The sequence below is a fragment of the Arvicola amphibius genome, chromosome 14 (genome assembly GCF_903992535.2).
Source record: "Arvicola amphibius chromosome 14, mArvAmp1.2, whole genome shotgun sequence".
Lineage (NCBI taxonomy): Eukaryota > Metazoa > Chordata > Mammalia > Rodentia > Cricetidae > Arvicola > Arvicola amphibius.
In genome coordinates, this window is record NC_052060.1 from 44,811,177 (window position 1) to 44,929,136 (window position 117,960).

General features: G+C 41.9%; 4 protein-coding genes and 1 long non-coding RNA gene across 8 annotated transcripts; 3 read left to right on the plus strand and 2 right to left on the minus strand.

Annotated features, from left to right (window-relative positions):
* The first annotated feature begins 2,172 nt into the window (after positions 1-2,172).
* Positions 2,173-24,911, plus strand: LOC119800803 (alcohol dehydrogenase 6). Of its 3 annotated transcripts, XM_038311091.2 has the most exons (10): positions 2,173-2,272; positions 8,352-8,387; positions 11,552-11,653; positions 13,671-13,812; positions 17,212-17,299; positions 17,410-17,626; positions 19,501-19,761; positions 20,885-21,020; positions 22,890-23,028; positions 24,260-24,911. In XM_038311091.2, the coding sequence occupies exons 3-10, from the start codon at positions 11,597-11,599 to the stop codon at positions 24,282-24,284; spliced, it is 1,065 nt and encodes a 354-aa protein (XP_038167019.1). In that variant the 5' UTR covers positions 2,173-2,272; positions 8,352-8,387; positions 11,552-11,596; the 3' UTR covers positions 24,285-24,911. The 3 variants fall into 3 exon arrangements, with proteins under 3 accessions (XP_038167019.1, XP_038167018.1, XP_038167020.1); XM_038311090.2 differs by lacking the exon at positions 8,352-8,387 and having other exon boundaries at positions 2,178-2,272; XM_038311092.2 differs by lacking the exons at positions 8,352-8,387; positions 13,671-13,812 and having other exon boundaries at positions 2,178-2,272; positions 17,493-17,626.
* Positions 24,912-38,298: 13,387 nt separating this feature from the next.
* LOC119800708 (all-trans-retinol dehydrogenase [NAD(+)] ADH4) lies at positions 38,299-51,927 on the plus strand. 2 transcript variants are annotated; one of them, XM_038310872.2, is made up of 10 exons: positions 38,299-38,451; positions 40,188-40,289; positions 41,529-41,667; positions 43,005-43,092; positions 44,252-44,483; positions 45,529-45,789; positions 47,917-48,046; positions 49,007-49,145; positions 50,815-50,940; positions 51,340-51,927. In XM_038310872.2, exons 1-10 carry the CDS (start codon positions 38,434-38,436, stop codon positions 51,362-51,364), a joined length of 1,260 nt encoding a protein of 419 aa, XP_038166800.1. In that variant the 5' UTR covers positions 38,299-38,433; the 3' UTR covers positions 51,365-51,927. The 2 variants fall into 2 exon arrangements, with proteins under 2 accessions (XP_038166800.1, XP_038166801.1); XM_038310873.2 differs by lacking the exon at positions 50,815-50,940.
* An 8,279-nt stretch (positions 51,928-60,206) lies between these two features.
* LOC119800710 (alcohol dehydrogenase class-3) lies at positions 60,207-74,429 on the plus strand. The gene is made up of 9 exons (XM_038310876.1): positions 60,207-60,332; positions 62,403-62,504; positions 64,221-64,362; positions 64,856-64,943; positions 68,981-69,200; positions 69,321-69,581; positions 72,119-72,254; positions 73,788-73,926; positions 74,177-74,429. Exons 1-9 carry the CDS (start codon positions 60,321-60,323, stop codon positions 74,199-74,201), a joined length of 1,125 nt encoding a protein of 374 aa, XP_038166804.1. The 5' UTR covers positions 60,207-60,320; the 3' UTR covers positions 74,202-74,429.
* Positions 65,170-67,643, minus strand: LOC119800711. Its single transcript, XR_005283071.1, has 3 exons — positions 67,586-67,643; positions 66,836-67,447; positions 65,170-65,450 (listed from the first exon to the last, which is right to left on the minus strand). It is a non-coding gene; the product is annotated as an uncharacterized LOC119800711 (long non-coding RNA).
* A 3,640-nt stretch (positions 74,430-78,069) lies between the features above and the next one.
* Metap1 (methionyl aminopeptidase 1) lies at positions 78,070-110,265 on the minus strand. Its single transcript, XM_038310875.2, has 11 exons — positions 110,107-110,265; positions 100,909-100,960; positions 98,182-98,291; positions 96,807-96,867; positions 92,998-93,089; positions 91,546-91,629; positions 88,700-88,838; positions 85,952-86,083; positions 84,778-84,921; positions 81,777-81,842; positions 78,070-79,591 (listed from the first exon to the last, which is right to left on the minus strand). Exons 1-11 carry the CDS (start codon positions 110,218-110,220, stop codon positions 79,428-79,430), a joined length of 1,158 nt encoding a protein of 385 aa, XP_038166803.1. The 5' UTR covers positions 110,221-110,265; the 3' UTR covers positions 78,070-79,427.
* Positions 110,266-117,960: the final 7,695 nt, after the last annotated feature.

Consider the following 117,960-nt stretch of genomic DNA (forward strand, 5'->3'; position numbering starts at 1 on the left):
ATTCTTGCTAATACCTGTTTTGTTATATGTAATTTTACTATGTTAAAGATAAAAACCTTCCTTTTTTATTTAAAAAGAAAAAGGGGAATTGTGTGGGAGGTCCTTCTGTCCATGTGTTGCTTTTATTGGTTAATGAATAAAGAAACTGCCTTGAGCCTATAGTAGAGCAGGAAAGAACAGAGATAGGTGGGGAAAACTAAACTGAATGCTGAGAGAAAGAAAGCAGAGTAGAGAGAATCTATGTAGCTGCCACGAGAGAGAGACACACTGAAACTTTGCTGGTAAACCACAACCTCATGGTGATACACAGATGAATAGAAATGGGTTAAATTAAGATGTAAGAGTTAGCCAATAAGAAACTAGAGCTAATGAGCCAAGCAGTGGATTTAATTAATACAGTTTTTGTGTGGTTATTTCAGGGCTGATCAGCTGGAAACAAATAAGTGGCTTTCTTACAATAGGCCCTACCAGTTTGCAATCCCATCAGCAATGGAGAAGTGTTTCCTTTACCCCACATCCTCTCCAGCATAAGTTGTCATCACAGTTTTTGATTTTGGCCATTCTTACAGGTATAAGATGAAATCTCAGAGTTATTTTGATTTGCATTTCTCTTATGATTAAGGATGTTGAATATTTCCTTAAATATCTTCCAGCCATTTTAGATTCCTCTGTTGAGAGTTCTCTGTTTAGGTATGTACCCCATTTTTATTAGATTGTTTATTCTTTTGATGACTAATCTCTAGAATTCTTTGTATATTTTGGAGATCAGCCCTCTGTCCAATATGGAGTTAGTGAAGATCTTTTCCCATTCTGTAGGCTATTGTTTTTTCTTGTTGACCATATCCTTTGCTTCTCAGAAGCTTCTCAGTTTCAGGAGATTCCATTTATTAATTGTTTTTCTCAGTGTCTGTGCTACTGGGGTTATATTTAGGAAGTGATTTCCTGTGCCAATGTATTGAAGTGTATTTCCCACTTTCTTTTCTATGAGATTCAGTGTAGGTGATTTTATGTTGAGGCCTTTGATCCATTTGGACTTGAGTTTTGTGCATGGTGATAGATATGGTACCTTCACCATAAGAATGGATTCTTTTTTTTCAGTAAAAAGGTGTTCTGCTAAAGAGATGAATTTTGCAGACAGGCGGTGGTGGCACACGCCTTTAATCCCAGCACTTGGGAGGCAGAGGTGAGGCAGGCGATCTCTGTAAATTCAAGGCCAACTTGGTCTACAAAGTGAGTGCCAGGACAGGCTCCAAAGCTACAGAGAAACCCTGTCTCAAAAACATAATAAATAAATAAATAAATACATACATACATACATACATGCATACATACATACATACATAAATGCTTTCCGTGGTTTTATAGGGAGATTCTCAGTGATCTCTCATGAAATCCTGAGTTCATATCCTGAAGAAGTTCTCTCTTTATTCTCCAAACAGTCTTTATACCAAAACTTGAACTGAGGGGGAAATACATTAGCATTCTGTTTCCTAGGTAACCAGGTGAATGGCTTTCAGTCATGTCCATGTCTTCCTGGTCTGTATGCTAGCTCTGTCACGTAGGGTGAATTAGCATTTCTTTTCAAGCATTCTCCAAATTACAAAGAAAGAGCAGAGCAACATCCTGACCTTTAGATACGTTAGCAACAGTCTGTCTGGAAGGCTACGTGACCACTTCAGATACTGACTATGGCTTTAGAGCCTGGCTGCCATATCATATAGAAATATGGGCCTCACTGTGAGTGACCTACAAACAGAACTGAGAGGGAAACACTTGGAAGGACACACATACTAGGAGTCTATTATTAGACTATTATTAGTCTATAATTAGTCTATTATTGCACGAACTTATTAATACTCTAAACTATTAGATAGGAGAGCACAAATATGTAGCAAAACAATATATATACAAGGAAATTATCAGGCTGTAAAAGAGAAGAGTGGGGAAGAGGGAAGCTCCAAAGCAACTGAAACACCTTTGGAGGATGCCTGAAAAGAAATGCTAATTCACCCTACGTGACAGAGCTAGCATACAGACCAGGAAGATGTATGTGGACGTGACTGAAAGCCATTCACTTGGTTACCTAGGAAACAGAATGCTAATGTATTTCCTCGTCAGTTCAAGTTTTGGGATTGGACAACCAGCCAGCAGGAATGCTATTTATTCAGAGTTCTCAACACAGGACACAGAGCATTCTGGGCAGAGGTGAAAGACCAGTCAGAAAGGCACTTCCAAAGCAAGCTTCCCGAGGAAAATGGGCACCAAGGGAAATGTAAGTAAACAACCTGTATCTCCATTTAGCTTCTGCTTCTGTTGTGTCTCTGCGCATTTGCTGAAGATGCTGTCCCCCCAGGTTACAGTCAAAGCACAGCAAGTTAAAGCCAACTAAAGGGATAGGAACAGTCCAGAAGCTAGAAATTGGTTCTAAGAAAAGGCAACTCTGGATTTGCTGAAGTCTTCTTGGGTACTCACACATTATTTAAATGAGGATGAGGGGGAAATTAAGTTACCTCTGCTCTAAGCATCAATGCAGCGTATGTATTTATAGCACGGGAATGAATGGTATATTCAAGGTAGATTACAAGATGCTGTGTATATGACCCCATGTGAGGACACATAAGGAGAAAGAAAGTAGTAAGAGTATAGATGGATTTTTTTTCTTACTTATATTTTGAAATTTCTTGTAATGAATGTATATTGCACTTGTAATTATAAGAAATAACAATTTAAATCATAACTAAATATTGCAAAGAACAATTGAGAAGGTTTCAAATGGTTAAAAAATTATTCCAACAGTACAGGCAATAATAAAGACAAAGGGTTATAGCCTTTCTTTCAATTTCCCTTATATTTGAAATTTAAAATGTAATTTGAGACTGAAAAAAAATTAATGTAGAATTGTAAAACCTTAGGTGTTTAGTTTCCTTTCATACATTTGTACTCAATTCTTATGACGAGAACAATTCTTATTTAACTTACATTCTACTGATAAATTGACTGTGTAAGTCCACTTCCCAGATCTTTTTCCCATCTGGAGACATTAGTTGTTCCCAGGTCAGTGGGTTTATAATGGGACTTTCTTCTCTAACAGTTTCAGAGTGGTAAGAATATCTGTTGGTCCAATGAATACACTTTAACTTCTGATTGAACTTTACCATACCATTAGACATTAATTAAAAATGACAAACTGTTACAAATGACCTTCTGGGTGTTCAATAAGCACACCTGGAGACTACACTGATGTGGTCAGAGGAATTAAAAGAGAAGGTTTCTTCACCATTGTCCTATAAGGACAACTAAGTCCCAAGGAACTGTACGTCTTTCAAAATGTTATGTAACTGTGGGGAACCACCTGCTCTCTTGTCCTGCATGGCATTAGATAAATCACTGAGTGGTCTCTAACAAGTGTCCATTCTGTAAAGAGGATGGTCAACACAGGAAAAACTGATGCCACACTTCCAAGTGAAACATTGGTCAAGCAAGGCCTTTGACTTAATCCTCACATAGATGAACAAAATGGCAAAGGAAAGACTAGCTGAGTCAGGGGCTTCTCCTGAGTCCAAGTCATGCCTAAGGACCAACTTCAACTGCCCTTGACAGAAAAAAAGATAGGATTAATTTTTGCCCCCTCCACGGTCTGAAACACTCAGCATAAAGGTATAACCAGAATTAAAACAATCCGTGGTTTTTTTTTAAGAGTTTAAGGAACTACAGTCTTTAGACATGGTATGATAAATTATTTGTACAACATTCTCACTAATGATTCTATCCTGATAAATAGACACATTGCACAGACACAGGACAAGACCTTAACTTACTTCAACACTGCAATGTCTATCTGCAGGGGAAAAGAAAACAGTCCTAAGAGTCTTAGTTATTGAGGCCAACTCTGTGCAAAGCTGTGTTTTCCAGCCACAGAACACTCTCTCTGGAAGGGCACGTCTCAGCTCCCAGGTGTCCTTCTGTACTCTGACCGTTCATGGACAGTGACCAAAGGATATTGCCACATGTCCTGTTGTCAAAATAGGTTTGAAAAATTATTCAGGATGCCCAAATGATGTCCTTGGGACACTGTGACACAATTCTGTCAAGAAAAAAAAAAACTCCTCTTTTAGTTTACTAGTCATCTGCTACTGTCTGGTTGGGACTCTGGATTGTAGCATCTGGATTTCAGTTAGGTGTGACCCATACTGTCCACGTCCACTGGGCATTACACCCATCCGGGCAGAGGTATCTAGTGCACCTATTACTGATAGCGGGCAAATTACTTACTCTTACAAAGTTTCCAAGTGGTCACTCCTTGTTCAAGAGTCTAATGTAACAACAGCTGACTGTCCAGCTGCTTTTTGATCTGTCAACTATGACATACATCAATTGAGACATAGAGCGGAGAATTTCTTTGATGTTACCCTTCTACGGGATTCTCCTATGAAGGTTCTGATGCACTGGCCAGCCGGCTACAGCTATGCTTCACCATGCTAAGTAGAACTTGGGTTATTTATAATGTGAAAACTTTTTCTTCACTAACTTTGTCTCTTCTTCATGAGAACATAGTAAAAGAAACTCAGTGGCTGACTTCTGAGCTTAAATTGCCCAATGAAAGGCTCCTTGAACTCGTGAACGGGACAAATGGCCTCCTCCATGGTCTACAACTTATGGTGACAGCACAAAGCGTCATTCTTATCGATACCTATTACAAAGCCTGCCAAGGATACTTTAAATGGTTTTCTTGCCCGTTCTCTGTCTCTAATAAGGGCAAAGCTGCCCCAACTATTCTAGCTACATGTTCAGTAGTTATAATACTACTAATAGTCTCACTTGCTATATGTTGCCGGTGCTACCTCAATTGTTTGGCACACTTCTAAAAAACTGCTACCTACCATCAAATGGCTATCAGGTTCTGCATCCTCAACATCACCTAAGCATTTCCTTGGTCCCTTAGATCAGCCCATGCCTGAGGTGGTCTCACTGCTGCCCCTCCCTCATCCACCCTTTTGTCAACTCAAAACAGCTAAGAGGAGTCAGCAACTCAAAATCCCTATAGTAGTTAGGGTGACCTCTGAGAGGGGGGCAAAGAGGAGCCAGGAATCAGGTTCCCTGCTGGACAAATAGGGAAAGGAACCAGGGATAAGCAATAAAAATGGTGAACTTCCAAGATGGCCGACGTTTTCCTCAACCTTCTGACCTGAGACAAAAATATTAGGCATAGACCCTGTCTCAAAAAAAAAAAAAATAGGCATGTTCATGACCTAGTTGAACAAGTTCTAGGCTAGATCAGATCAGGACATGTCATACAACAGTTGGGAGTCAATCCACCATCCCATCTTTCCTGAAACCAAAAAACCCTAAATTAGAGGAGGAAGACTCTTCAGACACTTAAAAAGCCCCAGCCCTGCAGAGGAGGTGGAATTTGGGGACCCCAAGTACCCCAAGCTTTGCGGGCCTTTTTCTATGTGTCTTCCTTAAACTACTGATTCTGTCTACTCCTGCTTGCTGGGCTCAAGAGCTCTCTGCTGCTACTCAAGACTTTTCCTGCCCTTAAATATATCTAGACTATAAAAAGAGTGAGACGAAAGGTACTTATTGTTCCAAGTGAGCTCAAAAGGGGATCAGATGTTCTACCTTCAGGTGTCTTTAATTCTTGTCTGTTTTCTTAATCTGTAAACCCATGTTACATGTTTTAAATTCAGACAGGAAGCAAGCATGATAATCACTCATGGTGATTGTCTTCTTAGTCAAAGGTGACTATCTAGGTGTGGAAAAGCTCTTTATAGCACAGATTCTAATTGGTCTTAATAATAAAAACCTGTAGTCAGATATTAGGGGGTAGAAGCTGAAAGATCAGAGAAGCAGAGCAGTCAGACACTAGTTCTTACCTCTATGGAATCCTCAAACTGAATGGGCGAGATCCTGTCTCTACCCGCTTTATATTCCAATCTCCACAACCTAGTGTTGGGATTAAAGGCATGTGCCTCTCACGTACTGGGATTAAGGATGTAAACCACCACTGCCTGGCCTCTATAGCTAACTAGTGACTATCTCCACACTCTGATCTCCAGGCAAGCTTTATTTGTTAGAACACAAATAAAATATCACCACATTTTCCCATTTTTGTCTAAAATATAAAAGGTTATAACTAATGTAAGAAAAACTATATACAGTAAGTATAACTGTATACAATATATACAGGCACTAAGTGCATCAACAATGTCTAATCCATAAATATTTGAACAAACTCAGAGAAAATACTCCATTATCTATCCTATTTTGATTAGTTCAAAACTATCTCTGTATGTCTCTCAACTTTATATACTTTACATTTCTTTAGTGAATATCTTTTCTTAATCTAATAACAAGGAAACTATAACTGTAAAATCTTCAACTCCATCAGAGATCCGAGAAGGAAATAATATTAACTGAGTAAGCATGAAGTGCAAGCAAGTGACTTCCAAAAATGTGATAAATGACAGAGACAGCTGGTTTCCAGGACAGTCACCCAAGATTCTTCGATAACGTTGGGGCATCCATCTTCAGTCTACAGGCCTAGCAAATCTGACAGTTTTTCTGTGATGCAGGATATTCTGCCATACTTTGTCTTTCTAAAATTCAACAGTCACTTTCTTTTGTGTCCTGATTATTCAATTTGGACAGCATACTGTCAGCAGTCAAGGCAAGAGCACTTTCTTGACCAATGGCTAACTTCTGCAACAAAAAAGTAAGCTCCAGGGGCTGGAGAGATGGCTCAGTGGTTAAGAGCATTGCCTGCTCTTCCAAAGGTCGAGTTCAATTCACAGCAACCACATGGTGGCTCACAACCATATGTAATGGGGGTCTGGTGCCCTCTTCTGGCCTGCAGGCATACACACAGACAGAATATTGTATACATAATAAATAAATATTTTTTAAAAAAAGTAAACTCCGTGTGGAGTTTCTTCGATGCCCGTCATCTTCTCTGAAGTAGATTGGTGCTGCCATGAGCAGACATATCTCATTGTCATAAAAAAAAAACTATATCATTAAAACATCTTAAATGCTATATCCTGTAGATCCCTGAAGTTTTTTAAGACAACCTGTCTATCTAAAATATATCTCTGTCTGACCTTGAAAACATACCTAATATGACTACAAGTTCAATTATAACAGGTGACTAATTACTAACCTTCATTTCCTTATTACCCTCAATAATTGGCAAAAAAAACTTTCAAGGGCTAAGAATTTGCATTACATTGTCGCATAGGTACAATATCTTGGACAAGATTTGAAATGTATGTAAAGTATGTTTTAACAAAATTAATTTTAAATTTGTATCAATATGCAAAAATTCATATCAATGTAGAAATTTAAGACTATTAGTTGCTTTTTGGGTTTAAAAGTAGATTCGATAATCTACCTTTTTATTCTATTTCTGTATCTTCCCTTTTTGTTTTGAGAGTAGATTCAATAATTACTCTTATATTCTGTCATATCTATATTTCCCTTTTCTCATTTCAAAACAAGAACTCTGAATCTAATCTCCTTTGTTCAACTTTTTTCCTGACCATTACCAATAACAACTTTCAACCAATCCCCCTAAACAATGACAAATATCCATAACCCACTGAATGACCAACACACCTCTTGGGAATGTGGGAGTTGTGTTCTTAAATTTACTTGCTGCTATCTAGGAGTAATGGTATCCTTATGGGGATCCTGAAAAGAAAAATTGGAGTTAATTGTCACCTCCTGGGAGAGGTAGCTATATCATTTGTTGACCATTCTCTGCATAATGGGAAGGTACAGGACTTATCTCAAGTCCTGACTAGAACAGTCTGTGAGGCTGGACCATCTCAGCTAGCCACCTTGAAATTGTCCTGAGCAGTTTGCAGTCCAAAGCCAATCTTTGAGTGGTGTTTGTCAGCTTAGTGGCATTATCATAATTCTGGTGGAATCATCGTTGTGGGGCCCCATCATCCTTTTGAAGAATTCAAAGTTCACTGTTAAGCATGGTTATAGTTCACTGCAGAAAACTTAAACATTTTAAATGTCATATGCAGCAGATCTCAAAGAGGTTAAAGGATCAATATTTGTTATGTACATCCAGAGTATAAAAAAAGCATAATTCCTAGTTACTTGATAGAGACCCACACCTGAAGTCATGTAGTCAGGAAGCTAGATGATGCCTTTTCCTTGAAGTACTATTAATTTAAAAACTCAGAGAGAAAATGGGGCTCAACCTGAAGATCTGAAAAGCAAAGTAGCCAGCCACTGGCTTTTACCTTGACCTCTGTCCGAAATGGTGATCCTGACTCCAGGAATCTCAGAATGAGACTGTGACTGAGAGCCGTCTCCTCCCATTTTATAATCCTCTCTAGGGCTGGGATTAAAGACATGCAGCACTGGGATTAAAGGTATGCACCACCCTGTTTCTATGGCAACTAGTGTGGTTACTGGGATTAAAGGTGTGTGTTACCATTGCCTGGCTATAAGGCTGACCAGTGTGGCTGTGTTAGTCTCCCAACCCCCAGGCAAGCTTTATTAATTAAAATACAATTGAAATGCCACTACATATCCTAAAATCAGTTAGTACTATAATGATCATTAATATCATGACAAAAAGTTTAATACATATATGCATATATATATTAATCTTATTAATTTGAGATAATATTTATGCCTTAAGAAAAGCTGTTAAAGAGTCAAAATAAAACCAAAGAATTATGAGGTTAGTGGTAATACAATAGTTCCTAAGTTTGGTTTTCTGAGAAATCACTATACTGACATCCAAAGGGTCTGTACCAGCTTGCATTCTCACTAGCAATGCAGAAGTTTTCCCTTTTCCCCACAACCTCTCCAGCATAAATTGCCATCAGTGTTTCTGTTCTTGGCCAACCTTAAATATCTCTTGTTGATTTACATTCATTCATCCAATGCCTGCCTTTGTCACACCTTCTACATACTCCAAAAGGGAGGGGCATTCTGTTTGGATTATTCTTAGGGAAAGCATTGTTTCTAGGAACACCCTGTTTGCAATCCCTTTTTAGATGACCTTGTTTATTGCAATTGAAATACTCGACATATCGATTTTTCTTCAAACCTCTGGAAATCACCTCTCCTAACCAAACATCATCATGGTTATAATATTCAATATTGATTGTATCCCAGACCCATTTCTCCGAGGGCACTTATCTTGCCTTTAAAGGCATAATTGCCCTTTTCCATTGTGCATTAGCATTTTCAAAAGCCAGAGATTCTATTATTATTCATCTAGCTTCTGAATTTGATATCATTCTTTTTAAAGCTAAAGTCAATCTTTGTAAAAAAAAAAAAATCAGTGAAGGTTTCTTTTGGACCCTGTATAACCTTAGTAAATGACTCAATTTTCTTTCCTGCTTCTTCTATAGTGTCCCAAGTATTCAAAGTTGCTGCATAGCATAAAGCCAGGGTGTGGTCATCATATAGAAATTACCTTTGTACATTAGCATAATCTCCTTCTCCAAGAAGTTGGTCTTGGGAGATGTCTATACCTCCAGCCCTAGCCTCATCTTTCCAACAGGTCCTCCACTGTAATTGAGGACCAGGATCCAAGACTGCTGTAACCAAGTCTTTCCAGTCTTGAGAGATAATTCTATTACAAGTTGACCACAAATTTAACATCTTCTCCACAAAAGGTGAATACATGCCATATGAGATTATCACTTCCTTGAATCTCCTTAAATCTAACATTTGCACAGGAGTCTCTCTTACACAGCTTTGAAGATACCTATCATCTGGCAATTTCTGTAAGGTTGCTGGATAAATTAAATTTGGTTGCTTGAAAACCTTAGCTGATCCTCTCTAACCTTATAAATGTGATACTAAAATTGGTTCTCCTTTAAATTCATCTGTATGGATCTGAATATCTCTATGATCTGTTTTATTAAGTTTTTCTAAGGCCTATATCTTGGCACTCATATCAAAGAACATTTTTAGAGATAAACCAAGAATTATCAAACTGACAATAAAGATTATCAAAATAATAATTAACATTATGTCAATTCCAGCTAAGTATCCCTTCATTTAATTGTTCCATTTTTAAACCAAGCATTGCATAATCACACAAAGACCTGACTGTCTACATTGTAATAGTTAGCTAAAAGCAGTGCAAGGACTGCAAAAGACATCTGGACGATGGCAGTTCAAGGAAATTTTCAAACCTACACTGGCTTCCCAGAGCAGGTGGCACTGAGGGAGAAACTTTGAGAGACAGAAACTCACCAGGTAATAGAGGACAAGACTTTGTAAGCAACTGAAACCTCAGGGAAAGGATCTCCCACTTGATAATCTCCAAGAAAGCAAGGCTGAGGCAGGAAGTGGCAGGAAACAGGACTGCAGAGAGACAAGGAGAAGACTGTGGTGTCCATGGATGCTGTTAAGCAGCTAGCAGAAGCATCACTTCTAATGTATTAGTCTGGGAGATGGCTGATGATGCAATGGTGCGGAGGGCGCATCTGAAGACGATAACACCAGCTAGTAGAACAGAAAGCCCTTTTTCAATGGGTCATGTGAAAGGCAATATAAGGGTCCAGACCCCAGAGAAGTAGCAAGAAAGGAGAGGAGGGCACAGATTCCAGAAAGTGTCCAATTGCTAGCAATGAAGACAGAGAGAAATTAAGGTTACTTCCTGGGTTTCTGCCTTGGGTGAATGATTGAATTTTATGGTTGAAACAAGGAAAGTAGATTGTGTACTGTGTCCTCTAGGGTACAGATGAGAGAAAGAATGGCTTGTTTATATATTAGCATGTTGATTTCACAGTATATGGAAGACAGTCAAACAGCATAAAAATGCTTATCTAAATCTTTAGGGGAAATCTGCCCTATAGATACAGTTTATCCAAGTCATCTACCCAGAGGTAATGACTGAATACATAAAAATGGAAGATAATTTATAATAAAGATGATGGGCTGATATCTGAACCCCTAAGAACTGCTTTTGCATCAGGAATCTCTCCAACATCAATCTCCAATGATTCCATCACCATTTATTGATCACCACCATTAGACTGACTTCACTCTTGCTCCATAACTCAGTGCTTCCCTCCTAAATCCCTCATATCTAGGATAAGAAATAAGCCCACATTATAATTTCATTACAACTCTGAAGTAACTAGTGGGCAATTTCATTTATAATAAAAAACAAATGCTTAGCATCTAATCAAGAGTGGTAGCATGTGCCTGTAATGGCAGCTCAGGGACACATAGGCAGGAGGATCACAAGATCAAGGACAGCCTGGGCTACATAGCAAGACTCTTACAGAGAGGAGAAAGAGAGAGAACTATCCATCCTTTTATGTGTGTGTTTTTCTATAAACATGTGTCATTTGTTAGACCAATTTAAATATAGAGGCTGAAAGCTTAAGAAAAACTATATTGGTGTAACAGCCACCATTTTCAGTATATATTTAAATTTTCCAATTCTTTTCTTTTCCTCTTGAGTCTAGTCAAATTAAATACTATCTAGTACTGATTAATGTAAGACCCTCCCACCTTTCGGATCTGATAAGTCTCCCTTTCACCTCTCATCTGCTCTGCCCAGGTGATCAAATGCAAAGCTGCCGTGCTCTGGACACCTGGGGCCCCGATGGACATTGAGGAGATAGAAGTGGCCCCGCCAAGGGCAAAGGAAGTTCGAATAAAGGTAAAACAAAATCCACATTTCCACGCCAAACCCAAAGCTGTTCACTGTAAATTATATATATCCTTTACAGAATTTCCAACTCAAAAAGAAAGCCACATTTTTCTTCTGTCCAGGAAAAGTTAGGGAGGGTTGGTGTCTGTTCACACTGCTTAGTAGAATAAGAAAACTCACTCGATGGGGGTTTTCAAGCTTGGTTATGTGCTTGGAATCACTGAGCAGCTTGGAAAATGCTAACTGCATCTCATCCCTGAGATTCTGAAGTTATGGATTGATTGGTTTGGAGAGGATATATCCCCAGATGACTCCAGCTGGCTCCCAGAGAGCTAGTAAGCAGTTCGTATGACTTGTGGTCATTAGATTATTTCCATTACAGCAGTGGAAAGTATGTATTATTTATGGATGGACTACAGAAAGATAGTTCTAAGTTTCCTCACCCACACAAACCATTCCTTCCTCTCAAGGAACCTTCTCTGATATCTATTCTCTGTTGAGCGAGGAGGGTGGTATTTAACATCTCAATTGAGTACTCTCCAGCAAGGTTACAACTCTCACAACTAGTTTTAAACTCAAGACACCCGACCATTTTCTGGCAGGCTGCAATGTGACTCTCTCACCTGTGCATTTGAACCTGAATACAGAGCAAGGGAGGTGATGGCAAGCAGGAGATGGGCTGAGTGGGGGTGGCGCCGCTAATGATGATCATCCAGGTGATTGTGATAAATGAAAACAAACCTGTCTGCCGAAGATCGACAGGAGCATTCCAGCTACAGTGTCAGAACCAGAACAAAACAACGGACATGAAAACACGTTGGTGGGTGCAGTTCTGGGTACAGGAGGTTTGAATACTCTTCCTTCAATTGTGTCAGCACAAAAGAGTTGTGACTTACACTAAAACAGAATTGTTAACACACCTTTTAAATGTGTTTTTGCAAAATAAACTAAAACTTTAGTTAACATAGGAAGCATTACTGTTTTCTGTCTTATGCCTCAACCTTTTTTTTTTGTTGTTGTTGTTTCGAGACAGGGTTTCTCTGCAGCTTTAGAGCCTGTCCTGGAGCTAGCTCTTTTTTTTTTAAATATTTATTTATTTATTATGTATACAATATTCTGTCTGTGTGTACGCCTGCAGGCCAGAAGAGGGCACCAGACCCCATTACAGATGGTTGTGAGCCACCATGTGGTTGCTGGGAATTGAACTCAGGACCTTTGGAAGAGCAGGTAATGCTCTTAACCTCTGAGCCATCTCTCCAGCCCCTGGAGCTAGCTCTTGTAGACCAGGCTGGCCTCGAACTCACAGAGATCCGCCTGCCTCTGCCTCCCGAATGCTGGGATTAAAGGCATGAGCCACCACCGCCCGGCATGCCTCAACCTTTTAATCCTGTAATTAGTTGCCTTCCTCCACACTTCTGCTCTCAGGCCAGGTCGGATCTTCGGCACCATACTGAGGTGATTTCACCTGGACTCTTCCCCCTTAGACTCAAGTGTTTGAACTTGGTCCTCAGTGGATGGTGCTGTTGGTGATGGTGTGTTTTGTTACTGAGAGACGCCGTTGCCAGAGGAAGACATCTGGACATTGGGAGTTCACAGCCTTCCCTTACATCTAGAATGTACTCTGATTCCTTTTTTGGTTGAAGATGTGTTTTCTCAGTTTCCTGATCTGGCTGTCGGCTGCCATGCCCCTCTCTCCATTCCTCAAGTCTCCCTCTGAAAGAATAGCTCAGAGTAAACTCTTCCTTTTGCGAGCTGTTTGGGATAGTTTCTCACAGCAGTGGAGAAGCCACTCACCAATGCACACAATATGCTTCCCCAGCTTCTCTTCTGAAATCATTAAACTGTGACTCAACATTTTTAGCTTGGATATTAGTAGAGACAAAACACCGCGCTCTTTTACAGAAATATTGACAGCTGTCAATAATGAGTACTAATTAGAAGCGATGTACTAGAAACTGTCTCAGAGCCGCAGATCTGAAACTCCTTCCCAACAGACAAATCTCAGTTCTCTGTGCTTTCCACGCAGATGGTGGCCACAGGAATCTGTGGTACGGATATAAAAAGTCTGGATGATAAAGAACTTTCCCAGTTTTGCCCCATCATTATGGGCCACGAAGGAACTGGAATAGTCGAGAGTGTGGGAGAAGGAGTAAGCACAGTGAAAACAGGTAGGAAGCAACATCCGGCCTCGAGAAACGGCAAGTTTCGGAGCCCAGAGCAGAAAACCAATTTAAGGGCATCCCTTACGTGTGTCACAATGAAGCAAATAAAAAGAAAGGTGAAACTCTGCCCACTTCCCAGAGGGGATGGTCAGAACAGTCCCTAGATTACATGGCGATTGATATTAGCTTTAGTCTTCACACTTACATTTTGAAGTAGAATGCACCCAATCTAGCACTAACAAGTGAGGAGAGAAAATTGAATAATTAGGTAAATAAAGTGAGGGCAGTGGCCCATATTGTTTGGCTGGGTCTCTTGGATCCCTTGGCCAACAACTTGAAGGGAGGTGGACTTTCACTGGCATTGGGAGGTTGATAGTCTGTGGCTCCTGGAGAAAGCACTGTCCCCTGATGTTTGAAAACTCCATTTAAATAAGATGTGTGTATGTGTGTATATATGTATAAATATGTGTGTAGATGTGTATGTGTATATGTAGATATAAAGATACTTATGTGTGTATACAGATAAGTATAAATGTGGGTACGGGTGTGCAAATGTATGTATAGATATGTATGTGTGTATGGTTATGTATAAATCATATATATACATGTTTAGATGTATGTATAGATATGCATAAATGTGTGCATAGATATGTATTTGTATGTATATATGTGTATACATACGTGTATGTGTGTGAATATACATACTTATTATATGTTTATTTTTAAGCTTATAAAACAATATTTCATTATGGATTTTTCCAATACTTTTAGTGTTATTTATCCTTCCTGACTTTTTCTCCCTCTGTATCACCCTATTTCCTCCTCCCCAGTTTGGTCCTCACACTATTTCTTCCCTTTCCCCCTTCACAGCATCTTTGTCCTACAGCCTCTTCTCTAGAATTCCTCCTCACTTGCTCTCCCAGGATTCCTTGTGGTCTTCCTGGCTTCTGATGTTGCTCCAGGATTTATACTCAAATCCAAAATACAAATTCACAAACACAAGAGGACATCCGGCATATGTCTTTCCAGGATAGTTCCCCGCTCCATTCGTTTTCCTGTAAATGTCGTGAATTCACTTTCTTTGGGTCGTGTGTCAGTGCCATGATTCTGACATACTTTCGTCAATGGGGAGCCTACAGGCAGCCTCTGTCTTGCCACTATTTCCAATAAGTGGCAATAATTATGGCTGAGCAAATATCTGTGGAGTAGAATAATGTGAGCCCTTTGGGCTTATGACAAAGAATAGTTTAGCTAGGTCACATAGTAAACAAATTTTGATTTTTTTTTTTAAATTAAGTCTGAATGCTTATTTCAAAATGACTGCAAATCCAGAGTGGATTCCAGTCTGTAATGCCACCAGCAGTGACAAAGGGGTCCCCGCTCCCCGTGTCTTTACCATCATTAGTTGCCAGTTGTTTTCTGGATCCTAAGCCATTCTGACTGGGGTGAGATGAAATCTCAAAGTGGTTTAATTTGCATATCCTTCATTTCTAAGGTTGTTAAACAACTTTTTAGATATTTCTTGGCCATTCTCACTTCTTCTGAGAACTCTCTGTTCAGATCATTAGCCCATTTTTTCAAAATGAGTTGTTTGATTTCTTAATCCTTCAATCTTTGAGTTCTTCATCTATTCTGGATATTAATCTCCTATCCAATATGCAGCAGGCACACATCCTCTCCCACTCTGGGCTTCCTCTTCACGCAACTGATTCCTCCTTTGTTGCACAGAAGAAGCCTTTTGGTTTTGTGAGGCCCCACTTGTCAATTCTTGGCCTCAATTACTGAATAAATGGAGCTCCACTGATATCTTGTAGGGTACCCCCTATGCATTTTTCTAGCAATTTCAGCATTTCACATTTAACATTTGAAGTTTTTTTCTTCTTTTCTTTTTCTTTTTTTGGGGGGGTGGTGGGGGAGAGGGAGGAGTAATAGATATGGGCCTAATTTCAAACTTCTATATGGAAGACCAGTTTTCCCCATCACTATTTGTGTAAGCTGTTGTCTTTTCCCCAGCGCAAATTTTTGCCAACTGTCAGATGCCATTGGTATATGCACTTAAGTTTAGGTCTTCTATGCTGATCCACTGACCTACTTATCTGGTTGTGTCCTAGTATTATAACTCGAATACAAATTGAAATATGGTATGATAATTTACACAGAATTGTTCTTTTTGCTCAGGATTGCTTTTGCTATCCTGGGACTTCCATATGAATCTTAGGATTTTGGGGGGTCCTATTTCTGTGAAGGATGTTATAGGCATTTTCATAGGGATTACATTGAATCTATAATTTGATATGATGGCAACTTTCACGATGATCAATCTGCTAATCCACAAGCATGGGAGTCTCTTCCCTTTTCCAATTTCTCCTCCTCAATTTCTTTCTTCTCAGCTTTCAAGTTTTCATTGCAGAGATCTTTGACCTCCTACAACTAAAACCAAAATAGAAGAACCTAAATTCTAACAAAGCTTTTAAATTAAAATTTATAATAAATTGTTATATTTGGCAATATCAGACAATGAATCAGTCAATAAACTCATCCCAAATAAGACACTCTGATCTTCTCCTCCCAATCTGAACATAGAGGTACAAAGGACATACACACACACACACACACACACAAAATAGGAATATGTTTGCTCTCCGTGGCCACAGAGAAGAGATGAAGTACAACACAACGCACAGCTTGTGGCCAATCTTTCCCCGATCCTGGACCTCATTCTTTGAACACTGTCTCTATTGTGACTCAAGCCCCACAGTAGAAATGAATGTAAAGGACAGAAGATGTAGTTGAAGGCTGTCTTAGGGCTCCTAAAGCTGTGAAGAGACACCGCAAACACAGTGATCCTTATAAAGTTAAAACACTTAATCAGGGTGGCTTCCATTTCCAGAGGTTCAGTCCATTATCATCATGGTGCAGCATGGTGGCATGGAGGCAGACATGGTGCTGGAGAAGTAGTCGAGCATCCTACATCTTGACTTACAGGCAACAGGAAGTGGACTGTCTCACTGGGCGTAACTGGAGTGCATGAGACCTCAAAGCCCACTTCTACAGTGACACACAGCCTCCTACAAGACCACGCCTAGTCCAACAAGGCCACACCTCCTAAAAGTACCACACCTTTGAGGGCCATTTTCTTTCAATCCACCACACAAACGCACGCAACTAAACTCTTTGCCTGAGTATTCCAAAAGTGCCTAACACGGTGGGTAGATCTGGGGCCAGCTCCTAGAGATTCAGCCATGGCCTGAGGCTGGACAGGATGCTGAAACTATGTTGGTGACCAAACACAATTAAATGTGGAAATGTTCTTCATTATCACATCTTCTTGGTGCCTCGCCGTTGACATCCTAAGAAACCAGACTACTTAACACTAGCACCCTAATAAGTTACTCTACTTTTTAGGTGACAAAGTCATCATCTTATGTTTGCCACAATGTGGAGAATGTAACACTTGCCTCACTTCCAAGAACAACATGTGTAAGGAAATTAGGTAAGCCTTTATAACTCCATCTTCTTAAAGTCTAATTCAGCTTCACTTGAAGAGATTTAAGCTTTTTAACACAACATCACGAAGTTTGTTTCCTTTCACCTATAAAAAAGACTGTCAGGGACACATCTGACGTCTGAAAGCAGCAGCAGAATCACCTGCAGAGGGAAGACAGTGCATCAATATATCGCTACAGGCACCTTTTCTGAATACATCGTCATAAAGGAAATCTCAGTCGCCAAGATTGATGAAGATGCTCGTCTGGAGAAAGCATGCATAATTGGCTGCGGGTTTGCCACTGGTTTTGGTGCTGCAATCAATTCTGCCAAGGTGAGGGGCATTTACATCCATTTTAAAATAAAACAAGTGGGATAAGGAGGTGAAATACCTTTCCCATTGGGGAACCACGTGATCATACCCCATGAAAAAAACAAGCAAACAAACTTACCTCTAAGCACTGCTAAGTTATTAAATTATTTGGTTGCCTTCCCATGCATTCCCTGACATCCAGGAGTATGGGTATACAGACTTCAAATATAATACAATTATAATATGACTATGTCTTTCCATATTCCAGTTTGTTTAATTTAACAAGCAATAGTGAATGTTCCCACTGTTCTGCCGCTAAAAACTCATCAAGTTTACATTCTAATTTAATAGTATATTACTTAGCAGTGAATTAAAAAAGAAAGGGAGAGGTGCTGAAGATGTCCTTCAAGGACAGAACACATGCCTAGTATGCGCAAGGTCCTGGATTCAATCCAAGTACACCGATGTCTTTGTTAGGGTTTCTATTGCTATCAAGAGACACCACAACCAACGCAACTCTTATAAAGGAAAAGCATTTAATTGAGGTAGCTCTCTTATAGTTCAGAGGCTTAGTCCATTATCATCATGACGGGAAGCAAGGCAACATTCAGGAAGACATGGTGCTGGAGAAGAAGGTGAGAGTTCTTACATCTCCACCCACAAGCCACAAGAAGTAGTCTGTCTCACTGGGCGCGGCTTGAGCATAAATGAGACCTCAAAGCTCACCTCCACAGTGACACACTTCCTCCAACAAGGCCACCGCTACTCCCATAAGGCCACATCAAATAAAATTTTAAGGGTTTAAGAGAACCAATGGAGAGGTGATTCCATTGGCCAGGGAATCTCAGTCTGACGGAACGGGCTACAGTTAAGCTCCCCCCTCACTCGAACCACCCCAGCTCAATTCTTTGCGTTGTCCGCTGTGTTTTAGTCTCAAGGCTCCGCACAGAGATGGGAGGTATCTTCATCAGCTTTGTGTCACCGGGACAAAATATCTCTAGTAGGCACACTGCAAAGAAGGAAGGTTTGTTTTAGCTCACAGCTTTGGAGATTGTAGTCTGTGAAGTCACGGCAGGGAATGCAGAGTGGGGCAAAGCTGATCATCTCATGGTATCCAGGATCAGAAAGATTATAAATGAGAGACCAAAAATAGGAGAGCTGGTATCCTAAAATCCCCTTAGGGCATACCGTCTTACATGAGGTCTTCCCTCCACTGGGCTCCTTCAGAAGGTTTTGATACTTATTTCCAGTGTCAAGGGCTGAGGAGTAGGCCTTTATTTCCTGTGTCTTTAGAGCATGTTCAAGATGCACACTCTATCAGGTTGGAAGGGGTTCAATTTAAATTGGTGCCACACTGCATGCGACAAAGAAAGAAAAAAGAAAGGAAGAGGGAGAGAGAGAGAGAGAGAGAGAGAGAGAGAGAGAGAGAGAGCTCCCATGAGCAATGACTCTGAAGTGATTTGGTAGAAAAGAGAAAGGGAAGATTTCAAGAAGATGGAGGTGTTTGAAATAATTCCAAACTGTCTAGAACTAACGAAATACTCTGCCCAAATGAATCGTAAAATGCAGTGAAATTTCATTACGTCACTTCCATTTATGCAAATTCCACACTGGGACTTGAAACTCTCCTTGTAGGTAGGTTTTTGTTCCTGTGGTAATAGTATCACACACCTAGAAACAGCCTGAGAAACTAAAATTCCCTAGGTGTATGTTACTCGAAAACGTCCTTTCCTTCTGTCTCATGCAAAGTAACTATCTTGGTGTCCCAGAGTCACTGAGGACACAGAGGACTGGGGAAGAGCTCTCTGGTAGAAGCTTCCTTGCTAGCATGAGACTTGGCATCACCCTTAGAAAGGGGAACGTTCATGTTTGTTTTGCTTTGGATCTGTGTCCAGGTGACCTCTGGCTCCACCTGTGCTGTGTTTGGCCTTGGAGGTGTCGGTCTGTCTGTCATCATTGGCTGTAAAACAGCTGGAGCAGCCAGGATCATCGCTGTGGACACCAACAAAGACAAGTTTGCGAAGGCCAAGACAGTGGGTGCCACTGAGTGCATCAGCCCGCGAGACTTTGACAAGCCCATTCAGGAGGTCTTGTTTGATATGACGAATGGTGGAACCGACTTCTCCTTTGAGGTCACTGGGAACCCAGAAATAGTGGTATGTGGTCTTTGGAAGTGACAATTACCGGCATCTTACACCAGGTGTTGTTTGCTATTTTAACTGAATGAACATCTTACACTTCCTTCTACATCCCTCGAGTTAATTTTCCTTGCGGTAAAACCCATGACAAACCCACTAGGACATTCCGTCCATTAACTTTCCAACAGAATCTACACTCTGCTATTGTGTTTACCCCTCTGTTCCAAAATGCTTCTTCAATTAAGCATGAAGAACCCCCAGTCAGAGGTTACATGACCACAGCTGGCCTGAGATGCCAAAGATCTTCAAGCCAGAAAACGCCAGTGAGGTAAGACACGGCTAAATTGGCCTAGCAAACAATGAGCTTTCGTCTTTCGGTAAAATCTTCCATGTCAGGTGTGAGCTTCTGAACCAAGCAAAGCATTTCCTCATTTGACTAAATGAGTGGTGGTTTTCCTGCCTGAACCTGGCTAACACATGGAGATAAACCTGAAGCCCATCACACCAGACTCTGAGGAGAGCTGTCTTCTGGCCTCAGCTGAATGACTGTTGCATGGACCCATCTTCCAGGAAGTTACATAGAAAGAAAGCAAAAAGGAGTCTCTTCCAACCTGAGTATTTTTCCCAGAATTCAAAATTTCTTATAGTTCACTGCAGATAACCCTCTCACCCAAGGAAGCACATAGCAAAGCCTTTATCCCAGTTTCGTTCTGGGAAAAAAAACATTGTTTGAAAATAATGAATGGGAAGATGGTGTGTGATCACTTTGTTAGCATGACATACTACACAAACATCTGACTATCACTTTTGATATTTAAAAGTAAACCATCAGCTCAAACCAGCCACCCACAATCACAGTCCTTACAGAAACTATTGGGTTTTTTTTATTACCACAATGGTCTATAACAGTTTTCATCTCTGTTCAGTTTTCTGAATCCTAAAATCCCAAATACTATTCTAGGCAGAAACAGTAACTTACCTATGTTATAGAACATCGTCATAATATTGATGCTATTTCAAAAAGGGCAGGGGAAATCAGAAAGGAAGCCATAGATCATTAAGCAGTCAAGAGGAATAAGAGTGGTCCAACTTTGAAGTAGGTGGTTTTATTCTTTTTCTGTCTTACATTGTTTTACAACAGGCAACTGCCCTGGCCTCCTGCAACCAGGACCATGGGGTCTGCATAATCGTTGGAGCAATTGCCTCTTGGGTTCAACTCAACATCAACAGCCAGTTGTTCTTCTCGGGACGTAGTCTGAAAGGGTCAGTTTTGGGAGGTACGTACAGAAGAAGCTGAATGCTACCAGTGAGGAGCTAGAATGAGGAAACAGAAAATGGGCCAGAAGTGCCCAAGAAAAGACATCAGCCAATTCAAATGACAGTCTTGTTTCAATGTTTAAAATTTGAGTTAAAGAGTAGATCTTAACTATGTCCTCCGTCTCTTTGTAAGCTTTATTTCATACAAGGAGAGGAAAAAAGAAAAAGGCAAGTTTGTATTGATTTGCAAAACAAACAACACAGCAGTGTCTAGGTGCTGTGGATGGAGCTCAGTGGCAGAATAGTCATGTCAATTGCTGAAGTCCTAGGTTCAAAACTACCCAAACTTCAACAGCGTTGAAATCCATAGCAGTACCCCAGCTAAATTATATAAATGTCCACTGGGATTCCTTCAGGTATATGCTCAACTATTAGTAGTCATTGTCAAAGCAGTATAATATCTTATCACAGGAAAATAATGGATTTGTACTTTTCAAGAAATACCACCAAAGTGAGGTGGGGGTGCTTTAATTCCAAGCAAATGAAAATTCTCTTATCCAGAGATATAAATCATTTCATGGAATCCTCTCGCTGAGAAACAACACAACATTACTTGGTTTTTGAGAGACACTGCCTAATTTTGTCTATGTACCCAGGACCTTCCATCTTTATTCATTTCACTTTATTTTATATTCTCTCTCTCTCTCTCTCTCTCTCTCTCTCTCTCTCTCTCTCTCTCTCTCTCTCTCTCTCTCTCTGTGTGTGTGTGTGTGTGTGTGTGTGTGTGTGTGTGTGTGTGTGTGTGTGCCTCAGTGTTTATGTGGAGGTCAATGGTCAATTTTGTAGAGTAAGATTTAGTTCACCTTTAAAGGCTTCCAGGAGTCCAACTCTGGAAGCCATGGAGTATACAGCAGGTGACAACTAGCGTTCAGATGTCAACCCACCAGAGGAATCATTTTCTGATGGAGGGGAATCCTGTTCAGTCAAGGTGAATGGGACCACCAACTATGGAAATTGTTGCTCCTGTGTAATTTCACATGTGCAAAAGCAACTGTAGTCTCTCCCCAATACCTGTACTGTAGTGTGTAATCTCATGGAATATGTGTGTGTAATCTCATGATTGTGTCTCAATCTTATGGGCACATATATCCATGGCTGGTCAGGAAGATGACTTCTCACTAAGCTGTATAATTTTGATATACAGAAAATTTACTAAGATATGCTTCATAACTAGATCTATTGTCCCAAGAGGACTGTAAGGCATTGAAAACCCTGCTTTGTTCCTTTTACTCAACCTAACATAGAAAACAATAGTTTCTACCATGTCTAAGACAAACTACACACAATCAGCTCATTTTTACCTCGGAGCAAGTTCAAACTAGACTTAATGTTTGTATAAACAAATCATAAGTTAAAAACTTTGCAGATATGCACAAGGACAAAGTCACAGATGTCTAACCAAGGTTTTTAACACAAAGTGACTTAAGAGACTATGCCAAATCTTCACTTGCTAAAGTCTGCACTCTGTGTGCAGATCTCTCTGTCTCACCCAACACCGTGGCCCCAGTCTCTGATCGCTGTCTTATACCAGAAACCTTGAAACCTGTGTTGCTATAGTAAATGGCTCTGGCCCTTATCATTTTCTCAAGGAATATGCTATGACCTTCAGGAGTAGCCATGTAACTTTTTTTATTACCTCAAGCCTCCTGTAAGATATGTATTTAAACAAGGTATTTGAAAAAGCACGGGGAAATTAAAACAGAATCTGAACTAAAGAGAATTAGAAACAATTAGAGCAAGGGAATTAGAACTGCAAAATGAAAAAAAAAAAACCTGAAACCTCATTGGTAGAATCTTTCATAAATCTGTGCTCTTTTGCATATTTCCAGGTTGGAAAACCAAGGACGAAATCCCTAAGCTGGTTTCTGACTACACAGCAAAGAAGTTCAACCTAGATCCACTGATCACCCACACCCTGGCTCTTGACAAGGTCAATGAAGCAGTTCAGCTAATGAAAAATGGACAATGGTAAAGGTCATGATTAATCTGTGTGTGGGTGTGGGGACAAAGAGGCTGTCACTGCTGCAAAGGCTGCAAAGACTCTCGCAAGAGTTCAACCCCTCCCTGCCCCCTGAATTTTGCTTTATTGCTGTCTTATACAATGCATGATCCTGCAAGGAGTAAGGCAGTAAATATTTTTAGCTTTATTTTTCACTCAGCACAAAATTAAAGGTGTCATCCCATGAAGTTATGGTCCTACTCTAGGAACACAGTTTATGGAGTGGAAGAAAGGGCTCTACAGGCAAACACACTTGCCGCAAGATGGACATCTAGTCCCCAGCACCCACTTAAAGACGGAAGGAGAGAGCCGACTCCACAAGGCTGGTCTCTGACCTCCTTATGCGCACCTTACTTCCCGTCTGTCCTCCACGCCTCCCCGGAATAAGATAGAATACAAAAAGGAAAACTGATCCCACTTTACAAAGAGGCGATTTGTTGTCATTTTTATTGTTTTGTTTCTGTATGGGGGATGTCTATAACATTCCTAATTCTGATACCTATTTAATCTCCCCAGTAGAAATTAACCATAAATGATATCAGCCTTTGTCTTCATTGACGTTTCTGTTGCTGCCACGAAACACCATGACCAAAAAGAAAGTTGGGGAGGAAGGGGTCTATTTGGCAAACCCTTCCACATTGCTGTTTATCACTGAAAGAAGTCAGGACAGGAATTCAAACAGGGCAGGATCCGGGAGTGCATGAGCTGACTTAAAGGCCTTGAAGGGGCACTGCTTACTGCCTTGCTCCCCATGGCTTTCTCAGCCTACTTTCTTACAGAACCCAGAACTATCAGCCCAGGGATGGCACCAACCACCATTGGCTGGGCCTTACTCCGTTGATCACTAGGTGAGAAAATACCTTACAGCTGGATCTCAAGGAGGCATTTCCTCAACCGAGGCTCCTCCCTCTCTGATGACCCTAGCCTGTGTCAAGTTGACGCACAAAACCAACCACTACAGCACTTCTCACGGGTTTAAAGCTCCTATTTTATTACTCTGAGAGCTGCATGTTATTTTGTTCAGATTCCTTGCTACTTGTCAGTCAGCCCACTTTTTATCCAACCTCAAAGGAAGAAGCATGAGAATAAACATGAGGAACATAGACCTCAAAAGTCTAAAACATGAAATTTTGAATCCAAAATACATGTTGCTTCAGAAATTCCTCCAAGTTTTGTTTCTCTTCTTTTTCCTTTTTGTAGCATCCGCTGCATCCTGCTACCTTAGTTACAAGATCTGCAGCACTTCCACCACCTGGATTCTGTATATCATCGTGATTTAGAAGAACCGGCCACACAACACTCTTCTATTTCTTGCCTTGACTCATTCAGCAACAACGTTGTATCAGGCTCTCTCACCTGATCACACCATCAAAATTGTTCTCAGGTGATCCCCGGCCATGCCAGTGCCATGCAGGACCAGCCTCCCTTTCACAGCTACACTAAGGTTGATAAAAACCACCCAACAGCACATTCTGCAGATGAAGGCACACCAAGATGCTCCACGGGCACAGCTGTCTCTGCCTCTGGACCCATATTTCTTCAGCCACTGGATCTTTCCCAAACTGTATGCATCTACACGTGAAGCTCGGCATATTGTCCACGAGAATTAGAACTCCCCCCCCCCCGGAGAAGCTACTGGAACTGATAAACAACCGAGCAAACTTTCGGGTCACAAAACCAACACACAAGACTCAATAGTGTGTTTATATGGCAATAGCAAGTTATCAGATATGGAAATCCAGGAAGCAATCTCACAATGACTGTGAGATTGGTCCCTCAGATAATAACTAGGAACAAATTTATCCCAAGGTAAAAGATATCCACAATTAAAACTATAAAACATTGCAGGGTACAGTGGTGTGCTTCTTTAATCCAAGCACCTTGGTGGCCAAGGAGCGCCAACCTATGTGACTTCAGGGCATTGACTGATCACCTAGCAAGTTCTACATAACTTGATCATGATAAGCTCATGACTCAAATATATACATATTTAAATATATAAAAATGAAAACCATTCTTTGTTCATGAATTATGAATTACAAGAATATTGTTAAAATGTCTGTACTACCCACAGGAGATCATAAAAATCATGGGTGATGAAATTGGAGGGCCACAGGGTGCCAGCCCACCCTTTGATGACCCAGTCCACCCTTCAATCACCCTGGGAAAGCTGACCCTGCCCGTCGGTGGACACAGCAGAAAGAGAGCTGGCCATGACCCTCATGGGAGAGCTATTCCTCCACACACACATACACTGCACTTGGGAGAGATGGCCCCACCCCTCACTACAGGATAGGAAGAACTGGCCCTGATGGTATGGGCAGAGGGGAGCTGGTTCTGCTGCTTCCCTGCGGTGGGGCAGCCCCAGTGACCTGGAGTGACCAGCTCAACTACTGCCCAGGCCCACAGCTGAAACTTGGGTTGGCGCACCCTAACATCTACTCCATCTAGGACCTGCTGGAGCTCATGAAGGGACTGGACTTGATACCCACGGGATCTCCAGGACCCGGATGGCTTCAGGGTCTCTGAGAGGAGTTTAGGTAAGGATCCACTGATGATGCTGTGTGAGAGACCAGAGGCCTTGAACCACACCAATGACTCATTGCAATGAACATGTGAAAGACAAGATGTTACACAAAAGGACGTATTGTGTAACGCACAACGGCTCCCAATGTCACTAGGATGAATGCAGAGGTGTTATAGAGGTGGGAAAGACAGGAGTAAAGAGGGTTTTTTTGTTCGGTTGTGTTTGGTTTGAATTTTTTTTTCAGTTTTCATCTGTGGGGGACACTGCAGGGGTGAGAAGAGAATATGGGGGGACTGGGATGTGAGCGGAATTGGGGTGCATATTGTGAAATTCCCAAGAATCAATAAAGAAATTATGCTAAATATTAAAAAATTTTAAATGTCCATACTACATAGAGATCTACAGATTCAACAAAATCTTGCCATAAATAGCAGCAATATTCCTCACAGATAAAAATAGCCTTCAAATATATATGAAACCCAGAAAAATGCAAAGAGACAAAGCAATCCTGAGCAAAAAGTAAAAAAACGTGAACCATTATGATACAAAATATACTGCTGAGTCCTCGTAACCACAGCAAGATAATTTGGCAGCAAAACAGAATCCTAGACCAACGGAAGCAAACAGAGAGCCCAGAAAACTAAAGCGTGTGCAGTGAGCAGGGGAAGAGGTCCCTAAGAGGATGCCCTGGAGAAGGGAGGGGCTTTTCAATTCACGATCCTAGAAAGTTAGATGGAAAACAAGATTTTTTTATCTATTTTATTTTTTATTTTATTAATTTTTTTATTGAACTATATATATATTTCCCACTCCCCTCCTTTACTCTCCCCTTCTTTTCTACCCTCACCCATGGTCCCTATGCTCTCAATTTACTCAGGAGATCCTATTTTTTGTTCTACTCTCCATGTAGATCCATGTACGTCTCTCTTAGGGTCCTCTTTGTTGTCTAGGTTCTCTGGAATTGTGAATTGTAGGCTGGTTTTTCTTTGATTTATGTCTAAAAGCCACCTATGAGTGAGTACATATAATATTTGTCTTTCTGGGTTTGGGTTACCTCACTCAATATATTTTCTAGATCCATTCCTTTGCCTGCAAATTTCAAGATGTCATTATTTTTTTCTGCTGTGTAGTACTCCATTGTGTAAATGTACCATATTTTCCTTATCCATTCTTTGGTCAAGAGGCATTTAGGTCATTTCCAGGTTCTGACTATGACAAATAATGCTGCTATCAACATAGTTGAGCACATGTCCTTGTGGTATAATTGAGCATCCTTTGGGCATAAACCCAAAAATAGTATTGCTGGGTCTTAAGGTAGGTTGTTCCCTAATTTTCTGAGAAATTGTCATATTGATATCCAAAGTGGCTGTATCAGTTTGCACTCCCACCAGCAATGCAGATAGGTCAAACAGTTTATAATTAATATAAGCCTCTGTGTGTCTATTTGGAACTGAATGGCCGTAGAACTGGGCGAGACAGAAACATCCATCTACATTCATGATATTGGTAATTTTCCTTAATAACTTGGAAATGAAAGCCATCAGCTCCTACATATTCATGAGGAATCTTTCATACTGGTATACTACAAGTTGCCAAAAATAATATATTTTCCTTTTCTTGAAAATAGATTCTTTTCTCATACAATACATCCTGATTAGAGTTTCCCCTCCCTCTACTCCTCCCAGCCTCCCCCACCTCCTCTCTCCTGTTGATCTGCTCCCTTTCTGTCTCTCATTAGAAAAGTACAGGCTTCTAAGAGATAACAACTAAACATGATTAAAAAAATAAAATACAATACGATGAAGAAAACGCTATCACGTTGAAGTTGGGCATGGCAACCTAAGAGGAGTAAAAGAGTCCCAAGAGCAGGCACAGGGTTGGAGACCCACTGGGTCTCACAGTCAGGTGTCCCATAAAAATCCTAAGCTAATAGCTATAGTGTATACACAGAGAACGTGGTGCAACCTGGGGAAGCCCTGTGCTGCTGCTCCAGTCTCTGTGAGCTCATATGAGCCTCACTTAACTTTCAGAGGGCCGTCTTCTTCTGGTGCCATCCATCTCCTCTGGCTCTTAAAATAGTTCTGCCTCCTCTTCCACAGGATTCCCTGAGCTGGTGGGGGGGGGGGGGCAGATTTGATGGACTTTCAATTTAGATTCCATCTGCATAAGGTCTGGGTGTGGGTCTCTGCCTCCATTCCTGTCTGCTGCCAGAGGAAGCCTCTGATGATGGCTGGACAAGGCACTGGCCTATGAGTACAGCAGAGCATCACCAGGGATCGTTTTCTTGTTTTATCTTTCTTTCCTTTTTTCAAGTTGCGTTTGATTTTCACCCTAGGTCTCTGGGCTATCCAGTCTCTAGTTCTTGGTTACTCAAGGAGAGCTGGGTCTGAGTTCCTCTCCTGGAGTGGGCCTTAGGTCAAATCAGCATTGGTTGGCTACTCCCACAAATTCTGTGCCACCGTTTCCCTAGCATATTTTGTAGGTAGCACATATTGTAGTTCAAAGGTTTTTGCGGCTAGGTTGGTGTCCACGTTTCTCTTTGGTCGCCTGCAGAGTACCTTCCCTCACCAACGGGACTAGAACATAGGAGTGAGGACTTCCATTCGGGCACCAGCTCAGCCTCTCCAAAGAGTTGTGTAGGTGTCCTTAGCAATGGGGCCCCAATGTGGGTTTGCAGAGAGGATCATTTTGTCTTAGTGTACAGCTTGGGTTATTTGTGGATTTCCATAAGAGTCCCCTGGCCAACAACTCAATTGAATGTAACCTAGTCCCTCCAATAGAAGCCTCAAAAAGAGGGGAAAACTCAAAGAAAGATATTCAAAGCAGTTTGGAAAATTGGACTTTATTAATGTCTTTCTGGGAAATTCTGACTTTCCAACATGTGGAGATTCCTCCACGTGTATGATGGTTTCATATTTTTGCCTTCACACACCCTCAATTTTCTATTAAATGTTGGAAATTAATGCTGGCACTCCCCCTAGTGGTAGCATTTGTCATTAACCTACATTATAACTTCAAAACCAGCTTCCTACTCCCAACTACTTCTCTCCAACTCCCTCCAAAAGCCAGATAGCCCACCACCAGAATGAGCGGCACGATCCTAAAACAGTCCACTAGCTTCGCTTTGTCTTTCCGGGGAGCTCCGACGGTCAGTTAACTAATCACTGCGCTAAGTTCATTATGTGCTATGAGACACGGGAACAGCCTGACAGCTAAGGATAGATAGGCAAATAATTACAGCTCAGTATAAAAAGTGTTATCACAGGGGAATAAGTAGCCAGCAAACCAGAGGTAAAAGTCTTCCTGCCTAGGAGATGACAGGAAACTCAGAGAAAAGTACCTGAGCCTCAGTGGGTGCAATTTCTGCCACGTGGGGAAAGCAGTTTGTGTGTGGAGTGGCGTGTTGTGTGATGCACCTTGGGTAGCAGCCCTGTGGCGAGAGCCTGGAGCTGTGAGGCCTTCCAGTCCCCTGGAAGGGAACCTGAAAGCAGATTCTTCCTGAGCTGGTCCTTGAGATGACTGCAGCTCTGGGCAGCACATGTAATCGGGGACCTTCAGAGCTAAGCTTGCTCTCCCAGACTCCCGGCCAACAAAATTTTGAGAGCACATTTGTGTTTTAATCTGTTAAGCAGTAAACTGCTGATGGCATGCAGTTATAGCACCTTACTGAAAGTCTCCCTTGAGGTGACCCAGGATGGGGTAGTGGTTACAAGTTGTTATGGATAATGGTCAGGAGAAAAGCTAAACAAAGGAGATTCCATTCAGAGTTCTTGTTTGTTTGTTTGTTTGTTTGTTTTAAAGGGGGAAGCGTTATGGGACAATGGTCTGTACCCTGTCAATTATATTTTAATAAAACACTGATTGGCCAGTAACCAGGCAGAAGTATAGCTGGGGCGAGGAGAACAGGAGAATTCTGGGAATCGTTACCCAGATGCAGAGGAAGCAAGATGTGACTGCCTCACTGATGAAGGTACCAAGCCACGTGGCTAACATAGACAATAATGGGCTAATATAAGATGTAAGAATTAGTTAATAAGAAGCCTGGGCTACTAGGCCAACCAGTTTATATTTAATGTAGACCTCTGTGTGTTTCTTTGGGACCGAATGGCTGCAGGATCAGGTGGGACAGAAATCTCAGTCAACAAACTTTGTCAGAAATAAGTCAGACACAAGTAAGGAAACTCTGAACAACACTTCATCATCAGAAGCAAGATGGGTCTAATCATCTAAGTACACAGCACTTGTTAGAGGCCTGATCTCCCGCCCATGACACTATTGGGAGGTAACAGAACATTCAAAAGATGAGATCCGGTGAGAGGGAGAGGTCCCAGCTCAGTAAGTGTGGCCTTGAATGGATGGCAGTGTGCCTGGCTCTTCCTTTATCTGTAAGTTTTTAACACAAAAGGTTCCTTCTGCTATGTACCAACCATCGTAGGCCCAAAAGGAACAGGCCAATCAGCTTCCAAAATGATGAACAAAATAAACTTTTCTCTCAATCCTCCCGGCACCTAGGATATTACTACAGAGCACAAGGTAGCCTCAAATTCTCAATCTTCCTTCCTCATCCTCCTGAGAACTTGGATTACCCACAGGTGCTACCATGTCCACCGACCTTTCCTCTTTTTCAAAAGTTATTATCTTATCTGATTGTTATAGAAATGGAAAACTGACTAACACAAGCATAAAGGGTGAATAGCAACCAGTGCCCATGGACTAAAAAGATCTCTAGGCATAAAAAGAGTTCTTTAGAAGGCATCTAACAGGCACAAAATGCCTACCTAACAAAGCAGTAGGAGCTTCCCCAGTTGGAAATACAATCACCACAGCCCCTGACTTTCAGCAGGTTTACTTTGCATACAGACCACACGTAAAATACTTCCTTTGGAGTGGGTGCCTACCCAATCAGAAAGCAGCTGACTACCTCACCACAGTTGCTAATGCACATGTGGGCACAGAAAGTCAGTGAGGTAACACTCGGGGTCTCCAGCTGGCTGCGGCTGTTGGTGACTTCTCTCTCCGAGGAGCACATAAAGCACTTTCAACACGGTGAAAACTAGCCAGCAAGGAGGAAGCTTCTGGCCCAGTTCCAGCATGGTTTCTCTGTGTCCTGCAACCACAGAGCCTTCAGCAAGAAGGAAGAGACTTTTCAAACAGCATTCCCAGTCTTGGCACAGAGGCCAATCCGACCTGTCGCTGAAGACGGTTCATCTGGCCCCAGTCATTCAACATTCAGTAAGCGGCTTGCATAATGGCTGAAGGGCCCTGTTGGTAGGCGGGCATCATGTGTTTGATTTTAACAAAGCAGACACTGTCCTTATCGTCACAAAGATTTCAGTCTCCTGCGAATAACGAATAACAAAAGCATGCACAAGCCGGGCGGTGGTGGCGCACGCCTTTAATCCCAGCACTCGGGAGGCAGAGGCAGGCGGATCTCTGTGAGTTCAAGGCCAGCCTGGTCTACAAGAGCTAGTTCCAGGACAGGCTCCAAAGCCACAGAGAAACCCTGTCTCGAAAAACCAAAAAAAAAAAATAAAGCATGCACACACATACAGTTAATCACAAAATGCAATAAACATTAGAAAAGCCAGGATTTAAAAGTGGATTTATTTTGGACCAAAAGACAGATTTTTGAAGTGAATTTTAGATACCAGTCAAGCATTGGATGCATGGAAGAGACTTGGACACACAAGCACACACACACACACACACACACACACGCACGCACCACAGCCAACCTTCTTATATGGTTTAGTATCTGTGCTTTATGTTTTAACATTCACAGGTTGCAAAAAGTGTCCTACCTATAACTGCTCATTTTATACTTCATTATTATTACATAAGATGCCTGTGATACTCAGTGCTTGTGTATCTTTTCCTGTGGTCTTCCACGCTATGACCTTTTTCCCCTGGAATAGCCCATGATGCTGACCCTGCTTCCGGGCAGCTCAGATGGATCTGTCCATGTTCCTTGCTGGGGCCTGCAATAAACAAACAATTATGTTGTTCGTCAGTGTTACAGAATTCTTGTGGTTCCATTTAAATTCTGCACACGACATTTTGCTGAGATTTGTCGCTGATTAAACAAAGGTGCCATTGAGCATGTCAAATTTGAGAGAGCGGGCTGAAGGGCTGTGAAGGAATGACACAGGAGGCCTGCAGCACAGAGAACCTGGATCCAGTCTGCCAAGTTAGAAGAGATAAGGGATAATCTGAAACTTGAATGATTAGGAAAATCACATTTACTTGATATTTCAATATTAAAGTAACTGTATATACGCATCTAAAGATGAAAATTTTAACCTTTATTCCAGAGTTCTAGCCAAGACCAGGACACGAACATCCCCAGGCAATTATTAACTGATAACAATGAACTGAACAATGTCCCGGAGTTCAGAATTCTATTCACTAGTAATAACAGAAAGGAAAACTACAGAGTCCAAATTTTATCAAATACCTAAAGCTGCCAAAGCAGTAGCTGATGGTAAATATGAACTTTGTAATCAAACAGACTTCAAATCCAGCTCTTGCTCTACTAAGCAAACATGTTACCTACATTGCTGTATTTTAGATACGAGAGGCCTCATGCTCAGAAGAGATAGGTAAGTCTCACTAAGAAAAAAAAGTAAGGAACACTTTTATATTAGTTAAAAGTATAAACAGAAAAAAAAAACCTTAAAGTAGGCACTAATCCCATTATAAGATTAACCTGTGAGAGAGACACAGCTCCTCTTTTCCCCTGAGATGAAACAGCAGGAACAAAGGTCCCTGGTTAGGAACTCAAGAGAGTCCTTGCCAGAATGGGCACTTCAAAGTCTATTTTCTGGGAATCAAAGACCTGCCGCTGAAGGGTAAATACCTCAACAATCAACATTCTGGATGGCACAAGGGAGAAAATCACTTAACCTGAACAGAACGACAGACTTATGGAAGCCACATAGAGGCTTCATGCTTCTTAGGTAGTAAACTGACCTCTCTTTTCTTCCATGTTGCCTTATATCACACATTCTCCAAGAATTAATGATTACCCTTGGGTTACAAGTGCACGTATATTATGTATGTACAAAAAAACGACAAAATCAGAGTATGGATGAAAACCAAAAAAAGATTAGTCTTCACACTAGGAGAAACATTACCTAGAAGAACCAACATAGAAAACACAGTCCTAGAACCTTTGGACCAGGACCACAGAGCTACCACTCACAGCTTATACTGTGTCTGTGCTCGATAGATACTGGGTAAGTAGATGACAGATAGATAGATAGATAGATAGATAGATAGATAGATAGATAGATAGATAGATAGATAGAATTTAATATTAGATTCTTAATCTTACCCTGAAATTCTATTGCTATTTTGAATAGAGTTTGGGGAACTTAAGGACTTAAGTAAGCAGGTAGATCCAGTGAGTGACATTTCTAAGCTTGGGTTTCTCAAGGGTACTGGCGTATTGCTACAGAGGATGACTGGGACAGGTACAGGGAGTCAGATACGGATGTGCAGCTTCAGAAAATAAGGCAAGAACTAACAGGCATCCATGGAGACATTCTCTGAAGAGCTTGCCTCTCAACTCTTCAAAATGGTTTCCTTTCCTTTGCCCCTCTGCTAATCTATTGACTTAAGAATGTGAAATAAGACCCAGAAAGACAATTATCACATGTACTCACTCATATGTGGTTTTTAAACATAAAGCAAAAAAAAATCAGCCTACAAATTACAACCCCAGAGAACCTAGATAACAATGAGGACCCTAAGAGAGACATACATGGATCTAATCTACATGGGAAGTAGAAAAAGACAAGATCCTTGGGAAAGGGTTGAAGGGGAGGGGAGAAACAGGGAGGGGAGCAGAGAAAAATGTAGAGCACAATAAAAATCAATAAAATTTAAAAAAAGAAAGTGAAATAATATTGGCGAGTAACAGAATCTGGACACAGCACAGAACTCATGTGCTGATAGTGTTTAAAAGCAGCGAAGGGTTTGATTTTCCCCGGGTCCCAGCTCCCTGGTCTTTTGCCCCATCACAGCTCACTCAGGCCTGTTCTACAGTTTCCCTGTGCTCATCTCTGAGTCCTGCTACCGCTGCTATGCCTCGCCCCCAAGTCAGAGGCCAAACATTCATCCCTCTTTGTTATGAACAACAATATCATTATCTTAATGCATGTGTCAGTGTGTAAGTGCCTGGTGGGGGAAGTGGTGCGGGTACAAGTGTGTGCAGCTGGAGGACAGAAGGCAACCTCAAGTGTCATCTTCTAGAGCACTGTTCACCTCCTTGACCTTAAGATAGGGTCTCCCATTGAGCTAGACCCACCAGGCAGACCAGGCTAGCTGGCCACTGAACCCCAGGGAGCTTCTGGCTCCGCTACTACAATGCTGAGATCGCAAGCAAATGCCACCATGGCCAGCACAGGCCTAGAAAATGGTTCTAGGAATCAAACCCTGGTCCTCACATTTGCAGGACCCTTCAGCACATGGGTAGCTTTGTTCTGGGAACTTCAGCGTACACTCATTTTCAAAGAAGTCATTGAAAACCGGGCATAGCTGTGCCTTAATCCCAGCACTCAGGGGGAAGGGCTAGGCAGATGGATCTCTGTGAGTTCAAGGCTAGTCTGCTCTACATAGTGAGTTCCAGGACAGCTATGGCTATACAGTGAGATCCTGTCTCAAATGAAGAAGAAAAGAAATCAAAGATAGTGATGGAAATGTAGCAAAACCATAAGCACACGGGAAGATGCATTAATGCCTACTGTGTTAATGTTTATTATGATCCCAAGGCAGATGTACAACTTGGCCATCATTTACAGAGTACCTGGTGCTTTCCAGAACTCTGAAATTCTCTAGGAAGGACATATAAAATGCCATCTCAATCCTAATGACATGCTACTATACCCACAGACCATGCCTGGCTCACCCCACATCAAAGAAGCTTCTCCTTGTAGTAGATGGGGATTTGTGTTAAATATATGTACATCACCTCAGCAGAACATGAAATCAGCTGGGGCTCGTGTGGCTATCTCAGTGTGCCTAACGAGCAAGCCAGGACATAGTGGAGAAGACAAAGCCTGTACGTCTGAAGGATATCTCAGAGTTTAGCAGGCAAGACAGCTGTGGGACAGCTGCACGTAGGGCAGCACAGAAGCAAGAGGGTCAGAGGAGGATGCAGAGAGCACCGAGGAGCAAGACACAAATCAGGAACCTGAAGGAAAGGGTCAATATAGTTTACTGTGTGGGTAAGTGTTCGGGAACACCTGAGTGAGTTCTGAGGTTGATTTGCGAAGGTTTGGAGAGCTCTGGATGCTCATACCAGAAAAGGTATCTGATTTTTTAAAAACTAGAAAATGAGAGATAAAGGGTTTTTTTTTTAAGAAACTGTTAGGAATATAAATCTAGTGTTTTGAAACAGGGAGTACAGACAGAAATGTGCCAGCAGGAGACTCCCGATCCAGATTACTACATCAGTGTAAGCAAGAAATAATGAGAAGCCTATCTGCTAATTAGTAACAGTGGGAAGAGGAAATGAAAGGGGTGCACAGAGCTTGTCGGTGCTGTAGAGAATGCCAGGGGAGCTTTGGAACCTTGAGAAAAAGAATAGAGACACTCCTGTCAAAGCCAAAATAAGAGAATAAGCCATGTTCGAGTTGAAAAAAGGAGATACATTGTTTTGTGAACATAAACACTTAAAATAGAGATGTCTACAAGCAATTAGCATGTCCAGCCTAAAGCACCAAGGAAGTTGGGAGGGAGGAAGGAAAGTAGAAGGAAGGAGGGAGACGGAGGGAGGAGGGAGGGAGGGAGGAAGGAGGGAGGAAGGAGGAAGGAAGGTGGGAGGGAGGGAGGGAGGGAGGGAGGGAGGGAGGGAGGGAGGGAGGGAGGGAGGGGAGAAAAGGAGGTGGAAGAAAGGACCACAGTGATGAACATGGAGGTGATAATGGCTAGAAAAGCTCACAGCTACAGAAAAAATTTCATAAAAGGTTAGGTGTTTGGAAGGTTTGGTTTGTTTGATTTTGCAAGGAGACTACTAATAACCTTTAAAAATGTTTAAGTAGAAAGGTAAATGTTAGGAATATTCCTAAAAATGAGCCTCTCTGCCAACACAAATAATCCCAATAAGACCAAATCAGACCAAATTAAAAGATATCCAGGTTTAACTGGACACCTGCACTCTCGGGTGGCCTGAGGAGGGAGGGTACAGAAAGCTGACAAGACCACCTAAGAGGAAGAGGGAAGGGCAAGTGTTTATTTTCTGGGGAGCAGTTTAAATAGCTTGTGGGAGTGATCTTGATTTTTCCTGGGGAGGGGTCAAGGTTTGATGGGCTCAGGGGAGGGAGCTTCCAAAGATGGAGGCTGGAGGTTGGGATTACAGTAAAGATGGAACCCAGTGAATTACAAAATGAAGTGTGGGTAGTGAAAAAGTGGAATAAGCCAGGAATGGTATAAAATCAAACGAACCAGCACTTGGAAGGCATAGGCAAGCAGATCTCTTGAGTTTCAACCAGCCTGGTCTACATTCTGAGTTCCAGGATAGTCGGGGCTATGTAGAGAGACTCTGTGTCAAACAACAACAACAACAACAACAACAAAAAAAAAAAAGCATGTGGGAGAGCATATGCTATACTTTGGAAAGTTGAATAAGCTACCTGTATCCAATATTAAATCACTGAAGTCAAGAAGAGCTGGTGAATGCTATGGGAACACAAAGAAGACTGGCATAGAAGCACACCAAAATAGATTATACTTTTAATACACAGAATACAGAATTTTTTAGAATGCAGAGTTTGTACATGACCAAAATGTAAAATATGTAAAGTGGTCAGAGAGATGGTTCAGCAGGCAAAGGCAATTGCCTGCAAGCATGCCCACTTCGGCTCAATTGCCAGAGCTCATTGCGGTTAAGAAAGAGAACTGAGCCCTTCAGATTCACGCACACACACACACACACACACACACACACACACACACCAATACACACACCCAAACGCATTCGTGTACACACAATTTTAAATATGTAAAGCAAAAAGTACTATTAAAATGCATAACAACGATCTTTGCAAAGCTTCATTACCTAATAGCTAAGCAGAATGACCTGAGTCCAGAACGCCAGACTGCTTATCCTCAGCGATGGTCAGGGAAACAAAGATCACATAGAATCACATGTCCTGTGCACCACCATAGGATCAGATTTAAGTCTGGTGACTCTGAGCCTGAGTCTCCACACCCTGTCCCTCAGAGGTCCAGTCGCTTGACCATCACAGCTGCACACCAGCAGTTCCCAGAGCAGCCCAAAGTGTGGTCGGTCAGGATGGAGTCTCCACACCCTGTCCCTCAGAGGTCCAGTCGCTGACCATCACAGCTGCACACCAGCAGTTCCCAAAGTGTGGTCGGTCAGGATGGAGTCAGAGGATGACAGCGAGACCACAGAGGCAAAAGTAGCCTTAAAGTAAGACACAGCGGGAGGAACTTGGGGGACAGCGAACTCTTCCACTCACCATCTGGAGTGATGGATATATGATTTTTTTTTTACATTGGCCTAAGGTCGTAAACTTAAAGATACAATATAATTTTGAAAAGTTGACTTGGTCGTCAGTTGGAGACGTCCCTTTTCCCAAACAGCTATCATGTGTTACTCAGCCCCTCAGCACCAGCGCTCAGAGCCCCAGGTCAGGCAGGCTCTAAGCACTGGTCCTCAGGGGCTGCCGCCCTGCTGTCTGTGGGGGGCACTGTGAGACCCAGAGCCACTGGGACTGTGTTCAGCCACACACATCCAGAGGGGCAGTGAGAGTTGTTCCCCAATAGTGACTAGACGACTCCCTGATCATAGCAGTTGAAAGGGACTGTGGCAGCTTTTGAGCACCCTTAACAAAAGTGTTTCCGTGTCTGAACCGTCAGTGTTGCCTTGTTACCACGGGCTGGCTCTATCAGCCTTGGATGTCCCATAAACACCTATGCAGCAGGGGTCGTGGAAAGAACTTTTATGTAGCCACCGACTCTCCATGAGCAAAAAAAAAAAAAAAAAAAAAAAAAAAAAAAACCCCCAGGGGAAAAAGGAGGGGCAAAAAATATGGCGTGTTGATACCACGGAATACTCAACAGTAAGAAAAATAAATTGTAGATAAAGGCACTGGGGTGGCGTCAAGGATGACTCAGCAACTAAGGCCACTCTTCCAGAGGACCTGGGATCAATTCCTAGAACCTAAATGGCAGCTCACAACTCTCTGTAATTCCAATTCTATGAACTTTGATAAGCTCTCTGGCTTCCATGGTGACCGAGTACACATGTGGTACACAGACACAAATGTACTCAAAACACCCATATACATGAAATAAATAAATAGAGGCACCGTGAACGATCAACAAACAGAACTAAGGGGGAAACACATGAAGGGTATACACTAGGAGTCTCTTCACACAAGCTTACTAAAAAACATAACTGAACTAGTAGAAAGGAAAGAAAACTGTGTGGTAAAATCACAAAAGTGCAAGGAAATTATCAGGCTCTGAGAAGAGAAGAGTAGGGAAGAGGGAAGCTCCAGAGCAACTGAAACATCTTTACTAAGTGGTTATCTGTAACTCAGCTTTATACAATTAACGCGCTTTTTTCTATTTGATATATTGTAATAAAAGATAAGAAAATAACTAATAAAGAACTCTTGGTGCCAGGATAGAGCGATGGGTTTGTAGATGACCTATGACAGTACAAATGTCACAGGAGGAGTCAGGCAGGGCTGGGATTGGACAACCAGCCAGCAGGAATGCTATTTATTCAGAGTTCTCAGCACAGGACACAGAGCATTCTGGGTAGAGGTGAAAGGCCAGTCAGAAAGGCACTTCCAAAGCAAGCTTCCCGAGGAAAATGGGCACCAAGGGAAAAGTAAGTAAACAACCTGTATCTCCATTTAGCTTCTGCTTCTGTTGTGTCTCTGCGCATTTGCTGAAGATGCTGTCCCCCAGGTTACAGTCAAGGCACAGCAAGTTAAAGCCAACTAAAGGGACAGGTTTCCAGGTTTTTGCTATTACAAATAATGTTGCTGTGAACATAGTTGAGCACATGTCCTTGTGGTAAGATTGAGTATCCTTTGGATATATACCCAACAGCAATATTGCTGGGTCTTGAGGTAGATTGTTTCCTAATTTTCTGAGAAATTGCCATACTGATATCCAAAAGGGCTGTACCAGTTTGCACTCCCATCAGTAATGGAGGCGTGTTCCTTTACCCCACATCCTCTCCAGCATAAGTTGTCATTCATGGGTTTTTTTGTTTTTTTTTGGTTTTTCGAGACAGGGTTTCTCTGCAGCTTTAGAGCCTGTCCTGGAGCTAGCTCTTGTAGACCAGGCTAGTCTCGAACTCACAGAGATCCACCTGCCTCTGCCTCCCGAGTGCTGGGATTAAACGCGTGCGCCACCACCGCCCGGCTCTGTCATTAGTGTTTTTGATCTTGGCCATTCTTACAGGTGTAAAATGGAATCTCAGAGGTATTTTGATTTGCATTTTTCTGATGGCTAAGGATGTTGAACATTTCCTTAAGTGTCTTTCAGACATTTGAGATTTGTCTGTTGAGAGTTCTCTGTTTAGGTCTGTACCCCATTTTTTATGGATTACTTGTTTTTTTGATATCAAGTTTCTTAAGTTTCTCTGTATATTTTGGAGATCAGTCCTCTGTCTGATGTAGGGTTGGTGAAGATCTTTTCCCAATCTGTAGGCTGGAGTTTTGTCTTGTTGACTGTGCCCTTTGCTTTACAGAAGCTTCTCAGTTTCAGGATGTCCCATTTATTAATTGTTTCTCTCAGTGACTGTGTTATAAGGTTATGTTTAGGAAGTGGTCTCCTGCTGGGTGGTGGTGGCGCACGCCTTTAATCTCAGCACTTGGGAGGCAGAGGCAGGCAGATCTCTGTGAGTTCAAGACCAGCCTGGTCTACAAGAGCTAGTTCCAGGACAGGCACCAAAACCTACAAAGAAACCCTGTCTCGAAAATCAAAAAAACTCCTGTGCCAGTGTGTTCAAGTGTACTTCCCACTTTCTGGAAGAGAACAACTTTTATTTAACTACATTCTACTGATAAATTGACTGTGTAAGCCTCACTTCCAAGTGATTTTTTTTTCCTTACAATCTGGAGACCTTAGTCAATCACAAGTTAGTGGATTTAGGATGGGATTTTCTTTTCTAACAGTTCTAGAATGACAGGAATACCGGTTGGTTCAATGACCACACTCTAGCAGCAAATCATACCTATGCTAGTGACGGGCTCAGGTACTTTAGAGTTGGTTACAAATGTGCACTGAGCATCTACCAAAACTTTAAGTCTTATAATTATATATCTTCTTTGCTATAGAGATAAATATGTAGGCATGGTATTAGGGTAAATCTTCATATATCTGTTTCTTCAAAATATAAAAATTACAATGGCTGAAGCATATAAATTAACTTATGCTAAGAAAGTGTCTCCTAAAGACAATATAAGTATACATGCATCTAGTCACAAACCCCTTCTTCATATAATCATGCCATTGGCCTGTTGAGACAAAATCCCCTTATTCTATCCTTCCCTCCCTCCCCTCACCACAATTTTCCCTCTCACCTCTCTCCTCTCTCCCTCCTCTCTCTTGCAGGTTATTACATGCAAGGCAGCCATTGCCTGGGAAACAGGCAGTCCCCTTTGCATTGAAGAAGTTGAAGTATCTCCCCCTAGGGCTCATGAAGTTCGAATTCAGGTAAGTAGAGACTTTAGCAAGGCAATATAGACACGTCCCTGAACTAAATACTGATTTTCCCCTATGGGCAGCTGTATTTTTAGATCCAAATTTAAAAAGAAGCATTATCATGTGTCTTAGAGTTTCTATTGCTGTGAAGAGGCACCATGACCACAGCAACTCTTATAAAGGAAAACATTTAATTGTGATTGCTCACTTACAGTTCAGAGGTTCAGTCCATTATCATTATGGCAGGAAGCAAGTCAGCATGCAAGCAGACATGGTGCTAGAGAAGAAGCTGAGAGTTCTTACATCTTAACTCACAGGCAACAAGAAGTGGTCTGAGACATTGAGTGTGTCTTGAGCATATATGAGACCTCAAACCCTGCTTCCACAGTGACACACTTCCTCCAACAAGGTCACATCTGCTCCAACAAAGACACCCTTCCTAATAGTGTCACTCCCTTTGGGGATCATTTTCTTTCAAACCACCACATCATGTGGCTTGAAATTTAATTCAACTGTTTTAATATTGATAACAACCCTAAGAATCAGCAAAGTAACTTAACTTTGGATTAGAATTAGGTTTTCTTTTTGTTTTCCAAATGCTAATTATAGGAAAGTGATATTTTAATAAAGGATGAGAGGGAAGTAGGCACAAAGCAAAGGAGGCCAAGAACTTGGATAGCCACCCTGGACCACAGAGGTCATGGGTGCCAAGAGGAGGGGTTAGGGCTGGGTCAGCAGGGAGGAGTAGAGCAGACCCATTAACAGCAAGTCCAAAGCTATCCATTTTCCCTCTGGACCAACCTATCACAGGTTTGTGTGTGAGGATGCATAAAGAAGCCTCATGCACAAATCTGAAGAATCACCCGGAGACAAGTTGGAGAGAGATTTGGACATAGTTTCTCTTTACTACAGATTTATTAGTAGTCTCCACACAACAGAACAAGTCATGTAGAAAGAACTATGTTCTCCCCATTGCCTGGTGTGCTTTCTCTCACCCCTCTTCCCTTGCATTTTTCCTCTCCTAGAGACAGTATCACCAACGCTGTTTCTTTTTTCCAGCAACAAGAAAATTAGAAAACTAAACTTGATTCCAAGAAGAAATGAATATAAGCCTAGTAATTGTATAAGTCCCCTTTTTTTCCAAAATATAATTCTTTTGCTGAATACTAGGACTGCTATAATGCTTCAAGACACCATGGGGCCTAGGAACACAGCTACAGAATGACAACTCCAGTCGGTCTTGCTTTGTAGGTAATCGCCATGTGTGTGTGTCCTACTGACATCAATGCTACCAATCCTAAGAAGAAAGCTCTCTTCCCGGTCGTCCTTGGCCATGAGTGTGCAGGAATTGTAGAAAGCGTTGGGCCAGGAGTCACCAGCTTCAAGCCAGGTATTTCACCTTCTGATTTCAGTGAACTAGAAGTTCTCAGCCTTCCCTGGGAAGACTCCTCACAACTAACGGCCTGTGTTTTTGTGCTATCTGGGTTCTGCTTACAGAGTTCACCTTTCCCAAAGGAACGGTGACACAAATAATCTGTCATGGCATAACAAGGAAGCAGAATATTTGAAACCAGAACAGCCTAATAAAATCCTGAAAAATGCAGCCACAAACAGAGAAACTGTCCTATAAAGCAAAGCTACAGGGTTAATGTACACTGAAGCTTCCGTGGTGCACAAATACTTCCTGCATATGAAATGGAAATTTACTTTGTGGTTATGTAAAGAGTGAAGGCTTTAGGGGAAGGCATCACACACATGTCGATATCAGTTTAAGTGTTACTTTGGAGGTTCATAAGATAAAACATAATACCCTGAAGCAAGCCAGTGGCTCATCATATTTTACAACAGTGTATACTTGTCATTTTCCATGTGAGAGTTGACGAGCCATATCACCCCTCCATCCAAACTTGGAAACATATTAGTATTTTCCATTCCAAGCATGAGCACAGAAACAGATTGCTCCCTCAAACCTGCATCCTTGAAGGTGTGACCAGTGTCCACCTTTAGTCCTGACTGTCATTTACTGGCCGTGTGACTGAGACGAGTTACAATGTTATTTTGTGATTGGACTTGTAGTGTTTCTAAACGATAGCTGTGAGAAGTAAAATAATAACATTAGTGATGTTTGGGCTGCCACACACTAACTGCTGATCACATGTTAATTACCATCATGTTGGTCATCACAGAACCAGATAGGAACTGGATGAGGAGCTAGAAGATATGGGATTTAAAAGTGAATCAGAAGGATGCAGCATGGGCCGTGATATAAAGTCTATGCTCTACTTCTAGCCTACCATGTCCTCCCTCCTCTGTCCTACAAGGGTGCTCTCTACTCCACACAGGGTGTTTGGGAAGGCGGCAAACAAAAGCCATACTCAGAGGCGTCAGGGAACAGGTGCCCAGCCAGAACTCTGCACCTGTTAGCACCAGTACAGGCTGTTACCTGGCTGCTGAGCAGATTAAGAAAGAAAGAAAAAAGTACAGTACTTGAAAGAACCCACAAACTTCTATTTTACTGAAATAGTATATTCTTGTTGAATATAAAATGTGTACTATTAAAAAAAAGTGTTGTTTGCCACTGATTTATCTGAGAGCAAGTTTTCATAGGGCTGGGGATCAAGCCTGAGACCTTGCATAAATAGGCAAGTTCTCTACCACCAAGCACATCCTAGCTGCGCTTCAGAAACTACACCTTAGGGACCATCTAACTATGGCCTTTCTTTCTAGGTGACAAAGTAATCCCATTCTTTGCACCACAGTGTAAAAAGTGCAAGTTCTGTCTGAGCCCTCTTACAAACCTCTGCGGCAAACTCCGGTAAGCCCCATTCACTGTTAATAGGAGTGTAAGTAGGCATGAATGTCTCAGGCATATCGGCCAAACATACATGGAGGTAGAAAGATGAATAAGAACCTTACACTTACTAATGCTTCTTCTATGTGGCTGGAAGACACTGTTCCAGACACACAGGAGGAGAAACATGCCAAGATGTTCAGTCACGTGGCTTATAAGAACAATAAAAACCATAGAATGACCTTCAGTGAAAGAATAGGTTTATCTCCTGCTAGACAGTAGCACAATGGAATACCGTATAATGAAAACAGATAGACTTAAAATACACACACTAGCCTAATTTTGCACACACGTTAAGGGAAAGAAGCAAGATGCTAAAGGACATACTTTCTGTGTCACAGAAAGACAGTACCACAGAAAGACAGAAACTATACTTTTTTGCAAACTCTTCATGAAATGATGGATTTAGAGCATGGTCAAGAATTCTACTGGTATAAAAAGAAAAATAATAAGATGACCTCTCCAGGTGTATCATACCACAACCTTTCAAGTATCCCCCCCCCCACCAAAACTGTGCCATCTGAATCAGACATTTCAATAAAAAGTCTTATTTAAGAGGCAATGCTGAGACAGAGAGACATGTTAAGCCAGCTTCCGGTAGAATGACCAGCAACACTCAAAAGCAGGGAAAATCTATGGGACTGATGACTCCAGTTTTCCACAAGGAAATTACAATGTGGGGGTAATTAAAAAGTCATCTTAATAAAATATAGTACGCCAACGTACTGAGATGTCTCGACACAGATGAAACCGTGTGATGTGGGAGGAGGGTGGCAGGTGAAACGTGACGGACTAGTCAGGACTTGACAGTTAGCTAAGCTGCAAGGTCACTGGAATGCATGGAGGGGCATTTTACTAGTCTAGTTTTACTTTTACTTGAACTTTCTGTCAGAAAAAAAAAAATACGAGTTAACAATAGAGCCCTTAAAAGAGCTCCTAACACAGAGAAAACATTCAACAGAAGTTTGTTGGTATTCACTCTAAAATAGTTCAAAAATAGTATGTATGGATGTGAAAAGTACCACATTATTTTCCCAACTTTTCCACTGGATCCCAGAAAACATTCATGACAAACTTATGATATCCAATATATCTTCTTCACTGAACCCTTTTCTTTTTCTAGGAACTTTAAATGCCCCAACATTGATCAAGAGCTCATGGAAGACAGAACTAGCAGATTCACCTGCAAAGGAAAACCAATTTACCATTTCATGGGAGTCAGTTCATTCTCTCAGTACACTGTGGTTTCAGAAGCCAATCTTGCTAGAATCGATGACGAGGCAAACCTGGAGAGAGTTTGTCTGATTGGATGTGGGTTCTCATCGGGCTACGGGGCTGCCATCAACACTGCCAAGGTAGAGCATTAAATGCCATGTAGTCTGCAAACAGAGGTTACTGAGAGACAATGTTGTACTAAGGATATGGAATTGTCTTCACAATCTGGCTACACTGCTTATTGCCACTATAAATTAGCTGTCTCATTTACTGCCCCTGTGATTTTCTTTTTCCACCTACTGGGAATTGAAGCCAAGGCCCTGAACCTGCTAGGAAAAAGCCGTACCAATGAACTACATCTCCAGTTCAGCCTCTGTGATTTTATGTGGGCTATTATATGTCTCTAAATAATCATATCAATAGTAGTGAGCATGTTGTTATATTGCATATTAAGCTTCATATAGATGTGCCCTGATTTAAATACAGCTCATTTAAACATGACCTCTAAGTATGAATGCTCACCCGTGGACAAGAACTGCAGAAACCCCACCTATCTCCACTTAGTCACCCAGCTTTCCCCTGGTTCTGTAGATTATTCTCCCTCAATCAATAAGAATTTACCCATTCCCCATCCCTCTGTGGTTTCAAGAGAGTCTGTTCTTGCAGGATGTGTCCCTAGGATCCTATTAGAATTTGGACACTCTTGGGTTGACTAGGCTGACTAGGATACAAAGAGACAAGATAGTTTTAAAAAGCTTTCTTAGGTGGATACCTCAGACATCCCTGAAGCACTGCAGCAAAGAAGCCCCTCTCTCCATGCTGACTCGGCTAGATACATTAGATACAAGTGACTCTATACTATCAATGGAGTCCGATTTTTCCTTGGGCCACCAGCTCAATGATACCCTGCTTCAAAACCAAACTAAGAAAGAGAGAGGTGGCTTATAAATTACTGTGCATGGTATAAGAAAAGCAAAACAGTACCGATTTCTGACTGAAGAATCAAGAACAGTTTCAGGGAGAGAATGCTGTTTAAGTCAGGCCTAGATGATTAGGATTTATTATTATTGCAGCTTTATAACAGGCATTTTTTTAATGTCTGTGTCTGGGTCATCGCTCCCTCCCCCATGAAAGACAAAGCTGAGAGCATCGGCTTTCAGCCACTCTGTATTCTTCCGCCTGCAGGTCACCCCTGGTTCCACCTGTGCCGTCTTTGGCCTGGGCTGTGTAGGTCTCTCTGCCGTAATCGGGTGTAAAGCAGCAGGTGCCTCCAGGATCATAGCTGTTGACATCAACAGTGAGAAGTTTTCTAGAGCCAAGGCCCTGGGAGCCACTGACTGCCTTAACCCCAAAGACCTAGATAAACCCGTACAGGATGTCATCACTGAGCTGACCAATGGAGGTGTGGATTTCTCCCTGGACTGTGCGGGAACAGCTCAGACCTTGGTATGTGGATTTCTCTCCCCATCCTCAGTCCTTGCATCTCACTTCTAATATGCTCTTTAATTACCAACTAATAAGGGAAAGCAAGCCATGTTTCTAGCAGTAGACGTCCTTCTTTTTTTTGTTTTTTGTTTGTTTGTTTGTTTGTTTGTTTTTGTTTTTGTTTTTGTTTTTTTGGTTTTTCAAGACAGGGTTTCCCTGTAGTTTCTAGAGCCTGTCCTGGAACTAGCTCTTGTAGACCAGGCTGGCCTCGAACTCAGAGATCTGCCTGCCTCTGCCTCCCGAGTGCTGGGATTAAAGGCATGTGCCACCATCGCCCGGCTGTACTTTCTTAAGATACTGATTTTATTTTTGTTTGTTTGGGAATAAAATGACCAAAGAATTTATCAGCTGACTTATCCACCTTTTTTCTTCTTGTTTCACTAATGTGGGTGAGAAGCAGCTGCGATGTTTCCCGTGTGAGTGACACAGTCATGCACCCTGGTTACTAACCCTGCTCTTCCATAGTGGCTAAAAAGGGTAACAGCTGTAAAGAAGCACTTTGTGCTGTTTCCTTCCCTGGGTCTTACATGACCAGTGCATTCTCTGGAACAGAACGGATCCAGGAAGAAAGCAATTCAAGAACCACACAAACCATCCTGACAGCTTCTAGCAGGTGGTAAAAGCTGGTAAACATTGATGGCTACTGAGGACAGCACACATTCAAGGCTTCTTATCTGTGCTGTGCTCTGTATTCTGGGCTTCCCACCCTGCAGTCTGCTGAGCTCCATGCCCATTCTGCACATCCCACAGCTCAGTTTTTACAGTGAAAGGCAGCTTAGCAGCCACAGCTTTTCATTATGATAGCTAGCATTAGACTTTGTCCTATTTGGGGCTTCTATTGCTGGGATGAAACACCGTAGGGAGGAAAGAGCCTTTTGGACAGCACTTCTACATCGTAGTCCATCATTGAACGAAGCCAGGACAGACACTCACACAGGGCAAGAACCTGGAGGCAGGAGCCGATGCAGTGCTCAGCAATGTGAAGCCAGCAAAGATTTTTGTAAAAGTATCACCCCAAAAGTTCAAAATCAAGTTGACCACAAAGGACGTGAACAAAGTTTGCACGTGTCTTCTCTCTGAGTCTCAGAAGATCTAAAATGTTTATCTGTTTGCCTTGCGGCTTTCTACATGGAATGGCTTCCACACTGAAACTTATATTTTCAGTTCTTAGCATTTCTACATGAACCCCAGATTTACAGTGTTCTCTGTCTCAGTCAATGGTTAGCGTATATCTCCATCTCTTGGACTGCTCTTCCATGTGGAGACCCAGAAACCAAGGAAGTTCAAATCCATGGCCTCACAATCTCAACAAAAGACAGACCCTACAGGCAGGCTTTAAAAATGCAGGGAAACAAAGTAGTATTTTCTAGCATTTTTTTTGCTCAATTTTAAACAGCATTTCTCCCAATTTATCCTACTTTTAAATCTAAGTATTCAGTGTGTGCCTCATTTCTCAGGCTCTATTGAATCACTCACTAGCTCTCTCTTCATACTTTTCAATATTTTGATCTCAGACCTCAGGAACGGCTTATATTTTAGTAAATGTTGTGTTAGATTGCCAAACCATTACTGATTAAAGTTTATGCTCTACAGATTCTTCTTAATTCTATGTTCATGTTCCTCAGTATGCATGTCATACTTTGCAGGCTCAGCCAAACAATGGTATTCGTACAAGGTAAAATATGTCCCATCTCCTTTTAATATCTTTTTGATGGTTAAGATTATTTTTTAAACCAGTTGTGGTAGCACATGTTTTTAATCCCAGCACTGGGGAGACAGAGGCAGGAGGATCTCTGAGTTTGACACCAGTCTGGTCTACAGAGCAAGTTTCAGGACAGTGAGGGCTCCACAGAGAAATCCTGTCTTGAAATACAAACAAAACAAGAAAGAACTGTTTCTGTAGGTTTCACATTAACAGAACACTAGAGCAGAGCCTCAAGGGTCAATTGGATGATGTGAGGACCTCCTTAACATAGCCTGTTAGGTTACTGACATCGTACAAAATTTCCCTGAGTACTGTATATAGGCACACCAGAGTTCGTGTCTAGTTCTCTACTTGCCCAGGTAATCTTTTGTTTGACATTTCAGAAAGCAGCGGTGGACTGCACGACATTTGGCTGGGGATCATGTACTGTGGTTGGAGCAAAGGTTGACGAAATGAGTATACCCACTGTGGACATGATAATGGGCCGGTCTATCAAAGGAACATTCTTTGGTGGTCAGTTTTTTCTTTCATAGTTTTTTTTTTTCACTATTATATAAAATTATAAAAGATTATTGAATTTTGAAAAGAAAAATCATTGGTATAAACATTGAGTATATAAAAACTACTCCAGCATTTGAAAAGTAAATGAGGTTTGCATGGAAATATGACTACAACTTGCAAATTGAAATTCAGCTTAAGTAGGCAGGCTTAGCGGTACAAGCCTGTAATCCCGGTACTCAAGAGAATAATACAGATGGGTCTTAGGTCTGAGGCAAGCCATCATATGTTGAGTTGAAGGCCTACCTGAGCTGCACAACAAGAACCTATCTCAAAAGAAAATGGAAAAATTGGTTGAAATGAGACAATCAGTTGAAAGAAACAAAAGGGAAATTTGGGTCTAATTAAGATAATTCTTAGCAAGAGTGGGTAATAATCTTAATTTTTTTTCTTATGAAGAAAAACCTTATTCTTTATTTATTTACTTATTTTGGTTTTTCAAGATATGGTTTCTCTTTGTAGCCTGACTGTCCTGGAACTCACTCTGCAGACCAGGCTGGCCTTGTATTCAGAGATCTGCCTACCTCTGCCTCCCAAGTGCTGGGATTAAAGATGTGTGCCACTACTTCCTGGCAAAGAAAATTTTTTTAAGATAATAAATCCATAAAATTAAAGGTGGAGCAAAGTTCAAGCTTAATGTATTTAAAGCAACCCAAATCTGACCTAGTAATCTCACCTCTTCAACAAGCACACTGATCTAGATTTAAATAAACAAAAAGACATTAAACTAGGAGGGGACCAGCAGGGGGTGGGCCAGGTGACGAGAGAGAAAGCTCGGGGAGAGCAGATATTAACAAAGTATATTTTGTACATGTATGAATTCCAGAAAGATGCCTTTAAGTGAGAAAACTTAAAACTATGTCAGTGCTTCAGGTGACAAGCCTTTCTTTACGTGACGCTGTGGCTAAATTGCAGGCTGGAAAAGTGTGACTTCTGTACCACACCTGGTTACTGCCTACAAGAATAAGCAGTTCGACCTGGACATACTGGTGACCCATTCCCTACCTTTCGACAAAATCAATGAGGCAATCGACCTGATGAACCAAGGAAAAAGGTAAACAGCCAAGTCTGTGACTGAGTGGTTTAGAAATCCTTTATGGTCTTTTTATTTTATGCATACGTGTGAGTAAGTGTGTGCATGCACCATATGCATGTAGGTGCTTGGGGAAGTCAAGAGAGGATGTCAGATCCCCTGGAACTAGAATTACAGGCATTTGTGAGCCACCTGATGTGGATGCTGGGAACTGAACCTGGCTCCTCTGCAAGATCATCAAATGCTCCTACCCACTGAACCATCTTCCAACCCCAAACTTTATGGTTTTTATTGAACCCAACAACTAACTGGATGTCTCTTCTGACTCTACATCAAAATCACCGGATCAAATAACAGCCATTTGGGGAAAAGAAAGGCTTCCATTTCCACAATAACAGTGTTATACGCTGTGCGGTATACAGTAGTGGCATAAATGGATACATGTTTTCCTTTTCACAAACAATTAACTCAAGCCAGTTGTTCCCTAGAAGGAGAGATTTCTATAATATAACAGTAGGTTCCTCTGGCCCAGTGTGCCTAAGTCTAGAATCATTTTCTGTGATTTAACAAAGAGCCTTCATGGTCAGAGCCCTGTGCAGCCACTGAGACGTGAGCAGAGAGTGGCAGGTATCGGATATATACAAAACTTCAGCTCTCTCTGCCTTGGCTTGTCCTGGGGCTCCTGTAAGATTCCTTTGCCTGACAACTTTAGATGGACTGTGTCTCAGTATTGGTTCCTAAATATTCATTATAGCAATGCTCCAAATGAGGGATTCCTAGAGGCTGGGGGCTGGGTAATACTGGGATTAATTATCTCAGTTAATTTACAGCCTATAGTTAAAAGAGAAATATGGTAAAGAACTTAAGAGACATGGCAAAGAAGAGGCGGGATAATTAACATGCTGGGGCCTAAATTAAAGTGAAAGTGATGGGATTTGGAAGCAGAAAATAAACACTGCAGGAAGAGTAAAGGGTCCATGGGGTAAGGACCCAGGTTATTTCATGGAGAAGAAATGGGAGAAAATATCCCACTGACATGTACTGTCCCAATTTGCAAACACGTCAGGCACAGCATATCAAAAAGTTCAGAAAAGAGAGAAAAATGGTTATTTTTAAAGCTACATTATGTAAACCTAATAGATAAGCCCCTTGTAAATCTGAACGTGCCTACAGGATTTCTCAAGTCAGGAGTTGGGTTGGGAAGCCTGAGAACCTGGGGTTCATAGCTCCTCTACTGCAACCCTTTTCTCCTGAAGTTCTCAGTCACAGAATACATCCACAAGGAATGCTAAGTGGCAGTAGCCAAGTGGAAATGTCATGCTGCATTGTTAGCAGAAGGACGAATCTCCCATATTCCACAAGGAATGCCTAAGCAATTAGAGGATGAGCAGAAGCTTGGGTGTAGGTCTTCCTGAGATGACTTTCATACTCTCTCACTGGCCCTGAGGGAACCACCTATCTATCTCCCAAAGGACAAGTGGACCACACAGGCACAGGAATTCTATGAGAGGGGAAGTCCTCCTGTCTTCCTAACTCCATAGAAGAGGAGGGAAGGGAAAGCACACAGTACACATAACTTCCGTTTCCCGGGTAAAGGACATATTTAGGCACGGCACCTGCATATGCAACATTCTTCAGCTGCTGCTGTGGGGTCTGTGACAGGGTTTCTGTCCTTGTTTACAAACATCAGGGTGACTCAGGAGTACCATCAGAGTTTCAGAGAGCAGCCAGCAAGCACATCAACCTCTCTCTCCTCTGATGTCCTACGTGGCCAGGAGTGGCGTCTTCTCAAGGCTAACGCCTCATTCCCCAGCTGGTATGCCTTAATTCCCGACAGCACGAGCAGCAGCAAGGGCCTCCCTCTGTCAGGTCAAAATTGCACTGTCCCCCCACCCTCCCGTCTGTCAGCACTGTCACAAATATTATCAACGCCGTGAATGGAAGAAGGCGACAAAAGAGAAGAAATGACTCTTAACGGTGTGGCATCTAGCAGGGAGGAGTGGGACATAGGGAGTGAGGGGGAATCTGACCAGAGCACACTGTGCACACGCCTTCTGTGTCAGAATGAACCCCACTGTTGCACATAAATAGTATATGTTAGTAGCGCATGTTTCTCCAAAGCTCGAACTCTGAAGTGAAAAGAAAAACAACCTTGTGTACTTTGGATAAATGTTCATATAAATAGTATTTATTGTTTTATTGTTATTATCATCAGCATCCGAATAATCCTGACCTTTTGAAGATGGAGAAGCAACCTGGAATGTTATCTGATTGGATCTGAGCCTGTCCGGTTGGCTTGCTACTTCACACGATGAGCCAAAGACGGCTGGGAGTTGAAGCCCAAGTTTGCACTTCGTACCTCAACAGAACTTAACTATAAATGATATACCAAGGGTGCCTGTAAAATATATTCAGGTTTCCTATATGAAATAACCGATGTTGGGTGTGTGTCACGGGCACATTGCTGGCTTAGCACGTGTGAAAACAGAAGTGGATGAAGGAATGAAAAGATACCTGACGTATGTACAAATAGAATCATATGTTTAGGAACTGTTTGAAACTATTTTTCAGAAGTGGGAGTTGGAAGTGAAAAAGTAAATAGGTCTGGCTATATATTTGTAACTTCTGAAGCTGGGGGATGAACACACGGAATTTCTTACACTGCTCTCTTCACTCTCTTCTATGTCGACAGCTTTCCACAATAGACTTTTTTACTGGAAACATCCATAATACACACACGTGTGTATACATAAAATATTGTTATCTTATTTCTGTGTTCTAATAAACTATAAGCTAATCTTAACAGATGATAATCTCTTTTTCAATGTGTTCATTTCTTATCTCTTAGCCCCATTTTATAATCATTCACTACAATCATAAGTAATGGGATATCAAAATCTACATAAAAGAAAATGCTTAAAAGAAAAAAATACATCTATACTCTTAATTTCTCTCCATAAAGTAACTGTCCTTTTGCCTGGTAATTATAATACATATTTTGTGCTTTGCTGGACAATAAACAGTAACTGGCACAAGCTGATGCTATTTTCTAAAGTCAACTGAAAGTAATAAAGAACAAACAGGTTGGTTGTGGTGCACACCTTTTAATCCCAGCTCTCAGAAGACAGAGGCAGGTGAACCTCTGAATTTGACGCCAGCCTGTTCTACAAAGCTATTTCCAGGACAGCCAAGGCTATACAGAGAAACTCCTATTTCCAAAAACAAAGAGGAAAAAAGGAGCAAAGAACAATGTACCAATATACTGATGATAAAGGAGATAGGTCTGGAGAAACTGCTAAGTCGTTAAGAGCACAGGCTCTTCCAGAGGCCGTGTGCTTAATTCCTAGCAACCACATGGCAGCTGACAACTGTGTGACTCAGTACCAGGAGATCCAATGCCCTCTTCTGGCCTCTGTGGGCACCAACCAGACATGCCTTACCTACATACAGGCACAACACTCAAACACAGAAAATAAAAACAAGTAAATCTTGCCAGGTATGCTAGCTCATGCCCCTAATCCCAACACCTGAGAAGCAGAGGCAGAGAGAGACTCGGTCTAATCTCAAAGCCCATCTCCAGGGGCACCCCTCCTCCAACCAGGTTATATCTACTTCAACAAGACCACACCTCCTAATCTTTCTCAAACAGTTTCACTCCCAACCATGAGACTATGGGAACCAGTCTTATTTAAACCATCACACCTGTTTCGAGTTCTGAGAGAAAAACATCTCTGAAGCCTTGACTGGGGAAAGGAGGGCAATGATATCTTAAAGCAGAGGCTCATATTCCTGGCTGGTTGGTTTGAAACAGGGTTATAGTATGGAGACCAGGTTGGTCTCAAAACCATGACATAGATCAAGGTGGTCTCAAATGAATAAGCCACCCTCCTCCCTGTGGCCAAGTGCTGAGATCAGGCCTGTGTCATCTGTCCCTGCTTCCTGAAGACTGTTTTCTAGAAATAGAAAAGTTGTTCTGGGCATGTTTCCTTTGCCAGTGTTGCAGGGACTAAGACACGCTTCCCAGTTGTTAGCCTCTCACGCTATCCCAGCATGCTTTGTCTTCTCTTCCTACCCCCTCTCCTCTCCTTTGCTTCCTTGATATCTAGATTGCTTCATACCCACCTCTGTGTAAGACCTGTCCACCATAAAATGCATCATTTCCCATTGCCTTCGGCACTCAGTGACTTTACAGAAACCTCAACAAATGTTGCTACTACGGTTTCTCAAATCTATGCTTGCAACCTCCTTTGAAGCAGAACAATCTTAAATATATATAGACAGGAAGCACATTTGGTAACAAGTTTGTTTTCATGTGCATCCAAACAATCTATAATCATATAATATATATAATATATAATAATATATAATATATATATTATATAATCTATAATCTTTTTGGTTGTTGTTGTTTGGGGGCTTTATTTTGAGAATTTCATATATAAGTACTGTATTTACATCATTTCTATCCATCTTCTCTCGCCAAGTCCTCTCACATCCCTTCCCCTACTCCCTCTCAAATTCCTGACTTCTTCAATTGTTACATACATGCATACATACATACACACACACACACACACACACACACACACACAAACAATGAGAATCTGCTGATCCATTTAGTATCACTCATATTCTCTATGTGATACTAAATGGATCAGCAGATTCAACAAGGATTGGATAATCTATCGGGGATTCCTTCCTAGAGGAGACCGGTTCTTCTTCTCTTAGTAGCCATTAACTGCCTGCAGGTATTCATCTAGGCATGTGCCTTGTGAGACTTCTCCTGTCCATGCTGCAGTCTCAACCTGTGTTGTCACTGTGCCAGTCTTGTCTAGGAGACCATGTTATAAAGATCCCACATATAGAAGATATCTTCTGTATATAGAAGATACTATCTGGAAGTAGACTTCCTGTTTTGAGTGGAATTTTTCAAAAGCATTTTCTATATTCCTCTTTTCCTTAATCAAGGCCAACCTTGGCTACAGATTGAGATCTTATTTAAGAAAACATCACATACAAGTAATGCGGTTTGCAATGCACAGAACACATGAAAGTCTACATTCTGACAGCTGGCTCCTTTTCCCACAAGCTCTCTTTCACTAATGGATGCCGCTTCCTGAAAGGCTAGATGCAACACACACTTCAACATGTCCAGACTGTCAGGCCGCTGAAACACACTAGGACTTGATTCCCTCCAAAGGGGAAAAACAAAACGTATTATAGTAATGACCGGTTTCCTGGGCAATGTACTTTCTGTTGCTTTAAATAACTGTCCTGCTCTTTATTTGCCAATGTTTCAGTCGAAAGATTAGTTTTAAGGCACATATACCTTCTTTGGGACAGTAAATCTGCATATCAAAATGTCTTTTCCCAACATAACAAGGCACACATTTATTTACAAAAGCGGTTTTGTGTGTCTAACATTATTGACAATATTCATGCACTCCTACAATAGTATGCAGTGTTTGAGTTTAAAAGGCAATCTGATCACAGCACTACTATACATTTGTCTGAGAAGGGCAAAGGGTTTTAACATAACCACTATGCCTCTGGCCCCTTAGTTTTCAAAATGCTACCACAGCACCCTCTGGTGTTCCCTTTAAATTTCCATCTCCTAGATGCCTTTTTCACTGAGAGAAACTAGTCAGGAAGAAAAGCAATTTCTATTGACACCAATAGAAATTGTACTTTAAAGGATCCCTTCCTTTGTATTATCTAATGTGACCCTCAAACACTTCCCGCTATAAGGTCCCTGAAGTTAGAGCTATATTCCTAACCTGAGTGTCTTACTGAGCAGCTTCTGGCCACTTACCCGTGGGAGTGGGCAAGGCAGACTTTATTGTCCACTGAGGAACTCTGTTACAGGAACACACACACTGCTTTTCCAATTGACTTATGAGGATGATATCTCTGCAAGCTAAACATTTGTTGTTTGTTTGGGTTTGGTGATGATTGATGTTTGGTTGGCTTTGGTTTGTTCTGCTTTGTTTGAGAGTTCCTGTCCAAAAACGTAGACCAGGCTGATCTAGAACCCACAGAGGCCCACTTGCTTCTGCCTCCCTGGTGCTACAATTAAAGGCATGTATTATCAAATCCAGTCAAGGTAAACACTTTCTTAAGAATGGATGGGGAAACATGGAATATTCTTGTTCTTAGGTAATACTTGCCAAAGAAGATAGAGGTGATGTCACAGATTTGGGAGTTCAGACAGAGGCAGAAAGAAAATGGGGCTAAAGTATCCCTTGGTACACCTACATGACAGATGTAGAGATGTTCATTCTCTTCTTTTTCAAATTATGAAACATTTCAAAATAAAAAGCTGGTGAAGACATTTTGAAGATAAAAATCTTGAGGATACAAACACTCAAATATAATAAAGAAATCACTTTTAAAAACAGACCACCCCAGAATAACCAGGCTATTGCCAAGGCTTCTGGTTGACCTCCACAAACCAACAATAAGGCCCCATTGCCAGAGACGACACCTACACAACTCACATGGAGAAGTCAAGAAAATGCCTACCTAGGGCTGTCACCCCTAATGACAAGTGTCCATAGTACTGGAAGGTACTCCGCATGCTACCAAAGGAAAAAAGTAAACACCAACCCACCAACCAACTCATCTACACTGATGAGCTGCCTGCCAGATGCACTAATACAATGTTGGTTCAAAGGCTATGGGATTTACTAACCAACACCTGAGTGCATTTTAAGACCACTCCATGAGATGGAATCCATCACCAACGCTGCTCAGGTGCCCAAGAGTTTGAGACCAGATAGGCCAGGGACTTAGGGGAAAACCAAATACTACTGTTCTGCTAAGGAAGTTAGCCATACAGTGACTGCTACTATTCTGCTATGTTCATAAACTAGAGAGCCTTGCTCAGCCATCATCAGAGATGATTCCTCCTGCCGTAGATGGGAACACACATGGAGACCCACAGCTAGGCAATGTACAGAGAGTGTGAGACCTGAAACACTCCTAAATAGGATGTCTCCATCAGAATCCTCCCTCGGAACTCAAGAAACCCCACAGAAGAGGTAAAAAGATTGTAAGCGCCAGACAGGATGGAGGACACAAAAGAAACAAGGCCCTCTAAACACCGGACTGAAGCCCATGTGAGCCCACAGAGACTGGAGGCAGTACACACAGGACCCACACAGACCTATGGGGTCCCAGCCCTGAGAGGGGAAGTAGACCCAAGCCCCCAACCATAACACAGAAGCTATCCCCAATTTATAACCACTCACAAATGAACAACAGAGTCTCAGTGGGGACACAAACCACTCTTAAGGGCAGGCCCCGCGCCCAGTAGATGGCAAACACAAAAAGAATTCATTGGCATCTTTGGAGGTTCTTTGTCTCGTGTTTTGTCAGAATTTTTATTTTAACTTTACAGATCCTTTGTGTATGTATTTTGGCTTCTGGTTTTAATGGGACTCTTGTGTATATGAGCATTTGTGCTTTCTGTAGCTATGTTTCTAGTGCTTTTCCTTTGGCTCTTTTTCTTCTGTTTATTTTGTCTTCGTCCGGTTTTTGTTTATTTTGTCTTTGGATGACTGCTTGCTTTCTAACAAGAGTCAGAAAGGGCATTGATTCAGACAGGAGGTGGGGGTGGGAAGGATCTCAGATATTCAGAATATATTTTAATAAAAGAACTATTTTCAGTAAGACAAGAAAGTAAAGATAAAATACACGATCAGATCATTCCAGCAGATCTGCCATCTTCCAGGTCTGCTTCTGATGCTTGCTCTGTTTGTTCAGTGTTTTACTCTTTTGTGTGCCTTCTAATTTTGTTATGAAAAGGCAGATATAATTTTCTGGGTAAAATGAACGACAGTAAGTGCAATGCTAGTAATTATAAGGAACAGAAGAGCAAAAAGCAGCCTGCAGTTTTTAATTCTTTACTTTATCTGAGTCTTTAGGTGACCCTAGAAAGTTATTCACAGTTGTTCCTTTTCTTTTCTTTTCTTTTCTTTTTTCTTTTTAACTCTCACCCCTTTATCACAGGATAGCTAGAGCTAGAGGGGGCTGAAGTTGTCTCCTCTCCCTTCTCCCTCACCGGCTGAGCAAAGGCAAAACCCATGCTGAATTAAGAACCTGGTAAAATAAATTCTGAGGGCAAATCTCCTTAAGAACATACATGTCTACATTTCTACTCCCTCTAGTGGGGACAGGAGGAAATTCTTCTCCCACCTTCTCTGAGAAGTCATGGAGGTGAAATTTACAAGTATGAGAAGACCCCCCCACCCTCCACTCCACACGACTTCATCCTCCCTGGAGTTTATGAGTTTCGGACCAAAGCACAAGAAACCTCCAACAATATGCCAAACACACTTCAGTTTCTTACACCGTGCTGCTGCTTGAAGGAATGGGATTCTAGTCTGATAAATCATGATTCTCTGCATTTCTGTCTCTAATCTGGGGGCAGCAATGTGACTTCACTTCTCTAAGAATTGATAATTCCTCAACTTGTTCAGCTTTTAGGTAGAATATAACTTCTCATCTCCATGTGTGGTGGTCCTTAGACTCATATGTGTGAATACTCACATATATATACTCACATTGATATACACACATAGACTCATATGTGAATACTCAGTCACCAGAGAGTGGAACCGGATGAAAGGCTAAGGTCAGGAGGCGTGGCCTTATTGGAGGAAGTGTGTCATAGGGAGTGGGCTGTGAGGTTTCGAAAGCCCCATGCCAGGCTCCTGCCTCTCTCCCTCTTCCTCTTCCAACCTCCTTCCCTCCCTCTCTCTTCTGAACGTAACTCTCAACTACTTCTCCAGCACCACGCCTGCCTGCTGCCTGCTCTCTGCAATGAAGATAACGATAATGGCCTAAATCTCTGAAACTAAGCAAGTTAAATGCTTTCTTGTCTAAGAGTGGCCTTGGCCATGGGGTCTCTTCACAGCCACAGAAGAGTGACTAAGCACCATAGCTGTCAAAGCAGAAAGCAGATGTCCTACTGGTTTTGGTTGTTGTTTATTGATTTAAGGAGAGAGGTTGAAAAAATGCAAAGTTTAAATAATCAACCTGAAGTAGAGGAAGAAAAAAAAGGCACTCATTAGAATCTGAATTTTATCCCTATCTTGCCTTAAATATTGTTAGAGTAACAATATTAGATTGTTACCCATCTGGCTCCAAAAAAAAAGAAAGAAAGAAAGAAGAAGAGGAGGAGGAAAAGGAGGAGGAGAAGGAGGAGGAGGAGGAGAAGAAGAAGAAAGAGAAGAAGGAAAAGGAGGAGAAGAAGAGGAGGAGGAAGAGGAGGAGGAGGAGGAGGAAGAGGAGGAGGAGGAGGAGGAAGAGGAAGAGGAGGAGGAAGAGGAGGAGAGAAAAGAAAAGGAAAAGAAAAGGAAAAAAGAAAAAATCTAAGAGAAGGAAACAAAATGCATTGATGGAGGTGTGTTTTTAAAGATCGCAAAGAAGGGGCAATAATTTAGAAATGTGTTAGAGATTCGGGCTTCTGGCATCAAGGAAATCAGGTAAGAGGCTTTCTGAACTGTAAAAAAATAATGAGAGCCTGAACTAGAATAGCAGCAGAGAGGAGAAAAGAGTTACAAGATGTGAAAAAGATTGAAGGGTTGATAACAAGATTGCAGAGACCAAGGGAAAGAGAGAAGTTGTGTGAAGGGACCAGGGCCAGTTGGTTTTAAGGGGCCAGTTTGCTAAGACCTCTGCCCCATATTACCCCACCATCCTACGTTGACTCGTGTCCGACATCAGCCAGACCCTCAGGAAGTACGCCCAGTCCGTGGCCAAACAGGGTCCCTACCCAACCACAAGTAGGAACTGTTCTTGCTATCTTCAGTCAAACAGACCCCTGACACAGCAACCACAGTTGCTGACCAGATGTCATGAGCCAATCACTGAATGATTCCTACACCAATCAGGGTCTACACCCAATCACTTCAAGGAACGCCTACCACAGCTGGAATTCCCCTAAGCAAGCTTGAAAAGGACTTGCCTGTCTTGCTCTTCCCCCGCAGTCGGCACCAGTTTGGGTAGACTCCAGCACGCTGATTTCTCTGTCTCCAGAAGAAAGCTGCTTTCCGCAATTGCAGAATTGATTTGGGATTCTGGCTGGAGCGCGTAAATGGACATCCTTGCCATCAACACAGACATGTAGAGAAAAGTCCCTATAAGAGGAAAAGACAAGATTAGTTTGAAATGAGTTGAGCTTTAAACACCATGAAATACGTTAATTCACACAGGTATCATCTAGTGGGCACTTTGCACTTCAAGCCTGGAGTTTAGGAAAGCCACCCTGATGGGAGACAGAATGTCTTCAATGTATATAAGTTAAAAGCCAGAGTGTGACTTAGGGTGAAATGAGGAAAGGACTTGGAACAGTATCATGCAGAACGTCAACCCTAAGGTCTGACTTCCGCAAATAAGCCTTGAGATATACAAAGAGAATGAAGTGTTCTAGTAGGTTCGTTTCAACAAAAACTCCTCCCCATCCACACGCAGCATTTAGGATTCTATCAAGAATGCAGCGTCCTCCGTCTCTCTTTGTCTACTCTTAGAACGAGCCCAGTCTGCTCCCTCATTCCCTTCCTGCAAATTCTTCTCCCCGTGTCCCGTGGGCCCTGAAATCCCAGAAACCCGGCTGAAGCAGCGACTGGAGCTCGGCACGTTCGTGTCTAGGACCGCCCCTCTCCCTCTAATGTTCCGAGTTATCAGAAAACTCAGCCGCTGGGGGCAGTGTGGACGCATCCAGGACACTGAAGCACGGAGCACAAGGAGAGGGGCAGGGACAAGACCGGAAAGAGTGGCTTTTTCCTCACGTGCTTCATTGGCACTCCGGTTCCCTCACGTTATACTTCTCTTATTTCTAAGCCTTACGTACAATGACAGCACCAAATTAGACAAGGAACTGCACAAAGATGCTCTGCAGCGAATCGATCAGGCCAGCCCGAAATAAAAACCTTCACTGGCTCAGGATAAAATCCCCGCCATCTCAATCTGCAGAGCGCGGGAACCAAAACTCAGGCTCCGCCCTTCCTGCGTTAGCCCCGCCTCCCTCTCAAATCCCATCCCTCCACAGACCCCCGCCCCCTACGCACGCCGCCTCTCCATCATAGCTCCGTCCCCCGCGCTCAGCCCCGCCCCTCACGCACGGCCCTCCCCTTCCCGGGATCCGCTAGAATTGTTGCTTGACGCTCGGCTCTGGTACCCCAACCTGCGGACATGGCGAACCAGGTATTGAAAGGCGCGATGGGCCCGAGCAGAGGAAGGGAGCGCTCGGGGGGTGCGCTGCCGCCAGCCCGGAAAGGCGAGCGCAGCCGCAGCGAGGGCGGGAAGGCTTTGTTTCGGTCCTGCGCTTGGGGAGCAACTTTGCTTTTTGCTCTGCTCGGCCCGAAGCCGGGTAGGAAGAGGCCCGCGGCCTTCACGCCGGCTCGCGCTTGCAGGCTGGCGGAGCTGGAGCACTGACCGTGCTCAAAACTACCAAACAAAGTCAGACTGTTTCTTGGGCCTTCGCTTTCCGTGTGCAGCACCGTGTACCTGTTTCTTTAAATCACATCTTATTGACTTTCAAGTCCATCTGCAATAAACCCAGTGACTTGCAACCTTTATTCTGTCAACGTATTTCATAAGCATCAAGTGACCTACCAAAATCCAACCTTCTCATTAGGCTTGCGTCTGGGGTAAGGAAAGGCAGTACTGAGTGGAATCGCTTTGGTAGTTCATTACTTTAGATGCACGATAAAAAAAAAAATGCGTAATGAATTTTAAACTTACCAGGAGCCACATTAAAAAGAACACATAAAATTAATTCTAATTACCATTACCTAATAGTTACAGCACTGCTTCAACATGTTATCAGTATTTTTAAATTGAGATATTGTTACTCTTTTGTAAAGCTTTCAAAATTTACTTTTATACCCGATCTCAGTTCACACTGACCTTTTTCTAGTGTTCAATAGCCACACGTGGCAAATGGCTAATGCATTAGCTAGCACAGTTACAATAGATGATTGTGATATTTTTACATATCCCTCATTTGGATATTTCTTAGGATCCTTTCTACTGTGCAGTTTTGCACTAAAGTGGTGTTTTATAAGCTGTCCAAAGGAAAAGATTATTAGGATACATGATAATAAACTTGTGGTTCCTTGAATTACTAGCCTAGCCTATTGATAGGACCTGGGTGGGATTTTGTTGTTGTTGTTAGCTTGGCTTGCCTTTTGTTGTGTTGGGGATCAAATCCAGGGCCTTGTGCATTCCAGGCACGTGCTCTACCATTGAGCTATATCCCTAGCTTGGCTCCTGCATCCTGTATTCTTTATTTTGTCCTCCCGTTTTTGTTTGTTTGTGTAGATAAAGTCTCACTATGCAGCTCTTGCTGGACCAGAACTTTCTGTATGTAGGCCTTAAATTCACAGAGATCCTCCTGCCTCTGCCTCCCAAGTGCTGAGATTAAAGTATGCACTTCCACACCCAACAGGACCTATATCTTAATCTGTTCTCAATTAAATCCTTTTTTTTAATTTGTGTGTGTGTGCACCACATGCATGCAGAAGCCAGAAAAAGACACAGGTCCTCTGGAACAGGAGTTCCATCTGGTTGTGATGTAGATGCGGAACCTGGAGTCCTCTGCAAGAGCAGCAAGTGCCATCTCTTCAGCCTTTTAAATATATGTGTTCATGTGTGGTGGTGGTTTTTCCAGGGAAGATTTGAGATGGGATCTTTCTATGTAGCCCAGCCTGTCCTGCAACTTGAAATGTAGACCAGACTGGCCTCGAACTCTTAGAGATCTCCCTGCCTCTTAGGTGCTGGACTAAAGGTTTGCATCAACTATCCCTGGTCCTTCAATTATATATTTTTAAGTGTATTACTTATGTGAAACCTAAAAAACAATTCTCCATTTCACGCTGAGGTATGCATTTTCTGTGAACATGTTCGCTTCATTTAGTTTTATGTGTGTGTGAGTGTGTAGTGTGAGTGTTTATGCATGTTCACATGTGGGCACAGAAAGGGCTAAGGCTGACATCAGGAGTCTTCTTCTGTCGCTCTCCGCCAACACAGGTAGTCTAGCCAGCCAGCTTGCTCTGAAGATCCCCTAGCTGCCATCTGAGTGCTGGAATTACAGAGAGTCCACCGCATCCATGTATGCTGTGGAGCTGAGCTCTGGTCCTCACGCCTGCACAGCAGGGCCTTTACCCGGCCCCGGTACACTCTAGCCTTAGCAGTCATTAGTATCTGAGTTGCCTGTCGAGGAATCATTAACTTAGGAGGATAAACTGTTTACCGCCTTTTTCCCCACCTCAGGTGATCAGATGCAAGGCTGCAGTCGCCTGGGAGGCTGGAAAGCCTCTCTCCATAGAGGAAATCGAAGTAGCACCTCCCAGGGCTCATGAAGTTCGAATTAAGGTAATGTTACAGCAGGGTTCTGTGGGAAGAAGCATGCAGTTAGTCTCCCGATAGAGGAGTAGGTCTGAGGGCTGCCGAGGATAAACCCAAAGGGTGGTATCCAGGAGGAGGCATCAGAAGCCTTCCAGCCATGGAATCACACAGCCCTCTCACCTGCCCTCCCTAGAGCAGCCCTCCCCGTCATTTTGTATTTGCTCTGGGGCTGAGAAGCCAAGCCTCTGGATTAGTGGACTACAGCGATATAACTTTTTATGGTTTGGGTTTAAGGCAGCTTTATATGATCCTCTCCTTCCTGCTAATCCCATAACTCACAGTGTGGTGCATTAAATCAAAGAGTAGACTCACTCTTCAGGTTTGCTTCCAGAAAACTGGGGAAAGGTTCTTGATTGATCAGAGCAATAAACAAAGTTCTCTTGCTTAGAGAGCGTTAGAATGCCCCTGGTTGACAAGGCCAGGGTTCAGTGGATTCATTAGTCCCCTGCTCCTTACCCTTCACTGTGGCTGAGAAAAGAAGTCACCCCTGGAGAGAGGCAGAAGACAGCATTCCCGAGAGACCTTTGACTTCTTGACATAAAACTTTGTTTTACCCTCTGCTCTGTACTGGTTTTGGGTAAAAAGTGAATGCTTTAAAGTCAGAACCATTACATGTGTTCTGTTCCATAGCGTCCTGGGAAAATGTTCCTCTTCAAGGAAAAGAGCCACAGGTCTCTTGCATTGCCCCCAGACACACCATGCACTGTGCCTGTGCCCCAAGGTTCACAAAAAGATCTGATTGAGAAGCACAAAGCCTCATGCTTTTCAAGGTCCTTTTCAGCCAAGTCTAAGAGTCTGAAATCTCATAATACTTCGTGTATTTCTGTTCATGTTCAAAAGTTAAGCTGGTGGGAGCTTTGCCAGAAAAGAAAGCAGTTTGTCCTAGATAACAGAAGATGATTAGTGTGGTAAACTTACGTCCCCCAGGAAGCTGGTGACATGCAGCAAAGGATGGGGTACCAAGGACGGAAGCAGAAAAGCATAAATACGAACAAGAGTTTTCCTTTAATTGATTTTTTTTTCTTTAATGTATATGTTGATGTACCTCTGTGAGTTTCTATGTGCCAGGCGCATGCAGGAACCTGAGGAGACCAGAGGGCGTTGGAGCCCAGGGGAGTTGCAGGTAGTTGTGAGCCGCCTAATGTGGGTGCTGAACCCACAAACCAGCACACACTCTTACTCACTGAGCCATCTTTCACACACACACACACACACACACACACACACACACACACACACACACCGCCTTGTTTGAGTAGAAACTGTTTGTGTCGGCCAGAAGACTCCATTCCACTAAAAGCTCTGAGTTTGGCGGAGACCAGGCAGGCAGGCACCTCTCAGAAATAATGTCTTCTTAGGATCACATTCCAAGTTAGGAAGCAGCAGTGCGAAGGCCCCCGCTGTTTGGATCCTCTTTGTAACGGAAGGCACAGTGCTGGTGAAGCCACCAGCTCTACCTCTGCCTGCTCATATCGAAGAGGAAAATGGCTCTGTCACACCTTCCTGCATACTAACGCACCGCCATGCTCATTAGTACCAAAAGTCTGCCAGGTCTAAGAATTGTAAACATGCTAATTTTAGGGAAGTGCAGTTATAAAGGAAAAGTAGCTAAAAATTTACAAAATCTGCTGTCTCCAGCTGCCTGTGCACACTTAGATGCTTTTTCTCTTGACGTCCGGGTAGATCATCGCCACCGCCATTTGCCACACCGATGCCTATACCCTGAGCGGAGCTGATCCTGAGGGGTGTTTCCCAGTGATCCTGGGACACGAAGGCGCTGGGATTGTGGAAAGCGTTGGTGAAGGGGTCACTAAGGTGAAGGCAGGTAAGGAAGGCTCTGATCCGTGTTACTGATTAACTATCTGTTTCCGAGCAGGTCATCACCTACGAAAAGTTGTCAGTTAATTTCAATTATCTTGGAAGCACAAGTATTTGGATTCATTTTTTTTTTCCTCTTTGATTTTGCAGACTGCTTTTCATTTGAAACTTTATTTGAAACTGTCTTAAGTGCATTACCAAAAGCAATTTTGGCAAGTTAAGCAAGGATTTATAGGGATGTGCCAATGAATTGGTGGTTTTGAAACATATCGACCTCTTGAACCTCCAACTATTCAGAGTTTCATTTAGATCAAAAACTCTGAAACTTACCGTTCTGCGCCTGGCTGGTTAGTGTCTGAACCATGCTCTTTAGGTGACGTTTCTAGCCTTGAGGCTGTTTCTTTTCAGGCTTGCGTCAGCTGACAGAATCAGGAAAACTGCTGTGTTCACCTAGAGCCAGCCGTACCAGTCAGGATAATAATGTCACATTTGTTTCCTAGGTGACACCGTCATCCCGCTTTACATCCCACAGTGTGGAGAATGCAAATTTTGTCTGAATCCTAAAACAAACCTTTGCCAGAAGATAAGGTTAGTATCTTTTTTAAAAGTATATATAGCTCTTTCAAAAAAGCTAATGCGTGTGCGTGTACTATGTGTCTGCAGGGGTCACAGCAGGACATCAAAGAGCTCACACCCCACCTTCATCTTCCTCCCTGTTAAATGACAAGCTTTTCTTGGGGAGATATAACACATATATGTCTACTTACCCCACATAAAGAGCCCACAACAGATCAAACTACAGATATCACCGAAGTCCAGCTTGGTGAACCATGAGTTTTATTGGGGGTTTTTACAAGGATATGGGTGAGGGATCACTTACAGGAGCAGAAATACTCAGATAGCTGCATTCCCAAAGCCCCTCCCAGCACAGGTGACAGCTCACAAAGGCTGGGAACCTGGAGCCCACTGCACAGCCTGCAGGCTAGAGGCTGTCCTTTCCAAGTGCCTCAGTTGGTCTGTACCTCTTCAGGCAGCTGCTCAGGCCTGAGAGTCTTCTTTGCAGCTTGGCTCTCTTGTCTGAAGGGGACCCTTACTCTGGCAAGAAGGGACATAGTGAATCTGGTTAGTTTCAAGGACTTCCTGAAGCTATTTGACTTGTTTACTTTCCTACTTAAGGAGCGTCCTTGCAGAATGAAATGTTTCGGTTTAAGAGGAAACTGTTATTAGAACTTCCCTACCCCTTTCCTTTGAGACAGAGTCTCTTACACTGAAGCTCTCCAGTTCAGCTGTGCTGGCTGGCCACAGCTCCTGGGGACTGCCTGACTCCTCCCCAAATCCACCCACCCCACCCACCTCCGCACTAGGGTTACAGCATACGGGTCAGGCCTGGTATTTCACATGGATTCTGCACTTTGAACTCAGATCTGCATGCTTGCACAGTAAGTGCTGAGCCATCTCCCCGCCCCTCTATTAATACAGTCTTACAATAAGAGATCTTACTAGCAATAATAATGGTGCTACAGAGATGGCTCAATGGGCAAAGCACTTGTACTAGCTGCTCTTCCAGAGGACCCAGGTTTGATTACTGTCACCTACACAGTAGCTCATAACCGGCTAACTCCATTTCCAGGGGAACTGATGCCCTCTTCTGGCCTTGGGGCACTAGTCACACACATGGTGTATGTACATACCTACATACATACATACAAACACACATGCAGAAATACCCATACACACAAAAAAAATAATAGATCACAGCAAGTATTTCTGTAGTGACTTATGCAGCGCCTGTTGCTCAACACTCAGGAAATGGAGACAGGAGGTCACAAGAGTCACAGACTAAGGACGTATGTAGTCTCCTTTCAAAGAGCCACAAAAGGATGGTGGGTGTGGGTGGGTCAGAGTTTTCTGAATACATTCTCTTTCTGTACAAGGCAGGTAAATTTGCAAGCAAAGACATATATTTTTAAAGTGAAATGAAGCCCTTTTTATGAGCTGCTTTATGGCCCATTGAATCAGGGTAATAAAAGCTACCTCAGGAGGGTTGTGTGAAGCCCAAAGGAGATAACAAACCCCTTGACACAGAAAGGGTCTGTTGTGAGGTGGGGCACACCACTTGAGAACCTTTTGAGACTGGTTAGATCTTGTTTTCTTTGTTGCCTCTTTTGTTTTTCTAGCCAGGGTTTCTCTGTTTAGCCCTGACTGTCCTGGAACTCACTCTGTAGACTAGGCTGGCCTTAAACTCCTAGAGATCCACCTGCCTCTGCATGATTAAATGCATGTGCCACCATGCCTGGCATTTGTTGCCTTTTTTATTGGGGTAGAACATACATTAATACAGTAGTCATGGTACACAAATTGTGCAGCCCGGTGAGTGTTTGTTTACATACGTACATACGGCCTGAATAAACCCTTCTCCCAGCACAGGAAGCAATCTCTACCAGCACCCATCTGTGCTCCTTGTGTCCTCAGACCAGTACCTGACTCCTGCAGAGGTCACACTGTCCTGGCGGCTTTCCTGGAGAACTTGGTGTAGTTGAATCACGGGGCATGTGCTGTCCGTTTCCTCCGTTTGTGTCTCTGCGCGGTGTCCAGGTTCCTACGAGCCTGTCTGCTTTTGTGTTCTGTCATGTTCCACTCCAGATGGCAGTGTGTATTCGCTTGCCTGCTATTGGTGGACGCTAGGTCATACCAGGGAGGGCTGTTGAAATTAGTGCGACATTCTTGCCTGTCTTGTGTTGGGTATGTGCACTCGAGGAGGAGTCCTGTGGTATGCCTGGCTAAGATGTGAGACATGCACACAGCTTTCCAATGTGAATGGAAGAGTTTATACACCTACAGCAATGTATAGAAGACCTCTTTTCTAATTTGTGTATTTACTCATGTATATATTTCAAAATATTTATCTTAGTATCAGGTTATTGTGTTTCTTAGAAATGATAAATGTTGGGGCTGAGACAGTGGCTCAGTTGGGAAAATTCAGATCCCCTGAAACCACATCTAAGCCAGCTGCACAATTGTGTAATCCCAGCATGCTCTTAGGGAGGGAGATGTAGTAGGAGGGCCGCTTGTTTGTTTCCAGCTGCTCAGCCCTGCAATAATCACACAGAAACTGTATTAATTAAATCACTTCTTGGCCCATTAGCTCCAGCTTCTTATTGGCTAATTCTTAACATCTTAATTTAACCCATTTCTATTAATCTGTGTATCGCCACGTGGCTGTGGCTTACCAGGTAAAGTTCCGGCGTCTGTCTTCAGCGGAGCTACATGGCTTCTCTCTGACTCCACCTTCTTTCTCCCAGCATTCAGTATAGTTTTCCCTGCCTAACTCTGTTCTACCCTATCAGGCCAAGCCAGTTTCTTTATTCATTAACCAGTAAAAGCAGCACACCTCCCACGCAGGGAGATAAAAGGAGACATAATCATTAGATCAACCCGCCCATCTAACACAGTAGCTAAGAGACCCTGTCTCAAAGAGGGTGGCGAGACTAAGAGCAACCTCAGGGTTGTCCTCTGACCTACACACACACACACACACACACACACACACACACACACCATTGGTCACAGTGTTAATGCTTTCCTTGCCATACGTTCAGATTTTTGTAGCAATCTTCAAGGAAGATGCTGCTGCTGCTCTACACTGTAGTAAGGCACCAGAAGCCATGCTAGTTCCTGTCTCTTGTAAGATAACGGAGTTTGGGAGTTGTTTGGGGGGTCATTTTGCTTGTTTGATTTTCCCCTTAGTGGTAATCAATCACAGTCAAAGAGAAAGGCCAGACGTGGTGGTGCACATCTTCAATCTCAGCACTCAAGAGGTAGAGGCAGGTGGATCTCTGAGTTTGAGAACACCCTGGTCTACAGAGCACCCTCAAGGTCAACCAGGGTTAGGTAGTGAAGTCCTGTCTCAAAAAAGGTGGGGTGGAACTCAGATCCTTGAGAAGTGTTACCCTGTTGAAGCCCGTGGAGATGCCTCTGGTTGTCACTAGATGAGCTGGATAATTGTTTTGGAGTGTCTTGTATAAATTCTTATGAAGCTTTATTTGCTTCTAAGTGTTTATGAAATTTAAAAATAACATCATGGAAGTTGAACCTGTTAAAATCACTTCAGTTCCAGTAACGCAACTTAACTGAGATAGGACATAGGTAGACACGGTGCTCAGGGATATAGATCCCACAAGGACCCCGAAGCTGAGGACAGTCACGGTCTTTGTAGGTTTATCTAGTAAGGTGTTGGATTATGGGCAGTTGTTATGAATGCATCAGAATGGTGGTTCTCAACCTCTGGGTCACGACCCCCTTGGGGAGTCAAATGACCCTTTCATAGTAGTTACACATCAGATATCCTGGATATTAGATATTTATATTACAATTCATAACAGTAGCAAAATTACAATTATGAAGTAGCAGCAAAGTAATTTTATGGTTGGGGGTCACCACAACATTAAAGGGTCACACACAGCATTTAGGAAGGTTGACAACCAGTGCATTAAAAGGGGTTTTTGTCCTAGTATACCTTTCTGAGTATTTGCTGGTCATTATTTTTGAAACTGATTTTTTTTTTCTATAGAGTTAAGGAAATGAGTCTACCCTTCTCTTTTCATTTTCCTTTTTCTTCTCTCTAGAGTCACTCAGGGGAAAGGATTAATGCCAGATGGCACTAGCAGATTTACCTGCAAAGGAAAGTCTATTTTTCATTTCATGGGAACCAGCACATTTTCTGAATACACAGTTGTGGCTGACATCTCTGTTGCTAAAATTGATCCTTCAGCACCTTTGGATAAAGTCTGCCTTCTCGGGTGTGGCATTTCAACCGGCTACGGTGCTGCTGTGAACACTGCCAAGGTAGGAGACTGGGCTGGGCTTCGGCTTCTGCCTTAATTCAGAGAGACATTGCTGAAACAGTGGCTGTCCTGTGAGGCCGTGACTCTTGGCATGCTGCTTATAGACTGTGATTTGATGTAGGTGGAGCCTGGTTCTACCTGTGCCATCTTTGGCCTGGGAGGAGTTGGATTGGCAGTGATCATGGGCTGTAAAGTGGCTGGCGCATCCCGGATCATTGGTATCGACATCAATAAAGATAAATTCGCAAAGGCCAAAGAATTTGGAGCCTCTGAATGTATTAACCCCCAGGATTTCAGTAAACCCATCCAGGAAGTACTCATTGAGATGACAGATGGGGGAGCAGATTACTCTTTTGAGTGCATCGGCAACGTGAAGGTCATGGTGAGTATGCATGCCTCCCCCTTTTGTGCTTACAATACTTTTTTAAAATGCAGTTTCCTGAAGATCAAAGATTGTTTTGTTTTGGAAGGAACAGCTTTGATAGGAATTAATTCTAAAGAAAGCAGAGGATGGTAATAGCTTCTTGAACTACTTGGAACTATTTGAGTGGGAAATGATAGAAGTTCGGAAAGGGGAAAGATGAATGAAAAGAACAGTATTTCTTTGCCTTTTGAGTGTATGTTAACTGCTTATCTCATGAAATGAGAAGCTAAATAGCGTGGAGAGCATGAGCTTTGGAATTGGATATGCACACACATCCTGACATGAGCAGAGGATGCAGATTCTCACAGACATGGGTAACATTAAATAGTGAATTTCTTAGTTATTTTTGACACCTTCTTGCGCTATTTTTTTTTTTAGATTTATGTGTATGAATGTTTTACCTGTGAGTATTTATGCATACGACATGTATGCTTGATGCTCACCGAGTCAGAAGAGCATTGGATCCTCAAGAAGTGGAGTTGTGGATGGCTGTGAGCCACCTTGTAGGTGCTGGGAACTGAAACCTGGTCCTCTGCAAAAGCAGAACGTGCTCTTAACCACTGAGCTATCTCTCCAGCCCTAAAATCTTTTTGAGTTCGGGTTTCCTTTTACTGATACCTAAAAGCATAAAGCTTGCACGTTGATGGATCATCAGGCAATGATCAATCCTTTGTGTACTGTTTACATCTGCCCAAATGGGGGAAACTATCAAGATTGTTGAGCTCTGTTAAGTACCAATAGCAGCTGGTAGACAAACATGGGGCTGTGCTGCAGCAAACATGGGGCTTCACCATTCTTGTTTGGGCCAGAGTCCCCCAGTTCTCCCTGATCCGTCTCATCATTCTCTTTCATCCTCTAAGGAAGTGAGTTTATAAGGAGGAAGTCACTCTTAGGAAGCTGAGATTTAACTTGATTAGGCCTTTGCGTATGTATTGGCGTGGCTCCATTTAGTTAACCTTCTGTGTCTCCTCGGTGCCTGTCTGACTTGGATTAATGACTGTGGCTCGGTTGTGAAGAGTGGGTATTGGCTTTTGGAAGCTGTGTTGGTGGCACACATTACAGGTCTTCTCATCAAGTCAAAACAAAAAATAACATGGTCCTTCCAATCTAAAAGCGCCCCTGGCTCCAATCTAGTCCTTGGTCTACTTCACCATTGTTATCTTCTAACCATATTTCATTTTCGAGATGAACTTCTAAAATCTCCCCTTGAGCCTTCTTTCTTCGCTTGCAGCACTGGTGTGTCCCTTGTGACCCTCGCACTTCATGTACACAGACTGAGTTTGCCAAGCCTGTCCCTGTCCTAGCTATGAATCCTGACTTGCATCCCAGGGCCTGGGCACTTGAGGCCACACTCTCAGCAGCTCCTTTCTTACCTCCTTGGACTTCACATTGTCACAAACACCTTGCAGAGCTGTGCTTTTTTGGACCTTCTCCAAGTTACTGAGAGCTGATGGCACATTTCCATCTCTCCTTTCTGTCTTTCCCCTCCTCCAGAAACCATCATCCCTCTTGGAGCCACAATCCCCACCTACACCATCCTTAGTTACCTGTTCTTCTCCCTTGTATAATTCCCTTCTGCTGGAATCCGAATCCTAGAAGCTTGAGAAATCTGTTTAAGCCTTTCTCCCTCGTTTGGATTCTCTACTGGCCTTTTTAGTTCTTCCTAGGTGGCACTGGGTTTGATCACCCCCGCTACTCCAAGAAAAAAGAATCACAGTAAGTGGTTACCTTAATCATGTTCTACAGCTAATGAGCAAGCTGAGGCCAGAGGGGTGTGCAGCTCAGACAGCTCCTCCTCCTCCTCCTGTCCTTTGTAACCTCTCTGACTAGTTCTTACTGGAGTGAGGTGCTGTGTTGTGGTTTTGAGTCTCAGTAGTGACCATCTTTTCTCGTATCTGCCATCTGTGTCTGCTTTAGATAAATGTCTTTTTATATCCCTTGAGACCAGGTTGTTTGGCTTTTTGTTGTTGGGTTTTAGGGGTTTCTTGTAATTTTACAAATGATCTGTGATCTGCATCTACACTCTGCTGTTCTCTGCTGTGCAGAAGTCTCTTTAATTTGCTCTGCTCAATCTGTTTATCTTTGCTTCCTATATTGTTGATCTTACCCAAGAAAATGTTCCCTGTCCCAATGTCTAAGTATTTCCCTTATGTTTTCTTGTAGTAGTTTGAAAGTCTCAGGTCTTTTTATAGTTGGGTTTTATAACTCATGCAAGAGAAGTAGTCTAGATTCATTCATTTTCTCTGTAGATATAGGATAGAAAATTTAAAAAGAAAGCAACAGCTTTCAATTTTTTCAATATTCTTATAGTCAGGTTAATTCTTAAAGGTACTTGTTAAAATATAATTGCTCAGTAAATTAAAATTACTAAACATTAAATTTGTTGCCATTTTGTAAAACAGCTGTGTCACCCCTTCCCCCACTAGAGGTTTTGGGGAAAAGGGCAGTGTTGGTGCAGTTTATGGACACCTGTGATTGTGTCTTTGTGCTTGCAGAGAGCAGCCCTCGAGGGGGTGCACAAAGGCTGGGGAGTCAGTGTGGTGGTTGGCGTAGCTGCTTCAGGTGAAGAAATAGCCACTCGCCCATTCCAGCTGGTGACAGGACGCACGTGGAAAGGCACTGCCTTTGGAGGTAACACAGTGGACAAGTAGATTTTCTCTCCTGTTTCCATTGGCATAATTTAAATCACGGTCTCATTTCCTGTGTTAACACAAATCATCTGGTTGTAGTTCTTTCTTGATTGTTTCATGGGAGACGTGAAGAAACTTTCAGAGTCAGTATTGGCCGCTGGTGCTGGGGAGGCATTCGGTTTCTTCTTAAGTAAGGAGAGCCAAACAATACAGAACTTAGAAGAGCAAGAGCCAGGTGTAGGGGTACAGCCTTTAATTCCAGCACCCAGGAGGCAGGGGCAGGTGGAAGGCCAGCATGGTGTACACAGTAAGTTGCAGGACAGCCAGAGGTACACAGTAAGACCCACTCTTAAAAAAAAAAAAAAGAAGAAGAAGAAGAAGAAGAGGAGGAGGAGGAAGGAGAAGAACAAGAACAAGAAAGAAACGAGAGAGAGAGCAAGAATTAATGAGAAAGAGGTTGAAGGCAGGCTGGGTAAACTACCCAGAGTTTCTTGTGTGAATTTTTGTGTCATTTTTAATACTCCTTCCTTAGAGAATGCAGCCTCACTTAATATAGTCAGACTTCTTTCTGAATAATACTAGTTTTAGTACTACCCAATACATGATCCTAAACTAAAATAGTGACAAAACTTTTTAGCAAAATTAAAAGCCATCAAACTGATGATCATTTTCCGCTGGTGTAGTCGTAGGAGGGATTTAGTCATTTCGCATTATCTAACTATGGGTAGAAGGTTGGGTAAAGTCTTTTTGTGGTGCTCAGCTAGGGAGAAATATCAAAACATGTCTCACAGCCCAACTATTATGAATGAATGACTTCCATAGTTCTTACAGGCTTTCAAAAAAAAACCTCAATGAACAGTCCTATCCTATCATCCTTATTAGGGGGAAAATATTCCAGGCATTTTGAATGCTGTTTAAGAGAATGTGTGTTGAGATCCCATACCATGTATTACATTAACTTTTTCGAAACCCAGAATAAAAGCCTTGGAAACTATGCTAAAATGAGGGCATGACCAAAATTTTCTTCTTTATGATTATATGGTTTACCTTAGAAGGTGTCAGTTTGACTAACTGATTCTAGTATATTGGAACTCTTTATTTAACTGGCATGTGCTGCTGGGGGCACCATATTCCAGGAGCTGGATTTGAAAGGGCCTTTGAAGCCAGAGTAGCTAGGCAAGTACTCTCCAGCAGAATTAATATTATATTATTATTATTATATTAGTTTTTGAGGTGGGATGACCTTCCTGCCTCAGCCTCCACTGTGGCTGGTGTTTCAGGCCTGTGCCATCCAGCTCAGTGTTTTGTAGCCCTAAAATAGAAAAAGAACAATTAACTCTGAGTGTTTACTTTTTCACAGCTAAGGATGTGTCTGACTCTTCCTCTGTTCCACAGCAGTTCTAAAAAGGTTTCGTTCATCTTGAATCCACATAACCTCTGAACTGTCTGGACGTCACCCAGGAGAGGAACGTGATTAAATACACTGCAGAAACTTGTTGCATAAACTTATCCTTAAGAATGTGGTTTCTTTTAGGATGGAAGAGTGTAGAGAGTGTCCCGAAGCTGGTGTCTGAATATATGTCAAAAAAGATAAAAGTTGATGAATTTGTAACTGACACTCTAACCTTCGACCAAATCAACAAAGGCTTCGACCTGATGCACTCGGGGAAAAGGTGAGCTTTCAGTTCAGCTGACAGTGAAAGTGGGAGGGACGAGCGAACAAATAGAATGTCAGTGGTTCCTTCATGGCTCAGAGGGAGCAGGTGCCTGCTGTCAAGCCCAGTGACATGAGTTCAGTCCCCATGACCCACATGATAGAAGAGAACTGATCTCCACACACATATACATACACATAGAATAAATAAATGTGATTTATTTTTTAGTTCATCTTTCAAATTTTATTCTTCGTGCTCTGTCTCACAGCATTCGAACAGTTCTAAAGATGTAAGTTCAGAAGAGAACACTGTCCTTCCTGTACTTTTCCTGTGATCAGAAGAGAATAGACTGACAGATCTGCTTCAGCAACTACTAGAAGGAGTACGTGTAATCATGTCTATAATCAAGGACAAGGCAAATAATCACAAGTCAGTTTTTTGAACTCTCCACGTAAATAATTGCTGCTCAAGAAATATTTTAACATAATAAAAATAGTTTCTGCATTTGTGAGTAAATTGAACATCTATCTTGTCGTCTCTCTCTAGGCTGCCCAGTATGCTGTCTAGAAACAATGCTAACCCAAAAGAAAGGCTAATTTTTAATTCATCCACATAGGTTAACAAACCAAGATTAGAATATTCTGTCTGCAAATACCGATTAGAAACATACACTACCCAGCAGTCAGTAAACTTGTTAAGTTTATTTAGGCAACTAGTTTGGTAATACATCCTTGAACTGTGTTGACAATAACCAAATGGCCAGGTGAAGTCAGCCCTGCCTGCTCATAGGGCTGCTTTCGGTAGAATTATGAGAACAGAACAGTGCAGTGTGCTCTGTCAGCTGGACACTGACAGCTGCACACGTGGTAAATACCGCAAGTCAAGGGCATGCTCCACAGGATCACCTCCTGCCTAAATGTCTACTCAGCTACTCCCATAGCCCAAAGTGAGGCCGTGCCGTGATGGCTGCAGAAGCAAGACCTGTCATCTCACTTAGGGCTCAAGTACTGATTTGAGTTGAAACACGTAAGAGTCCATCTAGCTACCGATAATGCAAATTAGCTTCAGTCACATTGTCCTGTAAGCTGTTACTAAGCTGTGATGTCAGTGCAAGCGGGTGTAATCTCTCCCCTAGCCACACAGTTCAAATCAGATCCCTGGTATCCTGGTCGTGTGCTTCTCTCAAAACACCATAGTACAACTGCTTACCAGTTTAGTACAAAGAAGATGCAGACAAGTATCTTTGGCTTCTTCTGGGGGTTGGGTGGGGAATATGGAACAAGAGTAACAGGGCTGAGAGCCTCAAGAAAACACCCAAGTTTGCCAAGTTAAAGCTTTACCCATCTTTTAAAAGCTGTACATAGGGATTTCTCAACTGTCTTCACAGAAGTTTCTTTCAGTAGATGGCCATTAACACATGCTCAACTGGTCAACATGCAGAGAATAACTGGATTGCTAACCCTAAATGAGATGTATACTTCACACCCCTCCAAGGCTCAAGAGACTTTGTGGAAGATGAGGTAGAAAGATTTTAAGAGCCAAAGGTGGTAGATGATTTCAGGCCAACTTTTCCAGACTGCCCCTGTCTCCAACCTGCCCCTGCCAAAAATAAAAACAAACAAAAAACTATGAGTCGAGAGTGATATTGCTAAGGGCAGAGCAGTGGACTGTCAGCTAATAAATGCTGAGGGCTGATACATCTGAGAATTGCTTCTCTGTAAAATGTTCATGTAAATGAAATACTCGATTTGGGAAATCCAAATTGCAAATCAAATGCAAGCATATAGTGGATTCAGGTAAGGATATCAATGAATGCTAAAGTCATTGTGTAAACATGATATCCATAGTCTTCAAGTAGCTTCTAATCTACTTGTTTATAAAAGTCAGAGTAAAATAGGAACAGGGAACAGACACAGAGTGATCGAGCACTGGAATACTCTGCAATTCATATGGGCCGTAATGAACACAGCGTGACATCCACGAAGTCTTCTGTCACAGTATTTCTCCTGAGCATATCCTCATGAGAACTAAGACTTATATGCAACTGTCACAATTTTTCAAGTGTTAATTTCCTACAACACTCAAAGAGCAGGGAAGTTATTCCAGAACAAATTACTGGCCCATGACAGGGTGGGGTGCTCAGAAGAAACTTGGGAGAAACTGAGTCTGTATACATTTATTATGCGCCAATGTTAAAAACTGTTGAAGTAACAATTACATTACAATCACGTAGACTCTTTTGCTGGGGTGCAGGTACTTACTGGGAATTAAACTGCCAAGCCTCGTGTGCTAGTCCAACACTCTATCAACCGGTAATATTCTTGGAACAAGCATCCTTAAAGAAGTACAGGCTAAAGTACAAGACCCTTTTCTTTTGTACAAAGTTCTGGGTTCAATCCCAGGACCAGCTCAGGGTAAAAAAAGCAAAGGGTAACATTTGTACAGTTGGGTATAGGTAACTACTACTTCACTATACTTTCGACTTTCCTATAAAATTTTCAAAACATTCTATAAGGTGTGCTATGTGTAAGTACACACCTTCACCGAGACTAAAGAAAAGGGAGTCCCTCTCCACCACTCTGCCCTGTTCCTTCAAGGCAGCATCTCATTGAGCCTGGAGCCCCTGGTGTCTAGCTATGCTGGCAGTTGGCAAACCCCAGCAATCTCCCTTACTACTGGGATTCCAGGCATGTGTGGGGACACAGCTGGCTTTTACATGGGTGCTGGGATCACAAACTGGTACTCATGATTGTGCATCAAAGCAAACACCCTAACTACTAAGCCATCTCTAGTCCAAGAATTAAAATTTAGAAGAGATCATTTACAAATATCATGCATGTGTATCTACCTTTGCAGAACATTCTGTTGTCAATTTCAGACAAACCAGAAGTGATTTAGAAATCAGTAATTAAGCAACAATAGCAAATCTTCAGCCTTTTTGTAATTTAAAACACATGGGAGGGCTGGAGAGATGGCTCAGCGGTTAAGAGCATTGCCTGCTCTTCCAAAGGTCCTGAATTCAATTCCCAGCAACCACATGGTGGCTCACAACCATCTGTAATGAGGTGCCCTCTTCTGACCTTCAGGCATACACAGACACAATATTGTATAAATAATAAATATTTTTTTAAAACGCATGGGAGACAAGTATTATACACACTGCTGAAGGGTTTCTAAACTACTTATCCACAAAAATATAAAACAAAGGAATGTGATCATTTATCTTTATTGTCAACATAACTGGATTTGGAGTCACCTAGGAGACACACTTATGGGAGTGTCTGGAGTGTTTCCACCATGCTGAATGTAAATGGCAACATCATGTGGGCTAATGTCCTAGACTGAATACAAAGAAGAAATGGAGAAAGCCAGTCAAGCACCAGCATAATCTCATCTACTTCCTGGGGACACAAGGTTGATGCTCTACTGTGATGCCATTCTTCCAGGATGCACCATGTCCCTTTAAACTATAAACCCAAATAAATCTTCCCTTAGGTTGCTTCTGTTGGGAATTGTCAGAGACAAAAAAAGGCACTGATGCCAAGGGAAAACATGTTTTCTTCTTTTAAATTGTAGCTACAGGAAATGCAAGACGGACAGGAGGATAAAGAACGGTCATTGTACAAGTTAAACTGTGTATGCTGCAGTAGAGGAGAGCACATGCCTACTAAATACAAGGCCACCAGTTCAATCCCAGCGCAGACCAAAAAAGCTAATACATTAACTGTGATTGTACAAAGTAGATGTTTTGTAAACTAAACTTATTAGCTGGAGATATTATAATTAGACTAGAGCCCACAGTTTTTTTTTTTAAATCAACCCAAAGCACTCCTACAAGCATGTGTAATCTTTCCACAAACTACACCAAGGTTTCGTTCCTGAAGCTTTATTTTCTAATGATATAAACTTAACACCACCCCACTTACTAATCCTACTGTCAGAATACAAACTGCTCCCCTAAATATATTCTTGACCTTAAAAGCTCTCATAATACAGCTACATCTCAAATGGTGCTGCCATGCTCCTGGATTAAGCAACATGCAATTATGGTACAATATTATACCTGAAAAGGTGTGTATGCTCCAATGGTCCTGAGTTTAGTTTGGATTAAATTAGTCTCATCCCATCAATTCCCTCTGAAACAAATGCAACTACAGTAAGTGGGATAATCATTCAAACTTTTAATCTCCCTTTACATATTATATTAACATTCATATTACAAAGCATTCCATTCACAAATATTACAGTTTGATTAAAAACTTTAAACACACACACACACCAGAAGTCTACACCAGATTCAATCACTTTACTAAATCATGAAAACATTTACTAACTCATGAGAACATCATTCTCTTAAAGCAATAAGGTCTGAGGCACTCTGGAAAAGATGATGTCTTAAAGTATGTGTCACTGGTATCAAATTATATTACAATAAAGTCATGAGATAGCCAGGAATCAAGGATACCCTCATGACAGCTTTATGATCTGGTGTGTCTCCACTGCACACACCGAGCACAGGTGCTGGCCCCAGGGTCATTTTTGATGACTCCCATCTACAGAGTGAGGTACATTGTGACACAGGACAACAGCATGCCCATTGGCACTTAAAGTCCTTTATCACTGCTGCCAGTTACTAAATGCTAAACTCTCAACAGCCACCGCGACTGTGCGGACACCTGGAGACATTGTGGACTTCCTCCCCCGTCATCTGCCTGCCACAGGACAACTGTCACTCTTCTCTGAGTACTTCGGAGGGAAACCTTGGAAAAGAAGGCTTCTGAAGAAAAGGGGTTCTGACCTCACACACTGGCCAGACGGGTCTGAGACAGCAGTGTACTGTGAAATCACGCTGCACCGCAGCTATTTCCCCACGCCAGACCTTACACTCTGACAACCTCCCAAGTGAGCCTTCCCATTCACTCACTGAGTCCACACTGCAGGAAGTCTTTCCTACACACATACAACAGTAAATAATTGGCATGAGGGTGAGTGGAGTCCAATTCCCAACCAGGAATTAACCACTAACAAGTTATGGATCCACTTATGACAGCAGATATCCTGTCAAAGCAGAATCAACCCAGACCAAAGGTCAGTGTTCAATAATTTCGTATATGGAATTTTAAAATGTATGCATATATATTTCCATATATACCAATATATAATTAAAAATCTGGAGCAGTGTGTTGCTAAAGTTTCAAGATTTCTCATCTCCAACTCTCCTGGAAAGCAGCTCGTCTGCGGCAGTGATAAAGCAATGCGAAACAGACTCAGGGTCAAAGGCGACAGCACAGAGAACTGAGGGTGAGGCTGGGGCCGGAGGACGCAAGCAATGTTTCCTTTATTCTCCTCAGCTCTTTCAGACCCCAGAAAAGCTCTGAGGACACACACCAAATGCTGCAGTCCCTTTTCAGCCACAGTCAAAACAAACTGAGGGATTTCTAAAAGGCTCTTCATTTCTGTACTTTCAATAAAAAAACACAGTACAAGATGGTGTTCAGACATTAGGCATCTTGGGAGGATTAAAACTGGGACATGAAATGAGGCCGAGAGCTATCAAGTCTCCGGGTAAGAATTTCACAGCCAGTGTCCGTGACCAGCAGGGTGTGCTCAAACTGGGCGGATCGCTTTCCGTCCCTCGTCACTGCAGTCCAGCCATCTGGCCAGGTTTCATCCTGCCATCCACCTAAACAAGCAAAAACAGTTGCTTAGTTCTGTCACTCACATCGCTCACAGTCTCTACATTAGTGTGCACAAGAAAGAGAATAGCCTATGGTGGTGCACACCTTCAGTCCCAGCACTTGGGAAGCAGGAGCAGGCAGATCTCTGAATGAGGCCAGCCTGATCTATAGAGTGAGTTCAAAGAATGTCAAAGCTACACAGTGAAACTGTCTCAAAAAGCAAAGAGAGGAAACAGGCAGATGAACCCCCCATCGAGATCCTCCGCAGCACTCTGTTTCAGGTAAAGCCTTCCCATTTCATCCCATGTGCAGCACTCACTAACCAAGTAACCATGTCCAGTTCTCTTCAGTGTAGCAAATTGACCATTTTTCTATTTCTCAAATCAAGGTGACATTTCCAAAATAAAGATGTCTGATTCCTTTCAGCAAACACATGGAAACTCCTCCCCAGAGAACTGAGCAGAAACTTGAACTGGCAACTTCCAGACTACTGGAGTCAACTACCTCAGTGCACACAGTGAGCACAAGTTCCCGCACTGCCACAGCAGGTCACTACTACGTAACTGCAAATGGCTGGGGACAGATTACAGTATCAAGTCCTTATAACCAGAGAAAGGAGCAAAGAGAAATAGGGTCTTTGTTTATTTGTTTGTTTCTGGGTTTTGTTTTTTTTTTTTTTTTTTTTTTTTGAGACAGGGTTTATCTGTGTAGCCCTTGCTGTCCTGGAACTAGTTCTGTAGACCAGGCTGGCCTCGAACTCAAGAGATCTGCCCGCTCTGCCTCCTGAGTGCTCAGATTAAAAGCATGCGCCACCACCATTTAGCCTGAGAAATAGGTTTTTTGAGGGCTAATAAAAATCAGAGGCCTGAAGCAATGGTCCCGTTGGCAAAGCACTTTTAAAAGCATTGAGGCCCTGAATTTGATACCCAGCACCCATATAAAACATTAGGCTCTGAAAGACTTAGACACAGACAGCTCTCCTGGGACTTGCTGGCAGTCAGCTTAGCCTAATTAGCAAGCCCCATGTCCCACTGAGAGACTTATTTCAAAAACAAAGTGGATGGCTCCAGAGAAATAAAGCATGAGTCTGACCTCTGGGCACTGAAGCACGTGGGTATTCAGAGCTGGGGGGTCTGGGAAGGTGTGCTTCAACACAGGGCTCAGAGAAACCAGTCAACAGCACTGACATGCTGCGCTGCCTAAACCCAATGAAAAACTCGGAGAAGTGCTTCCCAGTTACAATCTGTTAAGTGCTCACAACAAAGCTCCCACATGACAGCCCGTACTGCCAGAGGAACAGAGAGACCAGTGTCTGCCGTGTGCTCACTTGGGATGCTGCAGGAAACCACAGCTGTGAACGTTGACTGTGGAGGACTGGATGGCTCATCAGTCTGGCAAATTTTGCAACATAAGCAGCTATGTGTCCTGGGCAAGTTAGGCTCCTCAGAGATCTGTCTACTATTCTACTGCCTTCTTCATTAGCTGGAATTAACTTGTGTAACTGTGCCTGTCTCCTCTCCCCCCTCCTATATCAGGCAAGAACTTCTACAGAGGCTTGATGTAGACTCGCATTTTGAGAACCCATCCTTTGATAAGACCTCTATGAACAGGGCCACAGCCAAGTACTTTACACTTACTGACAGCAGAATTATCACATTCAAAGTATCTTCTTAGAAACCCTTGGATGTTCCAGTCTCTACACACTACCCATCAAGATGCAAAAGGGAGAATGAAGCAAAAGAAGGTAGGCAGAACCAGCTACTGATTTGATGGGTAACAAAAACAAATAAAAATTCAGCAAATGTTACAAGGTTTGAAATATCAGCAGATAAGGGTGCTTGCCAACAGCCTGACAACCTAATTTGGTTCCCAGGCCACACATGGTAGAGAACAAATCTCCACTCACTGCCTGCTCTACATACTATGTGTATACTTGCAAAACTTAAAGATATGCCGAGCAGCGGTGGCACATGCCTTTAATATCAGCACTTGAGGAGGCACAGACAGGTGGATCTCAATGAGTTCGAGGCCAGCCTAATCTACAACACAAGTTCCAGGACAGTCAGGACTGTTATACAGAAAAACTGTGTCTCGAAAAACAAAAATAAATAAATAAATTTAAAAAAATAATAAAGACATAAAATTTTAAAAGAAATGTTACAAATAGAATATAGAAACACACACACTCACCTTCACAAATCATTGGCTCAATTGTAAACACGTGGCCCGACTTCATCACACCGACTGCCTTATTTTCTGAAATTAAAAGAAAGTCTCAAAAGACACCAAAACCCCACAGCACTGAACTGAACAGCTTACAGGAACACGGGACTGACATTTCCAGCAGTTCCCCTTCATTAAATTCTCTCATAGTCTGTCATTGAGCAAAGAGGCCATCACCAGTAACCACCTGTCTGTGGGCAGATTGTATTCCAGCTTGGCTTTCTGCGATAAAATAGAGGGATGTCCACAGGCTAGGCTTCAGATACAGTCACCACTGTGGAAAAGCAGTCTGTATGTGCACAGAGATTAGAGAAGGCAATCGCTGCTGGGCGTGGAGGAGCACACTGTAATTCCCAGAACTCCATAAGGGGGGGGGGGGGGAGTTTTGGGGGTAGTCAAACAGAATGCCACTGCCCATCACCCATCCACTTAGGGAAGTGTGAGTGATATGTGTCATATGCCAGAAGCCTCTCAATTCTTTGAGGAAGGGGAGGATGATTACATAGTGGAATACACACTAGGAAACAAATACACAACTTAGAGAAAGGTCTGTAAGTAGTCTTTATCTCATTCTCAAAGGGAACTAAAACTGCAGAATAGGCAACTTGTTTAAATGATAAGGAGACATCGCTTTCTATATGAAAGCAAACTGCACTTTACAGTCTATATATTTACGTTGCCTTTTGTCAACTTCACAACTAATATTTTTAGGACCACCATGAGACATGAGTAAGGCTGCCTGGCCCTGCTTCGTCTCCAAAGCCAGAACAGTCTTTTCAGAAAGGCCTCACCAATATGGAGCACAAGTTTAAATTTAAAAAACCAAAGCACAAAAAGTGATCATTTATCAGCTAAATAAGCATGGCATTTACTCAGGCTGGCCACCAGAGGGCAAACATGTCAGTTGCTCCAAGGTTCTTTTGCAGTCAAAGGCATCCTTCCCAACTGAGTTGCTACTGTACAAACACTAACTTTACTCCAGCTGGGCAGGCAAGTGACCCACACAGTTCCATTCCAGCCTCCTCATGGTGAACAGCCAGCATTACCGCTCTCCACTACCTTAGGCTCCCCAACGTACACTCAAGGCAGATCTGCTTTTTAAAGTCATGTGAACCCTTGGAAGCAGAAAGCAACTAAGAACTCTAAGAATTAGGTTTTTCATTTCTAATATCATGAACTTGTTCTCAAAATGGCCTGCAACTTCTGATTTACAGGGAGTCATTCCCCTCAGTCTACCAAAGAGAAAATGCTAGGAATTCTTGTGTGGTGCCACAGGGAACAAGGGGAATGAAGGGATCTAAAGCTGTGCTGTCGGTTGCTTCCACAGCAACAGAGATGGGTTTTAATGTTTATAAATAAACAAACAAACAAACTACAAAATTAAAAACCATAATAATAGTTGCTTCCTCAGCCCCCATGTGAGCAGTCAAGGTTGCTGTGTGTTCAGGATTTCAACTGCTATGTCCATTCTAGATTAGCAGTGCTCTCCCAGAAATATTTCTAAAGATGCTAACATGTGCAGTCAGAATCCCCCATCTTTTCTTCCTCATACTGTCTGTTCCTTGCCCTCAAAAGAAACCTGCAGGCAAACTCAGCATAGGTCTCACTTCAAAACATCTATTCAGGAGTCCCTCCACCTGCAAAGTAATCTCAGGCATACTTTAGTTAATGTTCAGGACCCAGTGACTGACTGCTTCAGTTCTTACTGTAAGAAGCATTAGACCCAAGAGAAAGACTGAATCCAGACGACAGACCCCAAAGCATTTGTTCACTAGACTCACAACTGAGCAAAGGAGCTGCCCGTGTGAGCACATAGTCTGCTGAAAGCCCGTGTGAGCACATAGTCTGCTGAAAGCCGGGCTCAAAGACACTTAAAATGGAGCTCAGTGCCAACGCTTGCCTAGCAGGCACAGTAAACAACAAAGCTGAGGGATGATGTGGAGATGTGACCATCACATGAAATAGCGCATATCATGCCACCATCATTCTAAAACAACAGGTCACGTTTTAGGTAGGAATGTCAGGCAAACTCTAAAAGCTTCCCAGGTATCAACTCAATTCTAACAATTCCTGGATACTATCATTCCCTATTACTGTAGGATGAGAAAAATTGACACAAAGACATTACTGAGTGTTTATATAAGTTCAGAGAGAGAGGAAGAAACGTGCATAAGTGCATACATTAAATTCCTGCTGTTCACTGTCGTGGACAGCTTTTACTTCTAACACCAAATAACAGATGTATCCGTTAATGGTTAATCTCCCAGAGAAAAGATCTCTGGAACACAATGTCTTAGACTAGGAGATGATGTCATGGTGACTGGTGACCAGAAAAGATGGGTTGAAGGAAACAGAGCCTGGATCGCCGCCCCTTCCTTTGTTTTTCTTCCATACTACTCTCGACTTAAAATAAGTACCTATTCTCCTTTATTAAACCAATAAATAATACACAAAGAATTACCAGCAAACCAAGTTAGGATGAACTGATTTCACCTAAGAAACTAGAAGGGTGACAGCCAGACTATGTACTGATCACCACATCCATTTAGGTCTCTCCTAGAGTGCGCAGTCAGGTTACACTTCCTACTTCCCTTGCAGTTAGATATAATTAAGTCACTCAATTCCTACAAACTGGAACAAATACAGGTGATTTATGCGCATCCCTGGATAGTAGACTACAACTCCCAAGCACATCCTTCCAAGCATCTCCATCCCCTCCTGACACATTATCTGTTGACTAGGAGATGATGTCATGGTGACTGGTGACCGGGAAAGATGGGTTGAAGGAAACAGAGCCTGGATCACCCCTTCATGACCAAACACCTCCTCCTATAGACTATCATGTAAGAAAGACTTCAAACTTGTGTTTGAACAGGTAACACTGGGTGGGAATGGGTGTACTCACAGCAAATACATTCCTTCAGTGAATACAAAATAGAAGGCCCTAAAGTATTTGAACAGTACTCACTGGCATAGTGTGGCACATTGGGGGCTGTATGGAAAAGTTTGTGGATTCCATGCCCACAATAGCTTCGAACAACTGAAAATCCATTTGCTTGGGCATGTTTCTGAATGATATTTCCCAGCTCTCTGTATCGAACACCAGGCTTCACTGAAAGAGAAAAAAAACCATGAGGAAGAGCAGCACTTAACTAAGCAGTTGGTTTCCATGTAGCAAGGACCTTTGTGTGTATACATGGTGCCTTCATGCCTGAATATAGAGATGAGGAAATTCAGGCACAAGAAAATCCAGACAGTCAGTAATGACAAAGCTTATTCAAACACAGGAGCACCACTAATGTAAAACAGGGGAAACGCCATGCAGAATACCAAGGGGTCAAAAAAAGCACCTTCTGTTTTCTCTAAAAACAAACACTAAACAAGAAAATGGAAAACACACTTTTTTATCCTCTTTCCCTAAGGGTATCAATCAGGGTTCCCTAAAGGAACAGAACTTACAGAGGAAAAAAAATGCATTTTTTGAAATACAAAAAAAGTTATATTCAAATATATAAAGTTGTCCTCTTACCCCCAAAAGCACAGTAGCTTATGTGCCTATGTGCACACATACATATATGTAATTTTTAAATTGCTTTAAAGGAGGTACATCTGAATACACAGGTAAAAAAAAAAAAACTAATTTGAAAGAATCTTTAAGATATTAGTAGAAAAAATAGTAAATTAGCAATATTGAACATTCTGTGATTCTGACCTAATTAAGTACATACACTATCTGTACATGGCTTAACACACAGCAGAGAGAAAAAGACCCTACAAGTACCAAGGACACTATGAAAAGCAATAAGGGAGGCAAACCACAGAAGCTCCATCCTTATCCCCCAAATCCCTATCCTTGTTTTAATTTCCTATGAGAACACAAGGCAAGTAAAAACAAAAAGCCAAATAAAGAGAAAAATGCAGGGCGCTGAGCAGTGGTGGTACACACCTTTAATCCCAGTACTCCGGGGGTAGAACTCAGTGAGTTCAAAGCCAGCCTGGTCTATAGAGCTAGTTCCAGGACAGCCAAGGCTGTCACACAGTGAAACCCGGTCTCGAAAAAACCAAGTAATAAATAAATAAAATAAACGTGCATTGAACACTGGTGGTGTGTGGTGCAAAAGGGTGTCAGGGCTTAGGCTGACCTGCATCAATGGCTTGCATCAGGCATTCATATGTAGTCTGGACAAGTTTCCGTGCTCCTTCATCCACATCTCCAACAAAAAAGGTCTCATTTAGATCCCCATGATAACCATTTCGATAAAGAGTGATGTCCACTGGGAGGGGGGAAAAAGGCAAATGTAACCAAATGAAAACAGCACTGTGTGCATTGTCTAACTCCCCAGTGAGTGTGGTGCTGCCTAAGGAAAACCCTCGGGGGAAAATTCACTCAACTCACTGCAGAGAACAAGAATATGGCTGTGCAGCACAAGACAGATGCAGGCTTTTATGTCAGTAATGAGATCCTTTGTGACAGAAGAAATATTACACCGAAGACAGCTGTGTAAGATAAATAACCAGGTTAGCAACACTGAACTGACAACTTCACTAAGTTCTGAAATTAGACAGGAAACATTTCCACTATCTTTAACTCGCTCTTCCTGAGACACAAGAGCAAAGCTTATCTAGTTCTAGGGATTTTTTTTTAAATCCCACTGGTCTTTCATCCTTCTGTAAGTATCATCTGTCTTCATCCCAAGCTTAAAATAAAGATTAAACTGTGTCACTACAATAAACTATCTAGAGAACACACTAAGTGAGTATCTTTACACTGCGGAGCGGACAGTTCATCCCTGAAAGCGCCATATGCTGTCATAACAGAAAGATAAGGCCATTCAGGTGTGGTGGTACAGGGCTTTAACTTCACACTGGGGAGGCAGTCAGGTGGAGCTCTTTGAATTCAAGGCCAGCGAGAGCTACATAGCGAGACCAGGTTGCAAATATTAACGATAATTAAATACTATGAAAATCAGGGCTGAATTCAGAATTTATGAAATCTTCATAAACAACCTTAAGAAGTCAGTAACAACTACAATACTGTATTATCGTTATTTTCTTCTAGCTGTAGTCTCTACTTTGGATACTACAAAGACTAATTTCATGAATAATAAAAATGCCATGTAGGGGCCTGAAGAGATGGCTCAATGGATAAAGCGATTTCTGAACAGTAACGAGGATCTGCGTTCCTATCCCCAGCATCCACATAAATACAGTCAGGTGTGGAACGCATGCCTGTGACCCCGCCCTGAAGGAGCAGACACAGGAGCCAGCTGGTCTCGTTACAATGGTGACACGCCAGGTCAAGTGAGAGTGCAACAGAGGAAGACCCCCAAGTCAGCCTCTAGCTGCGCACAGGTAAGCACACACAAACAAGAACACACTCAGACACGTGCAGCTTTACATTATACACGTTTTAATGTATGAATTGAAATATATACATATATAATACACACACATACAAGACTTCATCTAGGGAGGCCTATCAGTTTAATTTTTATTGTTTGAGAACTTAATGCATGAATATAATGTGTTGCAATCAAATTCACCGCATTCCTTCCACTTTTCCATTCCCAACTTTATGTGTTGGTTTTAAAAACACCGAGTCCTCTCAGTACTACCTCTATATACCTGGTGTAGGCCACCTCCTGGAGCATGGGTCGCATCCTGACTCTCCCTGCCTCGGGAGCCACTGTTGAGCCCGCTTGGCTCCACCCAATGCTAGAATCTTGGCTGGCGTGATCATGTAAAGGTGTTCAGTCAAGGTGCTGTGAATTCACGTGTCCAAAGCCGTCATGTCCAGCACACGCTGCTTCACTGCAGATGTCCACAGCCTCTGACTCTAAGGATCTTTCCACCCCCTCTTCTAAAATGGTCCCTGAGCCTTGGCAGGGAGTAGGGTGAAAGAATGAGGGTGTGATACAGATGCTCCACTTAGAGCTAACACTCCAGTCTCATCTATTTCTCTGCATGTTGGCTACTTGTGAGTCTGGATTAATCGCCATCTACTACAAAGACATGGTTCTCTGATCAGAGTTAAGAGCTATACTTAAGAACCTAGGGTACCATTTAATACTGGGTCCATTTAGCAGAATAGTAGTATCACGTTCTCCCCTGAGTCTATGACTTAGATTTTTGGCCCAGTTAACAGTATCAGGCTTGAGTTTCTTAAATCAAATCAGAAAGTGGTTGGTTATCCCCGTAACAACCATGTTATTATGGCACCAGGGTCATCTCTTGCCAAGCCAGTTGTTACTGTAGCTCACAGTGTTCACAGCTAGGTAAGACTGTTGACTTTTTCTCTAGGGGAGCTAGCTTCCATGCTGTAGCTCAGCACATGCAGTGTTTGCAAGACAGCAGAGTACAGGAGCTCAAAGCCACTCCTTTAAGAAGCACTTCTGCAAGAGTTTTTCCCTGACATCTCTCATAAAACTCTCTTCATAACCATTAGTAAATTGGTAAAAGAAAATTACATAAAAAGTCCAATATTAATTTTGCATTGACATTTTTTGCCTACTTACCAATCACATGAGAAATAGGCTATGAAGAAATAACAGGCTATATAGAACATATCATACTAAATGTATGCTGAAGACAACACACACGCAATTGCTAAACAGGTTTCCTGCCAGGTGTGGTGCAGAAAATCCACCAGCACTGGGAGGCAGAATTGTCTGAGCTCAAGACCAGCCTGGTCTACATAGTGAATTCCAGGACAGGTAGGGTTCTGTAAAGAGACCCTGTCTAAAAATAAACAAACAAAGTGGGATTCCTTCAATTTTGAGTGAGAGTTTTAAATAGGGAAAAATCAAGTCAAGAAAACAGAAACCACCTAACAGACTCCCAAAACTTGTTTTTTTTACTCACAATAAGAAATGTCACACATATTTTCTTACCATTAACAATATCACCTTCTTGCAAAGGCCTTCTGTCTGGAATCCCATGGCAGATGACTTCATTCACTGAGGTACAACAAGACTTTGGGAAATTATAGTAATTCAGGGGAGAAGGATAGCAATTTCTTGCAATGCATGCCTATGGTAAATTAAAATACAAAGAAAATCATTTGGAATGGACAAAAGGAAAAAATCTATATACAATTAGTCAGATTGTAAAATCTGAAAAATTTTAAGACAGATGATACTATAAAGAACTGATATTATATTTTACTTGAAAATAGTGATGGGTGTATAGATATATGTGCATGTATATATGCATGAATGTGTACTGGCAAATATACACACAGACACACACCCATTCTCTCTCTCTCTCCCTCCCTACCTCCCTCCCTCTCTCCCTCTCTCTCTCTCTCTCTCTCTCACACACACACCATGTTTTCTTAGAACTAACAGACCAAGAAACAGCACTACAGACATATGATGACGCCAGGCCAGGCCAGTAGATGTTACCGGGCCAGTGTCTAGTATGCTACATAACAATTAAATATATTATTTACAAACCAGTTTACTGCTCTTCATGTAAAGGAGAATAAAATTCACAAAATACAAATAACTGTCATCATATAAAGAGTTTACTGACTTTACTACTTGTGAAACATATTTTCAGTAAAAATAGTCCATATTAATAAGCACCTTCAATAATACCCTATGTTAAGGCCAACTCCATCCCTATAACAAGAAAATTAATACATGTACAATTAAGAAATGGTAAAGTACTTTCTGCAACACATGATATTCTGAGGTGTTAGAGAGCAGCTGTGTGATGTTACAGTGGTAATCGGAGTGCCATAGGCTCTACTGCCGAGTGCATTTCAGTCTAGTATGTCTCTAAGCCTGCAGAAAATACCATCTGTGGAATAAACAGTCCATAATTTACTAGAGATTCCACTACTTCTAGGACCCTGTAGGCAACTGAAGTTCCCTGAGATAGAATTGTGCTTCACAGCAAATAATGATATCCTCCTGATGGCTTGTGCTTCTGCAGCTACCACAACTCTGTCCTCGAGGAGACCGTCAGCCTCACCCCTTTAAGTTTTATGACCCTGGGTGATGTAATACCTCTTTCTCCTCAGGCCTACAAAATGGAAGCAAAAGAAACACCTAGTCACCTACTTCCAGAGGATGCTGGTGATATCAAACAAGTAAATATAAAGGCACATTAAAGGGCACCTAGCCCGAGAAAGTGCTCAAAATTCCTAACAATGATATACCAATATATATACAATACCCCAACTCAGAATTCATATAAGGCTAAATAAAAAAATTTCTAAGGCCAGCATAATGGTTCAGAGGGCAGTCACTTGCCACCAGCCTGACAACCTGAGTTCCATCCTCATGACCCACATGATAGGAAAGAACTGACTTTCACAAGTTTTTCTGACCTACACACACACACACACACACACACACACACACACAAATCCCACCCCACATAAACCAAGCAATAAATTCTAGACTGCTAAAAAAAAAAAAAACTCCAATGATGTTTTCTTTTTTAATTTTTAAAACATTTTTATAAACTCAGGACACACAGTCCAGTTCTTTCAGGGAGGCTGTCGCCATCAACAATACCATCGTCACTGTAACGGCAGGGGTTCAGGGGTCAGTTTCATCCTTACAAGCAATGGATGGATAGAGAGATCTTTAGAACCCACTGTCCACATGTCTGAACTACTTAGCACTTTTTTGTGCACAACGTAGGCACACGATGTAGACACTAGTCTACAACTAGTAGACTCTAACAAGCAATCTTTATTTTAAAACAAAAGATATTGTCATGTAATATACACTACAAATTTTATCTGATCTGTTTATTGTCTTGTTAATGAGTATTTTGAAGTTACGTGGTGGTTTCAATAAGACCCACAAGCTCATCTCTTTGAATGCTTAGTCACCAGGGAGTAGAACTCTTCTGGTAGGACAAACCTTTGGCTCACAAGGTTAGAAGGGTGGCCTTGGGGGACTGGCTCTCTCCCCCTCCTCTATCTACGCACTGTCTACCCCCTCCCACCACCAGCCTGCACACTGCCAAGTCCACAGGATAGTAATGGACTAACTCTCTGCAACTGTAAGCAAGGACAGATTAAATGCTTTCTTTGTAAGAGCAACTGTGGCCATGGCATCTCTTCACAGCAACACAACACTGACTAAGACAGGATTCTCCCATCTCATCTGTTTATTGCCTTTTTCTGTGTGTATGAAAGGGACTAATTTCTAGTCTAGTTTCTGCCGTTTATTCTGTATTTCAGAATACTTGGCATATGTAGTGGTATGGTTTATTGGAAGCACGGGTTAATCAATTCCATAAAAGTTGATAAAAGACTGAAGTTTCAGAATAACATTTCTCAAGCGTCCCTGGATTTCAGCATCACATACATAGTCATGCCTCGGTACCTGTAGAGGACGGGTTCCTCAATACCCGGCTGGTTACCAAAATGTGCAGACACTCCAGTCTTCAGTACAGTGTAGAGTCTGCATATATGCTATCCACATCCTCCCCACACTTTAAGCCATCAGTCTATTGTTTACTATTACACTGTAAATACTCCTATGTAGAGAACAGTAACAAGGAATAAAAGAACGCAAACATGTCTATACAAACCTAAGTTATGCCTAGATGCCCAAGATCTATAAGTAGGATATATTACCAATTAATAGCTACAGAATGTTTCCCATATTCAAAACAACAGAAAAATAAGCTTTCAAATTCACTTAATGAAGTTATTTTGGACATTATAAAATGAATTTTTGAAAGTTATAATATAAAAAAGTAAAGTTCTTACTAAGTGTACAGCGTGATCAATTTCTTCAGTAGTTACACCTGCTTTAATCATCCCAGCAGCAATATCCAAGACTTCTCTAGCAAGCTGAAAAATAAGTACATTCAAGAAGAAATGAAATAACCTATATTCTACACTGGCTTTGATTTTATAAAATATCAGTCAAATGAAATCATTTGATGTAATTTTGGATGCAATATTTAAGTCAGAAACATACAAAAGTATGTAAAATAAATGTATATAAAAAGGTTACTAATAACTTTTTGTTTTTGAGACAGGCTTTCTCTGTGTAACAGCCGTGACTATCCTGGAATTTGATTCATAAACCAGGCTGGCCTTGAACTCACAGACATCCACCTGCTGTTACCTCAGAGTGCTGGGATTAAAGGCATGCACCACCACCATCTGGCACTAATAAGTAAGCTTAATGAAGATTTATATCCTAAATTAGGTAAACTATCAACCTACAGTCTTACATTTCTAAAATGGGGGAGCATGAAAAACCTAATGAATTTCCTCAAAAAAATCATAATAAGCAAAAGAAATAATTCTCCAGACAATTCTCCAAACAATAAATTCTCCAGACAATAAATAGCATCAAATCACTTTAAAATGCTGCACAAAAGCCTTAAGTGAGCATCTAAATGAACGAAATCAGTTGTTTCTAATCCCACCCATACTCCAAACACAGGTGTCTCACAAGACTTTAGTCTAACTGCGCGAGTCTTAGACCTTGTCCTGTGCTATAACATTTGTAAACATAGAATGATCATACAAACTTCACTCTTAAAAATAATGCTTGGGGGGCTGGAGAGATGGCTCAGAGGTTAATAGCATTGCCTGCTCTTCCAAAGGTCCTGAGTTCAATTCCCAGAAACCACATGGTGGCTCACAACCATCTGTAATGAGGTCTGGTGCCCTCTTCTGGCCAGCAGGCATACACACAGACAGAATATTGTATATATAATAAATAAATAAATATTAAAAAAAATAATGCTTGGTAGCCGGGTGGTGATGGCACATGCCTTTAATCCCAGCATTTGGAAGGCAGAGGCAGGTGAATCTCTGAGTTTAAGGCCAGCCTGTTCTACAGAGTGAACTGCAGAACTGCAGGGATACACAGAGACTCTATCTCAGAAAAAACAAAACAAATAAAATAAGAACAACGCTGCAAAAGTTCTTGAGCAAAGTCATGTTCATCTTCCTGTCTTTGCAATTCAGTAAATGTTTATGCAAATAAACAAACAATACAAAATTGATCAAAGAAAATGGCAACTACAGATGAGTTGCTTAGTTTTATTCTAAAATAGATTATTTAAATATGAAAATGTTTTGAAAATAGGTAAAGGAAAGGGATGGTTAGTAAGAGTTTACAATTTACAGCTTCATAAACCATAAATCAGACTTCCTGTGATCCTCTTAACCCTGTCCTACCCGTGAAGAAAAACAGCTTACCCTACACACAAGTCGCATCCCTTCTATATCTTCAGCTGAGAGTAATTTGATTTGAGAAGTACCTTTGAGAGCCTGTTCAGATTCAGACATTCCTGGAACGGAAAATGAGTGAGTAAAACCACAACCAACAGAAAGACAGGACTCAGTACATTATACCCTGACAACCCGGTAACGGCTGATTCTCCTTATACAATACTATTTCAATTTCAGAGGATCCAAGTAAGCTTGTTTTTTTTTTTTTTTTTAGTATTTTCAACACTGTTGCGGGAGCTCCTTCTGCTCCTTCAGCCAATAGCCATTGAGATATCAGCCCATTGGGGTGTGGTCTCTCTCTTTAAAAATGCGGCCACTTCCCTCCACTAGCTCTCTGGCTTCCGGCTCTGCTTCTGGCAACTAGGCTCCCTTCCTGATTGCACAGAGGGCTATTGTCTGGGACGGTGATCTGTAAGTTTTTCCCTTTTAAATAAATAACCATTCTATTAATCATAACTCCAAACTGGTGTGGGATTGTTTGTGATTTACGCCTTCATCCGGTGCCCCAACGTTTGGCAGGAGTCAGAGGCAGCTAGGTCCTCTTAAGAGTAGAAAGCACTGTTAACCACTGAGCTCTCTCTGAAGCCCTCTAAATTACTTTTCATTACCATAAATTAAGAAAAGATTCACATCAAAAGACAGGATTATCAATTCAATATTAGAAAGTAAATGACTATCCAGAAAGATAGTCCTCATAACTTGGGTTGCTATCACCTTAAAATATAAATCTTAAAATATAAATCTCAAATCAAAAAAAAAGAGCATCTGGGACAATGCTACTCCAGCAATACTAGCAGACATAAGTGAAAGAAAGAGAACAGAAAACGTGAAAGGAAGGACAATGGCTTTATCAACTGCAAATTTTACATAGCCACAGAACAAAAGAACCATCTGATAAATGAATGAAAATATTTAGCAAGTTAGCAGTCAAGATGTCAAAAATCAGAAACTCTGCCTACCATAATACAAACACGCTAAGAACTACTAAACAATAAAGTACCCAGAACAAATGTAACAAAAAAGAGCTTCAAAAAGGAACTCTGAAAACTTCATTTTAAAGATATAAAAGAAGATTAATACAACAGAAAACATGCCAACAATAACAATAAATAAACAAACAATAAATAATGCCAACAACACATTTTGGAAATCAAGACAAACTTATTATATAAACTTAATACAGAAAAAGAAACATGCAAAAATACTCAGCAAATTTCTGGAGGAAAAAAAAAAAAAAAAAACAAAGGTGACAGCAAGAAAGCCTGCAAATATGAAAACATTTCCAGTAGTCAAATTTGGCAATGGCATATGATTACACAAACACCAGATCAAAGACAAGAGAATCAAATAGAATAATACAAGACACATTTATCTTACTATATACAAATGCTGAAAGTTTGAATAATATGACAAAACATTAGTATTTAGCTGAAGAAAAAACATTTTTATCATATAATTCAGAGTGTTAATGTACAAAGAACATTTTAGAAATCAACTTTGAAAGAACATTTTAGAAATCAACTTTGAAAAAAACTATTAGTCTAATGGGGTTAAGAATATGAACATTCAAAAGGAAAGAAAATACAATTTTTAATACATGAAAACCTGTTAAACCTTATAATCTAAAAATGTAAGCTAAAATAAAATATACAATTTCTCAACCTTTCAGACTTATAAATACCATACAAAGTTGATAACAAATAATGCTGGTAATGCTGGTGACAATGGAAGAGAAGCAAAGTGTTTTTCTTTTAAAATTTAAACCATTCCCTGAAGTTGTGTGTCATCCTCAAAGAGGATGCCAGTCTTCACTGCATCGTTCAAATTTAGTGTATGTCCTGTCAGAGCAAGCATACCCATGTTTTATTTGTTTTCTGGAGGGTTTTTGTTTTATTTTTGTTTGTTCTTTCAAGGCAGGGTTTCTCTGTGTAGCTCTGGAGCCTGTCCTGGCTCTAGCTCTGCAGATCAGGCAGGTCTCAAACTCATAGGTCTGCCTGCCTCGGCCTCCCAAGGGCTGGGATTAAAGGTGTGGCCACCACCAAGGCTCATGCTCATGTTTTTATGAGAGTAATGATTGGCAAAACACTCTGATATTTCTAATATCTCAAAATAAAAATGAATATATCCTTTGATTCAAACCATTAGACAATTAACCTAAAAAGATATTCTTAATTATGAACAAAGATGAAACTACAAGAATAGAAGCTACAATCAAATTCACAGAAGCAAAACCCTGCAAATAATCTAATCTAACCATTCATTAGTAGAGGCCTGGTTGATAATTATGATACACCCACACAATGAAATAAAATTACAACTAAAGAACTTATACGAACTCATATAGAGCACATCACAATATATTAACATATTAAGAGAGGACAAAAAGGTGAAAAGATGTATTGGTGTGTGTATTTGTATATAAACTCACAGAATATCTTGGGAATGTTCTTAATCCTCTACAGAGTAGGATTTCTTTTCAATGCAAAATATTCTATTCTGTTAAAAGTTATATTTATTTCTTAAAATATTAGGTTAATACTACATTCAAAGGAGAATAATAAAATTACATGTTTTCAAGGTATCACTATACTGTCTTTTCCTTAAATTTATTCACAATGAATTTAACTAAATTTTCAAATTACATATAGGAAAGTAATACCATGGCTCCGCACATCTTAAAAGCAGAGCAGCTATCTAAGCTCCCATTCAGCGGTACAAGCTGCCCACAGAGGCAGCAGACATGGAATCCCATGCTCAGAAGGCTGAGCCAGGAGGACTGTCCAGGAGGCCAGCTTGGGCTAGGTAGTTAGATCATGTCAAGAATAAAAAAATGTTAAATATTTTAAATTTAAAAATAAACAAATGAGGAGTTGGAGAGATGGCTCAGCGGTTAAGAGCACTGCATGCTCTTCCAAAGGACCCGAGTTCGATTCCCAGCAACCACATGGTGGCTCACAACCATCTGTAATGAGGTCTGGTGCCCTCTTCTAGCCCGCAGGCATACATGCAGACAGAATATTGTATCCATAATAAATAAATATTTAAAAAAATAAAAAATAAAAATAAACAAATGATGTAAAAACCACTGGTATTCAACCATTCTCATTTCTGACATGCAAAGCCAGTCAACACCTAGTCCAACCTAAATACTGTACAAGTTCAAAGGTCAGAGACTAAGTAAGTCCACTGACCTGTGTGGCAAATTACTCATCTTCTCTGCATGTCTCACTATTATTATCTATAAAATAGAGAAGACAACAGAACCTACCTCAGAAATGTTGAAAGTATTAAATGGAGTAACACGTGCAAAGAACTTAGCACAGTGCCTGACACATAGCTAAGCAGAAATAAATATCAGTTACTATCACAGCATCCCCGTCATGCTCACAACACTACCTCCAGCACCACCACTGCCATCCTCTACGCTGCTACAGCCCAGTCTGGAGTGAGGATTCACTCGGGCCTTCAGAATCGACTTTTGCTTTAATTAAAAAAAAAAAAAAAAAAAGCCTTTCCCTCCCATCTGGCAGTTCATTTAACACAAAATACAACGTTTTTCTCAACGTTGTCTTTAATAGCCACATAAACACTGTTTTCAGAACTGGACAGATTCCTAAAGAGGGGGAAAAAAATCTTGATCTTAAACATTCTAATGTGGCTTTAAAACAAGGAACAATGTTTATGTTTACAGCTACATGTCCAGCACTGAAAACTCTACACAGAGCACTCCTTCCTCGCAGTGATAACCAAGCCCACAAACAGAAAAGTGAACTCACCTAAGGGATGGTCAGCGTAGTCTGGCCTCTGAATGTAACTGGGCACTGGCCTTGTTGGCATCTAAAAACATAACAAGATCAGTTCAGCACCTACTACCTAGTAGTAACAAAATAAACCTGGGAAGAAGACTGAAGAGTGGAGTTCAGGCAGAAGTTTTTAATAAGTCAATTCTAAACCAGGCAGTGGTGGCACACACCTTTAATCCCATCAGTAGGGAGGCAGAGGCAGGATCTCTGCATTCGAGGCCAGTCTAGTCTACAGAGTGAGTTCTAGGACAGGTTCCAGAGCTACAGAGAAACTCTATCTCAGAAACCCGAATGAATGAATGAATGAATGAATGAATGAATGAATGAATGAAAAAAATAAAAGAAGCTAATTCTAGTTGGCATGTTAATGCTGTAAGACTCCTAGTTTGTTCACTGACGCTAAGCTTACCTTCTGTGCCAGTGCCACACATGTCTGAGAAAGGAGAGCTCATATATAAGAGGCCGTAGAAACGGCCAGTGTTCATCATGTGGCTCCAGGGAGACCCGACTCCTCTGGTATCTGCTGACACATGAACTCATGTGCAAATACCCACACAGAGATAAAAACGCAGAATTTAAACAATAAAAGGAGTAAATCTTTAAAAAAAAAATAAAAAATAAAAATCACCAGGCTCTTGCTCCAAACTGGAACAAAGTGGCATCTCAGAGTAAAAAGGAAAAAGTGCATATTCCTAGACACAATCACTGGAAGGGGATACAGAAACGTCCTTATGTGTCTGGTAGCTTTCCAAATTTTATATTAAATACATATTCATTTTATTAAAAGTACAAGACAAGTCAGTTTAAATATTCAAGGGTAGCAAATTTCAACTTAAGTGAATTGTCATGTTAAAACCAGAAGGTATAGCTGCACATGCCTTTAATCCCAGAATTTGGGAGGCATAGGCAGGTGGATCCCTGTAAATGTGAGGCAAGCCTGGTTTACAGAATGAGTTCCAGGACAGCCAAAGCTACAAAGGGAAACCCTGTCTTGAAAAACCAAAGCCAAGAGAGAGAGAGAGAGAGAGAGAGAGAGAGAGAGAGAGGAGAGAGGAGGAGAGAGAGAGAGAGAGAGAGAGAGAGAGAGAGAGAGAAAATTTATCCCATTCTTATTTAAAATTTATAAAGTTTTAGTCTTTATATCTAAAATCTTCTCCACTTCTTCCACAACTGCCAACTGTCCTACTAGTTCCCAAACAATACACCCTGAGCTCTAGAATGTACACTGTTCCTTCCTGAAGGCAATCCTGTTCGTGCCCCCTACTGGAATACAAATTACAAGTATTAATTTCAGGAAACTGAAAACTGGTTAAGACAATGATACACCCCAGTTACTTGGCATACTCACCAGTGGGTAATGTGGTCTGAGTTTACCAGTGTACCGGTAGCCTGCCCATGGATCAGTGTTCACATCTCCTACGGTCCAGGAACACACTTCCCGTTTCGCCTTTTCATCTTCTGGGAGAGAGAGATGGACAGATGTGAAGGTGAGAGAAGAGAAAGATGCTTCGGTCTCCAGGCTACTGAGCAGCAGCACACTTTACTTTCGCTTTGCTGAATACAGAGCACCCAACCCAACCTGACGACACGGCTGCTGTGGTGCTCTGCTCACAGTTCTGACCGCTCAGACCCCAGTGCCTGGGAAGCAGCAGCTAGACACTGCTGTACAGTCTCAAACAGAACAGCAACCAACGGTAAACGCATGTTCTCTACGATGTCAGTTCACACAAACTTAAATTTAAAATAACACATATGAGCTAAACCTTCGCATCTGAATTCAGACGTAACAACTGAATCTTATGCTCTTATTTAATGATCTAATGATCCTAAATCATCCCACAGCAAACTTACATTTAAAAGAAATTGAATTTAACAATCAATGGCTTTTTTTTTAAGTTTTATTTCTCTTTTATTTTTCTCCAAGATTTATTTTTACATGCATTGGTGTTTTGCCTAAATGTATGTCTGTGTGAGGGTACCATATTTCCTGGAAATGGAGTTGCAGACAGTTATGAGCTGCCATGTGGGTGCTGGGATTAAACCTGGGTCCTCTAGAAGAGCAACCAGTACTCTTAACCACTAAACCATCTCCCAAGTCCCACAACCAACTGATTTTAAGTGAAGGTTTTTATCAATACAAAACTATTTCTGAACCCCAAACAAATAAATAGACTCCATTCACCGACACTAGATTCAAGTATTACTGAAAATTCTTCAGGTAAAGCTAGCATTAAATGGTCTGTCTGAAACAGGACCCTCTAGAATGTGTCTCTTTAAATCTAGGACAGGACAAACAAGATCCAGGCTTTTGCTGAGCACAGTGGCGCACATCTATCATCCCAGCAGTTGGAAGACTAAGGTAGGAGGATCATTAAGTTCAAGTCACACAGAGTACTCCATTACTAGGCTCAGGGCTATCCAGATGGCTGGCTCTGTGAATAAAGGAGGCACCAACACCCCACAAGGCAAAAGGAGAAAACTATATCCCCCAAATGTCCTGACTTCCTTCCAACCGTGTAGCATGTATTTATTCCTGCACATGCAAGCACAAATACAAATAAAATGGTAAATGAAATTTTTTTAAAAAAAAATCTAGATTCTGTCTCAAAACAAATTTTAAAAGGCTGTGCTTTACCAACCTCCTAGGAAGGAAACAAGGAAAAAGGAAAGGAAAGGCTCCCTTTCAAATCTCCCTGCTGATCTGCATTCCTGCCCGTCTACAAACAGTATTTTCAAAGAAGAATTGAAAGCAGACCTCAAACAAACAACACAAAAGCTATCAAGACAAACAAGGCTGAAACACAAGTTCTTTTCTAATCTTTATACAGAACTTACTTACTAGAAATTTACACCTGAAAATTTAAGCAAGCTTACATTTCAGGATCCATTTAATCCTAGACAAGTACTAGATTCCTAATGATCCTGATGAGCTGAGGCTGGCAGCAAAACCTTTACACAGCTGGGAAAGCAAAGGACGCTGTACGCTAGTCTTCAAAAACCACAATGCAGTAGGTTCAGATAAGATACAGGCACAGTGCCAAGGAACATCAGACTTCACGCACTATAAGGCCCAAAATATATGACCTCCAAGCTGTACACTTTCATTCAAGGACCAAACCAAAAGCAGCAAATCTCCTTCTTTATGCTTTGGTAAACTTTCACTGACAGTATTTCCCACTGGCAGACTACATTTCCTCCCGTGGAAAACCCAACACTCCCATTAAGCACAGCACAGATATCACTTTATACCACCACAAAAAAAAAATCTTTTAAAAATTGTTTTCCTTTTTCCTTCAAAGATGGTTTGGTTAACCTCAGATGCTTTGGTAAAGCAATCTAACAAACTTCATTAGACCAACGACCTCCTAGAAAACAGAGGCAGATGAGTACAAGGTACCAAAATCACCAAGACAGAAAGTTTACAGCAACTACCACACTACCTGCTAACACCGTACGCATCAGAGGGCAGTGCTTTACGCACAGAAGTCCTTGTCAACTGCCAGGAAACCATGGCAGGTCAGCCACAATAATAACTACCTTTACAGGATGAGGAGCGGATACAGAAAGGCTATCTGAATAACAGCCAGTGTGGCTGACAATGGCTAAAAAACAGTTAATCGTCTGTGGGGTAATATAAGACACCCCCAAAATCCACAGGGTTTGGTAATACATGCACTTGGGAGGTAGAAATAGGGAGGTCAGGATTTAAAATCATCATCAGCTACAGAGCAACAGAGATCTGACCAAATAAAATCAAACAGCCCCTGTATTTTGTATCCTCCGCCTACAATATGCAGACACTTTTAGCAAAGACAAGAGAGTGCCAAGAGATTAGGGCATCATCAGGTACTAGCCAAGTCAGAGCCATTTGCCCTAGCAAAGACCTCATGTTTTCATATTAAACAAATGAAACAAGATAAACCAGATGTAATTCGATGTATTTTATTACATATTACCAAAGAATAATAATTTCAGGTGTCAGAATTATACTTTCAGAACTAAGAGAAGTGCTAATGCTCACTCATCAGCTGCACCCGAGGCCAAGGGTGGAAGGATAAGCAGCAGTGTTACTTACTTGCTTTCTTATGTAGTAACTTGTGAGTAGCCCAACTTCCTTTAAAGCATTCCTAAAAGAAAACACAAGGAAATCAGTTTCAGGCCTTCCTTAATCAGAAACATTTTTAAGGACTGTTCCACAGAAGAAACAGTCATTGGCGGGTATGATGGTACATGCCATTAATCCCACCCCTCTGGAGGCAGCGGCATGCAGGTGGGATCCAGGCCAGTCGGGACTGCACATTGAAAGTCTACTTCAAAAAATAACAAAAAAAAATAATAAAATAAAAAGACTAAAACACAAATGTTTGAAAAATATTTATAAAAAGCTTAAGAAATGACATCAGCCAGGCAGTAGTGGCAATACACACCTTTAATTCCAGCACTCGGGAGGGAGGGCAGGAGGGAGGGCAGGCAGGCAGGCAGGCCATCAACTCAAGAAATCTAAGTTAGGGTTATAGTTACAGTTCAGCCTGACTGTGTAGTGCCTTCAATAGTACTAGGGTAGCCCTGCCCCAGCCCACCCCTGTACTGTGTTTGAACATTACTCCCTAGATGGCAGTATTATTTGGAAAGGTTGTAGAGCCTTAAGGAAGGAACCCCTAGAAGTGGGTTATTGGAGCTAGCCTTGAGATCTGATGTCTGGCCCTGCTTCCTGACTAAAGACAATGTGACCAGCTGCCTCATGCTTGGCCCACCAGCTTTCCTCACTGCAATGAGCCATGAATCCCTCCTTAAGCTGTAAATCAAAACAGTCATTCCTCCTGAGCTTTTCTCCTCAGGAAGTTGGCCAGAGCAATGAAAACAGTAACCAAGAGTTAGAGAGTTCTCAATGTTTTAACTCTCCACCCCCAAAAAAAGTAGTGGGTATAAAAAACTTAAGTTTTCCTATTGGCTGTAAAGATTATTTTATATAGAATCAGCCCATTATAGTTGTACCCTATCATTCACAGCAAAGCAAGAACTGTCTGTATTAAAAGCCAGTTCTATGTAGTTCTTCAGGACCTCGTGGATCATTACAAATGAGGACAGAGATGGCTCAGCAGTCACAAGCTTCAAGGGACACAAGTTCTGTTCCTGGCACTCTCATAAGGAAGCTTACGACTGCCTGTAACTCTAGCTCCAGGGGATCCAATGCCCTCTTCTGTACTCTGTGGACACTACACACATCCAAAAACCACATACACACAATTTTTTTAAAAAAATCTTTTAAAAAAAAAAAAGCCTTAACTCTGGGTACATATCTGGTGACAGTCACATGCTCAACTCGGTATTGGCTGTTCCCTAGACTGAAAGTCTTTTTGATATCTACTATTGCTAAATAATCATCCTTAACATAATCTGACCCCTCTTATCTCCCCCCTTTGCATAGCGCTGTATCTTTTTATTAGTCTTTATAACTTAAATTATGCAGCTAGTTACACTTATGCCAAAAGGCAGACACATCACCCCCATTTCCTCTAGCTACATATCTAGCTGTCTTTAGAAAGCCTGCAATCCCATGTCACCAACATGTTTTTAAAGATTTATTTACGCGTGTATGTGTCTGTGTGTGCACCTGCGTGCTTACGTTGCATTCATATGAAGTTCCATACACAAAGGCCAGGAGAGAACATGAGACCCTCAGGAGCTGGGATTTTTAAGGCAGCTGTAAGCCACCCCACATGAGCTCTGGAAACCAAACTCTAGTCCTCTGTGGGAGCAGCAAATGCTCCTCGTACTGTCCCATCTAACCTCCCCTGAAATGTGCCTTTTACAGTTCTGTATTTGGTTTAAACTTTATATCCAACATTAGCATTTATCATTTTTTGTCATATTTTCATTTTAGCTGGTCAATTCCTTCTGATTATACATTTTTACAAAATGTCACATGACATTTGGATAAGAAACACCTACTGCTGCCTACATGTGAGCTGAGTGTCAAATGACAGCATCACAGATAAACAAGGACAGAAGCGGAGACTCACAGCTGATGGGAATGCACATCTAGCATGTACTAGTAACGTATGGACTGAATAAAGAGTTAGTATTCTGTCATTGCTGTTTTGAAGGAACTGGTTGCAAGAACTTGCCCAAGACATAAATTGGGCATAGTGGTTGGTGTATATGCCTGTAATCCCAGCATAAAGAAGCTAAACTTGGATTGCCAAAAATCCTTAGGGAAAACCCATTTTGGACTGTATAATGAGAATTGTTTCGGGCGGTGGTGGCGCACGCCTTTAATCCCAGCACTCGGGAGGCAGAGGCAGGTGGATCTCTGTGAGTTCGAGGCCAGCCTGGTCTACAAGAGCTAGTTCCAGGACAGGCTCTAAAAAAAGCTACAGAGAAACCCTGTCTCGAAAAACCAAAAAAAAAAAAAAAAAAAAAAAAAAGAGAATTGTTTCAAAAATAGTAATAATAATAATTTACCCAAATGCGTTTTGTTTTGGTTTGGGTTTTGTTTTGTTTTCTGAGACAGGGTTTCTCTGTAGCTTTGGAGCCTGTCCTGGAACTAGCTCTTGTAGATCAGGCTGGCCTCAAACTCACATATCCAAATGTTCTTAAATAATATTTACTTTCAAATATTTTTAAAACTTCTTTCAATACATGAGGTTTGGACCCGAGCAATTCTTTAGCAGTGACGAGCACTGGCTGCTCTTGCAAAAGACCCTAGTTCAGTTCCCAGCACCCATACAGTGAGTGGCTCACAACCATCCTTAACTCAAATTGCAGGAGATCTGATGACTGCTTCTCAAGAACACCAGGCACCCACATGGTACACATACAAACATGCAAACAACACTCTCACACATGATTAAATAAATCTAAATGATAAATAAGGTAATAACCGTCTTGAAAACATTTACCAAGCCCTAGGCTAGGCATTGTACACAATCCTATTCACCTTTTTTCTAACTCTAAGAGCGGTACCGTCCATCAGTCCTCTCTCTATTACAAGTTAGAAGATGAGCTATCCAAGGCTATTGGAGCAAAGACTGACACCCAGGTCTGACTGCAAAAGCAGTCTCCTTCCACCTAGCTACAGTCACTGACATTTTAGCTCTGAAATCCACAAACTACAAGCATCATTTAGCTCCTTTTCAGGCAATCACCTGGCTCAGGGCAAGACAATGAACAGCACAGAACCTTGTTAATAACAGCAGTTAAGAAACTGAAAATTTTAAGTTCAGCCATAATAAATGACAGTAATTAATATACACCTTTGTATCTAATAATATAAAAAATAATATAAGTAGAATTCCACTTTCCCATTCTTCAACTTTCAGTCAATGCACTGAGAGCATACTGACACCACAATGAACAAAAAAATGAGTAAACCTCAGCCCCATCTCAAAAAAACAAAACTCTTACAAGCAAAGAAAGTAGGGTACATTGATATAGATATAAATAATTTGCATTGGTATGGATCTTGGTTTATTGATACAAATTTAAGGTCAATCTTGTTATATGTATATTTCTGCTCTTGATTGAGGTGTTGTGATTGTGTAGTTCATTTAAAAAATGTAATGTATAATTAAGAAATATAGGTTGTTAATGGATAATCATCTTTAATAGTCAAACTTGTAGTCATGTCTGTTAGATTTTCTAGATGTATAGAGATATATTTCAGTTATATATTCTTCCAATCTTTAAGAGACCTTCAGAATATGGCATTTAAAATCTTTAAGAACTTAAGATTTTTCATGATAGTGAGACACATTTGCTCCTGGCAAGACCAAGCTACTTCAAGAAAAGATGAACATCGAAGAGGCTCCTTAGCCATTTGGGCAAGAAACTGCTCTTGCCTGAACTGCTGAATTGGACATGCAGTAACCGAAGAAAAATGACTGCTGAACTTGCCTAATGGTGAGATGATCCTGCTTAATGAAAGAGTCTATGAGACATTCTGCAGGATACAGAAGAAAGTAACTGAACTGTCTTTATCTCCTGCTTTGTGAAAAAGTCTGCTGGATACTATAGGCCGGTAGGCAGAAGTTGGATCCCCCAATGGTACAGAAAAACTTTGGGTGACTATCCAGGCAGCAAGATGTCTCTGTCAATTCTAGAGTTTTGGAAGTTGCTTACAATGCACTTCCTCTTTACTTAGGTAATATTATATCCTTCTGGAGTCTTTGATGGAGTTGAAGAATAGGTATAGTTTTCCTTTGTTATGATAAGATAAAATAGATATATTTTAACTGTAAATCTTGCTTGATAACTGTTTTGTTATATGTAATTTTACTATGTTAAAGCTTTCCTTTTGTTTAAACAGAAAAGGGGAAAAGGTGTAGGAGGTCCTTCTGTCTAAATGTTGCTTTCATTGGTTAATGAATAAAGAAACTGCCTTGGCCTAGTTGATAGGGCAGAACCTAGGTAGGTGGGAAAAACTGGACTGAATGCTGGAAGAAGGGAGGCGGAGTCAGAGAGAGCCACCAGAGTCAGACATGCTGAATCTTTCCGGGTAAGCCACTGCCACATGGTGATATACAGATAAATAGAAATGGGTTAAATCAAGATGTGAGAGTTGGCTAGAGCAAATGAGCCAAGCAGTAATTTAATTATACAGTTTCTGTGTGGTTATTTCAGGGCTAAGCTAGCCAGGTGGCTGAACGAACAAGCAGCCTCTCCCTACAACAGTACATATAATTATCATTAATTTAGTAAGAAAGGATACTACAAATATTAAAATATTACAACCTTTGGAAAGATCAATTTTAAAGATAACAAGTCTTATTCCATTAAAGGAAGAAATTCCCTTAAAATAAATCAACTCAGATAAAAATATTTTTTATGTTTTTAAACATAAAATACAGCATTTTTAACCATAAAATGAGCTATTATTTATATAGTTTACTTTTCTGGTCAGTGCCTTATCTACTCATTTCATCTACCAAAACTATTTGGTAGGAACTATTAGTGCCCCCGTTTCCAAAAGACAAGGAAGCCAGAAGTAATAGCAGAGGAGCCTCTCTCTGCCTTTTCAGACACTTACTCATCCATCCAAACATACTACCACTTGTGCACAGGTCAAGGAAATGAGCATTCAGCCAGGAAAATGACAGCTCACCTTCTGATCAAAGACACTGTTTTCTAACAAATAAGGTAACTGCAGGTCTTTAAAATGTTGTAAGAGTTATGGTGTTATAATAGGAGTCTCTGTAGTTTGGTTTGGTTTAGTTCCAAAGACAAGGGGGTTGGTATTAGGAAAAGGAAGAGTGAGAGGCAGAGGGAAACAAACCACTGTGAAAAGAACATGCCCAATAGCAAGAAAATGTCTTAGTCTCACACTTATGTAAAACACTGTGTTTAGGCAAAGTGACTTGATCGAGGTCTTTACTAGGGCTGAAAGAACAGCTGCGATTTCGCAGGACAAGTGACATTCAGGGTCAGTAAAGAATATAAACACAGCCATGACTACAGCAAGACAATCTGCTTAGCTTGAGAAAAGCTACCCTAATTGTGGAGTCAGAACAACTGACGTAGGTGGGTCTTCTATCTGTTGCTTTCATTGGTTAATTAATAAAGAAAACTGCTTGGCCTGATAGGTCAGAACATAGGTAGGCAGGGAAGACAGAAGAGAATGCTGGGAGGAAGAAGGCAGTGAGACAGTCGCCATGAAGCCAGCCATTCATAGAAGTCTGCTGGATACTATGGGCCTGTAGGCTGAAGATTGATGCCCCAACAGTACAGAGGAACTTTGAGTGACTGTCCAGGTAGCAAAATATCTCAGTCATTTCTAGAGTTTTGGAAGTTGCTTACTTCTTGTTCACCTAGGTAATAGTGTCCTTCTGGAGTCTTTGATGGAGTTGAAGAATAAATAGATAGTTATAGTTTTCCTTAGTTATGATAAAAGATAAAGTAGATATAGATATTGTAACTGTAATTCTTGCTTGATAACTGTTTTGTTATATGTAATTTTACTATGTTAAAGTGAAAGCCTTTCTTTTTTGTTTAAACAGAAAAAGGGGAAATGATGTAGGTGGGTCTTCTATCTATCTGTTGCTTTCATTGGTTAATTAATAAAGAAAACTGCTTGGCCTGATAGGTCAGAACATAGGTAGGCAGGGAAGAAAGAAGAGAATGCTGGGAGGAAGAAGGCAGTGAGACAGTCGCCATGAAGCCTGCCACCAGGTCAGACATGCTGAATCTTTCCCGGTAAGCCACCACCTCGTGGTGCTACACACATTATTAGAAAGGGTTAATCAAGATGTGAGAATTAGCCAGTAAGAGGCTAGAGCTAATGGGCCAAGCAGTGTTTAAATGAATACAATTTGTGTGTTGTTATTTTGGGGCATAAGCTAGCCAAGCGGCCGGGAGCCAGGTGGGAATGCAGCCTGCCGCTCCCATCACTCCAAATACCAAAAGTAGTGACAATCTCATCACTGAAATAAGCATGATCCAACTGTGGGGAAAGCGACTTTTATACATAAGATCCGGTCTGGTTTGGTTTGAGTGGTGTCTTATAAAGCGAAGAATTACAGTGGAGAAATGAATGAACCTCTACAACTAACTGGTGACAAATTTTACAAAGTGGCCAAGGCAACTAATAACAGGGATGAAGAGACAGCATAAGCCACTCTGAGTGTCTGATGACAGTAGATTGCTAGTAGTATTACTAGCAATACTAGTAACACTAGTAACACGCCTACAGATTCCAGCATGGCTACACTCTTCCTACCATAAGCAAGTTTAGGTGTTCTCACAAATGCCACCTATGCTTGATGAACAGTTTTCCAAAACCTTTTAAATTATAAATTACATCATTTCCCTCTTCCTTTTCCTCCCTCCAAACCTTCCCATAAATCCTCTTGTTCTGCCTGGCGGTGGTGGCGCACGCCTTTAATCCCAGCACTCGGGAGGCAGAAGCAGGCGGATCTCTGTGAGTTCGAGACCAGCCTGATCTACAAGAGCTAGTTCCAGGACAGGCTCTAAAGCTGCAGAGAAACCCTGTCTCGAAAAACAAAAACAAAAAACAAAAAAAAATCCTCTTGTTCTTTCTTAAATCTATGGCCTCTATTTCTTTTTTTTTTTAAGATTTATTTATTTATTATGTATACAACATTCTGCCTCAATGTATGCCCACACGCCAGAGGAGGGCACCAGATCTCAGTACAGATGGTTGTGAGCCACCATGTGGTTGCTGGGAATTGAACTCAGGACCTCTGGGAGAGCAGTCAGTGCTCTTAACCTCTGAGCCATCTCTCCAGCCCCTGGCCTCTATTTCCTTGTAATTACATGTGTGTAAGACTCTTATCTCAAAAAAGAGATGGAGGAGAGGGAGGAGAAAGAAAAAGAGTAAGAGAGAGCGAGAGAGCGAGAGAGAGAGAGAAAGTAGTAGCCAAGCTGGAGAGATGCCTCAACGGTTAAGAGCACTGGCTGCTCTTCCAGAGGACCCAGGCTCAATCTCCAGCCCATATGATGGCCCTGAACTCACTATATAAGCCAGGTTGGCCTAGTAGAGATCTACCAGCCTCTGCCTCCCAAGTGCTGAAATTAAAGGAGTATGCTACTACACCTCCCAACTTTAAACACTGTATAGACTACGTTAATCTACTCACATGGGCCACAATTTTCAGAGCAAATTTTTGTTTTTTAAGTCCAGGTTCCACAAGGAACTCAGTAAGTTAGAACTGTAAAATATTAAAGCCACGAGAGGCCCTGTACCGGGTTGATAACTCTAGTGCTATTTTTAGATCAAGAACCACTTCTCCACGTGCATCGTTTTGCAAAAGACAGCAGCAACAAGGTCAAGGATCATAAACTTTCTAAAAACAAGACCCATACAACAGTGACGATCTCTTGCAATATCTTATCTATAATTGTGAAGGCTTTTTTTTTTTTTTTTTTTTTTTTTTGGTTTTTCGAGACAGGGTTTCTCTGCAGCTTTCGAGCCTGTCCTGGAGCTAGCTCTTGTAGACCAGGCTGGTCTCGAACTCACGGAGATCCGCCTGCCTCTGCCTCCCGAGTGCTGGGATTAAAGGCGTGCGCCACCACCGCCCAGCTTTTGTGAAGGCTTTTAAACATAAGTTTTAATTTTACATTTATCTTCGCAAGTACTTTATATTTGAAAATAGTTGGTCTTGCTCTTTTCACATAACTATCTTCTCCCAGACAAGGTTTCTGGAAGTCAAGAAGAGATCTGACTGCCTCTGCCTCCCAAAGTGCTGGGATCTGAGGCACACCACCACCGCCTGGCCACATAACTATTCTTATTCAACTGTATTTAGATAATCAGTATTAAATTGAACTGGAATCCTTTAAAAGACAAAACACCTTACACTGTAGGGCTACAAGGCCTTACCTTAATTTCAGTGCAACCTTGTGAAATACAGAAGGAAAACTGTCCAAATTCTCTCTATGCAGGCTCACACTGGAACTCGGGAAGTTAAGTAATTCCACTTACTCAAGATCTCACGGGAATTAGCATACTAAGGCCTCTGGACTATTGATTAATTCACCTCTCCCAGGAACCCGTCAATTTATCATCAAAATACTGATATGCCCCTCATCAGCAAACTGTAACTAAGAGCTTAATAACTATCTCTTGCTGCCTTGCCATCATTCTGAGTCTCGAAACGCAAAGAACACAAACACTGTTCAGTAAACACACACTTCTGTCAGGGCCCATTCAGTACTGGGTTTGCTCAGCCGCACAAAACTTCGAATACATCAGAGCCTTAAAGCATGACCCTTGAGGGAACTGTCCCTTCATTCTATGGGACCTTCAGTAACACAAGTGACTCATCTCTTTAACTCACCGGTTCTCTCCATTAATAATCTGAGATGCCAACGGAAAAGAATGAATTACACAGACCCCTCTCTACTCCCACATCCGAAGTTGCTGAAACGTCAAAGCACGGTAGTAAAACACGACAGACATGAGGCTGTAACTAGCTCCCCTCTTCAGGAGCCTGCGGCCACCCCGAGGCCCCGGCAGCTCGCTTCCGTCTCCGTCCGGGATGGCACAGGCACCGGAGAGAAGCCCCCGGAGCGCGGCCCGCGGCGTCCAGACCCGACCCCGGCACCGGCGGAGGTCGCGGGCCACAGCATCCCGCGCGTTCCCACCTGCCCACAACCTGGCCACCCTCCCCAGCGCCGAAGCGCGGCCCGAACCCGCCGCGGGTCAGCTTCCGCCCCCGCGAGCGCCGGCGGCCGCCTCCCGAGGCCCGGGCCGCTCCCAGGCCCGCGGAGGAGGCGGCAGGGCCCTGAGGCGGAGGGGCGCGGGGTGGGCGGCTACCTGCGAACAGAAGTACGAGCCCTGGATGCCCAGCTTGATGCAGGTGGGACACTGGAGCTTGGCCTCGCTGCTGCAGCCGTCCGTCTCGCAGACCCGCGTCTCCACCGCCGCCATGCTGCCTGCCTGCGGAGGAGGAGGAGGAGGAGGACGGGGGAACGGCCGAGGGAGGGGACAGAGCCAGCCCGGGAGGAGCTCGGCCCGTAAACCGAGGCGCCGGACGGGGAGGAGTCGGGCCCGCCCCTACGCTGCGCGCTCCGCCCCCGCCGCGCACGCGCACGCGCAGCCAGCGCCCCGCCCTCCCTCCAGGCGCGCGCTCCCCTGCTCCCCGCCCCTCGCCGCGCACGCGTAGTGGCGCCCGCCCAGCAGCTCGCCCTGCGTCTCCAGGCTCGCCTAACCTAGCTTCGCCGGCGGCGCCACGTGGGGTCCGAGGAGACCCTGCAGCCCACTTCCGTTGTCTGGGCGCCTTCTGGCGGCGGGCGTGACGTCGGGACACGGACCGCGAAATTCCTGAGCCCTCGGTGTTCCCCATTCTCGCAGGTGGTTGGTAAGGGCGTGGATCCCTCTGCTTGGTTCACCTGGCGCTTCCTAGGAATTTAATTCCCTTTTCTGAGTTGCGTTTCTCTCTGGCAGTGCTTGCCCAAGACTGATTCTCAAATAGATAGATAGATGAGAGAGAGAGACAGAGAGAGAGAGAAAGAGAGGGAGGGAGGGAGAGAGAGAGAGAGAGAGAGAGAGAGAGAGAGAGAGAGAGAGAGAGAGAGAGAGAGAAATAATGCTCATTCTCAAAAAATATCAATGAAACAGAGATAGGACTGAAATTAGTTCTTTCTTCCTCGAGCATTGCTCCTTCACACCCCGCCATTGAAATAAATAGTGCTAGTAACTGTCAGATTTGTCAGATTGTTCAACACCAACGATTTTTATATGAATCCGATTTTATAGTTTGAGAGAATCTGCTAATCAAGCAACGTGGAAGCTAAAAAGCTTTTAGAATTTATCAGATACAAACCTGTCGCCTACATCATTCAACTACACATAATCAGTACGTTCCAGAGCTGCTCTTTTCTAACTTGTGTTTGCCACTAGAAGAAAACAAAAAGCAAAAACCTGGTATTTATTTGATCATCAGCTAAATGCTGTGAGTTTTGTTATTTTTCATCTTTTCCACCTTAACAGAGCAGAAAAGCACATATTTTCTTTAATAACTTTTGCTGTATAACCACTCTATAACTTCTAATAAAAATGTATACATTTAACCAAAAAATGTCAACGACTGCATATGTGTATGTTTATATTTGACATATGAATGACTACAAACCCCAGCTTCCGAAACTATGGCTCGCGACTTCTAATGTGGGGGTCGCGAAGTATGTGGCAATAGTGAAAGGTTTTTGAAAGCCTAACAACCAAAAGTCATTCAAAATTAAAAACGAAATGCATCGCAAGTTTTTCCAGCAGCACTTAACGTGTGTATCAAGACTTCTCTGCCAAGCTGATTCTGAGCCCACTGCATGCCCGCTCTGCATTGCCGGTGGGTACCCACACAGGCAGCCAGCAAATGCTGCCTGAACCCCGCTGCTGCAGACTTCTGGAATGTTGTGAATTACAGTGTTTTGTTTGTTTTGTTTTACCATACTTGGTGTTTTGCTCTTAAGCATAATGGTTTCATTACAGAAAACAATGACTTCTAGTATTTTCCTACCATCATTCATCATGTATCAAATCAGTCTATCTTTGGATTAACTTTAAGAAACTGTGACTGGGGCTGGAGAGAAGGCTCAGTGGTTAAAAGCACTGCCTGCTCCTCTAAAGGTCCTGAGTTCAGTTTCTGGCCTGCATGCATGCATGTAGGCAGAACACAATAAATAAATAAATCTTCAAAAAAAAAAAAAAAAAAAGAGGAGGAGAAGCAGCAGCAGCGGCAGCGGCTGTGGCTGTGACTGTAGTGGCTAGAACTCTGCATAGTGAATTGAATGTTTGTTTCTATAGACTGCTGTTGGAGATGTTGACTTGAATTTTATTTTTAAAAATTATTCAGTAGATTTTGGCTTTGGATTAGACAGTTTCCAATAATTTCTAAAATGGAACAAAACATACCTCTGCTGTTTTGTACTATGTTTTTATACAAAGCAGCATTCTCAGCATTGACAATTAGAAATCAGGATATTATTAATTATGAAAAACATTAAATATATTCTATGACCAATAGTGTCAGATATTTAACCAAGATTTTTCTTTGCTTTTCTTTTTTTAGTTTTTCTAGACAGGGTTTCTCTGTGTAGTCTTCATCCCGGCTGGACTTGTTCTGTAGACCAGGCTGGCCTCAAACTCAACCTTCCTAGTTCTGGAATTAAAGGCACACACCACAACAGCCTGCTCAAATCTCATTTTTTTAATTTTTTTAAAGTTTTTTTTAGTTTTTTGAGACAGGGTTTCACTGTTTAGCTCTGGCTTTCCAGGAACTCACTCTGTAGACCATGCTGGCCTTGAACTCAGAGATCCACCTGCCTCTGCCTCCCTAGTGCTGGAGGAACAAGCCCATAGGTCTCATTAGTAACACAATTTTACTTTAGTTGTCAATAAAAAGTATTATGTTAAAATTATTCTAGAGACCAGAGAGACAGCTCTGTAGTTAAGAGAGTGTACTGACCTTGCAGAGAACCTGAATGCCAAGTAGCTCACAATCACCTATAACCCTGGAAATCTCACTTCCTCTTCTGACCGCGTTGGTTGTTCTTTACTTTTTTGGCTCTTTGCTCTTTTGGGGAGCCCACCATCCAGTTCCCAAGTAAATCACACATGAGTGCTTATTATTGGCCTTGGCTTGGCTTATTTCTAGCCAGCTTTTCTTAAATCATTCTGTCTACCTTTTGCCTCTGGGCTTTTACCTTTCTCTATTTCTGTGTACTTTTAATTCTTACTCTGTATCTTGCTGTGTAACTGGGTGACTAAGCCCTCGAGTCCTCATCTCCTTCTTGTTCCTTTATCTGTCCTCCCAGATTTCTCCTCTTCTTTTATTCTCTCTGCCTGCTAGCCCCGCCTTTCCTTTCTCCAGTCTTGCTATTGGCTGTTCAGCTCTTTATTAAACCAATCAGATGTTTTAGACAGGTAAAGTAACACAGCTTCACAGAGTTAAACAAATGCAACATAAAGGGATGCAACACATTTTTTCACCATTAAACAAATATTCCACAGCATGAACAAATGTAATACATCTTCAAATAATATTCTACACCACTATGGTCATCTGTACACATGGCAGAAACTCACACAGATACATACACATAAATAAAAATAAAATTTATAACAAGGAATTGTTTTCTTTATTACAGTTTGTGTGTGTGTGTGTGTGTGTGTGTGTGTGTGTGTGTTGGCCCATGCACACTCACACTGTAGCAGACATTTGGAGGTCAGAGGACAAGTTGCAGAGTCTTCTCTTTCCACCATGTGAGTCCCAGGGATAGAACACACAGTGGATGACTTGGCCAACTCACTGGTCTCAAAGAATCAAAATAAATTTCCATGTGATGTGTGATCAGTGAATGTCTGATTTATATGCCACTGTATGTACCTCTGGACATAGGATTGTGTCAATATTTCTCAGGCAGAAATGCCTACAACTGGGAAAGATTTAAAATGTCCTGGTATGTATAAAGTGCTTGCACCTCAAACATAACAACTTGAGTTTAATTCCCAGAACACATGTAAGGGTAGAGAAAAGAAATAACTGCCCAAATGCAGGTAAGTTTTTCTTTCCTGCCCACCAGTTCCTAAATAACCAACCAACATGGAGACTCAATACCTATTATAAATGCTTGGTCTATAGCTCAGACTTATAACTAGTTTTTAGAATTTAACATTTCTATTAATCTACATTCTGCCGCATGGCATTGCTTCTCTTCATCTTGCACCTCCTGTCTCCTCTCCATGTCTCACTTGACTCTTCTGACTCCGGCCCTCTTCATCCCAGCATTCTCTCTGCCCCTATGATCCTGCCTAGATCTCAGCCAATTTGCTTTTCATAAAAAGTGAGAGCAATACATTTTCACAATGTACAGAAAGATTATTCCACGGCACACAAAGTTGTCCTCTCATCCCCAACGTGAGTCCCATGGCACAAATGGACACATAGAATAATAATAAAAAAAACTTTAAAATATACTTTTAATATATATAAACTATATAATGCAATATAGCTACTTGCTTTCTTAATAAATTGCAAACTTATTTATTGTTACTAATATACTTGTCTCATACTTTAGTGACTATTGTATGTATGTATGTAGTGACTATTCTATTGGATGAATAATTTGCTGAACCAAATCCACTAATAATAGAAATATGGTCTATTTCTAATTACTATTTACTGTAAAAGGATCAATAAGCATCCTTTTAGCTAGAACTTTGTGTGTCTCCTCTTTCACTTGCTAAATCAAAGGGCTTTCTATAGTTCACCATATCTTTATATAGCTCATGATATAACATCCTAAATAACATTAAAGGGAAGACATTAATTTACAGTGGAGAAACACGTTGTCAAGATGAAAATCACCAGTAAAGAGCAAATCAATTTTGTACATTTCCCTAAATGAACTATGAAGAAGTTAGGGTATCTTTTCTGGTTATCCTACCCAAAAGTGCATAGCTGACCCTAATCAGAAGGAAATATCAGACAAACCCAAACTGGAGAGTCTATATGGTATAACTGACCTGTACTCTTCAAAATTCTCATATTTCAAAAAACAGAGGCCGGGCGGTGGTGGCGCACACCTTTAATCCCAGCACTCGGGAGGCAGAGGCAGGCGGATCTCTGAGTTCGAGGCCAGCCTGGTCTACAAGAGCTAGCTCCAGGACAGGCTCTAGAAACTACAGGGAAACCCTGTCTCGAAAACCCAAAAAAAAAAGAAAGAAAGAAAGCTATTGAAGATTCACCTGCAATATGAAGTTCAAAAAACATGTTTGTGCTTTGAGCTCTGTCTCAGTTTATGAGCCTCTTAGGTCACAATTCTTTATGTTGGGACTTCACCCTCTTGCAATAGCTAATGCCTGATTGCTGAACGAACACACCGCTGTTCCATCCTTGCAGTTTCTTACCATGCCATGTCCCCCCAACCCAAAGTGCCTTTTCCCACTACCTTATTATTTTAAATGGCAAGTCGGTGTTTACTTTTGTAAAGAGTGTGCATTTCGTTCAAGCAGCAAGCACATAGCATGAAATGTGATAAATTTTTATTCTTGCTCTGAGCACTGTGTAGTTTCCCCACTGCATGGAATCCAATCACATATGCTTGGGGGATTGCCTAGTTTTCAGGGGGAAGGAAATGAAAAAAGCGGGAACCAGGTCAGCCACTCCAGGCCACCAAGTTTCAGGAATGCAGCAAGGCCTTTATGGAAACACCATTTTTCAAGGCGGTGGAGGTTATAAAACAGCCTTCCAAAGGTAAGTTCCTGCCATCCTCCTTCTTTTGATAGAAAATATTTAGATTACTTCCACTGCCCTCAGTGCAATCTTACTCTCATTAATAAAAGACTTTAAAAACAGGCTCAAAGGAAACGAGAACAGCTTTATTAGAGTTGAGAGGAAAACCAGGCAGGAAAGCTGGAAATGCTGCCAGAAGAGGAAGAGAGCCAATCACACCATTTTCATCTGAGGATATTTGGTCAGTACTGGGGTTCAGGATGAGGGCTAAAGAAATGTAACATAAAAAGTTACATTCTTCTGAGTCAGGACTCAGAAAAGCTGCACCATAGTGAGATCTGCAGGCACTGCCCTATTTAATCGTTTTATAAAATGATAGATGAATAGTTTTGTTTGTTTGTTTAGATAGGTTTTTTCCCACTCCAGCCCAATCTGCCCTTGAATTGTGACAGCCTAACTCAGACTCTCAAATGACAGTATTCAGACATGAGCCACCACACCTGATTCTATTTCTGATTCTAAGATCCAGCCCCAATGCCAGTTAACTCATTAAAATTTTGCTGACCTCCTGGATTCTAGTTAATATCTAACAGCGCTACTTCTAAGCCTAATATAAAGTACTATTGTCACAATTAACAACAATTTTTAGATAACATTTATTAAAAGGTGATGGGGCTAAGGAGATGACTGCACAGATAAAAACTCTTAAAACTCTTGCGGAAGACCAAGTTCATGTCCCAGCACCCACATGGCGTGACTCACAATTGCCTGTAACCTCTAGGAGGTCCTGATAGGAGAGAAATCAGGCTCCCCTGGGGGTTCTCAGTTTCATTACTAAAAAGAGGAATTGGGCAGTGAACTCAAATGGAAGCTCAAGGGCAATTGTATTAGAGTTTAAAAGAGAAAACCCCGGGACAATCAAAAGACAAACTTCAGCACTGTGTCCCATAGGTGACACAGCTACTCATAAGAGAGAGGAGGAGAGAAGGGAAAAAGCCCTGACATTTAAGCTGGCAAGCCAAACATGTGACCAGCAAGCAGATACATGGTGGGGGAGCACTTTAAAGAGTAAAGATGCCGCCGGGCGGCGGTGGCGCACGCCTTTAATCCCAGCACTCGGGAGGCAGAGGCAGGCGGATCTCTGAGTTCGAGGCCAGCCTGGTCTACAAGAGCTAGTTCCAGGACAGGCTCTAAAAACTACAGGGAAACCCTGTCTCGAAAAACCAAAAAAAAATAAAAAAAAGAGTAAAGATGCCCAACATGTTGGGAAACCCAAAGTCTTAGGGAAGGTATGTTTCCTATAGAGATAGGAGAAAAAGAGAAGTTACACTTTGCTGGAAAACTCTTTTTCAGAAAAGGGGACAGTTATAAAGCTAAATAGCTGTACCATGCAAGCTAGGAAGAAAAAGTAGCAAATCCGATCTTTCCATCCCTGATTTCCTCTTTGAACTCTTCTACTTTGTTCAAATACGCTATCCTGGCACTTTGTGTGGAAGTCCATTTCAGCTGATTCCACCCATCCCACGTGGCCTTGTGTTGAGATCCCACAACCCTGGCAGGTCTGTCTTCCATGGTGGCTTGAGGTGTCTGTGAAGTAGCTCTCTTCACCTATTGGCTTAGCCTGGAGGGACTTCACCTCCTCTGACACTGTTGGTGAGGCTTCCTGAAGCCCAAGCACGATGGTACAAGAAGGGAGCAGGCAGCAACCCTAGACTGAACGTTTAAAGACTTTGGGACTTTTAAAGTAATTCATGGTTTATATCATGAGATTAGTTTTTAAAATTTATTTTATGTGTGGGTGTTTTGTGCCCACAGAGGTCAGAAGAGGGCATCACAGCCCATGGAACTGGTGTTACAGGTAGTTTTGAACAACTGACTTAGAGTTTCTACTACGATGACCATGAAAACTTTTTTTTAAAATAAGATTTATTTATTTTATATATGTTATGCCCAGTCCATGGGGATCCCAAAAGACCATCAGGGAGATCAACTCACAGAAATGCAAAAAGCAAGGTTTATTGTGTGCACAATACAAGCCAGCAGGGACCTCATCAAAGCAACTGGCAAGAAGAGGTGCCCCACCTTTCTAGAGGTTATTATTTAAAGGCAAAAAACCAGAAAAATTACATTAGCAGGTGTTAAGTTGGGAGTGTAGCCCCAGCCCCTGGCCTGGGGGTTGCTTTGTACTGGACTCCAAATTCCAGCATGCCAGGTCCTGATGGGGGGGGGGGTCTGGACTACTCCCACAGGGTATTTAAGTGGGCTCCCAGAGGAAAAACAGGTGGTTTTTGGGTCTGCATGGGCTCCCTACTGTCCTGTCTCCCCGCCATGCACTCAGCCACCCAAAAGAGTCATTCTTAATAAAACGATGGGCATTTTGATTTGGTTTGATTCAACCTAATTGGATTTATTGCGCCAGCAGAGCTGTCCTTTTC

Excerpts from the sequence above, each read along its gene's own strand:
- LOC119800803 (XM_038311090.2), top strand. Across the intron at positions 13,813-17,211 it reads AGTAAGCACAGTGAAAACAG|GTGACAAAGTCATCATCTTA; the intron begins GTAGGAAGCAAC and ends TCTACTTTTTAG. Across the intron at positions 17,300-17,409 it reads AACATGTGTAAGGAAATTAG|ACTGTCAGGGACACATCTGA; the intron begins GTAAGCCTTTAT and ends CCTATAAAAAAG.
- LOC119800708 (XM_038310872.2), top strand. Across the intron at positions 48,047-49,006 it reads CAAAGGAACATTCTTTGGTG|GCTGGAAAAGTGTGACTTCT; the intron begins GTCAGTTTTTTC and ends GCTAAATTGCAG. Across the intron at positions 50,941-51,339 it reads AACGCCTCATTCCCCAGCTG|CATCCGAATAATCCTGACCT; the intron begins GTATGCCTTAAT and ends TATTATCATCAG.
- LOC119800710 (XM_038310876.1), top strand. Across the intron at positions 64,944-68,980 it reads AACCTTTGCCAGAAGATAAG|AGTCACTCAGGGGAAAGGAT; the intron begins GTTAGTATCTTT and ends TCTTCTCTCTAG. Across the intron at positions 69,201-69,320 it reads CTGCTGTGAACACTGCCAAG|GTGGAGCCTGGTTCTACCTG; the intron begins GTAGGAGACTGG and ends GATTTGATGTAG.
- Metap1 (XM_038310875.2), bottom strand. The coding sequence starts at position 110,220 with ATGGCGGCGGTGGAGACGCGGGTCTGCGAGACGGACGGCTGCAGCAGC. Across the intron at positions 100,961-110,106 it reads GCTCGTACTTCTGTTCGCAG|GAATGCTTTAAAGGAAGTTG; the intron begins GTAGCCGCCCAC and ends GTTTTCTTTTAG. Across the intron at positions 88,839-91,545 it reads TTGATCACGCTGTACACTTA|GCATGCATTGCAAGAAATTG; the intron begins GTAAGAACTTTA and ends AATTTACCATAG.